This window comes from Anastrepha obliqua, chromosome 1 (genome assembly GCF_027943255.1).
Source record: "Anastrepha obliqua isolate idAnaObli1 chromosome 1, idAnaObli1_1.0, whole genome shotgun sequence".
NCBI lineage: Eukaryota > Metazoa > Arthropoda > Insecta > Diptera > Tephritidae > Anastrepha > Anastrepha obliqua.
In genome coordinates, this window is record NC_072892.1 from 118,060,240 (window position 1) to 118,182,135 (window position 121,896).

Consider the following 121,896-nt stretch of genomic DNA (forward strand, 5'->3'; position numbering starts at 1 on the left):
ACAAGCAAGCGCATTATACTTTTTTTTTAGGTTCAATGGAGCAGAATTTTTTTAAGGCGGATTTACTTGAAAATCAAGTTTATAACTTTTCATTCCCCTTTAGTACGAATATTATTTGTGTAAATTCGAAAAAAATAAGATTTTCCTTTAACTGAAAATTCAATAATTCATTTCTAAATTTATGCTTTTTTTATTACACTAAAAATATTTGTCTGCTCCTGATCTTACATTGCATTTAATTCTTGTATGTTTAGTTTATTTCTATTTTATGCTGGTAGATTTTATTGATTTGTACGCGCGAAACACACGTCTATCCTTGAAATCTGATGCACTGCGTCGGTTATCATATCAGATCTCAAAATCGGCACGTACGACATTGCATATAACAAATACATACATACATACGAGTACATACATGCAGAAACGTACATGTGTAGCTGTGTTACGTGCATACGTGCGTGAATATGAGTACGAGTGTGTGTGCGCGCGTAAGTTCACTTGAAATTCTCAAGCTTTAGGCAAAGAAACCTTGATGGAACACAACAAAAGTTATGTCAGGGGAACTCAATGTAAAAATAACAACCCACACCACCATTCAAGCACACTTTATGCCCTTGGGGGATTGCGAAGAAGAATCCATTACCCCCTATCCACTGAACGCTACAATGAATGCTAACTTATTTAAGTTTCAAATAATCTACAAAACGTATTATGCCGTTTGTTATTATTATTTTTTTTTTTTCAAAATTGTCACAAAATTGAAGCGTAGAGAAAAATACGACAAAGTAATTCCCAATGGGCGCAAAGTCAAGAAATCGCTTGTTGAGAGACTAACGGAAAAATGGAGGTGGAGAATAGGGAAGGATGTGGAAGGGACTCAAATAAATTGCGCTTCTAACTGATTAACGTGACACAAATCTTTAAATGTTGGCGAAAAATTAGTTTAAAATCAAAGTAAAATTTTTTGATTGTATAAATTCATCTACAATTTCCGTGCACTGACTGCTTTGCTCAGCCAGACTGCAACTGGTTTTGTATGAAAAGGAGGTGTTTAAAGTTATTGCGAGTTTAAGAGGAAAGAAATTTACTGTTTTCCTGACATTTATAAAATGTTGTATATTTGGCATTCAACATTGATTAACAACATTGATAAACCTGTAGTAATCAGAGACACTAAATACCTTAGGAACACTGCACTTTTCATTATATCTTATCTTGGGTGTAGATAAGTTCCTATGTTCATTTTTTTCCCTACCCCCGTAGACATAAGTACACCCCCTACTCTAAGGGTGCATGCGAACAATTTGGGTTTGGGCTTATTTCAAAGAGCAAAGTTCAACCTTCAATTACTGACAATAACGAAGATCGTAGCACGTCAGGGTTCTGCTCCACAATTTTTGAAAAATGGCTAAATACGCTATTTTTAGGGGTTTCAACCCCCTTTTTTTTGAAAACCTGACGTGATGGAAAATTTTTGAACTCGGATTCGTGCTCAGCGCGAAAATTCCCTTCGGGATCACTAGGTCCCATCTTATTCGCAAAACCGATGCAGGGCAGTGTTATTCAATGTTGGGAAAGCACGTGTAGATAAAGCCCGCTGTAGCGAGGCAGATGAGTTCATATGATTAATTAATAGTCGACAAAAGTAAACAAGAAAAAAAAATATTTTTTTGTCAAAAATGTTTCCAAACAATTTTTTACTAAAAAAATTGGTGCAAATTTAGTATTAAAATACAGATAATTTTGATTTAGTTCTGTTAATAAACTGATTATGTGGATCGTTCATTAATATAAGGTTGTCAAAAAAGTCTTGCGGTATTTTTATTGAATTTTCAATTGTTCATAAAATTGGTTATAATAATGCGATTTAAGTCAAATATGCGCCGTTTTGTTCGATGACGAGTTCCCAACGAGATTCCAACTTCATAATGCCCCTCTTATAGAAGGTCGCTTCCCTATTGTCAAAAAACTCGGAGAGCCAATTTTCACAGGACTCTCTTGAGGACAACTTCCGACTACCAAGCTCGTTCGCCATGGACAGAAATAGGTGGTAATCACTTGGTGCGAGATCCGGACTATACGGTGGATGCAAAAGAACCTCCCATCCGAGCTCCCGGAGCTTCTGGCGCGTCACCAAAGATGTGTGTGGCCTGGCGTTGTCCTGATGGAAGACAATTCGGCCTCTGTTGATCAAAGATGGCCTCTTCTGCATGAGTGCTGCATTCAAGCGGTCCAGTTGTTGGCAGTACAGGTCCGAATTGAACGTTTGGCCATAGGGGAGCAGCTCATAGTGGATGATTCCCTGCCAATCCCACCAAACACACAGAAGAACCTTACTGGCCGTCAATCCAGGGTTGGCCACCGTCTGGGCAGCTTCACCGCTTTTCGACCACGATCGTTTGCGCTTCACGTTGTCGTAAGTGACCCACTTTTCATCGCCAGTCACCATCCGCATCAAAAACGGGTCGATTTTGTTGCGATTCAGAAGCGATTCGCATGCTTCCATACGGGCCAAAATGTTGTTTTGCGTCAAGTCGTGTGGCACCCATACATCGAGCTTCTTTTTGAATCCAAGCTTCTTCAAATGGTTTATAACGGTTTGATGACTCATGCCCAGCTCTTGGCCGATGCTACGGCTGCTACTATGCCGGTCTCTTTCGATCAATTCAGCGATTTTATCGCAATTTTCGACGACAGGCCTTCCGGACCGTGGCGCATCTTCGATCACCTCTGCACCAGAACGAAAACGTTGAAACCATCGTTGTGCGGTGGAAATGGAAACTGTATCGGGTCCATAAACTGCACAAATTTTATTGGCAGCATGAGATGCATTTTTGCCTTTATCGTAGTAGTACTGTAAAACATGCCGTATTTTCTCTTTATTTTGCTCCATGTTTGCGACGCTATAACTCACGAACGACTAAAATCAAACAACATTTATCAAACACGTGTTAGCACGTGAAAAGAGCTTTCCAAAAAGCTCTAGCGTGAACCGATGCGACGAATACAACTAGAACTACGCGCTTGCAAAGACAAGCTTGCGGAAATACCGCAAGACTTTTTTGACAACCTTATATAACTGCGTTTTTATAATATAAAAAAATCATAGCTGCCAGTAATCGCTAAAAGCCGAAGAGCAGATGAATTTATTGCCTGTTTAAAGGACTACAGAGTAGTTTTTTATTCATATGTTATGTTGGCAATATAGATTCTTTTCCGGTGGAAATCTTCACATGAAATCAGTATCATATCTCTGCAGAATAAAATGAACCGATTTGCGCTTAAAAAACTTCGCGAAATGTTGCAAACTTATTCCGAAAGTCAAAGTTGAAAAGAAGTCAAAATCATGTTTTTCTGACGTAGCGGTGGCTATGTTAGCGAGCAAAACTGTCACCTCAGGCCTCAAAACACACCTCAGGTTAAACCCACACGTGATCGTCGCCAATACAGAGTCAGAGAGTGACAGTTGGGGGCGTATTTTGAAGCGGTGGCATCAATGGCTAATTTCTCTTTCAAAACACTGCAGGAAACTCCATTTCGGTCAACATTGAGTGCTACACAGGCACGCTACACAATTTTTATAGCCGAAAATTGAAGATATGGACTTAAATGATTTTTAGTTTCAGCAGAATATCATTCCATGCTACACAGTCCATGCCAAAATCGATATTTTGCGCTCCAATTTGATAATTGTTCGTTCGCTGCGGGCCGATTTTTCCACTTTCTTACCTGTTTTAAGCCTTTCCTTTTTTTCCTATTTATTATTATTTACCTTTTTTTGCTTTCAGATTTTATCGCATCCTTTAATTTGGTGATCGAATGGTGAATAATTGGCCTATATACCGCAAACTATTTTTTTTTAGTTTTTATTGAAAGCAACAACAACTCGTAATTTAGCTTGTTTCCGTCTCGGTATATAAACCTGTCTAAAAAATGCATCCATTGTGGTATCAAATGATCCGAAACAAATCGAACATCCATCGTATGGGAGTGTAATGAGCTGTGTGTGGTGTTAGTGAGATTATCATAATTGCAGAAAGAAATTTCATAGTTGCAAGTGTTGCCGGCTTTGAATGCTTAACAAATCCTTTTAACATTTTTCTGGTTTGGTTTCCATATGAAGTTGTGGTTGTAATGAACAAGCATCCCCTTTCGAAATTCTTTCGAATTTACTATATCCAATTGTGCACTCAGGCGTGCTGAATACCACCAACCCAACGAGCGAGCGAGTGTTGCCCGCCTCATGGCAGCTCATTAGCGTAGGCGTGCATAATTCCCCCTTAACCTTGAATTTTTTCTTTCGGTTTATTTGTTCACATGCTCGTGCACATACATATATATAGTGTACATATGTATTGTTGTTCACAAACCACTTAACAATATTCTTTGGTATGTTTCTTTCGAGTGCATCCCCTTAACGAGCACAGTTATTGCAGTCACATCCCTGTTACTTCAGCGTCCGCTCGTCGACTCTTTGCTTGTACAGGAGTATTTTTTCTTTTGCTTCACTTCGCTTTGCTTTGTAGTTGTTGCTATTTTTATTTGTTTTATATTGCTTTCTTTTTTCGCGCTTAATTTTTCAATGCCTTTCCGTAGCCTCTGCAAACACTTGACAATGTCGCGCCTATTCACTGCGGCACAAATTTCCGTTCATTCCGCATTGTGTGTGTGTGTGTGTTTTTGCTTTGTATTTTACAATTGGGAGCATAGGTTAAGCTTTATTTATAGCCGGAGTACTTCAACAAGTTGCGACCCAAGTGCAATTTTACGTACTGCGCTTAGTTATCCGCCTTCTATACATCCATTCACGTATTTATTTGGTATTCTGCAATACATACTATATGTACCATAAGTGTGTATGTAGGAGCTTAAATGTGTACATATGTATGTATGCAGTCTCATGGAAGAGAACTTAGTGAACTACCCCCAAACATGGATAAAGCTATTTTTGTCTTTGACTTAACGAGCATTTTTTATTATACAGCGTAATCTCAAAGTCCAATAGTACAGACATTTGTATACAGGCAGGTATGCATTTACGAGGTGTGGCAATTAAATCCCGGAAATTTGTCAATGAAACACAATCAAAATAAATTTGACAGGAACATATTTATGATAAATGATGCCTCTGATGTACACAGCTTTAAAAATTATAATACTAGGACTTATTGACAACTTTTTGCACCTTATTTAATTTTAATAATTTTTCTTCGAAGATATATATACACCTCCAAAAATCATATAAATCTAAACTTCTCCCTTTGGGCAACAAAAAAAACAAATCAACAAATTTTCACCAACATTTGTTTATATTCCAATATTAGGACTAGTCCTTTTAGCACTACTCTCCTATTAGTTTTTTGTTAATTTAAACTAAAGTCTTTAAATTAATGATATTTATGATTTTTTTCTCAACCGAAAAATTAAACACTGTACAATGCGAAACTATTGAAAAACGTTCGTGAATGTCATTCGGTTTGAAACCCTCTCTAGGCACGAAACTTCAAAGAAGAATTTTTCTAATATAGGTCACGTTAGGCTCATTTGGGTTCCCGGTCACAGCGACATGGAAGGAAACTTCTAGGCTGATGAGCTGGCTACACAAAGGACCCTAGAGACGGTTTCATTGCAAAATGAGAGGACCGGAGTTCCCTTGAGAACCTGTGGTCTGCTCCTAGAAAGATGGACCCCACGTCAACTCAGTGAGCGCTGAGCTAGTGTGCAAACGTGCAAAGTCGCGAGATCCTTCTGGAAATTGGTTGTGTGGGAGTGCTCAAGAGAACTTCTAAGGCTAGCAAAGCCGCAGCTCTCGAATTTCATGAATGTTTCAGGCCATTTCTGCAGAATCTGTCTGGAGGACGAGGTGGAATTATCTCGGCACCTTCTTCTCAGCTATCCTGCACTCGTTGAACAAAGATTTAGACATCTAGGCTCTCATTTTTTCGCTACCTCTGGTAATATTGCGGGTTTAAATATCACACACTTGGTGAACTTCATCAGTAGCTCGAAGCGGTTTATACTATCGTAAATAGCCACTGTTGGCCGTCATCCTCTAATCTAAAGCCTCTTCTTCCGTTTTTCACCTGTCTGGCACTTTTCCTGCTCCTTTCTCCACTCTGTATAGTATCGCAATGGACGGATTTTGAATATTTGTCCAAGTGGGGCCCTCGTAAGGGTAGCCATTTATACTAATAGCGGTCGCTCCTGGGCAGACAATGGCCAGTTTTCGAATGAATTTCTGGCATGAAAAAGCTTCTCATAGAAACCGTCTAAAAAACAAAAGTGTCTTTTTGTTATCACTGGATTAAACCGACAACAAAAACTAGAGTCGCTTTACTACGGAGTATACCTACAACCTTGATCAAAAAGTTCCCGGAACAAGCGCCAGGTCGTCAACTCTGAGTCAACCAATTTGAGTTCTGTTTGTTTTATTAGTTCGATTGCCACATCTGTGATGAACATTCCTACTAAAACTCAATCGCCTTCACTTAATATTTGTAAAAGTTACGCCGTCTTGAGTAAATCTATCCCTACTCGTCTTTTCAGTTCACAGTTCTAAATATGATTTTAAATTTCCAACAACGAGTTTGCATCAAATTTTGCGTTAAAAATGACTTCAATGACGCGAAAACTTTACAGTTGTCGGGAGAATGTTTCGGTAATAATACTCTAAAGAAAATAACCGTTGACGAGTGGCATGAACGTTTCAGGAGAAATTGTGAGTACATACATCGAGGATGACGAACGTAGTGGCAGGCCGTCGATTTCGAAAAATTATGAAAACATCAATAAAGCGAAAGAACAATTGATCAATAACCGGAAATTAACTATCAGAAAGCAGACAGAGGTCGTGAACTTTGTTTATGGATCCGTTCTGAATGGATTGAATTTTTATTAGTAGCTGTTATCAAAAAACGTGAATTTCATACAAAAAAGGCACCGCGCTGATATCGCCAGAGACATGATTTGCAAGGCTGAATCCGACCCAACAATCTCAAACGCATGGCTACGGGAAATATGACGTAGGACATCGCAATCCGGACATCAGGCGAGTAAGTGGAGAGCTTTGAATGAACAAAGGCCAAAAAAAAAAAAAACGCCGAAAAACCACTTTAGTAAAAATAAGCAATGTTTATATTGTAGTTTTCATGGATTACAGCGATATTGCACATGACGTCCTTTTTGTGGATTTTGTTGCACAGGGCCATCATTATCCGTAAATTTTTGACCAAGAACGAAATAAATACCATCGAATTCATCTGATACGAGGGGTGCCTTTTATATGTCGGGATTAGAGAACAAAAACAAATTTTAATCATCGAAAATCACTTCATTGTTTTTCAAAATATTCTCCATGAAGATCTATACACTTTTGCATGCGTTTTAACCAATTGCCGAAGCACTTTTGCCACTCTGAATGAGGTACCTCCAAAACATGCATTCTGAATGACGCAACCGCTTTTTCAGGTGTCGAAAAACGTTGACCTCTCAGTTTGTTTTTTACGTACGGTAATAAAAAGAAGTCATTCGGTGCCAAGTCAGGACTATACGGCGGATTACCCATTAATTCGATGTTTTGGGTGCTCAAAAATGCAGTTGTTTGAGCCGATGTGTGAGAGCTCGCATTGTCCTGGTGAACAGTGGTCCATCTTTGGCGATTGGTTTTCCTAATTTCTTGGAAGACAACTGGCAAACAAATGGTTGTGTACCACTCAGAATTTACTGTTCTGCGTTGTTCTAGTGGGACGGTTGCGACTTGTCCAGTTTGTCCGAGAAAACAGGCGACAATTTGCTTGCAAGTGCTTGGTGCGCGAACAAATTTTGTTGGATTTGGCTCATCTTGAAACACCCATACAGTCGACTGCTGTTTACTTTCGGGCTCATACGCGTAAATCCATGATTCATCACTTGTCACGATGTCATAGACGTGTTTCGAAGCCCCGCGTTCGTATTTTTTGAGCATTTCCTTCGACCAATCGACACGAGCCTTTTTTTGAGCGATTTACAAATTGTGTGGGATCCAACGCGAATAAATTTTTTTGACAGTCAAATGTTTATGCAATATTGAATGTATGCTGGTCCCACTAATGCCTAAGATTGTCTCAATCTCACGATAGGTCACATAATCTTGCAATATCAGTTCGGGCACAGCATCAATGGTTTTCGGAACAACAACTGATTTTGGACGACCTTCACGAAATTCGTCTTGGAGTGAACTACGACCACGATTGAATTCACCATACCATCGATAAACACTGGTCCTTAATAGAGCTTCATCGCCAAAAAATGAATTAAGTTCATCCATGCAATGCTGCTGAGTTAATCCACGTCGAAAGTTGTAAAAAATAATCGCACGAAAATGTTTACGATTTAATTCCAGTTTTGGACCGAGATGAATCTTTTAAGTTACTGTAAACAACACAAATAGCGCTGGTGTTTCAAAACGTTCTGAGTACGTAAAAGCCAAAAAATGTCAAACTTTGCGACACAGCTGTCAGTTGCCAGATTGCAACACCAGTGTTGCCAAATCGCGAAATATAAAAGGCACCCCTCGTATGGATATGGCTCCCTGCAATTTTTTTCTGTTGTTCGGAGAATGCGTTTCTGTTTCTACTACGGGGAACGCGTTTTAAAAACCAAAAGAAAGTAATGAAAAAATCGAAGACAATTCTGATAGCCATACCGAAAATAGAGTTCCAGAAATGTTTCGAGAGCTGGATCGAACGCTGGCATAAGTGAAAGTGGGAAGTACTTTGAAGGCGATAAAATCACTTTTAAGGAATGAACTTTAATTTTTAATTTTCTATATATATTCCGGGAACTTTCTGATCAGGGAGGCATACAAATATTTTTGCGCATTTAGTGTGCATGTGTGCATCACCTGGTTACTTCGTGATGGATTTTTTTTGCGGTTTGTCTTTGTTCTCGAATTTCAAGTGTGGCTCAATGCGGCTGATTACATGCGCCAACAGGTCGAAGGTGGGTTAGCTTAATTGTCAATTTAGTGCTTAGTGGGAGCTTAGTCAGGTGTGATGACTTTTAGCAAAGCATTTGCAGTACTTATTCTTCTTATTGCACTATTTTATCGATTTTCTTATTCAATTGTAAATACGAGTAGTAATGAAATGTTAGTGCAGTGTCTGTTGTAGGTCAGGAGCATGTGACTTAATGTCAAACTATGAATTACTTCGGTTCTTTGTGTTCGAGATGTAAGAAATATAGAAATGAAAAACAACATTGGGAAATTTAGTCTATTGAATATACAACCTGAAGCTAATAAATAGTGAGGTGGACGTTGTGAGATGTTTTAGTTGTTGTTGTAACAGCATAAACATACCCCATACTTACATACGGGGAATGCTGCTGGAGTGACAGTCCTTGGCCGGATATAAATTCGGATCGTTTCGGTAACATAGAACCGACTGTCGTGGAAAAACCAACGCTGTGCGATATTTTACTTTGATTTCATGAATTCACACTTATGCGGTGAGCATAAGAAGCCTACTTATAGAATAACGAGATTTTTCTATTAGGTAAGTCAGTTTATTCGCTTTTCCGTACCTAGAAAGACATGGCAACTTTCCAAGAGCCTGTCTGACCTGTTTCTTATGAAAACCAATTATCATGAAGAGACACTCCATTGTCTACGGCACATACAACAATAAGACGTGGCTCACAAACTCGAAGGAAAGCTTGCGCTAAAGCTTTCAAGGTTGTATGCTCCACATTTCATTACTATTATTCGCATTTTCTATACTGACGATGTGAATAAATTTTGAGGAATACCACTGAATAGTTATACAGTCAAGAGATGAGAATAAAGCAAGCAATTCCAGACAAATGGCAGGAGTTCATCAACCGAAAGGGCATCGAGTTTCATCGCGGAATGTTCAGACCACATCTTCACTTCGCTTCATGATACAGCAGAAACTATTCGAGCTTGACTGGTCCTAAATTCAGCTTTGCAATATTCTTTCGATTGAAAATTCTGGAAAAAATTTTAAGTAAATTCTAAACAACTTAAATTCCTATTTTCAAAACATACATAAATTTGTTTTATTATCTATTATTTAATTTTATTTATTTATTTATAACGATGCTTTTTTTAAATTGGTTTTACTGCAAAGAAAAAAAAAGTATGTTAATTATTTTCAATGAAAAAGTTTGTATTTATTAAAAGCTCTAAAAGAATTGAAAACAATTGGCAATTCATCAATAATAATAATATATATACCGGTATTGAAATGTGTACATATTTCCACCTTTAACTGCAGAAGGTAAAATATTGGCATTGTTACGACAAAATTGGTTGCATTTTCTCCATCATGACCAAAAAGTTACCGGAATATATGCGGAAAATATTAAACAAAAGTTTATTCCTTAAAAGTGATATTTTCGCTTTCAAAGTACTCCCCATCAACTGCAACGCTCTTATGCCAGCGTTTGGTCCAGGTCTGACAACATTTCTGGAATTCTACCTTAGGTGTAGACATCAGAGCTGTCTTCGATGTTTCCACTACTTGCTTTCTGCTCTTTACGTAGTTAAAACGCGTTCCCGACAGTGTCGTATATTTTTTTTTTTTTTTTTGACTCGATCAAACAAGAAAAAATCGCAGGGAGCCATATCAGTTGAATTTGATGGCTGCTGGATGATATTCCATACCTTATTAGCGAAAAATTTAAGGATATGATGGCACAGTGCGTTATCATGGTGCAAAATCTACATTAACGGGTTGCTTTCCTACAAATTCTTTCGTTTTTGGCGAATCGCATCACATAAACGTCTCCTAATGTCCAAAAATAGTCCCTATTAACTGTCTGACCCTCTGGCAAAAATTCGTAGTGTGCAATCGTTGTAGTCCATAAAACCGTAAGCATCGCTTTTTTTTTGTTTTGAAACGTGGTTTGTTTGGTCTTGGTTCATTCGGAGCTCTTCACTCACTCGCCTGATGTCTGGAGTGCGTGTTGTACTCAGAAATCCACGTCTCGTCGCCAGTAATGATGCGTTTGATGACTGTTGGGTCGAATTCAGCCTTGGAAATTATGTCTTTGGCGATATCAACGCGACCCCTTTTTTGCACGAAGTTCAGGTCCTTAGCACTAAAATCCAAACCATTAACTACAATGTCCTCAACGGATCCATAAGCAATGTTCAAGCCCTCTGCAAGCTCTCTGATGGTTAGCTCTCTTACACTTATTGATAAAGTTTTCTTTCACTTTATTAATGTTTTCATCAGTTTTCGATGTCAACGGCCTGCCACCATGTGTGTTATCTTTGATGGACTCACGATCTTTTCTGAAACGTTCATGCCACTGGTCAACGGCTGTTTTCTTTAGAGTATCATTACCGGAACAGTTTCCAAACATTTTTAAGGTATTCGCACCTTTGAATACAAAATACAAAATTTGATACAAATTCCTTGTTGCAAATTCAAATCCATTTTTAAAACTGTAAAAAATTAAAAACACGTGCAGGGGATTTTTATTCATGACGGGGAAACTTTTTCAAATATCAAGCAAAGGCGATTGAATTTTAGTAGGTTAGTAGTTTAATCAGAGATGTGGCAACCAGGCAAAAAACAGACAAAACAAAAAACAGAACTCAAATCGGTTGACCTAGAGCGTCACTTGGCGGTTATTGCCATCTCATGAGCCTGATAAACCACAAATAATAGTTTAGTGATTTTCAGCTACTCCGCACAAATTTGAACCCTTCGCACATCATCACTACTTATTTTGATAAAATAACCTTAATAAAACTTTCTGTATTGTTAGTACTTTGCGGTACAGAATTTTTAATTACATAATTTCGAAATACAGATATTTATCATGTAGCATTTTAAAACACAGAATTTTAGCACCTACAATTTTGAATACAGAATATTTTACGATACAAATTTCGTACCCAACCCGGAATCGACAACAATCGACTCTTTCATCATCACTCTTCATCGGTATTTGATTAGAAACATTGCTGCCAATGCGGATTCGCCTTGATAGCTGGCGTAGTCTCCTTTCCACTTCCATACTCACCGCAATAAAACAAATGTATTCCTATTATTAATTTTTGCTTTGACGTGAAATACCAAAGGAAAAGAAATGGTGATTCCGTTTCTAACGAAGACAAAACGAATAATATTTACATAATTTAGATTCCAAAAACAAAACCTGCGGAATAATTTAGTCTTTCAGACCGTTCTAGTTTATGCCTCTTATGTTGCGATACATAGAACATTGCAAGAATTTAAAGAAATTTCAAGTTCTTTGGCTTTTCACTTTCCATCTTCTAAACAAACTTTCAAATTGCCTGTGAATGAATTACATAGATAAGTATGAATTAAATGCCTAGCCGTGCCTGTAGCTTAAATAAAGTGGCCGCTATACGCTATTCAAGCTCAAACGCACCTATTGATCCCCCCTGTATTATAATATCATTATTTATAAACGAAATCATTGCATAATCACTCAAAATTACAACAAAGAAAGGCCCGAAAGCTATGACCTTTGAAAGGCCTACTCCAAATTGAATTTCGTAATAATGACCAGAAAAAACCAAAACTAGCGCGAATTAAGTGCTTGTTAAAGTGATTACGAAATCATAAACCGTTTTATGTTCAATCTGGAAAATAATGTTACGGTAAAGCAAATTCAATTGCGAAATTTCTTTCCTATATCAAATATACAAATATCGCAGCTGTAAATATTTTAAGTACCAAACACTTGACCAGCCCTCAGCACTTCACATCATTGAATGAAATTTTTGCAAAAAGATACTCAACAAAACAGAAAACGCTTGAATGCGAAAACATTGCGTACTCGAATTCGTATCGAATAGATAAAAGTTGAAAATAGAAGACACCTGAGCAAGTGAAGTTGATCCAAATTTCAAGTCAAACTTACGCAGCTGAGTTCAATGCTTCAGATACGAGAAATGCGTTCAAGTAAAACAAAATTAAAATCTCTCAATAGCTTTGTTGTTGTACACTACTCATACAAGTATATTTACGAAAGCCAAGCGAGGGGAAAAGTAAGGTTTTCGAATTCAGCACATAAAAATGAAGGACACGAATGTCAATGTTGACGTTTATACTAACGAACAAATAATAAATAAACAAAGATGCAAACAAGAGGAATAATAAAACAATTGCCAAAAGACAAGTGCAGCAGCTTGCCTATTACATACAAACATACATACATACATACATACATCAATATTTGCACAACATTTGAGTGGGGTAAGAGATTCAAGTGGCATTAAGGACGCGGCGGCTTATTCGTGTATTAATGGATGTATGTATATTTACATGTATGTGCGTGTATGATACCTGTTTTATAGGCACTATAAGTTTATCTATGTTAGTTATACTTGCACATTCCATTGCATAAGCATTTTTTGCTTTAACAGTACAGTAAACAAACAAGGCAAACTTTTTTTGATGGCACACTGAGATCCTTTGAAAATTGATTGTTTTTTGAAGTGACTAACGTAAAAAACTTCCAGAAGCATATATGTAAGTATGTGTGGGCATAAGTATATATAGGACTTAAAATTTTACCAACATTAGAGCCCAAAAGTAGTTTGGTGAATATTGTCCTGAAGTGCTACATCATCAGCTTTGAAAAACTACTGCACCAAATAACAATTTCCTTAAAAATTTAAGAAAAATCGTAATTATCAGCAACCTACATAATTATCTTTTCGGTAAATTTCCCTGCCTAATTTTTAACCTAATTTTAATAAATTTACTAAAATTAGTTTGGCTTGAAATTTTCATTTCTTAAAAAGGCCACTGCAGTGCATCACAAAAATTTAAATAACTCTTTGTTGTAGCCGCGGCAAACATATTTCGTATTTCATATTCAAAAATTAAATACCAGGAAGTTATCTGCCAGATTATAATACAAAAAAAATAATCCTTTCAACAATATTTCTGTTTTGGATTATTATATAATTTTCTCATGCTCTTAAACAAACACCGATGTATGAGCATATACATATATAGTATTTGGCGCTTACTCCAATGATTTTTTTTTAGAGGCTGAGCTCCTCCCCCTATTCGTGGTGTGCGTCTTGATGTTATTCTATCTTTTTCTGATGTGGGGCGTACAGTTTTATGGCACCTCCGAACGATAGATGTTTTTTGGATGGCGAATGTGGCGCAATATCCCGTAAAGAAAATTATTTATACAGTTTATGACATATTAGCAAGGGCTCGACACGCGCTGCTCTGCCGTTCAAGCAAAGAGTAGTAAGCAACACCTAACAAAGCAGTCTAATGTAATCGAAGGGCATACATTTTTCATATTTACTTTGCCTGCTTATTTGAGCTTAGTGGAGTTTGTCACACAGCTCACATTCAATCAAGGATAAATTCTTTGGAAAAGTGTTTCTTTTGTTTTCGATATTTTAGTGATAATAGCAAATGGTTGAGAAATTTGATAGAGTTAGAGTAAATATTTCAAAGTGGTATTGCAAAAACTAGTACTTCAATCGATTGAGTCATTTTTCATATGTTGCAGTTTGGCAATACTTTTTTTGATTTTTTAGCACATTTTGGTTTATATTGACTCTTTTTTAAAGCTTCTGCAATTTATGTCGAAAAAAGCCTTAGAGAAGAGATTAGATACAGAATACAAAACTTGCAAATCGAAACATTCTGTACATAAGTATTCGCGTACAAATGTAAGTATGTACATATTTTTGGACCTTATATGGTAAGATGTTGTAAAAAAAACCTTTTTCAGAATTTGAATTTATTTCATTGTCCCACTGATTATACACTTTATACCCATTATTCCTACAAGGAACCGTTACAAAAATATTCCAGTTTTCTCTATCTGAAGGTATCTCTCTCCAGTTCTTGTTTGGGGCTTCAATTTCGAGCTCGGTCGGCCTTCTCCAGATATGTTCTGGGCGTCTTCGCCTACGGTTGCCCTACTCATTCCATTCGATGGCCATTTTCGTTATGTCGCGCGTTGGTCTACGCAGGAGGTAGCCAATCCATCGCAATTTCCTTCTCCTAAGTTCAACGTTAGTAGCATCTTGTTGTGTTATCTCCCATAGTCTGTTATTCGTAACGACTTCTGGCCAGAAAATTCAAAATATACGTCGTAAACACTTGTTCATAAAAACTTGCACTTTTTATATCGACTCACAGCCGTACAGGAGTACTGACTTTACATTGGAGTTGAAAATTTTTATTTCGATGCATATTGACAAAAAAGAGGACCTCCAAACGGGTTGCAGTCGCCTAAAGGCTGAGTATAATGCTCCAAATATGCTTATTCGCCTTATTCAGTGCCTTTTCCGATGCTACAGTGCACTTGACTTATTAAATTAAAAACAAAAATAGTGGAATTTAAAGCGATTTTGAAATGGATAAAAATAGTAATAAAATTTTCTGTTAAGCTATTATAGAGTTGTCCTGCAAAAATGTGATTTCGAATTTACAAACAAAACTTGAATTAAATAAGAACTTAGTTTCCAATGCGTTTATTCTAGGCCTGATTACATTTTTTTTTTTTTTTACTTGTTGTCTGTGTAACATAACACTTCAATAATTTTTCACTATTGCATATATGTTCTTACATATATCAGCAGGCACACTGACGCGGGTGGTAATACAATATTTTCACAAACGTGAATACTCGTGCAGCCATAGATTTAATATATAATATTATGCTTACATGCTTACTACATGCCTATACATATACATATGTACACTTTATATACACTATGCACACACACATTCAACACAACTGCTCACCTTTCACAGCTAAAATTATAGTCGCTGGCTTCACTTGGCGAAGAAGGAGGTTGCACGGCAAATTTTGTTGTGAGAATTTTTGCAGCAGACATTTTCCCCGCCTTGGGCTGTGTGCTTTCTTCTCCACACGCAATCAACTGACACAGGATTTCTATGCCAGCCGACAGTTTTTGATTTTTTTTTTTTGTTCGTACTACTTTTTGTCGAAGGAAGGAAGCGAAAAATTTCGTTGAACGCCGCTCTCTTGCAGCAAATGGAAATAAAATGTTATTTTCGTTACGCAGCAAAGTTTATTTGATTGCAAAGTTCTACGGCTCTACTCGTATTTCCAACACTCAATTGTACTTGTATGTGTGTATCTTTACGAGTGTACAGATACCTATTTGTAGGTATATTTATTGTTCTCCTGCACGCAAAGAAAGTTTGTTTGTTTTGTTGTTTGCCGAGTATTTTTAATGTTGTTGGCTTCCTGTAGTTTTAGCGGCAAACCGGTGATGCGTTTGTTTAATTTTTGTTTTGTAAAAGTTGAAATTTATGGCGGACAAGTAATGGAAATGCACACATACGTATTTCATCAAGAAGGCAACTAGCCCATAATACGATGCGCTGCAAATAAGTTGGCGCTCGATATTAATGAAAAGCATCAAAGAAGATAGGAAAGGGTGACTGTTTCAGGATACTCCGGCATGAGATATTCGGTTTTCTAAATTTAATATTTTTAAATTTTGAGTTACCCAAAATCTGAAAAATCCAAGCGCTATCCATACCTTCCACAGTCGGTTGAGTTTCTAAAGCGGAAATGATCTATACATGAAAAAAATTTCAAAAAAAAAAAAATCTAATATCAAAAATATTTATTTTTATGGAATAAGAAAACTTCGTTTCTACATGCTTTAAACTGTTTTAGTCACCTCCAGGACTTTATTTTCCGTATTTTTATATTGTGAGCTCAAGGTTGGTTAAAAATTAAAACAATAAATTAAATTATTACTTAAATATAATATTATTATATTTTAACAATGGAAAGAATCTAATGCCTTTGTTTTTGAAATTCTACCAGCAACAGAAATTCATAAACAAGTAGGTGAAAGCAAGAATTGGATCAACGATTATGTAGGCAATCTATTATACATAAAGAGCGATGGTCCGGTCTAGAACGCTGCAGAACTGCAAAGTGCTTTGTGACAAGTCCGAACAGTAAACTGTCAAACTTTCTACTAAAACTTCGAAGGAAAGACATTCGGTTGATGGTCGGCATCATTACAGGACACAACCCATGGGGTCAGCATATGACCACCATTGGAGTCATCGAGGACCCGGTATGCCTGTCATGCTTGGAGGAGGCGGATAGCACTGAACACTTTCTCTGTGAGTGTCCTGCCTTTGCTAGAGCGCGACTACGAGTATTGGGTTCCGATATCATGAGAATAAGTAATATTCGTTCTCTAAAACTGGAGGATATTTACAGATTTGCCAAAGAATCTGGAAAATTCTCACAGGACTAACTATCTCTATCTCTGTCTCTATTCTTTCCTATCTCTTTCTCTGATACTTTTCTCCCTCCCTCCTTGACTATCTACCCCCTTTCCAGAGCTTTAAATACAATGGGCTTTTTAGCCTGAGTGTTTTAGGAGCCACCAAATCTCCTGGTGCTCCTTGGCTCAAATTCAGGTGAAAGCATTAAAGGAATCTGTCATTTATTTTCTACTGCGCATCGAATGGTTTTCAGTTTAAAGTGGTTGAACAAGTGTTTGTACATACCCAAATTCGACTAATCATGAAATTGCAGATACCATAAGTCCTCGTATATCAGATGAACGAGTACTGCATATTTTGCATGAAGAATTGCACGGAAAGTAAGTATCGTATTTTTTAGCAATTCAATAAAAAGCTGTGGAACTGTGTTTGGTGAACCTTCCCAGAAATCGTTGCATATAGGACATGGGCTGAAAAGTCCCGTGCCTAAAAAACACTTTTTTTGTTCAAAATCAACTTTATTCATCAACTTCCAACAAGAGCAACACAATCATTCCAGCACCGCTCTAACATTTCAATACCACTTTTGTAGAACGATTTATCTTTTCGCTCAAAATATGGGCCTGTTTCAGGAGAAAATTTTGTTTGGTTTGCGAACAGCCAATAGTCACTAGGATCCAAATCTGGTGAATACAATGGATGTGGGAGCAATTCGAAGTTCAATTCATGTAGTTTTGTCACTGTTTTGATTGACTTGCGACTCTTTTGTTTTTGGCCAACACTGAGCAAACGCGGCACCCACTTTGAAAGGGGTTTTATCATAGTCAACTTCTCATGCAACATAAAGTCAACACGTTCTTCTTTAGGATGATATCTTTACGATGTCAGCTAACTAAAGCTACTTCACTTTTCGATCATTCAAAACGAATTAGTGGATTATTTATGTTTTTTGGTATTACCGCCTTATTTGGGCGTCCACTGCATTGTGCGTCATCGGTATCTCTACGACCACCGAACATGTTTTAAGTCAGCAAACTATCGCTTTATTGTGATTTCTGATGGAGCGGAGATACTCATAACACTTTTCAAGCGATAGCTTCGCTTGAACGACATTTTTCCCCATCAAAAAGCAGTGTAAAATTAAACACGAAATTCTTTTTCATCCAATGTTTTGAAAATAACAAACGGAGAGTCACTCTTAACACAATAACTCACGAACTAATGAATAGAATTTCAAGAAATTTTAACAGCGGTCTTTTTAAGGTTCGTACAAACTGAAAAAGATGCATTCACCACCATAAAACTAGTGGCATCTATGTGTTAGGCCCGGGACTTTTCAGCCCATGTGTTACTTTTCTTTATGTTGCTAAGTTCTTTAAACACACTTATTGCGAAAAAGTAAGAAGAGGAAAATAAAGTCTCTCATTCTGAAAACTAGCAAAAATGCTATTCCCACTTGTTTTCTTCTCCCATTCAAGTTAATATAAATATAAGAAAATATTAAAACTGCGTTACGTAATGTACATACATATCTACATATTTTCAGATCAAATATTTCCCTCTTAACACATTTTTATTTCCATCCTAAGTGTACCACAAATCGATTTAATCACCTCCGGCCGCCGAACAGGAAGTTGCCAATGCTGTTACAACTTTGTGTGTGGTAGTACTGCTTTTGTTGTCTTCGAGGACATTTGCGCAATTATTTATTCCAGTTTCAATTATTTTGCCACACAAATATATAAACATACACACATAGAATATTTTCATACGAAAACCTTATTATAATTTCAAACAATTTACACAATTCTCGTGCACGTGATGTGAAGCGTACTTGAATGGCGTATGGCGTGTCACGAAAAGGTGGTAGCAAAGTTAAAGGCCAAGCAACCACCACAAAATACATACTTCTCGATACAAAAAGTGAAATACTCGCATCCGTGAATGTTTTGCATGTGTATGTGTATGTACGTACAACTATGAGTGGATGTGAATAAGCCGTAGCATATTCGTGAGCACTTCAAAAAGGTGATTTAAGCGTTGCAAGTGTAATTATTATTATTGCTTTTTCCTTCGAATCAACAAAACGCGTGCACACACTTACACACACAAGCACATTGCAATATTTAGAAACATACATACGTACACACAAATACACATACAACAACTTTTCCGCCTACATAGCGACCGTCTAATGATTCGAAATCCTTGGTGGAGCGGAAATGGAGAATGCCATAGAGTGCCCAGAGTGAAAAAATTGTACTTTACAAATGTTTGTATGTACGATAATAGGCACAAAAGTCCACTTCAGCCGCACGCAACACACACATTCGAGTAATTTCAAGCGTTGCATACAAGCGCTGACGAACCACCTCCTCAAACCGCATATCCTTTTCAGTGGGTGGCTAATGCCAATCTATGTACGAGTCCTAGACGTTCTATAGCTACGAATATAACGATGACGTTAGCAGTGACGCGAACGTTGTTACATCATTAAATTTTCATGACCACGTCGTGCGCTCGCTTTCATAATATTTTCGTTTTTGTTTTTGCTTTTTTGTATTTTAAGCTTTTTTTCATATTCACCTTTTTTAGCCAGTGCCTTTGACTGGGTCCATAGGGGTGTTTGGTTGTTGGGTGTTTGTTAATGAGCTTGTCGACCCCGACGCATGCCATGCACTTGAGTCAATTACAAGCGCTTGCAAGGGTAGAGGTTTGGGGATATATCTAGCAGCGATCGGGGGTGAAAGTGTTGTTGGTGAATTTAGACATGGCGCAAAACAAAAGCAAATCTTTGAATGAAGTGTTCAAACTTCAAATGAGCTGAGATGTAAAGATAGTTGGACACTTTCTGCTGATATTTTCGAGGAACTGAGATTTGAGCAAGACGTCTTGAGAAAAATTTATGGTACTCCCCATATTCCATTTTTATATAAGTGCATTCGTGTAATACATTACACTGTACAACAAAATAATAAGGCTCCACCGCCGGAATATTTATTTATTTATTAATCAGCAAACAGGAGGTTTAGATACGTACAAAGCCTTTATGACAAGAGTCTTAGAGGAACTTCTTAAAAGTAAACTTAGAGTAAAAAATAAATAAAAGTCTAAGGAAGAAGAATAAACATTAAACTGAGCTAGCGCCCTCCTAATAGGAGCATTCATTCCACAAACAGTTTTAGCAATACCCACAAAAAAAATTCATTACAACAGAAAATGAGTGAGGGAACATTAAAATTAATTTTTTTGAGCAGATACGGGCAATCTATTGAGCCCGCACAAATATCAAAGACAAAAAACATCGAAAACAGAGTACGACTAGATTCTAAAGACATTTTATTAATAGGACAGATTTATTAACAAGCGAATAGAGCGATAGAGCAGAATGGGATCAACGAATTTCATCAAGGGCAAAACAAAACCCACAAAAACTCTCTGAATAGACTTTAATCTATAACATAGACTGCGTGAAATGGTTTCCAAATAAATACGGCAAATTTGAGATGTAGCAGGCATTGGAACAATATTGATAACTTTCGCATACGAAGTATATTGATATTTACTAATGTTAAGGAGGCGGCCGCCGTAGCCGAATGGGTTGGTGCGTGACTACCATTCGGAATTCACAGAGAGAACGTCGGTTCGAATCTCGGTGAAAGTACCAAAATTAAGAAAAACGTTTTTCTAATAGCGGTCGCCCCTCGGCAGGCAATGGCAAACCTCCGAGTGCATTTCTGCCATGAAAAAGCTACTGTAGGTCCCTCCATTTGTGGAACAACATCAAGACGCACACCACAAATAGGAGGAGGAGCTCGGCAAACACCCAAAAAGAGTGTACGCGCCAATTATATATACAGGGTGGCTGATGAAAGCCGCTACCAAAAAAAAATTGAATAACTTTTTTTCTTTTTAAGCTACCTGTTCCATTTTTGTTTTAATTTGCAGATTGATCTTTAAAATTTATTAAAATGGATAACTGGGACACGCAAACAAGAATTTGGATAGTCCACCGCTATCACGCACTGGAGGCCGTAGTTTTGGTACAGAGAGAGTACAGGCGGATGTTTGGCGGCGATCCCCCGAGCAGATGGACCATAATGAGACTGGTGAATAATTTTGCTGAGCAAGGAACAGTCGCAAGAAGGCCTTATCATCGAAACCCACCAGTTCGGACGGAGGAAACGATCGCTGCTGTAGCTGCAGCTATACAAATCAATCCAAGGGTTTCAACAAGAAGCTTATCTGCTCAACTTGGTGTCAGCCGACAGTCTTTGCAAACAATAATGCACAAAGATTTAGACTTATTTCCCTACAGAATTCAAATGGTTAACAAACTGAATGCAGCAGACTTGCCGATGCGCTTGGAATTTCGCCAGAAGATCCTGCAAATGGTGGAAGAAGACCAAAACATGTTAAACTGCCTTTTCATGTCTGATGAGGCCCATTTCGATTTAAACGGCAATGTGAACAAACAAAATTGTCGAATATGGAGTACTTCTAACCCACAGATACTCCACGAGACGGAATTGCATCTTCTTCGCGTGACAGTGTGGTGTGCGGTTTCTTCACGCTGTATTGTCGGCCTTATTTTTTTGAAGAAAATGGTCACACCGTTACGGTTACTGGAGACCGTTATTTGAAAATGCTGAAAGAATTTTTCTATCCAGAACTACGCCGAAAGAGAATTCCTTTCAACTCTGTGTGGTTTCAACAAGATGGGGCAACGTCTCACATAGCCCAGACTGTTATGACATAGTTGCGACGAAAATGTCCCAATAAACTGATTTCAAGAAACTCCGAATTTCGTTGGCCCCCCAGGTCGCCTGACCGTACTGCACCTGACTTTTTCTTGTGGGGTTTATGTAAACAAGAAGTTTATAAAACAAATCCAACAAATTTGAATGAACTAAAACAATCCATTCGGGCAACAATTGCGGCTATTCCTGTCGCAATTCTCAAAGCAGCAATGAACAACTTTTTACTAAGATGCCGCACTTGTGTCAACGAGCATGGGGGGCATTTAAATTCAATTATTTTTAAAACTATTATAGTTAAGCTACATTTAATAAAATTTAATGACCTTCAACTTGAAAAAAAAAAAATGAATTCCATACACTAAAAAAAAAGTTATTTGAGTTTTTTAATGTAGCAAACTTCATCAGCCACCCTGTATATATATATATAAGGAGTAAACGATTACGCACACACCAACTATACTTTATAAGTTATTAACTGGCGCTGGAGAATGGAGGAATCTTCTGCACATTTAGGTTAGGGTAGGTAGACCTGGCTGGCTGAAAGCCATCACATAGACCTATTGGTCCTTAGTGGTACCAGATGGAGCTTGGCCCTTACGTTTCCTTGTAGTAGACTTCTTGTAATAAGTCTGCTTCTTTTGCGAATCTAAGTAAACTCTGAAGCTCTAACCCCGAGAGACATTCTAACCTCGCATATTGTAGAGGCAAGAACATAGACGGTGTTCTAGAGTTTCCCTCTTTGCTAGTTCATTGCAAAATCTGCAGCTATCATTGTTTGCAATTCACATCTTGTATGCGTGTGCCGCTAACAAATTGTGGTCTGTCAGTATACCTACGATAGTTCCGCTTTCCTTTCTAGAGACGGCTAGTACGAATCTGGCGTATTTATCTGCATTCTCTGTACACATGATTTTCGCGGTTTTACAAGTTGCTAGATTATTCTACTTTCTATCTATCCGTGTTTTTATGCCCGCAGCGATGTCTTTGTATACCGTATTTAAAGGTTTCAGTATGCCGTTTTCTTGTTCGAATTGTATGTAAACAGCGAATAACACTCATGAATCATGGTGGACAGTTAAATGATGTAATTTTTTCACATATAACTGTTAAGAGCCGTATTTTGAATTAAAATAGTGAAACCCGAAAGAATCTAAATTTGTACATATTTTATTTTAAAACAATTCTGCTTCTTCAATTTTTGAAAGACCCTTTATACATATAAGTAGACATGTGCTCCCAGAAATGTGTAAGTAACTTTTCACGCTATAAATATTAATTGACAGTGTGACGGAGATACGATACACGTCGGTTTACTGTTGGCTGTGTTCGTTCGAATTCGGATGTGGAGGGCAAAGAAAAAAGTATTTCACACTTAGTAACAAATTTTTGAAAGAAGCGCAGAATAGAAAATCTATCGCGGCCGCCATTGTTTTGCTGCGCAGAGAATGAAAACGGTAGTGCATTTCGTTTTTCTTTTTATTTTTCACGCTATAAATTCACGTCGATCGAAACGATATACTCGTCGTATCACAAACTTATTTGACTGCTACCGAATTTTTGCTCAACTAATTTTTGTGTTCCTTTTCCGTCGATTATATTCCTACGATTTGTACTAATTTGAGGGCCCCGCGCTTAACAGACAAAACACAACATTCTCACAAAAAATACGCAAATTGGAATTCAACTAACAAAGTGAATAGAAAAAAGAAAAACGTGAAATTTACTCGTAAACACACCTGCAAAGTTTCTCAGCTTGCTTTTCTTACTTCGCAATGGGCGGTGCGCCACATGCAACTCAACATCAAAGTTTATTATACATACACACAGACATACATAAGTAGAGCAAAATCCCCATATCTGCCTTCCTACCTAGTACATTTATACAGAGACACATAAAAGTATGGGAGTATATATACATATGTAAGTGTTTATGTATGTATGTACATATGTATTACCTACCTTGGCATGAACACGCATTTGTGCGTTTCCACTTTTCGTACCAACTTTTCGTTTCCCCACACTTTTACGAGTGGCAACCACATCAATGCCCCTGGGTATTTCAACTAGCTGCTTTCATGGCTGGGCAATTTCCGAGCCGTAGACATTCTCAAGTCCTTCCTCCTGCAACTTTCACTTCTCTGCTGTACTGGCGCACACTCATTGCTGTGAGCAGCTTGGCATTCAGCAGCGTGTAAGCGTATTCAAGTGCGTTTGGCCCCGCTTTGCTACTTTTCTACTCTACTTTTTCACGTTTCATGTTAGTCTATTCATTTTGCTTTTTGTATGTGTGTGTGTATTTGTCCTCTTCTGCTGTTGCTCTTATGCCATTCATTATCCTCGGGCATTTTTTCTACTTTTTTGAGCTAATACGAGTAAATATGTATTTGTGCTACTGTTTTTGAATTTTCTATGATTTGTTCAGTAGTTGAGCGTTGTTTGAAACGATAATGAATGTTGTTCACTAGTTTATTTTACCATTATTATTTCCATATTGTTGTAGTTGTGATTCTCGTTATACATCTAAATACTTAGTCGCTACAACTGCCAGCTCTGTTTTATTAAAATTTCACTGCCTGGACTTTTGTTTGTTTAACGAGCAGCAACCCGAGACTATAATGCAGCGTCATTAAAAATGCAAATTAAAGAGCCATTATATTGAGTTATGGAGAAAACATTTACTATTCAAGAAAAAATTACAATACAGTTGAAAAAATTTAATTAGTAAAAAATATCACATAATTATGCGATTCAACTGCATTTTTAAAACAGAAGAGTTTCTATAGAGTTTTTTTTTTGTTGCGGATGATGACACTTAAAATGGCTGACGCATCACCAAAGTTGCCGTCACAGCAATGGTATGTCCCTGGAGTCGTTTTCGCATTACTTCAGAGTGGCGTTCCATATTCCTGATTACAAGGTCTATGCTTATGTGTCTGCGTCCAGGTAACGCTTTTTCATCACCAGAATTTTTTCGGTGATACCACTGATGATTTCCCACGTTTCCTCGCTGCTTAGCATGTTGTCGATTGCATTTCCAGTGGCTGTGTGACCGACTGCATTCCCCAGCGTTCAACATTCTTGTTCCCAACGCATCCATTGGAAAAAGGTGTGTTCAGCGTCATATTCGGCTACATTTCCCCATATGCGTGTGGAGTGCTCGCATTTTCCTACTTTGAACAGGTATTTCTAGAAATAACCGTGACTCGAAATCATATGTGTTGTATAAAAATTGGCTTCACCGAAGTTTCTTCTGTACCATGTGGCGACGTCTTTTACTAGTCCAGCCGTCTATCTGCCGCGCGTTTCGTTTCTTCAGCGGTCTCGCATTTTGTTCTTTACTTTGCGCGCTGCACGTATCCATCCCCTTGATCTTTAATTCCTACAACTTTTTCCTCTTAAAGGCTATTGGTGGTAAAGGTATTGCATCGTTTATCACTTGAACAGCTGGCCCTCATACTGTGCAGTAGGCAGACATATGCCTCCTAGCTCCCGTTCGTTGTACCGATGCTAGGAGCTTACACCGATGATTTGCATTTAGCCCGGCACAGTTCAGCTCTGTATAAGAGCCCGCTTCCCGTTTTATTTAGGTTGGTCCATCTATGCTTGGCATCAGTCTACTGAGAAGGTTGCCATCTTGGCGGCTTCTTCTGTTGCGTATTTTATTTGTGCCCAGAAAGTTAGCCTTGGGTAGAGTCTTATGCCTAGGTCCTTTAGAACCTTTTCTGTGGTAAGCGTATTTGAGCAAGTTTGAATGCTAATTTCTAGCGGAATCTCCGGCCTATCCGTTAGAAGTATTAGCTCCGTTTTCTCTGTGGCTGATTTGAGGCTACGTTTGTGCCCGCATCATGACTTAATTAAGCATTCTATGAGCTTTTTCAAGGTTTCGTGCTGTGATTACTGCGGTGATATCGTCTGCGTCATAACTAATGTTCCCCAAGTCGGGATCAAGCATTGATCTTTGTGCCGCTCCGGATGAGACGTCTCTACAACAAGAACTCTCTGGGGTTTAATTCGTTTTTCAAAATATTTTTTCCTTCAATTTGACCTCGCAAGGACAAACGAACAATAAGTTCGGACTCATCCACCTCAAAAACGTATATAAGTATTTAGATAATTTTTTTTAATTTTTTCGGTAATAATTCTACGCTTGACCTTGAAAAACATTAGTTTTTAAGTTTTTAATTATTTATGAGATGATTTCAGTCTTCAAGGGAGGTTGGGAAATCGTATACTTGCCCTGATGTACTACCACTGATTAGAACTACGATAAACAAATTGCAGACCGAATTCGAATACCTATAATTTATTTATTTTTAAAGTTTTTCTGAATTCTTCATAAAAATACACTTATTCAAGGGGCCTAGACAATCTTTTGCTAAATCATTTACGATCTTTAGAAACGAAGAGATATTAAATCGGTTAAATTTTGCCTTCTCTAAGACTACTGAACAAAATTTGTCGAAAAATCCCCATTATGCGCCGAATTGTATCGAACTCGATCCGAAAAACCCCATACCAAAATGTTATTAAATTCTTGTAATCAAAGTAAAGCTTTAATCACAGGATGGGGCAGAATTAATTGACGTAATGTAATTACGGCGGCCGCCGTAGCCGAATGGGTTGATGCGTGATTACCATTCGGAATTCACAGAGAGAACGTAGGTTCGAATCTCGGTGAAACACTAAAATTAATAAAAACATTTTTGTAATAGCGATCGCCCCTCGGCAGGCAATTGCAAACCTCCGAGTGTATTTCTGCCATGAAAAAAGCTCCTCATAAAAATATCTGCCGTTCGGAGTCGGCTTGAAACTGTAGGTCTCTCCATTTGTGGAACAACATCAAGACGCACACCACAAATAGGAGGAGGAGCTCGGCCAAACACAAAAAAAGGGTGTACGCGCCAATTATATATATATATATAATTATACATTATATACATAATGTAATAATGTATATATGTATACACAATGTAATTAAAAAGAAATGTTTTTGAGTCGTGGAAATCTTTATACTGACTTTTACGCGCTCCCGTACTTGTCTGATTGTTACTGCAGCAGACTAATTCACAAGTGTGAAATGGTTGACCAACGACGCCATTTGCAAAAGTTATAAATTCGCCGATAGGGTGATTAATTTTGCACCGCCTTGCATATTAATCCGCAACTTTAATCATCATTCGCGGGCTTTGGGCCAGAATTTGAACGTGAAATGTTGCTAGTGTTTTCACGGCGTCAACTGTGCTATGAGATACATACGAAATTTCACGCATATTTCACGGCAATGCAATTTGTATGAATCTTGACAGCCGTTTCACGTGAAATGCGAACTTAGTACTATGCTTTAAACTAAATTTCAAAATGCAGCACTGGAAAACTTGCCTTCAGAGAGACAGGGGCACGCGTAAATGTGTCTCTCGCTTCGTTTCTCGGCTCTGTGGATGAAAAACTATAGGTTCCAGGCACGAATAGATGCAAGTGTTATAAAATATTACAAGTGGTTATGGGTTACTCCCTGCACATACACACACATATATATGTATATATTCATATGCACACATACACTTACACAAGTTAATTAATATTATACAAGTATTTAGATTTTCATACGTGTACTCAAACGTACCGAAAGCATTACGAGTAGTTGGTTATATTTATGTATTTTATGATTGAAATGTGTGTCACTAGTGGAAAGAGAACAGACCCCATTTTACAATATTACAAACAATTGTCGATAACTTTTGTAACAATGTTGTTGTTGTACCAATTATGTACCATCCAACATTGCGTATTTCAGCAGCACTGACGTGTAATTAAAATTTGCCATTTGTAGAGCGCCAAATTAATTAACTATGTAACTTTAACGAATGATATACAAAATTTTGACCAAAGAAAAAATCGATAAGCAAATATTTCTATTTCCTTGCAAATGGATAAAAGCAATTAAACAAAATGGACGTTCTTTCACTTCACAGAAACAACATTTCAATCCTAAAATTCTATGCTAGTCATTGTTTTCGAAACTCAAACATTTTGAACATTACGAAAACTTTTAAGTGAAAGTAATGAAATTGAATGAATTATCTTTTAACTAAGAAAACCACAACAAATAGAACGAATAAGCGAATGCAAAACCAAAACCAAAACTAAAAAACATCTGAATGCAAGCAATGAAAAGTACTTGACATTAAAAACTAATGGAAATCTTGTTTCTGTGTCGTTAAAGGTTGTCCAGACGGTTGCCACCAATACTACTAAAATGTAAATAGTCCCATACAAGAAGCAAGCATTTGGGCGCAGAAGAGCAAACAAAGTTTAGAGTGGGGTGAGAAAAGCAAATGTACGCCAGCCAGCCACAAGCAGAGATCACAAAAAGAAGTTTAACGGAGAAACAAATACAAACCCCCAAACTCACACACACACACATAAACACAGCGAAAATATAAAGGAAGCAAACACAATGTGCCTGTTAGTAACAACAACAAAATCAACAAAAACAACTAAAGCAACAAAATCCACTAATACCACAACGAGAAGAGAGAGAATAAGGAAGAGCATTAAAAACTGAAGTAAAAGTTTTAGCATTCCAAACAACTAAAGTTGGAAAGTAAAACCACGACAGTTACAAAACACAAAAAAAAAACAAAACAAAATAAATGGGAATAAAAGTTCCGACAGTAGCTAAAAGAGTTTGGACCAGTTATAGCGCAACAACAAAGGGCGCCGTTGTCTTTAAAAAAGGATAGTAGATGGCCAAATAAAGCAGGCATACATACACAAGCAGCTGAATATAGAGCATAAAGAGAACAGCTACAACAACACCGTTCGAGTACAAGAGAACAAAAGCAACAGCAACCGCAACCACAAAGATATACGAAGAAGAGAATTTGAACGCTCAAAAACTTGTATTATAAGACTTCCAAAATGGCTGGTTCCTTTCAAATACCGCTGCTCAATCTGGAGCTGCGTGAAGTCAAGGAGATCGTGTGGGAGAAAATTCAAGAGCCAGTAAATCAGCGTCGCCTCATATTGGTGATAGTTTCGATTGCGCTGCTGTTGGACAACATGTTGTACATGGTGATTGTGCCCATTATACCAGACTACTTGCGCGAAATCGGCAGTTTTGAGGATGACACACCAATGCCACCGCTACTGCGTGATAATCGCACCGGTGAAATAATACCAGTGCACCACGACCATCACGGTCAAGACTCCGCCACCGGCATACTCTTCGCATCGAAAGCCATTGTCCAGCTGATGGTAAATCCATTCTCTGGTGGTCTTATCGATCGCATCGGCTATGATTTACCGATGATGATCGGCCTAACCATTATGTTCTTCTCAACAGCGATGTTCGCTTGCGGACGCAGTTATAGCCTGCTATTCTTTGCGCGTTCACTGCAAGGTGCCGGTTCTGCATTCGCCGACACATCAGGCTTGGCTATGATAGCCGATCGCTTCACCGAGGAAAATGAACGCTCACAAGCATTGGGTATTGCATTGGCTTTCATCAGTTTCGGTTGTTTGGTGGCGCCACCTTTTGGCGGTGCGCTCTACCAGTTTGCTGGCAAAGAGGTGCCATTTCTCATCTTGGCGCTAATGTGTCTTTTGGATGGCCTTATGCTATTGCTGGTAATGAAGCCGGTTAAAGAACAAATACGACAAAGCAAAGAAGTGCAACAACAATCTATTCCTATTTGGCGCCTACTCATGGATCCGTACATTGCAGTCTGTGCCGGCGCATTGACTATGGCAAATGTGGCACTAGCCTTCTTGGAGCCCATCATATCGCTATGGATGGAAGATAATCTAACAACAGAGAATTGGAAAATCGGTATGGTGTGGCTGCCAGCCTTCTTTCCACATCTATTAGGTGTCATTATCACAGTTAAAATGGCGAAAAAATATCCACACCATCAGTGGCTAATGGCTGCCGTAGGTCTAGCGCTCGAAGGTTTCTCCTGCTTCATCATACCATTCTCTAGCTCCTATACAATGCTAATGATACCCATCTGTGTGATCTGCTTTGGCATTGCGCTCATCGATACTGCCCTTCTGCCTACACTTGGCTACTTGGTGGACGTGCGCCATGTATCCGTGTACGGCAGCATTTATGCCATTGCGGACATTTCATACTCGATCGCATACGCAGTCGGACCAATCATAGCGGGTGGTGTAGTAGAAGCGATCGGTTTTACAGCACTCAACTTCATCATTGCCTTCTCCAATCTACTGTATGTACCCGTGTTGCGTAAGCTACGCAACATCTACGACTTTAAACCATTCGAGAATGAAGCCAACATACTAATGCAAGATCCACCGAACAAAGAGTATCAAACCTATGTAATGCACGATCAGAAACCAATCGATGGTGATTTCAAAAATCATCTCGAATATGGGCAGCAGTATCAGCAAGAGCAGGAATCCAATGTGGATGACACCAACTACGAGTACCAACAACAAGGTGAATACCAGCAGACTAGTGGCGGTGGAGGTGGGGGCTTTCAACAGAATCAGGGCTATCAGCAACAATATCAGCCTGGATATCAGGAGCAGGGTGGCAATTATCAACAAGAATCGCGACATCTTCCACAACAACGCGTTGCTAATCCGTTCCAACATCAGCAACAACAACAGCAGCATCAGCAACAAATGAATGATGGTGTGGGCGCGAGCAGAGGTCCGGCCGGTCCAGCGAATCCATTTAGACAAGGGTTTTAAAATGTTGTCTTACACAAATTTAGCGGTAATCTATGTTTGTTTGTATTACTTATATATAACTCTGAGCGCATTTCGTTGATTTAACTATATAGTGTACTTTATTGTTGTGTCTAATAGGAATATAACTGCATATACTTATAAATATATAAATGATAATGAAATTTAGAGGCAATGCAAAAACGAAGAAAAAATAGGTTTTAGAAGAAAGGAAATTCATGTGGATTGCACAGTATAACCGGTTAGCAAAATAACACATGCTTACACACACATATACACATACAAGTGTATGCATGTATGATGAAAAGCAAGCATGGCTACATCTATACAGAAACATATATTATACAATACAAGTATGTTAGTATATAAAGAAACAAAAACAATTAGGTAACCGAATTTCAAAAGTAGTTAAACAATTTTCATTGCAAGCAACACAACTTTTGTATTATACACTGAGAAATTTACAAATATTTATATGCGTAAGTCACATTTAGCGACTAGGAATACTTAAATGTATGAATATGAAAGTATGTAAGATAACAGAATACTTATACATATACATATGTATATACACAATAGGGGCGTATAGGTAAAACACTTGTATAAAGCATAAAACAGAAACACTTCTGAATGGTTATTGTGTGTAAAGCTTTGCGATGGAGCTAAATTCTTAAGCACAAACTCATTTATTTACTTAGAATATTGGAAAAACTAAATGCTGCTGATTTATAAAAGCAAAAAAGTAATGAAAATTTGGTATTTATTTTTTGCTCTAATTTCTAAAAAGAGCTACATACATACATATGTGCTTGCACCTACTACATATATACAAAAAAGTATTATTTTAAAAGAATTATAAAAAGTTTCCCCACTTCCGTGTCATAGGATCTTAGAGAATATTTAAAAAAAAATTTTACGGCACATGAATTTTAACTAAATAATATTAAGAAATTTAATTTCACACATATATATACCTACATACATATATATATAACTCTTTCTTGAGTTCCGCTATATAATATGTGGCTGAAGTTTAACCATTAGGCATTTTAATAAAAGTCGGTCCGCACCATTTTATTGCCACATCCTCACTACCAACAAGTTATATGTTTATTCCTTCACGACTATATCCAATCTGAGCGATGGACACACCGTCTAAGGTCGTTTATGTTTACACCGGTCAGCTCTTCGAAGGTTCAAAAAACAGCTTCCCAAGCGTTAACATCTCACCTTTCATAGGGCACGGTATTCATAGAGGAAGTGGAAGATACTTTGCTTTTACTCCCGTTGATTACAACTATGGCAAGAGCAGAGATACCCATTTTGGCGGTCTGCTCTCCTAAGGACCAGAAGCCTGTTATCACTGCCGTGAGTATGAAGACATCGCTTCGTTTCATACTTGTCAATGTTGATGTTTGTTTGTGGTTGTAGGTAGGGCATAACAGTTGGCTAACTTTGTCTGCCGTCTGATCTCTCCACCTACAATCCGCGATTCGTAGGTATTTTAAAAAGATTGCATTTTTGATTACACCCAGAGGTGTGAATACCAATTCTGCAAAAATGTTATTCATGGCAGATCCAACTCTTGCCAGTTCGTTACTTTTTTGTTTCCTCCAAAGTTCCGATATTCCGGGAACTAGATTCAGGTAACTTTGTGGTTTTAAGAAAGAAATAGCGATATTGCCCTTAGAAGAGAAGTCTGCAATTAGTAGCCTACAAGCTTCCCCTATTGCCGGTGCTTCCACCTAGAATACACTGCTAGTATTAGGAAGACGCACAGATTTTTCAATTCTAAGTCTCTGCGAATATATACCTGCTCCAACCCCGTAATCCATGTTTGAACCATCTGTGTAGACAGTAGTGTCGAAGTTGTTTAGTAAAAGTACCTTACTCCATTCCTCCCGAGATGGAAAGAGAGTGGCAAAATTCCTATTGAATGTCACCATTCGAACGATGTAATCCGTCCTCCCGAGGTATACTGAGTTGGTCGCAATAATAGACTGGCATGGGCATACGTTTTTCCCTCCAGTGACCCGCTCCATTTAACCTAAATGCACTTAGAGTTGCCATCTTCTTGATATGAAGGAATAACATGTGTCAGTGCATTAAGAGCCTCTCTAAGAAATAATCTATATAAATTATACTTAAGTTGAAGACCCCATCTTCTTCCAAGCATACGTTTGCATGCATACCGAGCAATTTCTGCTTTCGTTGCCCGTAATGAAAAGTTACTTAAAAGATAACCTTAAAAGATTAAAGGTTTCTGGTACCAAAGTTTCGCTATCTACATCGATCAGTGAAATTTAAATGTCAAAGAATGACAAAGCGCTGTCAAGTAAATAAATAAACAGAACATTGCGCTATCCGGAACTTTAAAGTCCTACTTGGACGTCAAGCAAATCTACTGTATGACCTACTTTCATGCATTACAGCTCATTTCAATACTCTTTAGACAATTATCAACGTAAACCAAGCAAACCATTTAAAAAAAATATTAAAAAGTGTTATCGAAATTACAGCTCAGTTGCACATACGCAACATGAAACGTGGCATAAAAGAGGCCCGTTTTGGGTTCAACGGCTAACATATGTGAACATGCAAATCACCACTATTGAAGAAACCAAAATCCAAAAGTGCTCAACTCAGCACTTTTTGCTGCGCAAATAGCGTTACCATCAACTAATCTCAGTGTAAAGCTTCTTTAATCGATTTTTTGTGGTCAGATCACGGTAACAGCGTTTCATCTGGGCTGTGGTTCCAACACGGTGGTGCTAAATGCAATACAAACGACGCAATACTCGAAGTTGTAAAAAAGAAATTTGACGACTTAGTCAACTCACAGCGATCATTCACTGACCGAGGTGGCCTCTTGAATGATATGCCGCTTAGCAGTTAATGGCATGAATACAATGGTCATTCGAAAAGTCCGTGAAAAAATAAAAACTACTAAATTGCTTGGGGAACCTTATTTAAATTAATTTTGCAACCACAACTGCTGAGGCGTGAGCTGGTGAGTTGTAGTGGTGGAAAGGAAAATCACGCGACTTCCTCGATTCAAGCGAATGGCAAGCACAAAGAAATACACCGATCTCGCATCTCCAAGAGACGACACACGCCAGTAGTGCCGCCATCTCTCTGACTTTGCAAGGACTTGTCAATCATAAAGGATTCATTAATCCCTCACAAAGCCAAAATATTTCTTGTTTTGTATTTAAATTTCTTCTCCGGCCGTTTTTATCTGATTACCATAGATTGCAAACTTTTTCTTCTTTCAATCACGCCCGGCCAAAGTAAGAATTGCGCCATTTTCTACGAAACTTCAGCCACTTTTGCCTCATAAAAATTAATAAACACGTATTGATGTGAAATTATTTTTCTAATTAAAATACCCACTTGATCCAAGAGTATTTTTTATGTATTTTTAATTTTTGTAAATTAATGAATGCAAAAAGAAAGCTAGCAAAACCAAAGATTACTTGATAGTCATATATACATACAAACCTAGAAGTAGGAGTCAAAAAGATATCGGAGGTTACGAGTATATTACGAAAAAAAAAACATTTATTATGTAAGTAGGGCGAATGCTCAATTCGGCATCACACAGGCGACGCTCTGCACGCGACATCAATATCGCTTACATATCAAAAAGTTGCACAAAATCACTTCGGGTGTCGATGTGCAGTGGCGTTGGAGTACCGAATTGGCACTTAGCCCCTTTAGAGTTAGATCAAAAACAAATCCTCAGTTCAATTAAGTGTTTAGTTTAAGTTTGACGATGCGTGTCGACATTGCAAGAGACAACACGTTGCTCACGCCCACATATCAATTAAAAGTAGGCGTGTCGCCAGTTGAACTCACGCAGTCGCTGTATCAGAAAACAGTTCTTAAACATAAGACACAACCAAGGTAACGATACATATCAGAGTCGAATGGCTCGCCTGTTAAAATTACCACAGTGATATTAATTATTGCTATTTAGCATGTATTATACATATATATACACATATATATATACATACTTACCTACATATATATAAATATAAATATATAAATATATCTTTTCTCAAATATGGATACTTATGTACTTATAGATTACATATCCATACATGCATAGTGTCTCAGAATTAAGCGAACTTCAAATTATTGCAAACTTATACATACATATTTTTAATGAAATTACCCGCTGAATTCTGTAGCTAATGTTTATACTAAATGTTTACTCTAAGCGCGAATTATGTGGTGTGAGTAAGTACTGCATACTAACTTGCATAAATACAATATATACACCCATATATACATATACATACGAATATTGCTAAACATTTAATAGCAGATATTTCTAATTTAGGAAAAAAGTAAAGGCACTCTTCAATTTTTATATAAAAAGTAAATATATTATAGTTAAAAACAAATTACGCGTACACAATAGTGCAAAATTATGTAAAAAAATATATATAATTACACACATACGCATGAATATCGAAAAAGAGCGGCTGAGAAGAAAAACACTCAACACCAAGTAGCAGTTTTCTTGCATTATTTACCGTTTCCAATATTGTATAAAATCATTTAATAAAAATTTTATTTATTTTGCAATTGACATTTGAAAAGTCGAGCCAAGAAGCACCGAAAGATTTGGTATATTGTATTTAAAGCTCTGGAAAGTGAAAGGGCAGATAGTTAAGATGAAAGAAAATACCCTAAAGTTGACCGAATTTTACTCGTTCTCATGACATCGGAACCCAAAATTCGCAGCTTTGCTCTATCTAGCAAATGCAGGACACTCACATAGAAAATGCTAAGTGCTTTCCACCTACTCTAAGTAAGGCAGCCAAATCAGGTCCTCAATAATTCCAATGATGCTCGTATGTTGACCCCATGGTTTGTATTCTGTAATAATACCGACCATCAACCGAATGTCTTTTTATGTTCCGTACGCTTAATTAGAGCTATCGTTGCACATTTTCGGGCGTATGAGCAACGAGTACCGCACATCTGTGAGATGCTCATTACACGAAAATTCTCTAGCATTGAGTTTTTCGAGTTATTTGAGCGTTGTTTGTTTTGGTTATTTTAATTTTTGTGTCAGTACTTGTTTGTTTTTTTTTGTTTTTCATTTTACAAATGATTTACACACAGCTCTAACGTTGTTGAATAGCTAAAAGAAGGGCTGACAAATAAAATTCAGACATTGGTTTAGCTGCTCAAATTCTAGCGGTTGCCCTAGGAAGGCAGTGACAAGCCTCCGATTGTATTGAGTGCAATGAAAAAGCTCCTCACAAAAATATTTGCCTCTCGGAGTCGGCTTAGAACTGCTCTCCCTCCATTTGTGGAAAAGCATCAATACGCACGCCACAAATAGGAGGAGGAGCTCGGCCAAACACCTAACAGAAGTGTACGCGACATAATTTATTTATTTCTTAATTAAGGTCACAGATGAATCTTAATTTTTTGCCCTGTTTTTCTACTTTCCTTCCTTCTTAAGTAATGCAAAAATACTGCTTCATAGTATTGCCAGCCGAACGATATTGTGTAGCAAAAAACAAACAAAAACAAATTAAATGGTGAGATTAATTATTAAATATTTAAAAGAAAAAAAACATACTTGTGCGTACGTACACACATTAATATAGTTGTATATGTATATAAAGATGTGAAAGAAGAAAATTGAAATTTCATATAAACCTACCAATCAATTATTATTTGCTTGACTTTATGTGCTGCACTGAAAATGCTGTGAATATTTTGTAGCAGCAGTCATAAATGTCGTGAAAAGTAGCAGGGTGTACCTTAAAAATAAACTAATTAACATGAAATATAGGTATATATACATACATAAATCTATATATTATACGAGGCCTACACACACACCTACATACCGATTGCAGTGCACACCCTTACACCCTTGTATACGCATAAAAATACGGATGTAAGTATCAAAATAAAAACAATGTCCAAATACACCAAAAAACAAGCAAAATCCAGTGAAAGAGATGCGAGAGTAATTTCTCCGCATGTATTTATGTTTGTATGTAACTAATCAAAAATGGCGTTGTAAAAACTGCAAATGAGACCCGTTCAATTCATTTCAATTGCACTCTAACCAAAGTACACAAAGCATTCAAGCCCTGTATACAAACCTTAGCATACTTATACCACACATACACACAAACTGCTATACAAATTTATATACACACATATTTATACAAGTAGAAGGCTAAAAGATGTACTATAAGCTATTGACGAAAATTATGTGTAAAGGCGAATACATTTTTTTATAAATATTATTAATTCTAGGTGTAAATTTTTGGTGTTTACCGCTATTTTAGAAACTCTAAATATTTATTTATTGTATTAAACTTTTCACGCGTACCCAAATTTTTGCAAAAACAAAGAAAAATCAATCACATACAAATGTATTAGGCAAATTTTAAAACCGTGACATATCAGATCATACGGCCATTTGCAATACGTCTGCATACATATACAAATATACCTATCTAAAAAACCATGTATTACAAAGCAATTAACTGCATACGTACATTCATAGGTTTGCAAGCATACACACATACATATGTTTGTACATATGTATATACTATATATATATAATTGACGCGTACTCCCTTTTTGGGTGTTTGGCCGAGCTCCTCCTCCTATTTATGGCGTACGACTTGATATTGTTCCACAAATTGAGGGACCTAGGGAGCTTTTTCATGGCAGAGGTTTGCCATTGCCTGCCGAGGGGCGACCGCTATTAGAAAAACCTTTTTTCTTCATGTTGGTGTTTTCCCAAAATTCGAACCTACGTTCGTTCTCTGAAATCCGAATGCGGCCCCGTAGGGCTGTCATAGTGCGTCCGTTGCGTCAAATAAATTTTTATGAGGCATCAAAAGCATGCCCAATAATTAAATACAAGGGGAAGAAGAAACCGTCCTGGTGGTCTGAAGACCTGACAACCTTTAGAACTGAATGCAGAAGACAGTTTAATACAGCGAAAGCAACACGAGAATATAATGCCTGGGACTGCTATCACATTCAACTAAAAATATAAGTTAGGAAAGCGAAAAGGTCTGGTTGGAGAACGCTCTGCGAAGAATTTGGAGGAATCAGAAGCAGAAGCATTTAGACTGCGTAAACTCCTAACAAAAAATCATTATTTCTCCGGAAGCCTCCAAGAACCGGATAAGAGTGCGACTATCTCGAGTGAAGAAACTTTGAAGTTGCTAGTGGGCACACACTTACCTAAGATACTAGGATAGCCTGGGCAGTGAACACTTTTAAACCACTAAAATCACCGGATCCAGTCAGGTTCTTCCCGGCACAAGTAAAAAACTCTCTAGATTATGTTATGAAGTGGTTAACTGTTATATTCAAAGCTGCGTTGCTTTTGCTCAAATGGGTGCCATCTTTATGGAGAGTTATAGAAGTTGCCTTCATGCCTAAGGCAGGAAAAAACTAACACACAACACCCACCCAGCTTAGTGCGTACTGTAAAGGAACGTCCACAGAAACAGCACTTAACTCACTTGTTACAGAAATTGAAAAGTCAATCTATAATAAGCAGTACACACTGGTAGACTTACTTAATATCGAAGGCACGTTCAACAACATCCCACCGAACAGCATAATAAAGGTACGGACCAGTTTCAGAACCTCTGAGGCTCTGGTTGAATTCATCAATGCTCATGAACAGATTTGTGATCGCACCCCTAGGAGCCTCGAAGATCAGGAATAGAGTCAGTAGAGGAACAGCTCAAGGTGGAGTGCTATACCCTCTCCTCTGGCTGCTGACAATAAATTTCTTGCTAAAGAGCCTAGAGGAGAGAGGACAGCTCATCGTAGCCTATACGGATGATATTGCCTTGGTAGTAAGAGGGAAATTTCCCAATGCAATTTGTGAAATCATGATAGATTTACTAAACATGGTTGAAAGCTGGACAAAAGCAGGTTCGCTAAGGGTCGACCCTAATAGAAATAGCTCCTCCGACACTAGGTGTTACAGCCTATGGGAGTATGAAGGCTTCGCCAGAAGGAAGCTTCCCACTCTTGGTAATGCATTTTTCACTGATATAGCGAATATAGCGCATCTCCAAATAATGAAGCTTTGCTCGTTTATAAAAGCTACAGAATGGTTTAAAAAGGAACCATAGTTATAGGATAAGTTCCAATGGTATCACAATGGATCTACGACAGGTCTAAGTGCGTCATTGCGTCTGTCACTCTACCTACATACCTACCTATCAAACGCCTTTATCCCGTCAGTACCCGTACCGTACTACCGTTAAGTGAATCCTTCAGTTTTGTTTATTCCCGAAGGGAACCACCTCAGTTGGGTCTGTTCATCCTTTCCCACTACACTTGCACATAAGTATCGAAAAGATAATAGTACATTTGAATTGACTTAATTAATTGAAATTCTATCTATGTTCTCCATTTAATTCGATATAATAAAAAACGCCATCGATAAAAAGAATTGCGCAATACGAAATTGTGCTCCTTTAAACAATTGTAATTTTCGCCGCACTTGCCATACGCAAAGTATCCATTGTGACGGGCCTATTAGCTTCGAACTATACATGCGCAAATATGAACCTACGCTTTAGGTGCGATCACGCATCGCAAGAAAAGTGATTTCCTTTCCTATCAAACTAAACAATTTCGTAAGATTTTTTCAAAAGTGGTCACGTTATTTTTAAAAAGTAACAAGTAACTTTTTATATCGAAAAACTGACTTGTAGTTTCATTTCTTGAAACCAGCTTTTAATGTTTACACTGCGATAGCCAAGACATTCCAGTGGGACTGTGATGTGGATTATTATCGGATATCTGTTCCAGAACCTCTACTTTTTCATATTTGTTAGAATAAAGATTATGGCCTTACAATAAAGACATGGGCGCCATTCTACCGTCTTATTAATTTGTGCAATGAGCCAAAACGTTAACGTCAGAGAATTCGTCATTGAATTTGCCAAATGGTATAGTCCTTTTTTAACATTAAAATGTTTGGTCTGATTAGTCACAAAATGGAAGGCTTTAAACACATAAAAAGCAGGGTCCCACTAACTTTTTGAATAAAATTTCATTTAGTGAAAAAAATATAAAATTGAAATGATACGACAGCTATTTAATTAGAACAAATATTGACCGACTCTGATTGCTATCGTCATGAGCTTAGTCAGTCTTGAGCTTCTATAATTCATCCAGTTCTCACTAAGTGAAAAAAATAAGCGAATAGCCTGCTGTCAGCTGCACATACTTGCAGGCATATGTATGTATGTTTGTATACATGCAAACTTTATTGAAAGTTATCTTCATTATTACTTAATTTTTCCATTCATCTACACTTGCCATTGCAATTATTTGGCGCCACACAACTTACACACCTATGATCTTACACAAATTTAAGTAGCGCATATTTGTATGCACCTATTTGTATGAAAAATGAAGAAGAAGAAAAAACAAAAACAAGTCATGACAAAATCTCCCATCAAAATGTATCAATTAACAAACGAACAGAACAAAAGAGAACAAAGCCATAGATGTGGATAATGTAAACACATACATATAAATTTATGTAAATGAAAATTTATAACATAATATACATACATATATATATACATATATACATATAGCGATCATTATAAGAAACAATTGAAATTGAAATAAAACTAAAATTAAACAAATTTATTGTTATTGAGGAAAATTTTATTATAACGTGTAGAGAAGAATATGTTTGCAAAGAGACAAGAACAGAAAATTTTTAAAATTAAACGATTTTTTGTTTGCAACTCTTTAAGCATATAAAGCAGTTAGATGTAAATATGCTAGATTAAAAAATTAATTAAGCGAAAACAAATATGTAATTTTAAAGCAGAAATTAGGTATCTATAGCAATTTAAGGGAAAAAATCAAATCGCAAAGATGTAATTCCACTAAACAAACAAAAAACTTAAATTTAAAAATACACTTCAAAGCAATATTTTACACAAGGTAAAAGTAGAAAACAGATATATAAATAATCACAACGGTTTGTGTACATTGAAAATCAGCGAGAAAAACTATAAATATTGCATACTACTATCACTCATACCATACACGCACACATTCACGCATACCATACCAGTTATATATGTGCATGCATTCACACATTCATACATTCATATATTCGGGCATTCGCACATTTAAGCATTAAAAACTACACCAGGCGTAAGTTAAGTGTTGGTTAGGGTATTGTAATCTGGGTGGCTAAAGTGCATATTTCCAAGTGCAAGAGTACCAGTTAAAAACTGTTGACTAACAAAAACATTGACCATCAATGCGTAAAAACTTTTTCAATTGTGCCGTTGCAAATATTCTTGTGTGTTCTTTGAAACGGGATTAGTCCGAAATTTACGCAACTTCTCAATTTCAAATACTTGATTTTGGTTTTCGGTGAATCTTTTTAATTATAATTTAGGTAGTTTTTTAACATTCTTCAATTAATTTCTAGGAAGAACATTTTTTGTCTTTATGTGGCATATCACATTAAACAAATAATTTATTCAGTAAATAAAAGTAAGTGACAATTTAAATTATACCTTTGGGTCATGCCGAAGAAAGGCGAAATTCGTAGGTGGGATGTAAAAAACAAGAAAAAAGTCATTCAGACAGTTATGGGAGAAAAAATGCGTCAAAAGTAAACGTCTAAAACTTTCAGTGTTCCATTTGCAGCGGTTGTTGTGATGAAACAATTGATTTATATTAGCCACGCCATTGCGACGAAGACCGGCATTTAATTGAGGTGTGAAAATGAAACTGGTAAGGTATTTAGTACAAATTGACGCTAAGCTTTTGAGACTCACTCGTAGTGATACTCGCTCACTTGCATTTCAAATAGCAAAGCGAACTAATATTGAGAACCCTTTTTCCGTAATGGAAGAATGGGCTGAAAGAGATTGGTTGCGTGCCTCTCTTAAGAGGGCGATCTTTTCCATGTGGTTTGATCATTTTTGCGGTGCACAAATCCATCAACCGAGAACCCAATTCTACTAATTTTCGATGGTCACTACAGTCATATGAGAAATATTGATGTTCTGGATGAGGCACGCAAAAAGGGCGTAATTATTGTATCCCTGCCTCCGCATTGTACACACAAAATACACCCTTAGATAAAGCCTTTATTGGTCCTCTTAAAACCTACTACAATGAAGATATAAGGCAGTCCATGCAAGAACAAGGCCGAAAAGTGGCACAATTCGATGTCATAGAATTTTTTGCTCAGGCTTGCCTAATAGTTCAAATGGCTCAGCTAGCAATAAATGAGTTCAAATGCACTGGTGTTTATCCATTTAATAAAAACATTTTCCAAGATATTAATTTTATATCCCAAAATCACGAAGGAAAAAAATATTGCAGAAGCACGAGTTGCGAGCACAACTAGCGCCGCCATGACAAATTTCATGATGCCATAGGAGATCTCACCACCGCCTCAGCTGAAAAAGACTACCAGCTCCAGACGTAAACGATCAGAAGCAACAGTATTAATGAAATCACCATACAAAGCATCTTTAGAGGCAATCATCAAAAATGCTGAAAATCGTAAGAAGATACCACGCATATAAACTAAAAAAAGTATAACAAAGCTTAAACGCCAAGCAATATTTCTTTGCGCGTCTTGTAAATCAATATAAAATATGTATATGATTTTTTCTGGTTCACTCCTCTCGGGAGCATAGGGCCTAGACAAGACTCAGTCTTGCGTTGGTTTCGTTAATCTATTTTGATTTCTGACAGGGTAGGTGATTAGCCTGCCGCTACCAGTCCTAAGTAGTGGGAATATCCACCTGTCGTTGCTTAGGAACAACGCCTTCTTACTGCTTGGAGCGCCATCTGCGTTTCACATTTTTCTGCCCCAAGGATCGCACAGATGGTTGAGGACTTTGCTAAATTTGGAGTGTCTGCGCTATTAGCGCGATTGCCCGCCACTGATGCAACGTGGAACTGTGTGAATTTCTTTTTTTTTTGCTTGTTTTAGCAACCACAATGCAAATAATGCGCTTATTGTGCGGGAGTAAGAATGGTAATGATAAGTTTTTGGGGTTGAGGAATGAGATTTTTTTTTTTCGAAACAGCGAAAGTAGATAAATTTGGAAAAGTGGGAAGGCCGTGCTTTACATAGTATTCGAACCCACAACCTCTGGGATTGCAGGTTAGTGCACGACTACCGAGGCCGTATGTATATATAACCCATATAATTTATTGAATTTTCATATTCTTGCTTACATAAATACATAAATACATACTTGATCGTATTTTATTTATTCTTTGTGAATTCTGCAAAAAAAATTTTAAATATCTTTTCACTTTAACTCCCAAAAAAACGAGATTTTGACTATTTTTGGTTTTAATGGAATATCTTCAGAATTGTCAAGAAAAGTGTACCTATATAACAATACCCTAGCTTACGCCAACTGTGCTTTAGATTCTTCTAAAATAAATATAAAAAATATTACATATAAATTGATTTGCTGAATGTTTGTATGTATACGATTACATTTATGTTGTGTGCAAAAGGCAGTCAAAACCCTAAAATATGGGAATTATTATCAATAAATAAAAAAAAAATACTCTACGAAGATCTTAAAAAATATTGCTTTGAGCGAAAAATATAGGAATGAAAAAACGCAAATTCTTCCAAAGGAAAAAACTTTCATGAATCCTACAGGAGCATTGATAGGTGTATAATCACAGGTTTCGATAAGTTTTCAACGTCTAGCACCAACTACGCACATACATACTTACATACCTACTATATTTCCATTCATACATGCATACATCCATACACCCATACATACATCCATTCATACATCCATACACCCACACATACATCCATCCACCCATACATGCAGATTAGAAATACCACCAGCGTACACAATTCACATCAACATATCCATAAATACACAAAAAACTCTTAAAGAGAGGAATATATCAGAATATCGTCAACAAAAAAAGAAAACCCTCTACTGATAAGTTTAAGCCTATATATGCATATATTGTAAATGAATATATATACATATATACATTTAGTATATTATAATATAAAATTTATGTTAGCAAATGAGCCGGCAAAGTGTAATATTAAAGAAAATGATGCTAAAATTAAATTATTAAAAAAAAATTATTTAAAATAAAAGCAATGCATACGAAAAAAATAGCAGTTGAATAGGGCATTCTAGTTATCAAAGGCAAATTAAACGAAAAATACTCGTCTTTACTACAGATTAGTCACAAAGAAATTGCAAAAACAAAAATTTAACTAAATAAGTATAAAGCAAATAGAAAACATAGAAAATTTCTACAAACGGCTGTAGTAAATTTAGTAGGTTTACTGGCTTTGCGATTAGGAGAGTGCGCTATACATATAAAGTGTGAGGCGAATATCCAATGTTGAGAAGCTGGGAAAAAAATTGTTTTTCTGTTTTTGGTAAACGCATGTTGATGTTGAGTGTTCAATATAAGCAAATACACGTAAGCAAATATAATTAAACTAAAAAAAGTACACAAATAAAAATGCATTAAAATAATGTTGAGTTAGCGTTCATATTTTACTTCTAATTCTTGATAAACTTAACTTCTAACTCGCGTAAATGCCTAACAAAAATTTATATCTGAAGCATAAAAGACAAATATACTCGTACGTACATACGTAAATCGTTAACAAAAAACAAAAAAAAAAAACAAAAAAAACACATACCCAAAATAATTTGTTTACTTCTAAGACCAAAAGTTTGTACTCAATTCGAATTAATCTCCTTTCAAGCTCTCGCCTTCTTTTTGAGCGCTTCACTTCTACCAATGCAAGTACGGATAATCTGCATGAAAGAGAGTGCAGTCTATGTATAAGATCGCTCAGCTTTTACGCTGTAGCCTTCTTGAATACTATTTATTATTTATTTTTCATTAGTGCTAGTAGTTTTGAACCAGGAAAGCAAGTCATTTGGATTGTTATAGCGGCCAAAATCTTAGATATCAGCTGCAACATATTTCTGGTTAGTAGGAAATTTTTCTATGTACTTCTTTGTACACCTTCTCGCAAATCTTTTTTGCTACACCTTTGTTATGCAATATTTGCAGTTTACTGGCGTGTATCATCTATAACTGCGCTATCGAATTTCGACTATGACTGATCTCGAGATACCTTTTTTGGCAACAAAACAGCATTTAGCAGTTCAACTTTGCCGTCAACGCAAATGAATTTCAAATAATGTTCGATAGAATACCATAAAGAACACTTTACGCTATTGTGCCCTAAAGTAGTATAGATATGCGCTATGTTAAACCTAGGAACCACGGGAAAATATATACAAAAACATATTTATATTTATACGAACCTATATCTCCTTGATCGTCCGACCCATTTTTTCAAAATTTAAACTTTACGCGAGGCGCAATTAAATACGTGTTTTAGAGGTATGCAAAAAAGGTATTAAAATTTTTTTTTTCTAATTATAGTTATCTGACTAAGCTTAAAGGAGTTACAATCCACCTATCCAAAGAAATCAAAAATCTTGGAGTAATCCTCGATAGTAAACATCTATGGAAGTCACACGTTCAAACAAAGACCTCCAAAGCACCTTCAGCTTTCTGGCCATGCAAAAGTGTCTTTGGGAAACCGTGAGGTCTCTCTCCTAGCAAGATCCTATGGATCTACACGGCTATGATAAGACCTATTATCAAATATGCATCAGTGGTCTAGATGAGTGGGAGTCAGGAGGATCTTATCTCGTGGAAGTCATGAGGGCCTTATCAAGGCTACAGCGCACTGTGGCCATCTGTTGCACCGAAGCTTTTCTGATTACTTCAGGCCCGGCATTAGATGTTCGGGTTGGTCTACCACCACTTGATGCTTTCATTTAATTAGGGGCCATCTGCGGGCTGAAACACAATGAGAATTGGTACGTCCCCTGTCCGGCATTGGCCAACAGAGTAGTCATGGACTTCGATCCAACGATGCTCGCCATACCCCTTGGCTCCATGCCATCAGAATCATTCTTGACAAGAGATACAGTGTGGTACTGCCAGAGGCTCAATTGTGGTTAAACTCTGAAAATGAACCCAGCACACACTGTTTTCGTATATTCACGGATGGCTCCAGGACCGAGCATGGCTCCGGCTCTAGGGGTTACGTGGAATCCAGCGGGACAAAACTGCACTTTGATCTTGGAACAAATGCATCTGTGTTTCAAGCGGAGGTGTATGCTGTCCAAGAAGCGGTAAACTTTGTTGTGGAAAACAAATGGAAAGGCGGATATACTATATGTGCCTGCAGCGACAGCCAAACTGCGCTCATGGTCTTAGACAGCCCCCCAACTGCATTAGGGATGGTCGAGTCCTGTAAATCCAGGCTGAACTATGTCGGTAGACATAATAGCCTGATGCTAACATGGGTCCCGGCCCAAGTGGGTATCGGAGGTAACGAGACCTCTGACTCGTTAGCTAGGATGGGCTCTAAGGCCAACTTCTTTGTACTCTGCACAGCTTGTGAAGATGAGGATGAGACGGCGGACCATTTTCTGTGCGTCTGCCCCGCCTTAGCTCCAATCCCAGTCAGGCATGAGGTCTTTGGCCTTTGATGTGTTAAGAAGCGACCACCTTGGCACCACAAGATCTACTCAGATTTCTTCGGAGGTCGGGTAGATTTAAAGAAAATTAAAAGGGAATCCGAGGGCAGTACAATGAACTTAATTGTGTCTGAGTGCTGTACTTGCTAGTTGTCCCGACATAAAAAAACAAACAAAAAATATTTATTGAAAACATATAAACAAAAGTGACAATATAAGCATTTAATAATATAAAATTAAACACATTTATTTTATTTCCCCTAATAATTCTTTAAATTTTGAGCACTTCTGAGTAATTCTTTCAGATACTGGTTAGTTAGTACTAATCGGTTTTTGGATTTCACACATTATAAATTTAAAATCGAAATTTTTCAAATTTAAAATGACGGAAAAAGTGTTTAAAACATTCTTTGAACTAATTTTGGTTTTTAGGGTCGTAAATTTCGAATTCGAAGTCTTTCTCATTTTTTCAAGTTCAAAATGGCGAACGAATTTTTTCAAAAACTCTTACAATGCTTTTCAAACTCGTTACCCGCGGGTTTTTAGGGTCGCAAATTACGAATCCGAAGTCTTTCTCATTTTTCCAAATTCAAATCGGCGCCTTAATTAAAAAAAAAATTACATTCATTGGCTCTATGGTACAATGGGAGATAAAAGAAATGCTGGGAAAGAAACGTCGACGATGGAATTGATACATAAATATGGCTCTTCATGATATGCACTTCGGCACAAATTTATGTTGGTACTGAAAATTCTGAAAAATGAAAAGCGTCTTCAAATTATTTTCTTTTGATAAACTATTTTCTACGGGAAAAGGCAATAAATTAGTTTGAAACTCTCAGAAAAATGTCGTAATCCCTTTCTCTTTGTCACACATCACTCTATGTATGTATATGAACCTAAGAAATATCCATGTAGTATTCTTAAAATAGTTGTTGTTTTTTACAAAATTTAATTAAACCAATCTAAATCTTGTTCAAAATGATTTTATTCTGTTTTCCTATGCTTTGGATAAATCAAAGTAGTTAATTGAATAATAAATACTTAAATTAGAGTAACCAAAAAAAAAAAACAAAAACAAAACACAAAACAACAAAACCAGGATTTAACTTCTAAGGCGTATTTTAAAATTAAGTGTTAATGTGTTAGTAAATATTTCATTGCGCAAAAACTATTAAGAAAATCATTGATTACTCAATTGAATATTCGTTGTAAATTTATTAAAAAAGAAAAATTAATACCTAAATATGTGAACTGTTGTATTACAATTTTCGATTATGCAAAAATGAAAAGAAAGAAAAATTAAAGCAAAAACAAAGCATACCATAAAAATACAATTCAAGTGATGCAACTAAGGCATGCATACTTTCATAGCTGCATACATAAATACATAAGGAGTGCATAACCATAAATTAACACGTCAGCCATGCGATAGAAAAAAATGCAACATACCTACATACATTCATGCAATAAAGTCTGTATGCAAGAGATATAGCTATTGCTGCATTGAGTACTACATAAACAATTCAAATAATAACTAATCAGTAAAGTGCAGCGTAAATGAATTAAACTAATAATTTTTAACTCAATGAAATAAATGTCACCAACCGTCAAAAGAAATATATTTGCCTAAAAAGTTAACCCATAAAACGTAAAATTATGAAAAAAATAGATTTGTTAACCATTTTTTAACAGTTTTTTTTTAACTATATTTTGATATATTAAAACACACACACATACCCATGTATAACCACATACACCATACTATAGTAAAGATCGCAATCACCTGCATTCTGTCACACTGTCCCACACATCTTAACTAATCTAATATTATTATACATACATACATACATACATAAATATGTAATCAATACTATAATGCAAATGTTAAAGTGCAGCAACGTTCAATGAAATAATCTGAAGTGAAAAACAAAATATATATCAATAAATGCAAAAACGAAGCGGCGTGAAGGATTGATTATAAAATGCAAAATATGTAATTATATGATATCATAAAAAGCAACTGCGACAAATGGAGTAAACATACTATTAAAATATAATATAATTGTTAACCAGAAAAAATTGCTAAGTCTTTTATTTTCCCAAATAAATAACACAGTGTGATAAAAAAAAAAATTAAATATACTTTTATGGAGACCTAGCACAACTTGTGGCTATAGAAAAACTAAACAAAATGGTATAGGAGAAATTTCCAATACACCCCCAAAATCTCATTTTATGGCCATAAAACCGTTTTTCAGTAGGTTGATGTGAAGAATCACTCCTAACTTCGCCAATTTCCATCCGATTTCGAATTTGTTTTTTTAGTTCGAAAGAACAAAAACAAGCCTTTTTGACAGTGTGTTGACAATTTTTCTGAAATGACAACTGACGAGACTGCAGGCGGAAGTACATATTTGGAATTTTTTTATTTTTTCTCTATTTTTTCAACTTTGACATAATTTTTACGATATTATCCGATATTGAGGATTTTTTTTACTACACTACTGTTACAGTAAATTTAATTTTGCGTCGAATGATCTATATTTGACTGTAATTGAATTAAACTTAATAGAGTTGTGTGAGTTTAACGATGGAAATTCAAAGAATTTGTTTGAAATTTCGTTATTCCACCAAAATTTCGGCTTCAGACGCCTTAAAAATGTTGCAGAAAACCTATGGGGACTGTGTTCTATCGCGTGCACGTGTTTTCCAGTGGTACAAATCGTTCAAAGAGGGCCGTACATCGGTTGAAAACTAGCCTCATGAACGTCGTCCAGCAACATCAGTAAACGACGAAAACATCGAAACAAATTGTGCTTGAAAATCACATAAATCGCAAAATCGGTTAACGCTGAATATTATTTAGACGTTTTAAAGCGTTTGCACGAGAACATTCGTCTTAAAAGGAAGGAATTGTAGGACAACAAGTCATGGTTCTTGCATCACGATAATGCACCAGCTCACACATCACGTCTTGTTCGCGATTATTTGAACAAAAATAATGTTAATATCGTTCCGCAAGCACCGTATTCGCCTGATATGGCTCCATGTGACTTTTTCCTGTTTCCCAAGCTCAAGTTGCCGCTCCGTGGAAAACATTTTGAGACAATTGAAGTCATAAAAGAGAATTCGAAGAACACACTCGAGCTTGACTTGTTTACAGTAGCACAGAAAACAAACTATGGGACATATCACGCTGAAATTTGCCATGTAAGCTTATAAGCTTGCCATATGTCATCCGCGAACCGTTTTATTGATACCGTCTCGTTCATATTTGAGTAGAATGTATTGTATATTATACTGCTTTCGAAGCTTTGTAAAAATTACAGTTGTACTTTTCTTGCTGTTTTTAACGCGGATTCCTTGACAATATCATCGAAATCAGTTTTTTCAGTTTCATTGCTTTCTACACTTAATAACGCCAAATAGCACAATCTTTATTCACCCATTGTAGCTCTTAAATATACAGTGTACAGGCAGTATAAGTTTTAACTTGCTGAAGGATCTCTCGCAGCTAGCAATGGAAACTGCTATTGTCACTAGGATGAATTTGAATTGCGTCGCGAAGATTCGGAACACGCTTTCATCTCCGAACTGAACAATAAGTTCGAGGAGTGTTTCTGGACGTGAAATGGTGTTTTTTTCGGCTCGTGAGCAACGTCCTGCAGTCAAGAATTTCTTTGTAAAATTCATTTCGATCAATATCACTCACGTAGAATTGACCTACCTCGTTGGACTTTTTTTGAGATCGTATTCTTTTTCCTGATAAATAAGACGGAATTCAAATTTTTCATCGATTTCATTCCACCGTACGAATCTTCCGTTCATTTCTTGAAATAGTCGATCAACTGTTTCTTTCAAGACCCTTTTCATTTCTTTGATGGCACTCAAACCTGCATCAATCGAAATCTCACCATCCATATTTTTTAATCTTCTCCGGCGTCTTTCAGTTGCAACGTCCCATTTTTGACATAAAATTAGCCCTTCTTCGAGTGAACTATCAACGAAGGCCTCTCTTTCATTTTCGAAATAATTTTGAAGAGCCTTCAAATCTTCAGCAGCATCGTGAAAATTCATCGTGGGATCTTGTAGCCTCCTTTCAACGCGGTCAATGCGGATTAGTACTTTATTCCAATCTCAGCAAAATCCAGAAATTATACTTCAACATTCGGTTGTTTAGTTGCTGGGCATCGCTTCTTGTTTCACCTGTTTGATTCTTGTCTTCGGTTTTTCTCGCTGGCGAGTATACAGATTACAGAGTGGACTATCCTGACTTTTTGTATCTTTATTTAAAACTGAAGTTCAAATCAAAGTTGAGGTGTCACTTTGCGCCCCCTTCGCCCCCCTCCCCCCTAGAGTGGCGCCCATGGCATGTGCCCTGCTTGCCATACCCTAGTTACGCCACTGGATTTTTGAAAAAATTAACCAATTACACATCGTTCTGTTTGAACAATGACTGATTGGACGAATGTGTGAATATAAATTGGTAATATATCATCCTTGAATCAATAATTGACCAGATTCACAGAATTATAGAATACAAGAATGCGCCTTCCGAATTCCCTACGACGTCAGCGCTACGAATAGTCAAATAAAAAGAAACGAAACTACTTGATTGTGAAGAGGAAGTCAAGGATGATAAATACAAAGTTCCGCATTCCAAATTCGCTATGTCATCAGGCTCTCATGAAGCAAACAAATTCGAAGTCTTTCTTATTTATCAAACTCAAAATAGCGGACCAATTTTTTTTTAATTCTTTGAATTCATTTAACCCCCGAGGTTAACTGGGTTTTTAGAGGTGCAAATTACGAATTCGAAGTCTTTCTAATTTTTTCAAGTTCAAAGTAAGGGCAAATACTTACTTGTGAAGAGGAAGAGTAAGCAATGGAAACTGTTAAACAAATTAATTTATACACACACCCATTCTTGCCACGGCGTTATCCGCACTAAAACTGCATTTGGAGGCTTTGAATTCATTTGTGCCTTCACAATTTAACACATCCCACTTCATTTTTATTCATCATCATTCATAGCACTACAGCACGTTGTGAACCTTAGCTTGTTTCACAATTATTCTGCATACATCTAGGTCCATAGCCAGAATACGATAGTTGGTCGCTCCTATGCTTCTTAGATCGTCCTCAACGTCGTCTAACCGCCGCCTCCACGACCGTCCTCTTCGCTTTTCCCCAAGAAGGCGCATACTTCATGTCTATTAGTTTGTTCAATTTAAAAATCACAATGTTACCAAGTCATTCGCTGAATATTTACAAACAACTAATTTCTCATCCTTAAGCTTATTTTGTTTATTTGTTTTTTATTATTCCAAGTGATGATGTAAGACGGTTGTCAAAATCGCGAAATATAAAGTAGCGGTTTTCGAAAGGCGCCACCTTTAGATTCTGTAGAACAGCATAAAAAGTATCGACACACACCCTTTTTCGTCGATTTTAAAGCCGCAATCGACAGAGTGACTTGATGCACTGGTCTTGCCAGTGGGAGATGAAACGACGTCTTTCTTCTTCCGCAATAGTTTCACGACTTGCTCTACCGTCGTGTTCAGATAGCCTGATATACACTATCTGCATTTCTTTAGCCAAAATGTCTACGGGAACTAGCCCTGCTATAGCGAAGGAAGCATCGTCCGAAATTCCGGCAGCCGCAAATAGTTCGCAAAGCGCTTAGCCGAGTGACGGTTGTCAGTTTTTTTTTTTTTGTGAAGCTATTTATGTTCAGTGCATCAGCCCAGATCGGTGCGGCATACAAAATAACCGAGCTGGCTACCCCACTATATAGTATTCTTTTGCTGTGGCTAGGTCCGCCATTGCGTGCGTTTTGAAGTTTAAGCGGCTGTCAACCATCACTGCTAGCGGGTTTTGAACTAGTAGTTACAGACCCAACATTTACATTTATAGTTTCTACTATCTTCCTGATTAAAACATTTCTAACAACCAGAGTTACCACAGCGCAGTATTCTTTTTTCCCGCCGCGCCAACCCTATTATAGGTAAAAGATCTTATAAGCCTTTTGACTTGGCGGAGTTCTTGAGAGATTTCCAATGGGTAAGCCTTTAGTGTTCACCCAACTATTTACCCTGTATTTAGCTTCCACCCAGTTGATACCACAGACTGCTCTCCGCCGTGAAAATCTGCTGCCAACCCCGCCCTGGCGAGGTCATCTGCAATTTCATTACCTTTTATTCCAGAGTGGCGCGGAACCCTGCAAAGTATAATCTTATTTGTTGCTCTAAGTTGGATTAGGTTGTTAAGACATTCGAATACTAGTTTCGATTCCACAGAATGTGAAGTTAGTACTTTTAGTGCAGCTTAACTGTCCGAGTATGTGGCTATGTGTACACCCTTGTTGCACCTCAAAAGATTTATTCTCACACTAATTGAAATTGCTTGAATTTCATCCTGAAAGAAGTCAATGTGCCCATTGGATTTTCGGGTAAGCAGCATCTAAGATAAGAGATATATTTTTCTGGAGGCACGAGGAACTCCTTTTCCCTCTATTTCGCTTTCTTACTCTGCATAATGTTTACTTTTCTGAAAGCAAGAAAATAAAGGTGCAATTAGAAAAGAAAGAGAAGAAGAGAAATGCAGACAGAAAATATAGATTTGTGTGACAAAATAAGCTCATTTTTGATACAGAGTAAATTTCCAACCGTTCACTAGTTTATACCTGCAATCCAAATGTCCATAAGACCTCTAAATATTTGAAAGAAGCAGCTTAGTGCTGGTACAAAAACTAATGTTTTTTCAAAAACACACAAGAACTGGGGTCCGTTAGTCATTAGGAAAAGAAGACTTACCGACAAAGAAATTTGCTACAAATAAAATATATTTTCCTGTTGAAAATTATGCGAAAACATTAAAAGAAACCCCCGCAATTCCAATTCGTTTCCGTTGTAATGGATCAAAAATACAATAAGTGGCGGAAATTGGAAAAATCAACATTACAAATTAAAATACATACAGCGTACAACAAAAGGAGGCAACAACCAAAACAAACAAATATTTGAACAATAATGGGGGAATTTACTTATATGCAGAGGCAAACAAAAACAACCCTCCAAGCTTGTTGACGGTCGTATGAGGTTGACGCAATAATATTAATGCCCGATTCATGTTTATCTAATGATGTTCACTGGCAGAGGGGCGAAGGCGTGACTGCATTACAGTGGAACCGCAATAGCTCGCAAGCTGGATAACTTGAAAATCGCCAAATGCCATAACGAATTTCGGTCGCTTGGATAACTTGAAAAAAATGCGTGTGTGTATGATAATTTGGTACGATTTTTTCTGTCGAACGAGTTCGTTAATTTTTTTTAAGGCGGTCTTATTTGACAAAAATGCTTTATAAGTCCCGATTTACACACATCTGGAAGGAAGGCACTGGAAATTCTCTCTTGATGTTTCATTTGTGGTCGCACGGGCAAAATTAGTACCAGCAACATTCGTTGCTTTTGAGGTATACTTCTTTAAGTTTGACAATACGAATAATAACACAAAGCGTGTCGCAAGTACGGGAAACAAAAACCTCTCTCTCTTCCCCGTCCGTCCTTTTGCCACGTACAGAATGTTTCCCTCCCAAATATTTCCCTGTGTAAATCGGGAATACGCAGTAATTGACGAATTAGTAAAAAATCGCAAATCGATTTAACCTTTATAACTCGTAATCTCAGTTGATAGAGTCCTATTTCTCTTAATTTCGCTACTTAGAAAATTGTGATAACTCGTAATATTTTAGTGGACTATTGGTTACGAGTTATAGCGATTCCACTGTATGCACTTATACATATGTATGTATTCACATGTAACGAATGTATGTAAATGCGTTAGTGTATTTAGCAAATGCACGCACATGCCCTGCAGGAAAACCTACCAGTAGCAACCAACGCACTTTTTGGAGAATTCCAAAGGATTTGGTGATGGAGAAAATTAGTTCGCGTTTCTTCAAGCAACTGATGAATTTCGAACGGCGATTTACTGGGAAGTGTCTATTTTTCTCCGCTATATTTCTTTTCCGATAGTAGTAGTCTGCTGTCACTGTCGCAATAGGCGATAGAGTAAAACATTGAAGCCTTATTCGAGAGGTTCTGGTTTAGAAAAGCAGAAAGCACTTATATTTTTCATGGCCTAATTCTACTTAAATTTCTTAATTATAATTATAATGTTCACGAAAATGCCAAAACATCTTGCACTTTGTAAGAAAACTATGTCATCACGCGACGACACAATCATAACGTCCTAAAAAAACGTCTATTAGGGTTTTATTTTCGGCTTAAGCACTGCCACATGCAGAAGACAGATGACGCAAACAGTAACATGTGTGGCAAAGGGGCTTGAAAATTACCAATTCGTACCAACAGTACTTCAAAAAGTATTTAACTGGAAAGCCAAATTTTCAACGGTGAAAGGAGTGTAATATATCCAGAACCACTAAAACCGAGTAACACCTATGATGGAGAGCAAATCAAGAATAGTCAGAATGAGCGCCGAGACATGAGTCAGTGATTTCTCATCGTTCCACCGATCCTAGTCGGGAAATCGCTTCGCTTTAGTTGAAGGTATCAAAAATTCGGTCAATATATTCTTGGCTTCAAAGGATGAGCGGTCCTATTGGGAAAACATTCATGCGCTCCCTCAGAAGATGGGAAAATGTGCTAACTTCCACAGGAAACTACTCCAACTAATATAGCATATTTTACCTTTTTTTGTTATTAATAGCGTCTGAAATACCCCTCAAAATAGTCAATAGAAGTTTGTACTTCAGAGCGGCAAATACGCCTCAGTATATGGAATGATACTCTGCAATCTACTAGATATTGCCCTAAACTGGTGAAATGGGCCTCAAATACATCGTGTTTCAACTTAACTTTAGCAAAGATTGAAAAAAATGTATAATTGTAAAAGTTACCGTTGTTTGTGTGGAGCTCGTTTCTCTAAAAGTCCTTTGCGGACAAGAGAAATTTGTTTTATTAGTAGATAATAATAATAATTGAGCCCGATTGAAGCTTTTTTTTTAATTAACAATATGGCGGCCTCAGAAAATATTTTTCAGATTTTCGAGAAAAAAATAGCAGTATGCATTTTATTGAAATCTACCAAGTCGCTCCGAAGCGCCCGATTACCTTTTGCTAATTGTTGAATAACTCGAAAAGTATTTGTCTGATTTGCTTCAAATTTTCACACAATATTTTATTAAGAAAATGCAAAAAAAAATCCATTTTTTTTTTAATTCTGACTACTTCCGAAAATACCAAGACTATTTGCCAACTATCCCTTTTGTATTTCTTACGAAGCATATGAAATGTAGGCAGAGAAATATCTTCTTATAATAATCCCGATAATCCCGAAATTATTTATCAACAATCCCGATGTTTTCTTATTTTTTTATTTCTTCCGAAACGTAGGAAATATAGAGAGAAAACCCAATTTTTATAAAAACCCCGAAATTTTCGGGATTATTTACGACCAAATTCAGATGGTTTCGGATTTTTTTATTTCTTACGAATCATATGAAATGTAGACAGGAAAACACTTTTTTAGTTGAAGAAGCAAATGTAGATATGTTTGAACGATTTTGTTTCCTTTTTAATATTAACCCATTTACATCATTTTCCGAATAATCCGCGAACAACAAATCCCTCTTATCACCAATAAAGGAATAATTCGCAATAAATAATTTGTTTGTTAAAGTTTGAGGAAAATAACTAATTTTGGTAATATTGTAACATTCTTTTTCATTAGAACAAACAGTAAAAGTTTTGCCGACGCAAGGTATTTTGAGTATCTCGCGCATTTCGCGCAAAAGGGTTAACAGTTTTACTGACTTACTTGATTTTTTTATTTTCACATAAATGCTTATGTATTGAAGGCTACTACTTTCCGCTTATTCAGCTTGAATTATAGGACGTTAAAAATATATGAACTTCTTTGAATTCCAAAATATATTTGATTACGTTTTAAGTTTTCTTGCATCGAGCTTACTCTCTCCTAACGGACACCTCTCTTAAACGGACACCTCAAATAAGCGGACAGCTTAAAAACTCTGCTTTAGATTTATCAAAATCGATAAACTTGTTATATGTTGTTCATTTCCATAGACAGTGAAAAATTGTTAGGGGAAGCTGACTTTGAGAAAACAAACTTCCCTAATCGCGATTGGCGGTTATACCGCAGAGGATGGACCTTCCACTATCGGTTGCTCAGTTCACCAACATTATTAATCTAGCTCAGAAACAAATTCAAGTTGACGTCAAAACTGTATTAATTTATGTAATCAAGTCTTCACGAAGAAAGAAAAAGTATCAATACTAAAGAGGAAACTCTCGCTGATCACCTCCTCTGAAGATGAACCTGAAAATGAGATTGACGACTAGTTGACTGCTTATAAAGAGGCTTGTTTAACAACAAGAAAACTAAACGCTCTTTCTTTATATTACAGCGACCTTAAAGGCATTGAATTGCCTTCTTCTTCTTAATTGGCGCTATAACCGCTTACGCGATTTTGGCCGAGTTTAACAAATCGCGCCAGTCGTTTCTTTCTCGTGCTAACCGGCGCCAATTGGACACACCAAGTGAAGCCAAGTCCTTCTCCACCTGATCTTTCCAACGCAGAGGAGACCTTCCTCTTCCTCTACTACCACCAGCTGGTACCGCATCGAATACTTTCAGTGCCGGAGTGTTTGTATCCATTCGGACGGCATGACCCAGCCAACGTAGCCGCTGGATCTTTATTCGCTGCGCTATGTCTATGTCGTCGTAAAGCTCATACAGCTCATCGTTCCATCGTCTGCGATATTCGCCGTTGCTGACGTGCAAAGGTCCAAAAATCTTACGCAGAATCTTTCTCTCAAACACTCCAAACGTCGCTTCATCGGATGTTGTCATCGTCCACGCTTCTGCGCCATACGTCAGGACGGGCATGATGAGAGTCTTGTAGAGTGTTAGTTTTGTTCGTCGAGAGAGGACTTTACTGCTCAGTTGCCTACTTAGTCCGAAATAGCACTTGTTGGCAAGAGAGATTCTACGTTGGATTTCAAGGCTGACATTGTTATCGGTGTTAATGCTGGTTCCTAAATAAACGAAGTCTTTACAACCTCGAAATCATAACTGTCAACAGTGACGTGTCAACAGTGACTGTTTGTTTGATGACAGGATGTACTTTGTTCTGTCCTCGTTCACCACCAGACCCATTCGCTTTGCCTCTTTATCCAGCTTGGAGAAGGCAGAACTAACAGCGCGGTTGTTAAGGCCGATGATTTTTTATTTTCGTTGAATTGCCTACTGATCTTTATATACCACCAAGATATTGAAATTAAAGAATACACTGAATTATTGCAATATAATGAATATCTAAATCCCGTAAAATCGAAAGAAATGTGCATCCCTAGTGTGTGCATATCGCACCAATATTGCAGCATGTATACTCGTATAAATACAAATATGCTCATACATTTTTATGAGTAAGTGCACTCGTACAAGTACTCCATTAGGAAACTTTGCCAGCAAACTTTTGCATACCTGCATTTTTAGTACATCCCACGATGCAACGCACTTTTGAGAGGCAGTCGAGATTTGAATGGCTTCTGCATATTGCATAAATTTCTCTTGCAGGACGCATTCATATTTCCGTATGTATGGCGATTGCTGACTTAAATTAAGTATGAAAATTATATCTTAGTTTTAAAATATTTCTTCATACAACCAACCACAATTTAAATGTTGTGCCAAATGCCCGAGGAATAGTGGAAATCATTGACTTGAATCACGTCCGGTAGAATCTCACCAATTTCCAAAGTGCCTCTATTCAGCATTTGCTTTCAGAATGCTGCTGAATCCACAATACTTTAAGGTCAGTTCCCCCAACCTTCAGTGCTTGCAGGGTGATTGCATTCACCAAAGGTCCGCTGAAGTGTCTTGCATAGCTTACCTTTAAAGAATATTTGGATGTATATACACCCCAACGAGTATGAGTATAAATGTGTATTTTTAGATATTATCAACGTGTACGTGCTTCATCATCGTATACCAACCCTTAGTAACTTCATCAACGAAAATTTTCGCATCAACCCAATAATGTTGGCTGCTAAAGCCATAGTTGCTGTTCAAAAAAGACTGACGAACATGAAACCATTTGCAACGCCAACACACACTTTCTGATATGCAATTTTCATACCTTTAGCTATTTTCCTATTACCCTCACACAGGCACAATTTTATGCCCCATAGCCCATTTCCATTACTGAGTACACGTCTGACGTGTGTGTTTGCATGTTTTGAGGCTTGCCTTCGTCTGGTGATGCTAATGTTAAATTTGTGTGTATGTATGTATATACCTATACCTTTGATATCTGATGTGTTGTTGGCACATACGAAAATTAACATTAAATTTCTGGTTTGATTACCTTCAGCAAAACCACCACCAACTCAAACAAAAGCCAAAGTGCTGATGAATAAATTTGTTGGGGAATACTGGAGGCCAAAGCAGTTTTTCACGCTTTACTTATATATACACGCGTATTATACATATACATGCTCTTTTTTTATTTTTTTTTTGTACTACTTTATTTAGCGATGAGACAGCAACGATTTCACGAATGGCAACTTTATTCGTGCCTCGTTTTAAAGTCGCGACGGTTTATTTGCACTTAATCTGTTGTGAGAACATTTTGTTTACAAACATGTGTTTCTTATTAAGGACGAAAGCTATTTAGGTAAAAAATATATAGGGTGATTAAGTTTCAAGGCCCGGTGTTGATTTTGAATAAAATACAATTTTTTTAAGAAATTATTTTCATTTCTCTTTATTATGATAATATTTGTATGGCTCAATTACGTATGGAACAAAATATCGGCCAAATGGCCGCCGCGGCCTCGGCGGCACACCTCCATCCGATGGTCCAAATTTTCGATGACACTGAGACATAATTGAGGTTCTATGCTGTTAATGTGCCGAATTATCTCATCCTTTAGCTCTTGAATTGTTGCTGACTTATCGACGTACACCTTTTCTTTCAACTAACCCCAAATACAGAAGTCCAACGGTGTCGTTGACGTTCAGGTGTGGTTCACATTCAACTTAGGTCCTTGAAATTTAACCACCCTTTATAAGAACATTTAAATTCCACGCATTGATCGGAGGCCACTTATGCGTTTTGTGCTACATGGAGTATACTGAATTTGATCATTTCTACAGTTAGCAAGCAGTCTGTGGACAGAGAGCAATGCGTACAAGCATAAAAACAAAGAAAATCACCATAATTTGTGCTTTAATAGTAGGCGTAATGAAATTTGTCTACTATCGGGAATGCAGCCAAGTCCTTTTTTCGCGCAAACTGGAACCACTCTTCCCTTTGTTACCTCCAAGAGCTGTATGTAGCTTAACTAGAGCATTTGAAAACTTTGGTTATAGCCACCGTCCAACACAAAAACCGACTTTGTTTTCAGTACTATCATAGCTCCGCTGAGTTACAAATGTCTGTTGTTTGGTGTAAGAAGGGGCAAGTGGATAGGCAAGAGCCGAACATTTTTTAACAAAAGAAGATGATAATTCATCAACACCCACTTGCCATGAACTTTTGATGTGCTGAATACCATCCCAAATATCACATCAGCTAACTGGAGAGAACCAAATTTAACAGAAGAAGCAGTATTCGGTCTATCATAACTAATTGATTCTGACGCAGGTTCAAAATTGGAACTGAAAAAGTCCGCAAAAAGATCAACAGCTTCCTTGGTAGAGGAAGCGTAGTTTCCATTGAAGAACACGCCCAAGGGAATGCTAGAGCACGACTTCCTGGATTTTACATAACGCCAGATTACTTTAGAATTTTACCCTCCTGCTGAATTTCTCAGCCACACAACAGGATTTCCACAATTATTTACCCTATCTCCCAGTCCTCTTTTCTACTGCCCCATTCCCTCTTCAATGGTATCACAATGTATGAGTTTAGAACTCACATCCCAGTGAGCACTCTTATCATTGCGGCAACCTAACCTGTCGAAATTTCTATTTCTTTTAATCTAGTTGGTTTCCCTTTAGAATCATTTGCAACAAAACTATGCATACTTTCTAGTTATTATAGCTCAAATTAGATTTGCGAATGCATAAGTTCAAGGTGAATGGCACAAACCCACCTGAAATCGACAGGTGTCTTTTGCATGTCTCTATTTTACATCAATGTCAAAGTTTAAGAAGAGACTCCAAAAGCTGTAAATTCACAAAACAAAGAATGCAAAGATAATGTGAAATGCTTAAAACTCTAACATCAATGGGGTCAAAGTATTTTCCATGAATCCTACTGAGTGCTGACTCTCGCCCACCCCTTCTGATGCTGTAGCAAAAGTCTTTTGTGTGTCAATTTAGGATTTCGTTGACGGCTACTTGCAAGCAAAGCCGACCACATAAAGCAAAGCCAGTGTAGAAAATTTGAAACAACTACAACAAAAATAAAAGATATATCAACAATAAAACCAACAATAATGCGGAAGCATTGCAAGTGCAGGAACAGCCTCTTTCGGGAAGGCAAAGCTTGCGCTCAACATTATTGTACGCTAAATCCGGAATGGATTTACGGCTCAATTCGAACGCTCGTGCCATACTACGCTACACCCGACCATCTCCTCGCTATGCCAGTACTATGGAACAAAAGCAACTATAGGTAGGAAAAATACAATAAAATGAATGAATGAATAGCGAAGGAAATGCTCAGGGGCTACGAGGCAACACAAATGCAAAAAATAAGCAAACAAGATTGCGTATAACAAAGGAAAGTCGAATGTGTTGCCGGCTACGTACAATGCCATGACCCCAGCATCTGCACCTCGCACCAGCGCTCGGCGAGCAATTGGCATCTCGGCAACGGGGGTTGTTGATTGACTAAGAAGTGACGGCGTTAGCGTGAACTTGGCATGTGGCTACAGCCCACCCGTCGAGCTGCTTGGCAATTTTTTGGATTTCACATCCGTTATTGAGCTGGTGGCTGCGGCTGTCTCTCACCAACTGCCAGTTGCTGGTGCTGCTCTGTTGCTGATGTTGATGCCAAAGCTATTTTTTGGTTGGTACTGCTGGTCTTTTATTGGGCGCGTTTTTGTGCATTTCTCGGGTGGCAAGGATTTGTTTTGCCATTTAAATTCTTTTCCTTCATTTGTGCTGATGCGCCGTGGCTTGGCATGGTCTGTGGTTAGCTGCATGGAACGCGGTAGGGGGGCATGAACGTACGCGTATTTATGGCACTGACTGTTGCTAAATTAGAATCGTAGCAGTTAAAGCGAAGCAATATTTCTCATCAGGATTACATTTTTATTGTTTTGTGTGACAGACGGTAGCCGTCACTTGTCCTTTAAATGGTGCGTGGGGGAGTGGAGTGTGGGAGCAGTGGTGGCGACGGGACGAAACAGAACGCAGACACAGGCAAACAAGCGTGATTTTTGCCGCTTAATCATGTTCGTCGGTTTATTCAAGCATTTTATTACTTGAGGAATTGGCAACTGTGGGTGTGCAATGCCACAGACTTTTGGTATTTTCACGTATAATTAGCCTTTCGGGCTGATTATGGCACGTAAATGAATGTATACATATAATTTATTGGCATCTGATGACTTCACTATTTTTCTTTTCTTTTTTTTTTTTTTGGTTAGTTATAATTAGTCAGAATACCTGTTCTCCCTCGGCAAGCAATGGCAAACCTCCGAGTGTATTTCTGCCATGAAAAAGCTTCTCATAAAAAACCATCTGCCGTTCGAAGTCGGCTTAGAATTATAGATCCCTCCATTTGTGGAGCAACATCAAGACGCCCGCTACAAATAGGAGGAGGACCTCGAACTATGTGCCTAAGGGAAGTGTACGCGTCAATAATTATTTTTTTTATTTTACTTTTAGTTAGATACTTGATTTTGGTTTTAACTCTTACCAAAAGGTGGCGCAAAACTAATTATCCAATTTTGTTTTTGAATAACTTTTTTACTTTGAGTGATGGAAATCTTTATTTTGACCTTTACGTGCTCCATTGCTAGTCTGTTTGTATACTTCAGCTGTCTAGTTCACAAGTGTCAAAAATATCGTCATTTGCAAAAATTAAAAATCTTCCGATAGAGGGATTAATTTTGCGCCAGCTTGTATCTTCCTAAATTCAATAAAGACGTTAGACCAATCTGACACTTTCAAAAAATCGATTTTTGTAGTACACTTTAAACCTGTATCTCTTACCTAAACGGACCTTTTTGACCTTTTCTTGAAACAGGTATAATGGGACTGATTTAAAAAGTCAGTTAGAGGGTTAAATGGCTCCACAGAAATTTTAAGCAGGTTAAGGTGAGTGCGTTAGTTAGTGTAAAAGCTACAGAGTATTCTTTGCCAGCACAAAGCTTTTTGAAAACAGACGGGAACTGAGCCCTGGAATGACTTACTGGACATTCACTACAGTTGTTAAGCCCATAGCAACTTACGCTTCCCTAGTATGGTGGCCTAAAGTTAAGCAACGAGAGCCAGTAAATGAGCTCAACAAACTGTACCGCCTCGTCGGTGTCGGCACAACAGGAGCAATGAAGACATGACCAACTGAGGCATTAGGTGTGCTCTTACACGTGCTTCACACCGCATCACCGCTCTAAAAAGTGGAGATATGTAAGGGCATTTAATGATCCTAGAAGACTTCCCAAATACTCCTGTTCTTTATAGGGTTAACTCATTATGTCCCAAACCCATTCTCTTCAGGAACTTTCAAGTTCTTATTACTTATCGACCTTATACGACCTGGAAAAATAATTCTATCAACTTCAAACCTTTATCCCAGATAAGGTATACTAATGGGTGGAAATCAGACGATGGTAGAACAGGAACGGGAATCAATCGGCCTAAACTCAAGAAATCGATTCCAATGGGTTCTTATCCAACAATCGTCCAGGCAGAAATACATGTCATTGAGATATTTATTTATTTATTTATTGGTGTGAGGGAATTTCTCTGTAGAAATATAAGAGGATCCTACATTTACATACTTTCAGATTGTCAGGGAGCTTTAAAAGCAGTTCTATCAACTATAATCATCTCAAAAATGGTATATGTCTGTCTGAAAATTCTCAGCGTGTTCGGGAACTTCAACATGGTATCATTGGTTGGGTTTCTGGAAACGAGGGACATGAGGAAAATGAAATAACAGAACCATATGACTAAAACGGGACAAACTAGGTAAGAGGCAAAATCGGCCTCTCTGTGGACTTACAAAGGGGCACATTAATGAATTTGTCAGAACGTAGGAGGAGAAGAAATTCGTTGAACACTGGCGAATTTATATCGGTCAGCGACAAGAGAAGCAATTCCTAACGCCAGACAGGAGGGTTTCTGATGAGCTACTTTTACTCACCAGAGTAAACTTAAAACTTTTAACTTTGAAAATCTGCCGAAATTTATTAATTTTTTATCATCTCTTCGGTTAGGGCGCACTTAGGTGCCATATTTTCGGAATGAAATTTTCTTGAATTTCAACATTTTTAGTTCATTTTCTCTACAAAGTTGACTAGCATGCCCACATGTGACGTTATTCTTTTAAAATATGTATTATTACAAAAAAAAACACAAAAACACATTTATATTTTTTCATTTTACTTCATATAGGGTTTTTCAGTAAGAGCGCTTCAACTTTTGAACTTTTTTGAATAAAACACAAACGGTTTGACTTTTTTAACTAATTTTTTTTTTATTATCGAGTTTGAACATATACATTTAAGTATGAAATTGGATTTCTTTTGCATGACCACCGCGTGCACGTTTTACGAAGTCCAATCGTTGAACCCAATTTTCGACCACTCTTTTGCATAAATCGGCCGAAATTCCAGCAATTTCGCGTTCAATATTGGCTCTGAGCTCACAAATCGTCGCCGGCTTGTTACTGTAGACCAATGACTTCACATAACCCCAAAACGGGACGGCTTGTTAAATGGACAGTAAAATGGCCGTAATGCTCTTAAAGTAGCAGCAACAGAACGATTATTTTCATAAAAAATTTGCACGATTTGCAATCGTTGCTCAAGTGTGTAGTGTTCCATGATGAAATGTATGCTAATGAAGTTTACAAATGACAAGCGAAAAATAAAAAATATTGCGTCGTTCGCCCTCCCTATCGGAAAAAAGTTGAAGCGCACCTATTGAATAACCCTATATTTTTATTATTTTCACTGAAATTTCATTAAAATCGGTCCGTTTGTCCTGTAACCTAATAAAGAGTTATCTAATAGGAGGTGTTAATTTGATGTTCAAAGAAAAATGCCATTTTTTAATATAAATTATCGGATGTTCATTTCATTATAAAGAGGAAGGTATGCCATTAATAGTGGAAAATAACATCAGGCAAATTACCCCCACGATCACGCTTACAGGACAATATCCTTGTCATGAAATTTTCCATAACCGGATTGCAAAGGGACTGCCTTTTCGATGGCCTCACGAATTCCATCTTTGAGTTCTTAAATCGACCCTGGGCTGTTGGCGTAGACCTTCTCTTTCACGTGGCCCCAAAGAAAAAAGTCACAAGGTGTTAAATCACAAGATCTGGGTGGCCAATTGTGATCACCTTTTCGAGAGATAACACGGTCCGGAAACTTTTCCCGTATAAGATCAATGGTTTCGTTGCTGAAAATAAACGTTGTCCAGATCAATAACATCCGATTCCGGTCGATAGCGCAATCCATTCACCAATAACACCTGTTATTGTAAAACCCTTTACAAAAAATGCCACTTCAAATTATGTAATTAGTATAGATGAAATTAAAAAATTAAGCTTTACAAAAGAAAAATGTGCATTTAAAATGTAAAGCATTGAAAATCTAGAAACACAAAGTAAAATGTATAGAAAAGAGGAACTCAACTAATAGACATATAAAACAATTAAGTTTCCCTAATGGGCCCTAATGGGAAAGATTCACTAAAAAGTATGGAACACGATTTATAAGGATCTTAAAGTAAGATATGAAAAATGCTACATAACCGCAGACTTGAAATGAATGAAACTGTAAAAATAAACCCCATTAGAAATCACAGGTGGAATGAATATTTCACAAACTTATATTCTATGGAATCAGAAGCCGAACTCATTATCCTAAACATTGCAAAGGTGGAAGATGTTCAAATTGAAAAGAACATTGTCGAAGATCCGGCTGTTCAATTGAACACAAAGTAAAATGTATAGAAAAGAGGAACTCAACTAATAGACATATAAAACAATTAAGTTTCCCTAATGGGCCCTAATGGGAAAGATTCACTAAAAAGTATGGAACACGATTTATAAGGATCTTAAAGTAAGATATGAAAAATGCTACATAACCGCAGACTTGAAATGAATGAAACTGTAAAAATAAACCCCATTAGAAATCACAGGTGGAATGAATATTTCACAAACTTATATTCTATGGAATCAGAAGCCGAACTCATTATCCTAAACATTGCAAAGGTGGAAGATGTTCAAATTGAAAAGAACATTGTCGAAGATCCGGCTGTTCAATTAAGGAATAGAAAATCACCTGGTACAGACGCAGTAATAAAGGAAATGCTGAAATATGAAGAACTATTTGTTGAATGTTATCATTCAGTCATCCGCAATATCTCATGAATGGAAAACAATCATTGCTATCCCAATTTTCAAAAAAGGTAGCTAGTGTGATCCACAAATTTATAAAGGAATATCGTTGCTTCAATCCACTCACAAAATTCAATTCAAACCACTCAATCCACAATCTCTAAAATAAAACTTATAAACTCGCACCTCGAGAAAGATTTGCTCAAGAAAGCAGGGTATCAGGTTGCCTTAGAGACATAATATGAAGAAAGGTGAAACCCGAATATGAAAATCTGTAATACGCCCGATTTTGACGTATGACGCAGAGACACGAGTTGAAAATGGAATTACATGGCCATTCCATATCTGCGTTAATTGAAGACACAAACATTTTTTTAATTTTATTATATTGGAACTTTGATTTTAATTAATTTTATGTTTATTCGTGTAAGGAAATGTAATTTATATTGCCTGAAGAAAAGCAGGCACGAAGCCTATAATAAAAGACAAAGAAAAAGAAGTAAAAAAAATATCAAAGCAGAAAAGAGAGGAAGACGCTCTTATGAGCATGTTTGCATGTAGGCATTGCTTTTGTGGGTGTGAATTGTGTGCGTTGTATGAATTAAAAAAAAACACAGGCATAACAGAAAAGAAAGTGCCGTTTATTATTTGTGCTGCGTTTGATCAATTCTCTTAAATTAGTGTGTGCGTTAGATGTCCATGAGTGAGTCCTGTAACTCCTTTTCTAAAAAAATGAATACATGAATAATGGATTCTTTGGCACGAACTCTGCAGTGGTGAAAAGCTTTTTATGCTGACAATTTCATGAAAATCAGTTTATCCGCTTGTGCTGCAATCTATTACCAAATTAAATAAATAGTGAAAAAAAAATAGATTAGCTAAAAACATGCCATTTATATTTACTTGAATTTAAAGGTTTTTAATTTTTTTTTCCAAAATTTACCAACTAAAACGATTTGATAAAAAATAAAAATTTTCGAAAAAGCTTGAAAATATTCTTATTTTTTTAATTTAAGCAACAAGCAATGTCAAGCCTCCGAGTGTATTTCTGCCATAAAAAAACTTCTTATAAAAAACATTTACCGTTCAGAGTCGGCTTAAAACTGCAAGACCCTCCATTTGAGGACCAACATCAAGACGCACGCCGAAAATAAGAGGGAGAGCTCGACCAAACATCTAACAGAAGTGTACGCCAGTTATTATTATTTTTTTGTTTTTTGTTTCGCTCAGATTGCAATAACTGCAAAAAGACCTAAGACCTAAAAAAATAATTCAAACTCATTTTCGTATTCAGTGAACCCAAATTAGTCTGAAAATGCTTTTTCAATAAAGTATTATAATTTTCTCACCAAAGTATTTTTTTCATATACACTAGTGTAATTAATATTTACCAAATGTCTCCGCGTGAGTGTACGCTTACAAACTTCGATGTTTTGTTAAAGTTGTTGGTGATATCTAGGCACAATTGTGGCTCAATCTGGGCAATTTCCCGCCTATGATTACCTTTCAAGGCTTCATTTGTTTTTGGTTTCTTTACACAAACCCTATCTTTGCGATGGTTCCTCAGAAAATAATTTAAATTCAATCTCAACAGCCAAACTGCTCCAAAATATCGTAAAATTTATTCTTTCCGCTAATTTCGATTGAATGTTTCTTGCGCCATTTTATCTTTGAACCAAATATAATCAAAAATATATAAATACCTATGCTAAAGGGTTTTCCAATAAAAGGTGTTATCTATCGCTATCGAGAGATGATTAACGATTTTTATGGCCGGAATTGGATTGTAACGTTTATTTTCAACAAGACGGCGCTACGTGCCACACAAGCAACGAAACCATTGATCTTTTACGGGAAAAGTTTCCCGTCCCTGTTATCTCTCGAAGAGGTGATCACAATTGGCCACCGAGATCTTGTGATTTAACACCTTGCGACGTTTTTCTTTGGGGCTACATGAAAGAGAAGGTCTACGCCAACAGTGCAGGGTCGATTTAAGACCTCAAAGATGGAACTCGTGAGGGTATCGAGGACATAGGGCAGCCACTTTGCAATTCGTTTATGGAAAATTTACATGACAAGGATATTGTCCTGTAAGCGTGGTCGTGGGGGTAATTTGCCTGATGTTATTTTCCACTATTAACGGCATACCTTCCCCTTTATAATGAAATAAACATCCGATCATTTATATTAAAAAATAGCACTTTTCTTTGAATATCAAAATAACACCGCTTATTGGAAAACCCTTTATGAACAATATAGCAAAACCCGAGTCTCGAGCTTACCGTCTCTTGACTGTGAGCCTGATTCTAGCTGCATTTTGATCTTCTTCAATGCTTTCCCTTACACCAGCGATATTTTCAATTAAAACGTCAAAAGGAAGTTTCGAAGTTTACACCTATCCACATGCAGTGTGATGAATCTCATTCGAAGTCGTTCCGTAATTCAAGGTTTTAACTCTTATGCTATGCTATGCTACGTTTATACTTGCACGTGTACGTTATACTATTTTTCTGATGAAATCCCCGTACACAGAACTCTGATTTAAGTGATGCTATTCCTGGAATTCAATCGCTTTCCTTACCTATGCCGTATAATTCATGTAATAAAAAGTCGAATCTAATTAACTTTTATTCTCTTCAGTAGCCTCAATATGCCACTATAAGAACGAGTAGTGCATAAGGGAAGTTTTATATATATTAATTTTTTCTTGCAACATCTCCATCCACACAAATGGCTCTCAAAGTCACTACAAAACCATTGAGAAACCTGACAGGTTTAATACAAAGTGATAAAGATAGAAATTAAAGTGCACGTGTGTAGCGCAAACTTATTTAATGAAAAAATGGAATTATGTTGTAATGGTATAAGTTTATTGCCCGTACATAAAGAAAAAGTGAAATGGGTAGAGATGTCAAAAATTGATGGGCATAGAACAAATTGAATTTGACAGGTGTAGTTGATGAGAAATGGATGAAAAAAGTGGTTTATAAAGTGCGCACCAACAAATTGTTTACCGAGTGGTCCTAATACAAGTATGGTATCTTTTTTAAATCATACATTATTTTGCCAGCAAAAGCCTTTTAACACTCAAAACAGTTACTGTCATTCAGCGCTGCCATCAGTACGTATAACGAAACGAGTGATTTTTTTTGTTTTGAATATTACAAATTTATTTCCCAAGTGAGATCTGTCTTACCCAATTGAAACTATAATTCATGATACTCACTGTCCTCGCCGTCATATGGTGCATACCGACGAGAATGTGTGCTCAAACCGCTTATCGGCTCACAGCGAATTTCAAGGAATCAGCTAATTTACTGATGTAATAAGTGCTTTATTTACAACAGAGGTGGCCAAAAACTGAGATTGTGATATTAATGTGTTGATCATATAAGAAAAAATGGACGCAGCATTGCAGTCTAAACATGGACTGATTTGAAAACGTAAGAATACGTGAGAAAAAAGCGAGCACTTGAGCACAAGTCATATATGACATAGCAGCCAATCTTACTTCGGTTGGCCTTATCTTGTATTCTATCATTCTTGAAGGAAATCGACTCGCTATCAGCCTCAGCAACTCGTGATTTTATGTACTAACTTTATAATAATTTAAGCAATGGCAATCCACATCGTTATACGAGCTTCGCAGTTTTTGCCTTATTTTGTATGGGCACCAATTTGGCATCAAATTTAAAACAGAAATAATTTTTGCTGACAAGTAGCATTTCCATCTCGTAGTGATAGTTGGCATGTGCAAAGAATGATAGTTCTGATATAAATTTTGCATGAGTGGTGACATCATTTTCCACCTTGCGTCATATAAATCATTTCGTGTGAAAGAAATCATTTCCATGAATGTCTTAGAAAATTGAGTTGACAGATTGCGCCAATGCGAAGTCAGTGGAAGCAGCTGTTCACTAAATGTGAACTTTAGTATTTCTCAGAAAACGAAATTGCGTTTTATATATTTTACTTAATCTGTAGAAAATGATTTTATTTTTACTACGTGTACCTGGGTATTTGGCCGAGCTCCTCCTCCTATTTGTGGTGTGCGTCTTGATGTTGTTCCACTAATGGAGGGACCTACAGTTTCAAGCCGACTCCGACCGGCAGTTATTTTTATGAGGAGCTTTTTCAAGGCAGAAATACACTCGGAGAATTGCCATTGCCTGCCGAGGGGCGACCGCTATTAGAAAAAACTTTTTCTTCATTCACCGAGATTCGAACCTACGTTCTCTCTGAATTTCGAATGGTGGTCAAGCACCAACGTATTCGGCTACGGCGATCACTTTCATTTGCCTAACAAATTAACAGCGCAGCGAGGAAGTAAGTACGTGAGCTGGAGCCGAATGTCGAATAAAATCCTAGTCAAGGCAAATAAGTCTTTCGAACTTAAAACACCCACATAAAGAAAACTGGGAAAACACGCAATTCATACGATACTGGATGGAAAGCCCAGGGCAAATGCATTCAAAACAATTGATTCTTTCTTCTAGAGAAGTGTCAAGCACACTCTTAATCTGGATATATAGACCTAATGAACTCTCACTGGATACTATCCGAGGCATTGATACTATACGAAGACACTTCGTTATCATTTCAGGAAACTAAGATTAGTGATGTCCAGCGTCTGTCGTTTTTGCGAACTAGGTGATGAGACACCATAGCACATCCAGACTTATTCATCTGGATAGTTAAATCCTAAACCCATTGGTAATATGGAACAAAAGCGCGAGGAAGTGTTCAAATCCAGTAGAAACCTTCAATTATAGATTCAAGGTCAAGCACATTAGACCACATCAGAGATCCCATAATTGGTGCTTACACATTTTTTGGGTGTTTGGACGAGCTGCTCCTCCTATTTATGGCAGTGTAGGAAGCACCTGAGAAAATGTTTATGTTCCGTAGCGCCAGAGGCAATCTTTCTGCAGCTCATCGATGTGTTCAAAAACCAAAAAAAAAAACAACATAGTTTATGTCACTTTCAGGTTTAATAAATTGCATTTTCTCTGCTTCACTGAAGAAACGGCTACTTGACATTAGAAGAAAAATTATATAAAAACTTCAATTTTTCTTCTTTGAGGGCTAAGACATCAAAGTGACCTTCACTATTTCTATTCATTTCATACGTACAAATTATGCAAATAAATGTAGATTATATTAAATGAAGAGATAAATTTAATTTACGTCAGACATAATCCTAAGGTATCTAAGGTCTAAGATATCTAAGCCACTTGGAATTCAAATGGAATGCTTGGTTGCGCATTTCATATTAATTTGATTGCACTTCAGTATTTATTTGAAAATTTCCATTACTTCCAAATACAAACGAATAACTCAAATAATTTCCAAGTGTAACAGATTATCTACCTATTGTAATAATTTTATTACTAAAATGGGTTCGCTGCACACACACATACAAATGCTGAACCCTTACAAGTTTAAAAGAGTAGCGCACACACCCCACACAATGATGTCAAATTAAACGCAATTTATTATCCTTTTTTTCAACAATCTATCCAGGACAACGAGGGCATCACTATTACAATAGAGTCACGTGGCAGCAATTTGAGCACACGCCGCACTCCATATTTCCCCCCTTGCTTTCACTTTTTCGCTATTGTTGCCAATACACAGACAATTCCAACCGCCAAGCGACGAGCGACAGCCGCAACTTGCGCTTGTATCTAGCGGAAGAACATTGGCATCGTTAGACCCCTCGTTATCTGATCTGTTTTACTATGCCCGTACTCCGCAACGCACCGCTTCGTTCCGTATTGGCCTCCGTTTTAATAGTAAATTACTGTTTGGAGTTACCGGCGGTCGGCTCGTTGATGATGGGTGCGTGTAATGCGGCATAAGACAACATTGACAACATGCCACCAACACCAACAACCGCAACTACACCAACAACCACAATACCAACAATAACAATAGCTAACAAGAAAAACAACAGAGCCAACTTACCATATACTCATTGAGCAGGAGAATGCGGTGTGCGCGCAAGGGAAGTGGCAGCAACTGCCGCTATTCATAATAAATGGAATCTACGGATTGTGTGTGGTGTGGCAGCAAATTCAAATTAAGTAATTAATATTGTAACTGGTCAGCGCAGGGGGAAAAGTGTGCTTTAGAGGAAGAAAAAGAGAAATAAAAGAATTTGCGGCTGTTTTATTTTAGCCAGCAACCGACGAATTAAGGCAGACAGTTTAATTTATATTCATTTACTTGTGGTAAGAAGGCAGTACAAAATAAGAAACTGATAGAGTGGGGTGGGGCAATGAGCTGCCTAGCTTGCGGGGTCCATGCTAATGATTCAACAAAGTGTGTGAGATGCGAGGAATTGAGGAGACCTTAAAATTGGCATCAGTGCAAGATGGTCGACAATTTTGGTTTATAACGAAACATTTAAAAAAATGTATCAAAAAAAGGATCCGTTTATGTGAGTAGTAAATCATATTTAAGTAAATCAAAAGCGCGCTCGTGTTTCCTGAATAGCCTCATTAGACTGAATTTCAAAGTATTTTAAAGATTCTCCTACCCAGTTAAAGTTGTACGTAAGATAAATTTGGTTATTCCTTTTCTTTATTATTATTTTTATTTATTTAGTAATCCAAAGCAGTTTTTGTTACAAACTATGAAAAAATTATTAATGCTGAACAATTCGCTCAAAAAGAAATTAAACTTACAATTTATTTATTTCACATTAATGAAGAAAATGTAACATTTCTTATAGTTTACAGAGAAAGAATACTTTGAATATATTGTAGTTAAGCAATTCATGTAGTAACATTCTGAAGTAGTACTTTGTGGACGAAACATCTAAGCCAATATGATTTGAAAGCATATTAAATTCTCTCACAGTTCTAGAATTCGAAACATTGGAAACATACTTAGCTCTAACCATCCCGAACTTCGTACATATTTCTCTATCCGCAAACTAGAGTTTGAGTGTCATGACAGGGCAATGAGTGCCATGCCGATAATCAAACCCAGTAGGGGGGAGATAAAATCTCTTAGTTATGCAGGTAACATTTCTCTGATCTGGGTTCCAGTCTGATCTAGGGCGACTGAATTGGCCTCAGAGACCTCCTATACGTTCATCGGTCTCCCCTGACTGTTATTAAAGGGGAATCGCACAACTCACTTCTCAGGAAAAGGCAGATCAGATTTAACTCAATTTCTTCGTGTACTATTTCGAAGTCCCTTTGGCCCTAATACAATGAACGCAGGACGCAGAAAGGCCTGGGGACTTCACGCCATTCAATTTCCAAACTCGCAGCTGTCCGGTTATTGTACTATCGGCGCACACATAGAAAAACTAAGTTTACCATTTACCCCATTGCAAAAGCTGGGGAAACCTTTCAGAGAAGGAGACTGTTGAGCACTTTCTCTGTAAATGTCCGGGTTTGGTAGCCAAAAGATTAAGGTCACTTGGTGCTCCTTTCCACGACAGCGTATGGTAGTGCTCCAACCTAAATTCCATCAATCTTCTCCATTACATCAACAGCTCTGGTTGGCCGTATATATCTGCCTGTTGTAGGTCTCATAATGGTATTAAAACAAGGTTTTAGTGTTACTCAGGGAGTGCCATACAACGATAAAACGTTCGCGTGATTTCCTTTACTCAAAACCTTTTTTTCAAAAACGAAATTGGCTAGGCGGCCGTATACAGTCGATTTTTTACAACTTTCCTCAGTTTTTGTATTAAATCCAAGCTTTGAGTTTTACCCAGTTAATTTTTGGACATTTCGACTTAGGATACAATGCCCTGTGATCAAAGCAACTAACATAGAGACGTTTCTCCTCGAACGATTAAGTAGCGCCTTTTAGTGCTTGGCCTCCTATTTTGGCCAAATTCTTTTTGTACCATTACATGGCAGACTATCAACTCATCTCGTGTTGGCTGAAGAGAAAGTACTACTTGCACCACGCAGTTTGCATGATAAGAGGGCAATACATGACAGCCTGAGGAAATTTTAAAAACGACCAGAAGTCAGGGTATCGCCGGATTAAGCATTCGATGAAGCTCTACTGGAGCGATTCACTTTAGAAGTTGAAAAAATTTCGCACAAAATATCAATAAGGGGCCAAAAATGCACATTTTGTACAATCGACGACTTAATTCGCACGCCGGTAAATCTGCGAATAATGACTAAATGGACCTTAAACCAAATAGAATGATTTTCGAAGTCAATCACGGATCCTAATAAAAGTCATGTTCAAGTCTCTGCCTTTTAATAATGAAATATTTTAAAAATATTTTCCTACATTTTCATTGCAAGATATTGAAAGTGAAGCTAATGAGAATGAATCTCTGGAAAAAATATTTTGTGGTGTGCAACATAACTCGGAAGAAAATCATTAAAACAAAAACAAAAAAAAAAATTGTCAACGGAGATGTTACTCAAGGCATCCATCGGAGGTTTTTTTCCAGATTTTTTAATTTTTCATAATACTTGGAATCCAAAAACCAAATCTTCGCTCTTTGATCTAACTTACTCTTTTTGCTTCTAATAAGATTAATAATTACTGAAAAATAAAAAATTGTCCAGCTATGCCTGGCGAATTATATTAAGAAGTACTGTGCGAACGACTGCTCCAGTAGATTTTAAATTATAGTATAAACAGGCTGCAAAAATAAATCAAATTTCAGAAAAGCGCTTTAAAGTCGAGCAGGTAAATGTACGATACTGCCGTCTTGATTTAAAATGTAGGTATCTGCTGGTAGGCAGATATTAAAAAAAATTGCAAAAAAAGTGTAAATATATGCACGATTGAACCAACCCTCGTTGACTTGATATCCAGCTTTTTTAAAGAGCCGTCATAAGCAGTGTTGATTTAAGATTTTTAATAAGATGTCAAAATGACGTTTAAATCCTGAAGTCCTGCTGTTCATCATCCCTCATCCATCGCTACAAGCAACCTGCAGTTTTTTAATGCTGCTACTGACAACAACATATAATCAAAAGTGCAACAGGAAATAAACAACATTATACCCACAACAATGTATGGCATTTACTTAAAGCATAAAGTAACTTAAGGCAACATTTAAAGGAATATTTAAAGGAACAAATACGAATGAATTTAAAATGTTTGGATGCCAGTCACTTTTACATTGGAAAGATATAAAAGTCAAATATTGAAAAGGAAATGTAGAGCAAAAGTATTGCTTCATTATGTGTGTGTGGACGCACATTAAGGCGGGTCAATTATTTGTGTGACAGCTTTCTAACAGATTCCGTTTCTACATTAAATTAGAAAAATTACTATCAAAAGTAGTCCACTAAAGCATAGCTCGGAAGTCAGTTTCGAGCACCCCGAGGCAGTTGGTATAAAAAATGGTGTATTATTATTCGTTTACAGAAGAATTCTACTGGTGGCGGCAAACTGGTGTTCAATCCGCTTTTTTTGTGTTATTTATCGCAAACTAAATTTAGAAAATTTTTAAAGAACATTTTAATACATTTTTCAAAAAAATTTACGAATCTAAACATTTATTTTTCTTGCTCTATTTTCAGGATGGCGCGATTCCATTCTCTCAATACCAAAAAAATGGCTTTCCACTGCAGATTCCGTCGACGAATTTGGATTTGCCTGCGTAAGTAAAGTATTTGAGCTCGTTCAATTACCAGCCATGCGCAGCATAAGTCGCTAGGTTTGCAATTTTTCTCTTGTCAAAAGTTTATGCTTTGAAAGATTTCACAATATAAATGGAAAAGTTTTACATTTTTGGCAAAGAAGCGGACTAATCAAAGACTTATTGTATGAAACCGTTGTCTAATTACTAATAGGTCATCCTTTAAACCGATTTAGCAGAAGGAACCCAAATTAGTTCTTAGCTTGAAATGTGAGAATATTTAATTCACACACTTTTACCCTCGAAAGTCGGCGCGTCATTCGACTCGCCGATAGCTTTGCAAAGATAGCTGTCAAGATAGTCTTGTTGCCCTTTGGACAGTAGACCGTCTTGTTTGTCGGTATGTATCTCTACCGTCATTGCCTTTGCTGTCATTCTCGCGAATTATTCGCCAGACGTTAAGATTTCGATCAGAGCGTCACCTGCCACTCGATTATTTCAAAATAAATTTATTATTACATTCCTTACTTTATCCACGATAACTTTTTATTAATATTTTCTGGCACGACTTAAAATAACAGTTTTATTGCAGTTAATATTGTACAGTCACGACTATCCTACAGTTTTTATAGTGCTAGGCATTACCGGCATGCGTTGTTACAGTTAAATTTTTTTCTTTTTATTTTATTATTTCTTTTTTCATAGCACGAAGTGGTTTTTTGCATTGAAAAAGTTCGCCTTGCGTCTACTATAAATAGAAACAACGAAACTATTATCCAGCAGGAGAATGGATATTTTGTTTCTTGCAGGCGATTTTAATCTTGCGGCTTACCTACCGTGAATTACACGCATTTAAAGCTAAGTAAAAATTTATTCGAAATAAACGTGATCCAGCATTTAAAAGCTCGCTCGTCGAGGTCACTTCCGACTAAAAGTATCATATATCCAAATTTCTAGTGAACTTAGATTTCGTAAACAAAATAATCGAAAAGCCGTTTTCAAATTAGTTTCTTATGATGGAAAACAAGGTGAGAAATGTGCGACCAGCTAACTGGCGGCTGCAGTAGCCGTATGAGTAGGTGCGTAATTATCACTTAGTAGTGCCCCGGCTCGAAATTTCGAACAGGAAACACCAAATAATAGCAAACGTTTTTTTTTTTTCTAATAACGGTCGCGCCTCGAGAGACAATGGCACATCTCCGAGTGTATATCTGCAAGAAAAAACGCGTCATAAAAAACTATCTGCCGTTCGGAGTCGGTCCCTCCGTTTGTGAAAAAACATCTATACGCATACCACAAATAAGAAGAGGAGCTCTGCCAAACACCCGACAAAAGCTTATAAGCGCCAATGGAATACTCTTAATTTTTTTATAATTTTTATCCTTATCGGTCTAGCGCATTTTTTCCATATAAAAAATGTCGTGAATTCGTAAGAATGAAATTACAGCGAACGCTCAATAACGTGAACGCTCTAAAGCGTCAACACCCCAAAACTTGAACAGATATTTTTGTACATTCATTACTCTAAAACGTGAACAAACCCAAAAAGCTCTATAACATGAGCAATAAACGTTACAATTATTTGAATGTACTTTACATTAATCTCAAGTAATCCTGAAATTGGGGAGTCCCCTAATTATAAAATAGGTATTTTATTCGTAATTTTGGTTTTGCAAAGAGTGTTTCGTCTTATGTTTTCTGGTGCAAATGAGTTCTAAAAAATCCGTGTGCTTGACAAAAGGCTAAAATTCTCGGCATTTAAAAAAAAAAGGCCCAAAAGGCTCTGTGACGATTTTAGCAAAGAAATATAAAGTTGCTAAATCAACAATTTGTAACATTAAAGCGAAAAAGCAAGTGATTTTAAAATGCGTAAACAACACGTATTGTGGGCCTGGGAATAGAAAAACACTGCGTTCTTCACAGTTGCCCAAATTGGAGAGAGCTCTTTATCGTTGGTTTTTCCGAATGCGAGATAAAAACTGACCAGTAAGTGCTCTAATGTTCAAAGAAAGGCAAAAATACTGCATGCAAAATTTAAAGAAAATGAAGCAAACTTCGCTAGTGATGGATGGCTCCAAGGATTTAAGAAGAGGTAAGGTATTCGTCTTCTTAAAATATCAGGCAAAAAACTGTCTTCGCAACCTCAGCTAGCGAATCCGTTTAAAGAGCTAAAATGGCCGAATTGGAGTTGTGCAACGATCAGTTATAGGTATAATGCTGATAAGTCGGGGTTATTCTGGAGAGCCCCAGGGGTAAAGTCCGAGAAGCAGCGAATCACGTTTTTATGCTGCTCAAACGCAACTGGATACCACAAGCTTAAGCTTTTGGTAGTTGGAAAGGCGAAAAATCCACGCTGCTTTAAAAACTTTCAGTGTCCCACCGACTATAAGAGTTTTTGTCCGATTTTTGTCCGTGTCGTTGCTCGTGTCGTTGAAAAAAATTAACTTAAAAAAGCCATAAATCTTTTAGATGCGTCTTGGTTTCGTGTTCGTGAAGCAACATTAGCTAAGTGCTGGAACAGTATTTTAAATTTTGCGGTAAACTATGATGATCCCGAAGATAATGTTCCGTTGGCGGTTTTGAAAGAAAAATGGGAAGCTGAACTTCGCACCTTGATGAGCAACACCGTCGATCTCCTCAGTAGTTTAAGTCCTGAGATTCGTTCGTGTGCTCAGATATGCTCAAAGATATGTATGTGGGTTATAGAAAAAACTTTTTTTATTTAACATTTCAGATTGAATTCACGTTACCAGCCATTCATGAATGGAACGAAGATATCGAGGAGGGCAATGCAGATGGCAATCATCAACAAGAGGACGAGTCCGATGATGACGGCACATCAGAGCAACTGGAGAAAATTAAGCCGAAGTTGAAATTTTCAACAAGGCGTTAATATGGGCTGGTCGTGAAGACGGTTAAGGGAAAAAGCTGTGCTTCAAGTTTTAGGAAAAACAGAAGATACAAAAAAAGATGACTGATTTATTTAAATAAAACCATCGCATGACTTAATTTTCAATTAAACAAGAATAAAATGTGAATTTAGATGTGAAAAAATATATTTACTTAGTCTTCTTGGGCATTCCAAAACGTGAACACTTTTGTTAACGTGAACTGCCCTTGTTTGAATTAGTTCACGTTATCGAGCGTGCGCTGGATATGGAAAATCTTTCTGAAAATTCTAAATACAACGGTGAAAAGCTTAAGGAAATGTTCTTATTCTTGCATAAAATTTCAAAAATCGATTTATTATACCATGAGCTATTTCCTATACAAGATTAATAAAAAAAATTTGGCTTGAAATATATGGTCAATATTGAAAAAAAAAACTTAATTTTGTGAGCACAAGTGTAATTCTTAAAACTGAAAGAGCGGCTTTAAACTGGCACAATATTATGTAAAAATTGAATGAGCTATTAAGCAATTGCTAGAATTTTTCTAAAGGTTCTTATTGGCAACTTTGAAATTTTGATGAGAATTTTTTGAATATTCTAAAATTTTGTACAACGTTGGAGACTTTAAGTTACTTAAATTTGTTGTACTAAAATTTTATAAATAAAAATCAAATAAATAAGCAAACCTTTGTAAGATATTGTGAGCATAGCTGTACATATGTACTTATGTACATACACTTTGAAGTTTGTGCACAAATTCGCTTTAAGCCTTATAAATCCCCTTTGTTGACACTCTCTACTAAACAAACAGGCTACCTCAAATGGTCAGAAAAGCCGTATGCGAGTATCGTTCGTATTCAATATCTTCCTTCGTCCACGCTTCGTTCCCACAAACAATAGCTTACAAACTCAACATCTCCTCAATAAATACACAACTAATTCTGTTTGTTATAATTAGTAATGCAAATAATGAAAAACGTACCTTTGTTCCTGCTAACTTATCAATCCCCACACTTTCGGATTTCATCGCCAGCATCCACCAGTCGTCAGTGGTTGGTTTCCATTGATTTTTTTGTGTATTTGAGAACAAAGGTGACTCCAATCCGGCAACTTTACTTCTCACAAACGCTATCTCTTTGACAACCGTGGCAGTGGAAAGAACCATTGCTCGATCCACGAAGCATGTGTATGTACAATATGTATCGGGTGCTTTTTAAGAGCTTGAGAAATTAAAATGATGATAGAAAACAGAAATATTGCTGGAATAATTTTTATTTTATTATAATCTCGTTGAAAAGTTCATGACTTTTATTTTTTGAATATGATATCCGGAATATTTATGTCCGCCGCGACTACGAGTTACATGGTCCATTCGATCGGTCCAATTTTTGACTACTTTTTCTAATATATATGAATAATAAATCTAAATGAGCTCTATCTTAAAAAAAGCGACACAAGCGATTAACATTTGTCTTCAATTCTTGCACTAACTGTATTTTATGGGACCGTAATCCTGTGTGAGAATTACAAACAGCTACATTAACCACGTAGCGGTGGACGGCGAAAAAGTGGAGTTCGTTGATAGCTTCTGCTACCTGGGCTGCACTGTAGCAGCGGACGGCAGAGCAGAGGAAGTCATCAACAACAGATTAAGCAAGGCAAAGGCGACATTCGGGCGCTAATGGAAAATGTGGGCAAACTCGCAAATTTACAGAAACACCAAGCTCAGAATGTTAAACACATGTGTCAAGTCAACGTGGCTATATGGAAGTAAGAAGATTGTAGAAAGTTCAGTGCTTCACCAACAAATGCTTGAGGGTGTGGAATATGTAGATAGGTCACGCTCTTAGAAAGCCGTCCCATATCATCACAAGAATGGCTATAGATTAGAATTCTCAGGAAAGTTGAAGCCGCGACCAGTCAAGAAGCCCTATGCTCCTCAAAGACAGTAATCAGGAGAAAAAAAACCAAAATCCTTTCGTAAAATTTGCCAACAAGTTGAGAACGACGCGAACAGATTTATTTATTATTAATATTTTGTTTGTTCAAAGTAAATTTCCACGATTTCAAAGCGATTCATGGCATAGAGACTTTGCCAAAACCTTACCGAACAGAAATGTCACCACGACAACTGTGGAACCGCTTTCCGTCGGTATCTCGTGAAAAACTTTAGTAATGTTGGCTTCAAATGCGTCAATCGAAGCTAGTTTATCCACAAATATCTATTCTTGGTTCACTCGAGCTTTGTGAGACAGTACCAAGTCTTGTTGAAACGTCCATGGTCTGCTACTTTCCCGATAATATTTAGCAATTTCGCATTTACCTCGACGCCAGGCTCGATGAAAACGATTGGAGAGCGTCCATCTACGGTTACAGTGGCCCAAACCATTAACTGTGGCGAAGTAACTCCTTCGCTCGCTCAAGTTCCACTTGTTGCTGCTTTGGTGTGAGATCATGCGCCTTTTGGATCTTATAAGGCTTGACTTTGGAATCATTTTTCAGTATGCGGCGGATGCTACGGTCAGATATATTAAGTTATTTCGCCATCTGATTGGTACTTATTGTACCGAATATTGGTGCGATAAACAAAAATGTTATTTACTTTAAGTAGTTCGAGCTCACGAACAATCGCTGGTTGTGATTTTCCAGTCAAATATAATGCAATCGCACTATTAAGTTTGAATCCATTACTGATTTTCTTTTTTCGCGTTTACTCTCTGAAAAAAACTTCCGCGCGCTCGTAACAATACTCTGAACTGTCATTTAGCCAACTTAAACACAGCTGATGGCTGTGCGTCAGCTGCGCGGGCGGTCTGAAGTTGGTTACACTTCGAGTGCCGGACCCTGTATGTAAAATCATTTTATGTAGTGATTTAATGTTTTAGATCAATACAACTGTAAAGATACTGTAAGATTTTTTTTTCAGCTAGCACCACTTCTACTGCTATACTCCCACTTAATTTCCACAAACCTTAACAAGTTATTCAAAAAGTTTCAGCCACATGGAATAGTTGCTATGCAATGATTGCTCGAATTACTGAAATTAAAAATCAATCATAAAAGGCACAGAAGCCTCTTGGAAGTGACGAAATTGAAAAAAAGAACTCAAAATTATTTTGAAGCTTTTTGATTCCACTCGTATGTGCACTATATTTACAGCCTCAACAGTTTTCTAAGGAAATCAGTACAATATTTTAAAAGCAGTGGTAAAACGAAAAACTTTTTTTGTAAATACATATGTCTTCTTCTTCTCGTATATCTCAAAAGCATGCGAAAAATGAGTATAACGCATTAAAAGCCTTAATATGTGAATTTACATTTGGTATGCAGTATCGATATTTCGATGGGGGGTGCGTATACTATCGGCAAATACCGGTAGTCAATACTATCGATAGTTTTCGACCTCTTACACGTCCTGTTACACACGTCTACTCAGTATTATTTGTAGAAATGCTATTCTTGCCTTGCATATCTCTATCCACACCTTAAAGCACCTGCTCAAAAAATATTCCCTAAATGTGTTTTGCATTAAATTACTCGTATACTCTATATTCTGTACCAGCATCTACAAATATAAAATAGCATTGAAAGTTCACCTTTAAATGAGCAAAATAGACACATATGTATGTATGTATTGAAGTCAAGAATAAATTCAACAACCACCTTTGCTTTACTTTCTGCCTCTACATCATCCCTTAGATTTCTTTCAAATCCCTTTTGGGAATTCAGTCAAATCAAATGCACGTTTGTGTTTGCCGAAATACACAATTTCAACTTTTCGCAGAAGCTTTACAGCAGTTGAAAAACCTATGTTGCAATAATAAATTCGTGCTACCATTGAGTGTCTGATGGAGTTTGGTAATTCAAAGATTTCGTCGCCTTGGTGCTTCAACGGCACAATTTTGGCGCCAACAATTTGTAGAATATATAAACATATATATATATGTATATATAGAATCCCAAAGCCTTTTGTAATTCAGTAAAAACTCAAGAGGCGTAATGTTTTTAAAAAAACTAAAAGTCTTTTAACAAACAAAATAGGTTTTGAGTATTATTTATTTGGTTCAAAACAAAACAAGCAAATAGTCTTTGTCGACAAAGCTTGTGCGTAGTCTAAATCGTATTTACTAAAGTTAAAATTTAGATACACCGGTCAGCATTAGATGTGTACGCATATTAGGGTGGTTCTTTTTCTTAGCCTTTAAGGGGACAGATACCTGTAAACGGTCATTTTTCCCTGATTTTCATTAAAATGAAGAAGTCAATACATATTTTTTTCAAAATTGGCATATTGTTTATTTATACATTAAAATAATATTAATTTTTTTTTTTAATCATTTAAAATGGCGGATGTGCACTCAATTCTTCCAGGAAGGTCGCAGCGGGGCTTCTCAATCGGCAGGCGTTGTAGCATCGGCGTCAGTGACCTGAATACAAAAAACCAAGCAATTTTTTGTTTATTAACGTCATTATTTCTATCTGAATTAAAAACAAATGGGAAAGAAAAAAAATTCGCGGAATTAAATGCTTCAAAACAAAAAATAAATTTTGAAAATTTTTTTTTTTCAAAAAATTTTCGAAAAGTTGTAAATTCACATAGAAAGTAATAACATAAAAAAGATGTGTGCAAAATTTCAGGGGAATCGGTCAATAACTTTTTGAGTTATCGTGTACGCCAATTCGAATAATATAGTTTTGAGAAAAACGCGTCTAAAGCTTGAATACATGAAAATTCCTCTCGCGCCCGAACGCAAAGAATAGAGTCGTCACGGTTGACGATCTATAATATAAAAAATACTTAAATTTACGTTCTAAAGATTTTTTGACATATTCTTAATTTTTTTTTCAAAATTTTACAGGTATCTGTCGACACATATTCTTTCACCTAAATGGCGAACACTTCTTTTTTCCAATTTTATATTGAGTTTGAAGAATCGGTACTATGTGTCAAAGTTTGAGAAAGAAATGAAATGCTTTTCTACACATTATCATATGCGAAACATTTGAATTAGTGGTGAATAATGCTATGGGACAGCTTCTGATATAGCAGTAAGTTCCTGTGTCGGATTTCCAACTGTCGGATTTTTGTGGTACACTGTTCTGTGGCACATAATTTTGACATTTGACACTTATGATCTAGACAGCTGCGGTTATTACAAGCAGTGGACCGCGTAAAGGTGCAAATAAAGATTGCCATCACTTAAAATCATTTTTTTATTTATTTTTAATAAAAAAGTTATTCAAAAACAAAATTTAATGTTTAATTTTGAGCCACCCCATATTTAACTATCCGAAGATTCTGACGGTTATCTGCCAGTGGTCAAATGATGATAAGATTCCATCCAGTTTTATTTTGTATACAATCGAAGTAAAAATTAAATTTCATATACATTTTGGGATTAATTTCATTTTATTTTATTTCATAACGCTTTTTCAATTAAATGGCACATATTGATTTTAATTTGCTTATTTAATTTGTTAATTTTATTTGTCATATTTTTATTCTTGAAACTAATTTCTTAAAAAACTCTCTTTGAAGTAGAACAAAAAAAATACCAATAACATTTCGCCAATCGGCCTGTGTTTTTATTTTTTAATCATATGTTAATTTGACAGTTCTCTTTCCCACTGGAAGCCTTGACAAAAAGTCAGAAAGTATGGTGATCGGAAAACCCGCACGTGATCTTTGAGATGCAAATGCATACTCATATTTTCTGATTTTTAAAAAAGAAAAACTATATGGACCACCCTATATAAGAAGAGAAAAATAAACATGTCTGAGTCTGTACGAAGTCGGACAGAATTCGATTTGGTATGTGCCCAGACATTTCGGTTAGAAATCTGTACGAAATCTGTAAGACTGGTCTAATTACGAAAAACGCACTCAGTTATTTGTCCGACTTGTCTGGTATCAAAACATGTCCGACAATTTTGCTGGCTGGGTAGATTAGATTAGATTTATGTGGAGTGTCAGGCAGACCATTGTACTTGACCCGGATAGATTACAGTGGAAAGAATAGAGAGACAGGATAGATACAGTACGGATGGTAAGACGGAGAAATTGGTTGGAGGTCGCTCTTCCGCAAATCTTATGGGTTCAATAAAGAATCTTTAGAGCTCTGGAAGAGTATGAATTTTATTCATACCCAGTACATCGCAACCCAATAGCCTAAGCATTGAAGTCGCTAATCCAGTATGCTTACTGAGCCTTCACTAGCCAGTTTATCAGCCAACTCGTTCCCTGTAATACCACAATGTCCACCCAAATAAGACTAACTTTGCTGTGTTTTGCAACACTATTCAGTTTTGTCTTATATTCACCAACTAATTTCAAAGTGCAGCGGGAAATCAGTTGGTGCGCAACTATGTTCCCGCTTTGTCAATACCTGTAGATGCCGCCAGCAGTGCGTGCTAGTCGATTCTAACATAACCTAAACGTCATAAACCAATCTTAGACATATGGTAAACAAACTGCTTCGAAACATTAGTGATTTTGTTTTGGTATCATATACTTTTGGTTCTTTTGAAAATGTTTGATGTTGTGCCGAATAATCGTAGTTTGCGGGAAGTGTTGATTTTCTTCTTTCATTCGAAAAAAAACGGCGGCTGAAGCGCATCGAGAGCTACAAAAAGTTGGAGCTTCTGCTTTAAGTGAAACAAGGTGCCGAGATTGGTACCGTCGCTCCAAAGACGGTGATATTACTCTTGACGACTGTCCGCGTGAAGGAAGCCCAAAAACCTTCAAAGACGCAGAATTGGAGGCATTGCTCAATGAGGATCCGTGTCAAACGCAAGAAGAGCTTCCTTCAGTATTAGGAGTTACCCGCCAATCCATTTCCAAGCGATGGCATGCTTTGGGAATGATTCAGAAACAGGGGACTTGGGTTCCTTATGAGTTAAAACCAAGGGATGTTGGACGTCGTTTTTTCGTTTTTTCGCCTGTGAACAACTGCTAAAGCGGCAAAAAAGGAAGGGTTTTCTTCATCGCATCGTGACGGGTGATGAAAAATGGATTCATTACAGCAATGCAAACAAAAGAAAGCCATGGGAACTAGCCGGTCATACTTCTACGTCGTCGCCTCGCCCGAGTATCCACGCTGCGAAGGTTATGCTATGTATTTGGTGGGAAGAAGTTAGGGTTATTTGTTATGAACTGTTAAAACCAATCGAAACCATCACTGGGGATCGGTATCGACTTCAATTGATGCGAGAAGCGGCCGCAATACGCGGAGAGACATGAAAAAGTGATTCTACAGCATGGCAACGCTCGGTCTCACGTTGCCAAACCCGTTAAAACCTACCTGGAAAAACTGAAATGGGAAATCTTACCCCACCCGCCATATTCTCCAGATAGTGCGCCGTCCGATTATCACCTGTTCTGATCGGTGGCACATGGTCTAGCTGACCAGCAGTTCCATTCATATGAAGACTTGTAAAAATGGCTTGATTCGTGCATAGCCCAAAAAGATGAACAGTTTTACCGCGGCGGTATACGAGACGTACCATAAAGATAAGAAAAAGTAGTAGCCAGTGATGGGCAATACTTTCAATGATTCACTTGTAACCATTTTTTCAGAATAAAGTTGTATTTTCTTAAAAAAAAAACAGCCAGAACTTAGTTGCGCACCTAATATTTCAGATTTTTTTTAGTTTAGCCTCAAACGCATATTATTATATTTAGCCAGTTTTTACTATTCACAAAAATAGTATATGTAGACACTGGCATTAAAAATCGTTTATTAGTTTTTATGGTAAATATTCATGTGATATATAATATAAGGATTGACCTAATGTACATTTCCCCACAAAAACACTTCCAAAACAAAATATGTACTAGCAATGCCATGGACCGACAAGAACCATCGTTTACATGCCATTTCTATTTCCAGGTACGTTATTTTGTATGTATAAGTACATATCTGTGTGCATATGTATGTGACTCTAATTCCCAAGTGCACTTTTCTCAAAAGGGTAAACTCGATTTATTGTGAAATGAAATTGTGTATTGCATATAAATGAAGAATCTTTTCCTTTCGAAATATAGGGCTTTCCAATAAGGACACGTCGAAATGGAATAGAATATGTATATAGTTTTTTGTTAACGGAAATAAATCCATATCAAGTCAAGTCACTGCTTAACGCTTCGATAAGAACCGTGTTGAGAACGCTGCGCTCTTCGCCAACCGCAAATTTATGTTTTGAATAAAAAATATTGAACTTGAAATATTGAAATCAAGACTTAATTACCGTTAAACAATTTTAAGATCTCATACCAAAGCAAGACAGCCCGCTTTATAGTATCGTCAAGAACCTAAAAAAGAAGTAAAGCACCCCAAAATACAGCCTCTGCTCATAGCAGACTTTGTTTATCAGTAGATAGCTTCTTTAACCCAAAAGCAATTAAGGGGTTAGGAGTAATCAGAGGCCCGAAAAAATGATGATTTTCAATAAGTTTTTTTATTGCTTATTTTACAAAAGTAAAAACATAGCATTAATACATCATGTTTCGACTAGACTTTAGCAAAAAAAAAAAAAAAAATTAATAATTGTAAAAGTTATCACTGGGTGGAGCCCGTTTCTCCAGAAGTCCCTTGCGGTGATCAACACAAGCCCTTGAAAATTCATCTAAAATCAATCGGACAAGAGAAATTAGTTTTATTAATAAATTATCTTGCGCCTGATCGAAGTTTTTTTCAAAATAAACAATATGCCGGCTTAGAGGAAATATTTTCCAGATTTTCGAGAAAAAAACCGACAATTAATTGTTAAAAAAATCGAAATTGAAAAAAAATCCTTTGATCAGGCACTAGTTTTTTATGTTTTTTAAAAGCAGTATAAATTTTATTCGGTCGCCGTAGCCGAATGGGTTGGTGCGTGATTACCATTCGGAATTAACAGAGAGAACGTAGGTTCGAATCTCGGTGAAACACCAAAATTAAGAAAAACATTTTTCTAATAGCGGTCGCCCTTCGGCAGGCAATGGCAAACCTCCGAGTGTATTTCTGCCATGAAAAAGCTCCTCATAAAAATATCTGCCGTTCGGAGTCGGCTTGAAACTGTAGGTCCTTCCATCTGTGGAACAACATCAAGACGCACACCACAAATAGGAGGAGCTCGGTCAAACACCCAAAAGGGTCTAGCGCGCTTATCTGTCACTTTCATACGTGCAGCATCCATTTTTTCAGCATACGAACGCTTCGGGCGATCCGAGCACCCTTTGTTAATTGTTGAATAGCTCGAAAAGTATTTGTCGGACTCCTTTCAAACTTTCACACAATATTTTTAAGATATTATACTTTAAGAAAATGTAAAAAATATGCTTATGGATCTAAGATAAATCAAAGCGCGTCATGTAAATCAGTTTTGTACGACGATGAGTGTTCCCATATCGACTGCGTTTCTAATAAGAACTCTTCATTTACTTCCTTCAGTAATTAATGAGACTGAAAACTTTATTCGTTAAATTACGTAGTATGATCTTCCGTTTGAATCCAGAATTTTGCCTTGACCAGAAAGCCTCTGTGAGAATTGTCCTGACATCTTCAGTTAGAGCAGATCTTTTGGCTGAGTTTTGAACTGCTAATGTTATTGGATGCTAGTTGAGAATTCTTTCTATTGCCGCTATTGGAGTTGGCATAAGTCACTTTATCGCACGCCGTCTACCATACTAGTGAACCATAGATCATTATAACCGTCATGTACGATTACTATATGTATATCCAATGTGTGAGTCGAGGAGATGAGCACCAAGCCTTGCTGAGCATTTTTCTGCATGCGTATAAGGCATTAGAGGCTTTCTTTGCTCTTTCTTCCGCATTTAATCTGCATGTCAGTTTACTAAGCACAACAATGTCTAGGTATCTAGTCGATGTTTTTGGACTCAACTCCACTCCTCCCAGCCTCGGTGATGACCAGTTAAGAATCTTGTACTTCCTTTCAAAGAGTACTAAGTCTGTCTTATCTGGATTTACTTCCTGTCCGACCTGTTCCGTCCACTTGTAGATATCCCTAAGCGTCCACTATGAATATTTATATGTACTTATTTTTCAATTACAGTTAGTTTTAGGCAAGTGATAAGTAAACAAAATCGGCTCGTTTTTTCGTGTCCATTCTTTACTTGCAATACAGATATCGCAATCACAGTTCTACATCTTCTCCCGAGTTTCCCGCTATATGCCACCTGGAGATATCCCTGCATCAATATCCCTAATAACTAAATTCCTTAAAAGAAAATATCTTTATCATAGCATCTAAAATAAAATTTATCTACATTTAAGTATGGAAAAATGTTTGGAATTATCAAGCTGAAGACCTAGCTATCTATAGTAGCTTCAAACACAAATAGCTTATCCATTTATGTTGTAAGCTAATTTTGTATGTATATTGGGTATGGGAATAAGTTTCCGTCCTCTCTTAGTCAAAGTTACGAATTTGTTAGCCAATTAAAGAATTCATTATTTTATGTGAAGTATGTGCAATGTCTGGGGAATACGGTGGCTGGGGAAAATTTCCAATTCAGTCCCTCTAAACATTTCTGGACCGATTTAGCAACATGTGGCCAGGCCGCTTTTCTTTGAAAACTTGATTCAACCGCATTAGCTGCAGTCGGTAACGATCGCCAGTGATGGTTGCAGATGGTTTAAAGAGTTCAAAATAGATGACACCCTTCTGATCCTACCAGATGCTCAATATAACCTTTGAAGCATGTATATTTTTTTTCGCTGTCTATAGACCTGGTTCACCTGGCAGGCTCCAACATTTTCGTCGCTTAGGGTTATCATAATAGATCCATTTTTCATCGCCAGTGACGATGCGATGCAGAAAACCTTTTCTTTTATGTTACCTGCTTTCTGGCCCATTCCCATCGCGTGCAAACATTTACCGACGGTTGATCCGTCAACATCCAAATCCTAAGACATATCATCAAGGGTTCGACATGCGTCTTCATCCAATAATTCTTGTAGTTGAGCATCGTCGAATTTTTATCACTCATTTATCACTCACGTCGAAATTGCCACTTTGGAAGCGCCGAAACCGTTCTTTGCAAGTTGTATTTGATGGAGCGTGATTACCGTAAATATTGATCAATATACGACACATTTCAGCTGCACTTTTATTTAAAAGGTAACAATGAAGCATGGCTTCCCGCAAATGCTGTTTTTTTCGGGACGAACGTAGACATTTGTGACGTCAAATAAAAAAGGATATTTACGCTTCAAACGAATGCCAACTACTGCAAGCGAGACCTCGCATATACACCTTCAAATCCCCAGTATATTACTAGAGCAAACACAAAAATACCTCCTTTACGAAAGTAGAAACTTATTCCCATACCCAATAAATAAATAAGTATGTCTTAGAAATAGAATATTAGTAACTAGGGTTCGCTTCGCTTTCTACAAACTCCAATTTTTTTTTAACAAATCATACATATCTAATGCTACATTTTTATTTTTATTTCTTTATTTACACGCAGGCACTACCAAAAGTTCCAATCCCACCGTTGGAGGAGACCATGGCTAATTACTTGCTTGCCATTGAGGCCTTCACATTGCCGGCGAAATTGGAGTCTACTAAAGTTTTAATTAAGAAATTCATGGCTCCAGATGGTGTTGGTCCGAAATGCCATCAATATTTATTGGAAAAACGTGAGGCTGAAGATAATTGGGTAAGTTGAAAGGTTTTTTTTATCAGGGGGTGCAGTATAACTTTTATACAGCCCAATCGGAGAAAGTTAAGTGCTTCAAATGATCAAAACGCTTCACTTCATCTTTATATAAGAGGCACAAAATTAATCACCGTACGTCAATCATATACTTGTGAACTAGACAGCTGCAGTAAACAAACAGACGAACAATAGAGCACGTAAAGGCTATTAAAATAAATATTTATATTAATGATATTTAATATAAAAATAAAAAAATATTTAAAAAAAGGATATTCAAAAACAAAATTGGATGACTAATTTTGCGTCATCTTGTAGTTATGGAAAAAGAACTCAAATTAAATATTATTTAATTTTTTTTTAATAAATAGAAAACCAATGACTTCTTTAAGCTTCAAAATAGTCGATATTGAATAATAAATTGCTATTTAAAATGGAAAAATTCACAAAAATTTTAATTTTTTCTTATGTTTTACCTTCTTGCTCTGACATTTCTTGTCTTGAACCGCAGACCCAAATTTTTCATTAAATAAAAAAATACAAATAAATACAAGGTTATGCTTCATGCATTCAAGATTATGCTTCATGAATTTTTTCTACCAAACTATACCTACAATTTGATTTATATCTCGAAGAAAGTATACTTAAATATTGTGGTTGAAGCGGTTGAGAATTTCTTTTAAAATAATCCTAATTAGCCACTTGCGCCGTTTTACCCATATTTTTGTTTCATGTTAATTTTTTTCTTTTTTGTTTAAGTCAGTTACATTTCGTGAGATCCAAGGATTACCGAAAGAGCGAAGTCTTGCTTTAGCTAGACCAGGGTATTCGCATAAGTAGTGGAAAAGGCTTTCTTTCACCCCCCTCCGCCGGTGGGATTGAAAGGAAGGTTGAGTTTGGATCCATGATCTCCTACCTTCCAGTGATCTGTAAGGGTTGCAGTGATACGTGAGATGCTTGGGCGAGAGCATCCGAACAGGTAATTCGTTCATGTGGTACGACAGCCATGTTCTTGTTGTTGTGGTGCATGTAGTTTATTGCTTCCACCTTCTTTCGGCTAAAGCATAGTAGTCTAAAGACATGGACGTTTTATTGTGTTGAATGTGTAACTGCCACCACCTCTGTTATGTCTATTGCCGAAACATTTCGTACTAGCTCATCCGCTATCTCATACCCTCTACATATATTCCTTTGACCAGGAGCCCATATCAAAGTAATTTGATGCCAATAACCAAGCAATTCTAGGTCCTCTTTACACTGTATAACTAATTTGGTTAAAATGGAATTGGAATCTGAGGCCTTGATAGCTACTTGACTTGCATGCTTCTCTGCTTCTCCCACAGCACAGCTCATCTTAGAACCGTCAGCCTAGATTTCGATGTGGAATCTACCAATTAGCATAACTCACCTGTCGAGGGTGACCGCTATTAGAAAAAACTTGCTCTATCATTTTGGCCATCCGACGCAAAATTGTGAGAGTAACTTCGGGTGCCACATTACCGGAGATTCGGCAGAAGAATTCATTCACTCGTCCAATCAGACGTTGTTCACGGTGTTCAAACAGCAGCAAAGTAACATAAATGATGGTTGTGTTGATATTTTCGTACATCACCAACACACACAATCTCAGTTTTTTCGTAAACAAGCCGTTGTCATAACCCCGGCACCGCGATAGATGAGAGGTTTTTCCATCTGAAGTCGTTCTCATGTACAAAGATTAGCACGCGAACAACTCCAGCTCTGGAGCTGAAGCTTTTTCAGATATCAAACTTCCCATGAGTGTCCACCACTTTCTCAGCAAACCCGTGCTCTGGGAGTCAAACGTCCATTAGACGGTGTTGAGTCATACATAAAAACACTAAAATTGGTCATAAGACTGTTTGCGTGCCGAATGCGTTTGACAGATTCAATATAGTAGATATTCATTGATATTGAGAGCAGCGCAAAGTTTGACGCACTAACAAGACTAGACTCGGTGGTAAAATTCACTGGGCCTTAGTTGGTTGCGGAGTGTATATGGCGATCATAAACCGTTTATTGTCTCAAGAGCATTACACAAGCAAGACACTTGTAACAGTATCGTACGTATCGCCACGTACTATATGCGTTTATGCTTTGGAATGTCCAAACTTAAGTCGTTTCGCTTAAGCAAAATCTACCTCAGTGGTTATAATTCACAGCGTTCACCTTAGCGAATTTCATATACTTTACTAAAGTGGCTCCCCGTTAAGGCCCCAGCCCTTGGGGAAACTTAATGGGATTGGACTTCCATTACCGCATTTAGGTTGGTTTGTTTTTTTTTTTTTGTCGGGACAACTAGCAAGTACTGCACTCAGACAACATCAAATCCATTGTACTGCACTCGGGTTTCCTTTTTAATTTTCTTTAAACCTACCCGACCACCGTGGAAATCTGAGTAGATATTGTGGGGACAAGAAACCAAGGTGGTCGCTTCTTAACATGTCAGTACCGAAGACCTCAAGCTTGAGGTCTCATCCTCCTCTCCACATGCTAGACAGAGTTCACAGTCTAAGATGCCTCAGATGTCTGATGGCCCGTCATTAGTCCAACCCGCTGTCTGCAATCCCTTTTGCTTAATGACAGGAGGATCTGCGACAGTCGGAGGCACATGACAGGTAACAGTTTTGTCCATCTGCAGCATCTTACAGCCTGCCAAGCTCGCTTTTGGATTGAAGTAGCCCGTTTGCTAACCGTGGTTTCCATGGTTGCAGATAGGAGTGACAGAACGGGCTCCGTGTTGGTTTCTTGGAAAGCCAGATGGAGGATTTTCTAATCGAAAAGCCAATTTTCTTAGTAAGGTTAAAAGAAAAAAACAAACCCGATTTAATTTTTGTATTTCTCATACCACAACCTTTCCAATTTTATTGTTAAAACTTTTAATTTATATCTGCGATTTCTAAACGTCATAGGTTTCCACGCTCACTGCAAATGCGCTGAAAATGTGATGTTTATTAGGCAGCCATCGGTGGCTCTTCCACAATGGTTGGTGGTGTTGGAGCTGGTGTTGGTGGAACCGGCACACCTGCGGCGGTAGTAGCTGGAGAGGGAGGTCCTGGGAAGGCAGTGGTAGTTGTCGAAGAAGTAGTAGAAGTAGAAGAGGATGAAGATGAAGAAGCTGTAGAAGCTGTAGCTGTGGGTGGTGTTACAACGGTAGTGCTAACGGTAGTGCTAACGGTAGTGCTAGCGGTAGTAGTTGTTGAAGCGTTTGTGGTAGTGTTCTCTGTCGATGGATAAATTGGCGTGGGAGAACTGGTTGTAGTTGATGTTGTAGAATTGTCAATAGCCACACAATTGGGTGTATTTTGTGTTTTAAGATCTTTACATTGTACCGCTGGAATATAATTGGCACATGGACTGCATTGTTGCATTACATAAGTAAAATAATCGCCACTGGGGCAGGGTATCAGCTCTGCATAACCCACGGCAAGACATACATAGTAAGTACTCTGATTCGCATAGTTGGGCCACTTAATATACAGATCGTTGGGATCACAAGCCGGTATCAATTTCGTGGTATAGGTCTTCAACGCACCGCAGTCTGCCGTAGCATAATGTGCGGCAGATAAAATACAAACAAGCGTGAATACTGAAAAGTGTAAATTGCATATATTTGAAAATAATAGATTCAATAAAAATAATAAACTCAAAAGCTATAAGGATATTGCCTGCAAAGCTGTCACAAAAAATCGTCTTTTTGAAATTCATTTTGTTACAAAGAGTACTCCTTTTCAATTCTTTGTATACAGAATTTGTGCACTCTTTTACATTAACACTTCGCTAAATTTTTCAGCAGAAATTTGTACTTTCAGAAATATTCTCTTTATTCTTTATTTACCTGACTTCATATTGCCGCCTCTTTACTGTACGCTTTGTTCAAAACACTGATTCGGATTGCTCGCTCAATCCCTTTATATGCGACTTCATTCTGTGCATCAGTCATATGTATGTACGACCAGCAACAATTTTTTAATCAACTTGTTAAGACTTGTTAAGACGAAAGCTTGTAATTGCGAAGCAGTTGGCATTTTGCAAAAACAAAATTCAACATTTCTTTATTAAACTAATCTTGTCAACATTCACGGTTAGTGTGTAGGAATGTACGCGTATGTATGTATGTTTTTGTTATCAGTTAGCAATTGTACGAATTTCGTAATTACACTTATTATCAAAGTATGAAGTGATATACGATTTTAGGAAATAACTCTTAATGATGACGTATTCTCATATGAGCGTTTTCAGCCAAAGTAAGAACAGTGGAAATTTGTATATTGAAAAAATTAAAAAAAAAACAGGCATTATCAACCAACCCGCGATTTAGGATATATATTGTATGTATATATATGAAGTGAAAATAAATCATACAGAGACCTACAAAAGCTGTGTTCAGGTACAAAGAATTTATAACCTAAGTACGGATTATGTGTAAAGATAAATAACGGTAGAGTAAGTTGAAATATGAAAAAGGCGAGCCAAGAAGCGCCGAGAAAATGGTAACTCCAGTAACTTCTAACACAACACTCAGGCTAAAAACTCTTTTGTATTTGAAGCTCTGGAAAGTAAAAGGTGAAAAAGAGGTAGATCAAAATAGGGACAGAAACAGCTTCTTTGGCAAATCTGAAAATATCTGAACTTATCAAAAGAAGCTTCTAAAATTGTGGCATCTAGCTTAAAAGAAAAAAATTCTTTTAGTCCGGAAACCAGTCCTCACTCGAGAAAAGTATCTGTCAGGGTATTTTTCTAAAGAAAAGAGACGAAAGAGTGCAACAGTTGAATTAAAAAAACACCAAGCCAGTCGTTGGCATATTTTTATAGAGAGCAGCAAAAAAAGCTTAAAATGTGTTTAACTTCATAACGGTAACAAGCATGGATCTATACCTAAGGCACATTCGACGACTTTGACAGAAGAGTAGAAAAATATTTCGAAAGTGATGGAAAGAATTAAGTGTAAAGACCAAGATTGGACCATTTGTGTGCAACTATGTTCTCGCTGTTTTGCTGATGAAAATACAACTTTATTCTGAAAAAATGGTTACAAGTGAATCATGGCTGGCTACTACTTTTTCTCATCTTTCTAGATCTTTCTAGATCTCATATACCGTCGCGGTAAAACTGTTCATCTTTTGAGGCTATCCCCGGATCAAGCCATTTTTTGATGTCTTCATATGAATGGAACTGCTGCTCAGCTAGACCATGTGCCATCGATCGGAACAGATGATAATCGGATGGCGCTATATTTAGAGAATATGGCGGGAGGGGTAGGATTTCCCATTTCAGTGTTTCGAGGTAGGTTTGAATGGGTTTAGCAACATGAGACCGAGCGTTGTCATGCTGTAGAATCACTTTTTCATGTCTCTCCGCGTATTGCGGCCGCTTCTCGCGCAGTGCTAGGCTCAATCGCATCAATTGAAGTCGATACCGATCCCCAGTGATGGTTTCGCTTGGTTTTAACAGTTCAAAACAAATAACCCCAACTTGTTCCGATATGCGGCCGAGGCGACGACGTAGAAGTATGACCGGGCAGTCCCCATGACTTTCTTTTCTTTGGATTGCTACAATGAATCCATTTTTCATCACCCGTCACGATGCGATAAAGAAAACCCTTCCTTTTTTGCCGCTGGAGCTCTGGTTCACAGGCGAAAAAACGACGTTCAACATCCCTTGTTTTTAACTCACAAGGAGCCCAAGTCCCCTGTTTCTTAATCATTCCTAAAGCATTCAATCGCTTGGAAATGGATTGGCGGGTAACCCCTAATACTGAAACAAGCTCTTCTTACTTGACACGGATCCTCATTGAGCAATGCCTCCAATTCAGCGTCTTTGAAGGTTTCTGGCCTACTTGCGGACGTCCTTGAAGCGATGGAACCAATCTCGGCACGTTGTTTCACTTAAAGCACAATCTCTATAAACTTTTTGTAACTCTCAATGCACTTCAGTCGCCGTTTTTTGCGAATGAGAGAGGAAAATCAACACTTCCCACAAATGACGATTATTCGGCACAAAATCAGAAATTTTCACAAAACCAAAAGTATATGATACCAAAACAAAATCACTAAATTGTCGAAGCAGTTTGTTTACCATGTGTCTAAGCTTGGTTTATGACCTTTAGGCTATGTTAGAATCGACTAGCACACACTGCTGGCGGCATCTATTGACGTCCCTAATAACTTCCTTCTCAGTTAGCAGAGTGGATAGACAAAGTTTCCTTGTTTTATGTGCCTCTGAGACAATCGAGGCAAGCAACGCTATTGGTGGCAAAAAAATTGACCGGTGCGAGAGGAACTTAAGTTGGTGCAAAAAATGTTGCAAATGCGCCCTCAGTTAGACGAGATCGTTTGTTACTTGCACCACTTCATACGAGGGGTGCCTTTTATATGTCGGGATTTGGCAACCCTGGTGTTGCAATCTGGCAACTGACAGCTGTATCGCAAAGTTGACATTTTTTGGCTTTTACGTACTCAGAACGTTTTGAAATACCAGCGCTATTTGTGTTGTTTACAGTAACTTAAAAGATTCATCTCGGTCCAAAAATGGAATTAAATCGTGAACATTTTCGTGCGATTATTTTTTACAACTTTCGACGTGGATTAACTCAGCAACATTGCATGGATAAACTTAATTCATTTTTTGCCGATGAAGCTCCATCAAAAACCAGCGTTTATCGATTGTATGGTGAATTCAATCGTGGTCGTAGTTCACTCCAAGCGAATTTCGTGAAGGTCGTCCAAAATCAGTTGTTGTTCCGAAAACCATTGATGCTGTGCGCGAACTGATATTGCAAGATCGTCATGTGACCTATCGTGAGATTGAGACAAACTTAGGCATTAGTGGGACCAGCATACATTCAATATTGCATAAACATTTGACTGTCGAAAAAATTTGTTCGCGTTGGATCCCACACAATTTGTCAATCGCTCAAAAAAAAGGCTCGTGTCGATTGGTCGAAGGAAATGCTCAAAAAATACGATCGCGGGGCTTCGAAACACAACGATGACATCGTGACAGGTGATGAATCATGGATTTACGCGTATGAGCCCGAAAGTAAACAGCAGTCGACTGTATGGGTGTTTCAAGATGAGCAAGATCTAAAAAAAGTTGTTCGTGCACGAAGCACTTCCAAGCAAATGGTCGCCTGTTTTTTCTGAAAAACTGGACATGATGCAACCGTACCACTAGAACAACGCAGAACAGTAAATTCTGAGCCATTTGTTTGCCAGTTGTCTTCCAAGAAATTAGGAAAACCAATCGCCAAAGACGGATCACTCTTCACCAGAACAATGCGAGCTCTCACACATCGGCTCAAACAACTGCATTTTTGAGCACCCAAAACATCGAATTAATGGGTCATCCGCCGTATAGTCCTGACTTGGCACCGAATGACTTCTTTTTATTCCCGTACGTAAAAAACAAACTGAGAGGTCAACGTTTTTCAACACCTGAAGAAGCGGCTGCGGCATTCAGAATGCATGTTTTGGAGGTACCACATTCAGATCTTCATGGAGAATATTTTGAAAAACAATAAAGTGATTTTCGATGATTAAAATTTGTTTTTTTTCTCTAATCCCGACATATAAAAGGCACCCCTCGTATTTAACTCGGCATAACTAAACAGTTTGTGAAAGCCCCAGACAAGTTTGCAAGTGTTTTAATGTTCTTTCCTACAACTTTCCAGGTTTAGGTACCGAGGAACTAATCGCAAGTATATTTGGCGGACCAAAAATTAGGCAACTCGTGAAAAATCAAAATTTTGTTGTATCAAGAAATGAAGTTGAATCGAAAATTTGAACTTCATTTATTTTGGTTATAACCAGAATGATAGATTACATTAAATAATTGGTGCTTTGGATGTTTGGCCAAGCTCCTTCCCTTATTTGTCATGTGCGTCTTGATGAAGTTCAACAAATAGAGCCCTACAGTTTTAAGCTGATTCCAAAGGGCAACTGTTTTCACGAGGATATTTTTCATGGCAGAAATACACTCGAAGGTTTGGCATTACCTGCCGAGGGGTGACCGAAGAATCGAACTTAGGTTTGAGAGAACGAATTCTACTCACTACTTTGTATTCTGTAATAATACAGACCATCATCCGAACGTCTTTTTATGTTCCGTACGTCTTTTCTAACAAGTTTTAGAAGAAAGTTCGACAGTTTTCTATTCGAGCTTGTCACAAAATACTTTGCAGTTCGGCAGCGTTCTAGACCGGACCATCGCTCTTTATGTAAATCGCATACATAATCGCTGATTCACTTCTTCATTCCTGCAAAACTGATTCCGATTATTGGCTCTGGTCCCTTTGGGGTAACCGCTGATACCCAGTTGGCCACTTATCGACAATTTCATTTCATTGAACAGCGCGTTGTCCCGGAATACATATAAGTATAAACTTATCCCTTATCTTGCAACAGAATTAAATTAAACTTCCTCTTACATTCTTGAACAATCTTTGAGGTTTGCTTTTGCGTTCTCCAGAGCTTTCAGTGCAGCCTGACTGTCACTAAAGACTCCAATCTGTTTCCCGCTCATTCTCATCTCAATTATGCATTCTGCTACTATCAGAAGGGCAAAATTTTCCGTTAGGAAAACAGTTGCCGTTCCTCCCATTGCGTAATGATACTTATAACTATCGTTTAAGTGCCATCCGGCTACAGAACCTTATTCATTCTACCCATCGGTAAAGAAAATATCCATCAAACACTTTGAATGCACTCTCGATTACTCCATTGTCCCGCAATGCAAATTCATATCAAATTTCCTTCCAAATAAAGCTATGGGCATAATATCGTCCTTAGGTGCCAATAACAGTGGATACTGCTCAGATAGCATCTTAATGATTTCTCTATGTTCCGAAGCTCCGTCTGCGTGACAGAAACCATATTTATCGAGTCTACACATTGCTTTTATTACTTCCTGTTGGATCTAAGGGCAGCAAATCAAGCATAGCAATTAGAGCCTCGCCGGAGGTTGTACTCATGGCACCCGTATTGCATAAAAATACACTTCTTTGCTGTCTGTAGAGTTCCTGACGCGTGGATTTAACCATGGTCCGTCGCCACCAAACCACAGAAGCATAAGTGATGATTGGTCTGATAAGACCAGAACCCAGATTTTGCCAAAGGCTCTACGCCATTGTTGAAAAATCGTCAATGCGCGATCCACCCTCAGCGAATCATGTCTCTTCCCAGTTAATTTCAAGTCCAAGATGACTCGTAGATATTTAATTGACTGTCACACCTTTCAGTCCCGGAAGACTAAGGCCATCAAATTTCTGTTTTCTCGCGGACAAGACTACGGTAAGTGACGGTAATTGATGGAAAGACCTTGTCTTCTGCACCAATAATCGATTTTATCGAGAGTTTTCTGCGCTTTCAGACATTGTGCGCATATGCTTGGACATGAAATCCAAGTTGCTGCAGTTCCGTCAGCAAAGAATCTTCGACGAAGCACCCCAACATCGGAAAAAGAACACTCCCTTGGGGGCATCTTTGCTTGCACCTAATGGTAATTACATAGTTCGTCATTGTTCTCCCCAGCGGTTAGTCGGCAATTGGGTTTTTGAAGTAGTCGCTAAGCCAAAAATGGGCCTCATTCGACAAACCATGATGGCGATCGAGCGCAAGACGAAATTCACTTTTTGTATTTTTTTAAGAATTTTTTTTAAGAACTTTCACACGTTCAGCAAGTATGAAAAGTTGCACGATAGAATGTCGAACCTGGCAGAATATTTTGAGAATTTGATTCAACTTTAACAGCTGCTGAAACATAACAATTGGAATAGGTATCATTGCTATCTAGTCACTCTAAAGTATACGCCTATAGCGCAGAGGCGTTCGAGGCTCTACATGATTCTGTCAATCTGCTCCAACCTAACTTGCTATGTGGAAAGGAGTTTGCTAATCAGTAAATATTCTTTTGGATAAAAAGAACAACCAGACAACACTACACTTTGTTGGGTCGCCAGTCACTCTGCAGTTGCGTGAAATCAAAGAGCGAATGAGTGTGTGAGGAAAGGCAATGAGCTTCGCCTTCAACGAATGGTAGAGGACATATGCATTCCTCTAAACGAACTGCGCACTGCGATTGACTTGAGCGTAATCGTGGAAACAAATGGAAGGTGGTCTCTGACTACTAACTGCAGGAGACCCAGCAAAAATTGCTCTGACTAAAACTGAATCTGAAAAGGACAAAACATCTATTTAGACTCAACAGATGGGTGTACCTCACAATGACTTCTGCAGGAATTGTTGAGATCAAAAAGAAATGGAGTTGGTACAACATCTCTTCTGTGAATGTCCCGCACTTCAAACAAGCCGTGCCAAATATCTTGGCGATTATGTTATTGAAGGCCAGGGAAAGTTGCAAAATGTCTCACTAGCTGGACTACTGACGTTCTTAAACAGATCTATGCGGTTTAAGCAACTTAGTTAAAGGATGGAAATTAAGTGCAAGAATCACAACGGGCCTAGCGCCACCGAGAGTTTTGTCTTATACAAGCAACCTGGCCAACCTTATCTAAATATTCTTTTTAAATTTAGCTACCGAACCAACTAAAATACTAAAAAAAATTCAGCCAAAATGCAGTTAATCGATTTATTAAATTTTTTTATTGAAATTCCGCTTGATTAACTGATTGTACTCATAAAATTATTTTGAATAAGGAGGTTTAAAATGTAAATCGAGTTTTTGCACTCCGTTCACTCTTCTCTACGACTGAGTTGGTGGCATTGGCTTATTTTTCTTTGGCGGCGTTAGTGACTTCTTTGTTGGTTCAATTGATTTGCTATTATTATTTGGTTCAAGTTTATTTTTCTTTGGCGGTGTTGGTGGCTTCTTCGCGGTTTCAACTGATTTGTTATTATTATTTGCTTGCGGTGGTTTCTTGCCGGGTTGCTTCTTTACGACTGGAGGTGTAGGTTCTGGAGTGGGTGGCACTGGTACAGTGATGTCGGTTGATAGTACCTTCGATGGTTTAGGTTTGCCGGGCAGCGATGGCAACACTGATTCTTCTAGTTCTTTAGAATTGCTGGATTTCTCATCGTCGGTTTGGTCCGCATGTGGAAGTTCGCTATCGGGCTTCTCTAAGCTTGGTGGCTTTAGATGTTCCAAAATCGAAACTGGTGAGCTTTGTGAATTTTGTGAATTTTGTGAATTTTCAATTACTGGTGGTTGATCACCGATGGGATACAAGGGTTTTGGTATCTTCACATCATTAACTGATTCCTTTTCCGCGTGAGATGTTTGTTTAAATGAAGAGCTTAGTGGCAAAATTCCCACAGCTGGTGGTGGAATGAACCTTCCGGGTGTGGTGCACGCTTGTAGTACGAAAGTGAAAAGTTCACCAGGACCACAGCTCATTTTGAGCTGCCTACCTCCAACATGTGTGCACATGTAATATTCTGAATTACTGTGGTAACTCGGCCAACGTATGCCGATCTCATCACGATCGCATGACAATCGATAGTCGAAGGAGCCTTGTGCCACAACTGCCAGGCAGAGTGTCGTTACGGTCAGTGCAAATGCTAGTTGGTTGGGAAACAATGAAAAAGTTGAGTCATTCCTCGATTACGATTTCTGACCTTTCAATTTTATTACCTCTCATGTCTGGCTATATTTTATTCCTTGCGCTGTTGTTAGTCCTGCTGTCCGAACTATTCCAAGTGAAACTGATGGACTGTTCAATTTTTATATAGATCTCATTATTTATAGCAATTTTCTTTTTTCGGTGATTTTTTTTGTGCCTATTATTTAATAACAAAAATTGATGCTAAATAGATAGCGATCTGATTGATTTTGATTGTCTCGAAAAATTTTAAATTTTATCGCTATGATAACAATTGTTTGTGGGAAATTCCGTTCCAAGTTACAACTTTCGTAAAATTATACCATTGTGACTCATTACATATTCCTTCAACTTGTAAAACAGATGATGTTACTGAAAAGGTCGTGGCCGTACCCAAACTGAAACAAGAATTTCAACTGTCGAGAACAAGAATTTTACAATCGAAATTAATATATGCACGTGTAATTTGATACACAACATTTAACTTATCTGATAACGCTGATTGCGGCGATACGCAATTACGAGCAGTTGAGGCAGTACACACACAGGAACGTACGAAAACGATTTTGACCTTCTGTAAGCAAAACCACGTACAATATCTTCCAGCATTGCGGCACGTGGAAAACTTTAGCTACTTTGATAATACCACTTGATGACCCCTGACACAATTAAAAAATTTCCTAACTATAGGGAATATACCCACGCCTTTGTTTTAGACATCGAGAGTGCTTTCAATAAGAAATATCCGGAAGCAACTACAACTTCACTCACAGAGGTCAAAGTAATTAGTGCACTAGTCTCGTTTGCTAATCGGGCGGAGAATAAGCGCAGAATTAGGCGATTCATCTTAAGTATTAAGAAGTTTCCGATCCCCTACACCGTAGGGTGGGGTAATCACCCCACTTCTGTGTGACCTGGCAATTAATTGTCTCTTCCAGAGGCGCTGTACACAGCGGTCCTTGGCCGCAAAACTAATACGGCTATGCCAGATGACATTGCTGAACACCAGCAGCGCTGTCAGAATTGGGAAGGACCTCTCCGAGCCGTTTGATACCAAACGATGTTTCAGACGTCACCCCGTCTGCCGCTGTTGTGTGACTTCTTTAACCTGATGTTGGAGAGGATCGTACAAGCCGCAGAACTTAATCGCTCAGGCACAATTTTTTATAAGAGCGTACAATTGCTGGCGTATGCCGATGATATCGACATCATCAGCCTTAACAGCCACGCTGTTAGGTCTGCCTTCTCCAAATTGGATAAAGAAGCAAAACGAATGCGTCTGGTGGTGAACGAGTACAAAACGAAATCCAACGTAGAATCTCTCTTGCCATCAAGTGCTACTTTGGATTAAGTAGGCAAATGAGCACTAAAGTCCCCTCTCAACGAACAAAACTAACACCCTATAAGACTCTCAAAGATCCAGCGACTACGCTGGCTGGGTCATGGTGGTAGCGGAGGAAGAGGAAGGCCTCCTCTACATTGGAAAGATCAGGGCTTGGTTTCAATTGGTGTATCCAATTGGCGCCGGTTAGCACGATTAATTTAAGAAGAAGAAGAAGTACATAGCGGTCACATTCTACGAATGAGCAACGATGAGCTATAAAAAAGATCTAGGAAAGAAATCCACAAGGCAGCAGAAGAAGAGGCCGGCCGAGAAAACGAAGGAGAGATGACATTGAAGGCGACTTTGGAGCTATGGGCATATCTGATATCAAACGAAAAACTGATGACCGAGTGACGTGGAGACAATGCAATGGTTCGGAGCAATGGTTCACCCCGAACTGTGATGCTATGATGATGATGTACACAGCGGGAGTTAGACCTATTCTCTTCTATGATATTGTAATATGGCGAAAAGCCCTTAAGAAAACTGTGGAAATTGAAGGGCTGATAAGGTATAAAGATTCGCATCTGTTTTCATAACTGGTGCAATGTCAACCTCACCATCAATAGCATTGTATGCGACGGTCAGCCTCCCTCCCTAGCGTCCACCGTAGCCGAAAGGAATGGTACATGACTACCATTCGAAATGCGTAGATTCGTATCTCCGTGCATGAATACGGAAGATTTTTAGACAAAGTTGTTTCTAATATTGTTTGCAACGCAGAAGGCAATAGCACACATCCGAGTGTATTTCTGCTATGAAAAAGTAGCTCATGAACTGTAGGTCCCTCCATTTGTGGTGTACATTCACCACAAATAGGAGGACGAGCTCGGCCAAACACCCTGCCTTCCAGTAGAACTGCAGTCAAAATATATCACCAGCAGTGCAGCAATAAGAATTAACACCGTAGTAAGACTCTAAGAAGCATTTCGGAGTTTCTCGGACCGATGAACTATGCACACCCGCCTACAATTGCGATCACAACGTTCACGACCATTCTACCTTCAAAATAACAGTGGGAATAGGGCTATGTAAGACAGGGCGAGTCAATCCATGTATAGACATATGTATAGCTTGAAACTCGTGCCATCTAGAGTAGGCTGAGCGGACGTGTATATTCCGAATATCAGAAGATCTCCCTTTGGGCTCACTGACTACTGCAGTGTTTTCCAAGCTGAATTGGTAGTAATAAAAAAACCGTGACCTAAAGATGATATCTAAATTTTCAACCCTAGCTAGGGGGCGATAAAATATCTCACAAAGCAGTCGACAGTTTCTAATGTAGCCATGAAATGCCGCACATCTCTTAACGAATTGGCTGGGTCATTCCACCTAAAATTCACATGAGTTCCTGGCCATTGTGACATTGAGAGAAACTACAAGGCCGATGAACCAGCGAGAAATGACGCCCAACTGAATGATAAGTACACAGACAATGACATAAGTATACCCTCACAGACACTTAAGCTACTTATTTTGGAGAAAATTGTTAGAACAGCGAATGAAAGATGACATAACAAGCCCACCAGCGAAATCGCCCGACAACTGTTAGGCATTGTCTGGCAAGCTGTTTCTCACCAAGGAGCATTCATTAAAGGTGATAGCACTAGACCAACAACCATGTTTTGTGCGTCAGAGAAAAGTATTGGCAAAGTGGAAAACAAAGAATGAATTCGTCTTGTTTCATTTTGTGCTGACAGCCACATGGACACGGCGAAAGAAAAAAAAAACAAATCAGCTGATTTACCAATACCACCTTTAATAGATTCGCCTTGGATTCTAACCTAATACAGCCTCTAGGTATTACAAAATATGTCCTATTCGCAGAATCTGGGGCAAAGGACTTATATCTATTTGCTTAGCTGCAATCTCGACTAAAACAAAAAAATAAAATTTAAGTTTGTAGAAGCTTTGAAAGAGAAAGCGGAACGCAGCCAGCACTGATAGAAGAAGGCTTTCAGCACTATTTCGAATAATGGAAAATTGGAATGAAGCATCCAAATTCTTTGCACACAATTAGATTTCAAGCATAGTCTTAGTTCTTTGTCATTATGTTTCGCTTGTAAGCTCTTATCGAAGTGTAATCAGTTATGTGCCTGTACAAACTCATTTCTCTCTTATCTAGTTCCGGTTGAAAGCAGAACTCAACTGTGTATCTTTGTATGTAGTCGTACTTACAAATGTTTGGTTATCAGAGTAGATATGGCACATATATAAATTTTAATGAATGAAACCCATTGAACTGATTCAAAAACAATTTTTCCTTTTAAAATTTTCAAGTACATGGCTAGTGCTAGACATTTCTTAAGCACATCATCGATTCTAAAGAATTTCAGGTTAGTTCACATATTTTTAATGAACTAGAAAATAGATTTTTTATGTTTCGAAAAAGTTTCTACTTACATACTCCGTTGGAAAATTATAGCACCACCACATACAATATGTATGTGCATATTTACAAGTTTTAACTATTGTATTTGTTTATTTTTCAATATTAATTTATTTTATTTTTTAGTATTATTTTGTTTTATTGTACTTTTTATTTATTTTCAAATATTTATTTATTTAATTTTTTATATATATTTTTAATATTAATTTATTTTATTTTATAATATTGTATAATATTCAATTACTTTATTTTTCATTTATTTTTAGCATTTTAGCATTAAATTATTATATTTTTTGCTTGTTTTTTTTTTAATTAATTTATTTTACTTTAAATCTATTTTTCAATTTTAATTAATTTAATTTTTCATTTATTTCTCAATATTAATTCATCTTATTTTTTATTAACTTTTTAATGTTAATTAATTTTTTTAATATTAATTTATTTAATTTCTCATTCATTTTTTAATATTAGCTGATTTTATTTTTTATATATTTTCTCAATATTAATTAGTTGTTTTTATTTAGTTCTTAATATTAAATTACGTTGTTGTTGTTGAAGTGGTTGAGTATTTCCACTGAAATAATCCTACTTAATGACCAACACCGTTTTACTACCACTGTCCTCTATGTTTTTTTTGTTTTTGTTCCAAGTCAGATCCATTTAGTGAGGTCCAAGTATAGCAGCAAATTCTTTACCTCGATGTTGAGATCTCATTAATTTGCTGTAAAAAAGGCTTACCGAAGGAGCGGAATCGTGCTCTAGCTAGCCCGGGACATTCACATAAGTAGTGGAAAAGATTTTCCTTCACCCTTTCCGCTTGACGGCTTCTGCAGATGGTATTGAAGGGAGGTTGCGTCTGGCTGCATGATCCCCTACTTTCCAATGACCGGTAAGGGTTGCAGTGATACGTGGAATGTTTGGTCGGGAACATCCTAACAGGTGATTCGTCCTTTGGATTTTGTGACGGTCATGTGTTTTTTATTGCAATACATGTAATTACTTGCTTCCATCTTCTTTCGGCTAAAACATGATAGTGTGAAGCAATGGATGCTTTTATTGTGTTCATTGGGGTGGAGACTGCCACCGCCTTTGTTAGGTCTAGTGACGAACCTTTTCTTACTAGCTCATCCACTATCTCATTACCCCGTATGTGCCTATGACCGGAAACCCCAATCAGATTAATTTCAAGCCAATGACTAAGTAATTCTAGTTCCTCTCTACACTGTAAGACTAGTTTGGATGAAATGGAGTTGGATTCTAAGGCCTTGATAGCTGTTTGATTGTCTGAAAAGATAGCTACTCTTGTAGCAACTTCCTTGTAGAGTTTTAGGGATTTGTATGCTTCTCTGATCGCTAAAAGTTGTGCCTGGGTATAGGTTGAGTGGCTCCGAATGGAATCCAGCTTCTACACCACAGTTCATCTTAGAAACGTATCTTCCAATCACCTCCTCCCTTTGCTCCATTCGGCTCTCGGTGGAAAACGTACCGTAAATACTTTCTTGAAGTTAAGGTCGGGGACTTTATAGTCTGATCTGTTTTTGAGCATTGAGGGTCCCTCTAGGAGGATCTTACTGAGACCGTACGACCTTGTTGTTCAGCTTCCTATGTCCCTGAGTCTCACCGCCCTCCAAGTACTGATTGTTTTTAAATGTCAGTCTAATGGTAATAGATGAGTTAGTACATTGAGCGCTTCAGTAGGACTGGTTCTAAGCGCTCCTATAGTTAAGATACACGCTGTTCTTTGTATCTTTCTCAGCTTGGTTTGGTTGTATTTCTTTTCTGTTGCGGGCCACCAGTCTTGTTTGGAGATCCCATTTTTTACCCGACATTCTCTTATTTGTGTAAAATGCTATATTCGCTTTCTTTATCCTGTACTCTACGTTAGACTTCCAGGTAAGTTTGGAGTCTAAGATATCATAACACCAAAGTATTTTGCCTGTTGGGTTAGCGTAAGACTAACGCCGTTTAGTTTTGGGCGATTAAAGTTTGGTATCATGTTTTTCTTAGTGAATAGCATCAGTTCGCTCGGGTTTACATTTAAACCATAGTCTGTGGCCCAATTGCTGAGTAATACCAGAGCTCCTTCCATAATCTCACTGATCGTCTACGTTCGCCACTACTTTAATTCCCTTTCGGTTGAATTTGGTAAGGATATTGTTGAAACCTCATGAAGAGCTGGTTCAGTGTTTGGTCCCACCAAATACATAGCATAACCTTCGCAGCGTGAATATTCGACCGAGGCGACGACGTAGAAGTATGACCGGGCAGTCCCCATGACATTCTTTTCTGTGGATTGCTGCAATGAATCCATTTTTCATCACCCGTCACGATGCGATGAAGAAAACTCTTCCTTTTTTGCCGCTGGAGCTCTGGTTCACAGGCGAAAAAACGACGTTCAACATCCCTTGTTTTTAACTCATAAGGAACCCAAGTCTCCTGTTTCTTAATCATTCCTAAAGCTTTCAATCACTTTGAAATAGATTTGCGGGTAACTCCTAATACTGAAGCAAGCTCTTCTTGCGTTTGACACGGATCCGCATTAAGCAATGCCTCAAATTCAGCGTCTTCGAAGGTTTTTGGCCTACCTTCTCGCGGACAGTCGTCAACATTAAAATCACCGTCATTGAAGCGACGGAACCAATCTCGGCTCATTGTTTCACTTAAAGCAGCATCTCTATAAATTTTTGTAGCTCTTGGTGCGCTTCAGCCGCCGTTTTTTTCGAATGAAAGAGGAAAATCAACACTTCCCGCAAATTACGATTATTCGACACAAAATCTGAAATTTTCACAAAACCAAAATTATATGATACCAAAACAAAATCAGTAATGTGTCGCAGCAATTTGTTTACCATATGTCTAAGCTTGGCTTACGACATTTAGGTTATGTTAGAATCGGCTAGCACACACGGCTGACGGCATCTATTGACAAACAGCGGGAACTTAGTTGCGCACCTAATATGAATAAATTTTTAAACGAATGAATTTTTAAAAACAATAAAGCCTTTTCATTATTATTTTACTGTGTTTTCATTATTCATTATTAGGGGTACCGTTACATTGTTCTTGGCGAATTCGACAGAATTAGTAATTTGGGTGATGTCAGCGCAGCAAATAAACAAACCTTTGAATTTTAAATTAACCAAATAACAAAAATGAAATGCTGCGTGATGAATTGTGAAAGCTCGAATGATAATGCCTGCAAATATAGTTTTTTCATTGTTTTCTACTTTTTTCGTTTATTCTGCCACTGCTTTTAATTTATTTTGTTTCAGTGCTGACGTCATGACCACGCCGCAATTTTATTATTCTGTTATTCTTGGATTATTTCCAATAGTTTTTTTTTTTCTTTTTTAATTATGTTTATGGGCGAGTACTAATTTTCGCACCTTCTTCCGCAGGCCTACAACTATTGGCTGAATGATATGTACATGGATGTGCGTTTACCGTTGCCAATCAACTCAAATCCCGGCATGGTCATGCCACCCATGCGTTTCACAACGGTGCATGATGTGGCTCGCTTTGCAGCATTCCTATTGAGCGGCATCATGAATCATAAGGAACTAGTCGACAGGTATGGACACACACACCAGTCTATATATGGTTTGGGGAAAAGAAATCTATTATTATGGTTTACTGTTTTATGGTCGATCTTCAGCTCCTGGGCGATGCCGGTTATTTCTATGATTTAATCGACATATTCGAGAGTATCGAGATTTTATTTAACATCAAATATGCCTGAATGGAATCGAGAACCAAATTGCACGTAATTAGCTGTTACAGTATCGGCACTATTCACAATTTCAGCGGCCTGGCTTGCATTTTCGCCTTATCAAAGAAGAACTGTAAAATGTACCGAATTTTATTTTTGTTGACTTCCATTGTTAACACCCTGTAACTCACAACTGAATTGAACAAAAACACTTGAACATTTTTTTTTTGTGTGAAATCTCACCTTACCAACGAGCATCAACCTTAAATTGTTTGATCGATACTTTACGAGATATCGATCACTACAACCATCTATCGAGAAAATGATGGATTTCTTTTTCCCCAAACTATGTAATATACGCACTTAAATACAGCCACAACAAATATTATTTATTTTCCATTACAGTGGCAATCTACCCATCGATCGCGCAGGTTCACGTGAGAAGAATCAACCACTCTGCATGGCACAGTACTATCGCCCATTGGGTTCATGCCGAATACCCGGAATAGAGCGTGACGCACAATATATAGCAGAGCGTGGGGAGAAAAGTGACGAGCATGTCGTTGTCATATGTCGCAACCAAATGTATTGCATCCAACTGAAGACCAAGGATCGTGGCAGAATATCGGAGAATGAGCTCGCTTCAAATATTTTATATGTACTGAGCGATGCGCCATGCTTGCCAACCAAACCGCCACTAGTGGGTCTACTTACCACCCAGGAACGTCAACGTTGGGGCGTAAATCGCAAGCTACTACTCGAGAACGAAGTCAACCAGCACAGCATTCGATTGATTGAGCAGGCGGTGTGCTTGCTATGTCTCGATGAGCCGCTACCAAATACCTTCAACGCCTACACTTTTACTGGTGCGACGCCGACGGGCTATATGGTGGGTGATCGCGATGATACGAATATGCTGCACGAAATGATACATGGAGGTGGTAGTGGTTACAATACGGCCAATCGTTGGTTCGATAAAGCTCTTCAGATAATCATTTGCACCGATGGTACTTGGGGCATTAACTATGAGCATTCCTTCTCGGAGGGTGACGCAGTTATAAATGTCATAGAGAAAGTCTACAAAAATTTAGAGGAGAAGCAATTGGCATGCAATAGTGCGCTGTCACAACCGCCACCTGAGCGAATACCTTGGGTTTTATCACCGCAGTTGGAACAAAGTATTAAAGAAACTGCACTGGCTTTCGATAAGTAAGTGAACTAATCTAGGGCGCATACTAGGATGTTCAATAAGTTTTGCGGTTCATTAGGAGAGGGCAGGCCCTAGATTTTCTTTTGTTTTGTTATGTTGGTATACTCTTTATCTGAAGTGAAGAAGTTTCATTTCGATCAGTTAATTTATTCTTTGTTCGCAAACCATTTAGTATCGACATGTCACAGTAATTTCTACAATGGAAAAAATTAAATATCGTGCAGTGATTGAATTTTTAGAAAAATAGATTGCTGAAAGCTCTAAAGATAACCCACGTCAAGGACGTCCAAAAACAGCAACAGTTCAGAAATCGTAGCAAAAATACAGGATCTCATTCTCTAGGCATCTCATTTTGCAGTGTAAGCAATATTTTGGCTAAAGTATTGGGTTTCAGAAAGCTGTGCGCACAATGGATGCAGCATTCGCTAAAAATGGAACAAAAACACATTCGAGTGCGACTTTCTCCGCAACATTTAGACCGTTTTTGACAGGATTTTGTCCTTACTGTTGACAGTTATGATTTCGAGGTTGTAACAGACTTTGTATATTTAGAATCTCTCTTGCCACTTTGTACTAAGTAAATAACTGAGTAGTAAAGTACTCTCTCAACGAACAAAACTAACATACTACAAGGGTCTCACCATGCCCGTCCTAACGTATGGCGAAAAGCGTGCACGGTGACAATATCTGTTGTGGTGTCCTTGGAATGCTTAAGAACAAGATTCTGCGGAGGATTTTCGGACCTTTGCACGTTAGCGACGGCGAATATTGCAGGCGATGGAACGATGAGCTGTATGAGCTTTACGAGGATATAAACATAGCGCACCGAGTAAAGATCCGGCGGCTTCGTTGGCTGGGTCATATTCGATGTGGTATCAGCTGGAGGTAGCAGATGAAGAGGAAGGCCTCCTATGCGTTGGAAAGATCAAGTGGAGATGGACTTGGCTTCACTTGGTGTGTTCAACTGGCCTCACTTTCGACTGCGTCCGAATTCTTTGACATAAGCCTCATCTAGGTTCCTGGTCACAGTGATATTGCGGGAAACTGTGAGGCGGATGAGCTGGCCCGACAAGGGATATGTGAGGTGATTTCCCCGCGAAGGGAGAGAATTGAGATCGTCCTCACTACCTGCGGACTGCTCCTGGAAAAATGGGCTTGGTGCCAACTCAGCGAGCGTTGAGCAAGTAAACAAACTTGTAAGGTCGCAAAATCCTTCTGGCCACGTGTGGATCGGGAGCACTCGGTTGAGCTTCTGAGGCTGACAAAATATCAGCTCTAGAATCTCACAGGACATTATGCCCGAGGATTGCTGTAAGACTTGGAGTTACCTCGAGTCCTGTTTACGTATGGAGGATGAGGTGGAATCATCTCAGCACCTCTCCTTAGCTGCCCTGCTTTGACGGGGTTAAGATCCAAGCAGCTTGGCTCTTACTTCTTTGCTACGTCTGCTGATATAGCTGGCGTTAACATTGAAAATCTGATGAATTTCATAAGCATCACAAAACAGTTGACGCAAACTCAGCAAAGTCCTCGTTCAAAATCCACACACTCTAAACCCATTCTCCTAACCATCCCACCAGCACCTCTCCCTGCCCTCGCCTTTCATCCCATCGGTTTTCTCTATCACCTCACCTCCTTCATAATGATATCACAAAGGACTAAACCGTTTTTCTTCGTCCAAGTGTGCTCATTCCTTGGGCAACCATTCAAACCTAACCTAACCAACTTGCGCCGATTAGCACGAGGAAGAAACGACTGGCGCGAAGAAGAAGAAAATCCATCAATTAAAGTTCGAATTGTTGGAGCATCCATCATATTCAAAAGATTCGGCCCCTAACGACTTCCATCTGTTTCCACACCTAAAAAAATAAATACTTGGAAAGCGTTTTTCATCAAATGATAAGGTCATAACAGCTGTGGAATCATATTTTGCAGCCCTTCCAGATTCTCACTTCAGGGATGGAATTCACAAATTGGAATCTCGTTGGAACATAGCTATTGATATTCACGGAGACTATATCAGGGAGATTATACTTCAAACCATAAAATTGTGTTTTTCTTATTGAACCGCAAAACTTGTTGAACAACCTAGTACATGCATGCATAAATGTGTAGAAAAAAAAAGTGAATAAAGATGTATTTAACCACCTTCGATATTTGAATTTTCAGAGCGATTGGGGACTTAGATTTGTATGTGTATCGCTACAAAGGTTATGGAAAAAATTTTATTAAAAAATGCAAATGCAGTCCTGATGCCTTCTTACAACTCATCCTGCAGTTAGCCTACTTTAAGTAAGTGTGAAATGTTCAGCAGTTATGTTTCTCTGACATGTTTATTTTTTATTATAAATTTTGCAATGTTGCTTAAACCAGATTGTACGGTCATTTGGTAGCCACATACGAGAGTGCTTCCACGAGGCGCTTCTTGCTGGTAAGCTCAAACCAACAATATTAATACAGCGTGGCGCAAAATTAAACACCCTGTTGGAATATTTACAAATTTTACAAATGGCGTCGTACGTCAAACATATTTGACACTTGTGAATTAGACACCTGTAATCTAGGAACAAAAAAACAATGAAGCGCGCAAAGGCCGAAATAAAGATTTCCAACTAAAAACTAAATTTAATTTTTCTTATTTAGCGAAAAATTTATTCAAGAACAAAATTGGTTGATTTGTTTTGCGCCACCTTACATAATATGACTCAATGCTTCCACTTAGCCACTTTTTTATTTAAAAATTCATATCTCGTTTTTTATCTCAGGGTCGTGTCGATTGCATTCGAGCTTCGCACAAAGAGGCTCTCGATTGGGTTACAGCCATGTGCCAAGGTGAGGGCGCAAATGTGCCCTTGGAAAGTGAAGGCGAGGACGATGATGAACGCAAAGTAAAATTCAGCATTTATGATGTAAGTCTGCGTGAACAAACCCCCCAAAGATATGCGCCTAATATTTTTTTGTTTATTTTGTTTTGAGTAGAAAAATAAGCTCAGAGAACTTTTCCGTATCGCCTGCAATCGCCAAACTGAAATTATGATTCAAAATATACTGGGTCATGGCATCGATATACCGTTGTTGGGCTTGCGCGAATCCAGTAAAGTATTCAACAACGGTCAGGTGCACGAGCTCTTCAACCATGAAACATTCAAAACTGCCAATATTTTTCTGCTGAGTACAAGTCAGGTATGTGGGCATAAAGCCTTCCTCCAGGTCAGAGTTAATCCTTGCCAATTTTTGAATTATTCATTTTTTTATTCACACAAAAGAACGCACACAAAGAGAGAAGTTGAGTAGGGAAAATGTGACAAAGAATTAATTTAACCAGTTTTCGTCTATGTAAATTTGGTTAAAATTGCATAAGAAAACAAAAAAATTTCACTTATGTATCTTATAGATAAAATAGAATAGCACAGAGCACTACATGCACACAAGGGTTGCCTTTTATATTTTGCGCCCTATATTGAAAACACATCAAAATAATAATAAAAATGGCTTCATTATTTTTCGCAATATTCTCCTTGAGAGTCTCAGAAATGGATACCCCCAAAACGAGCTGTTTAAAGGCATCAACGGCTTCTGTATGCGTTTAAAAGCGTTGATTTATGTGCCAAATCAGCGCTGCAAGGTGGATGATCCACTAATTCGATCTTTTGAGTACTCGCGATGGTCTAGATAAAGGATGATTCGCCTTCGGGGGTTGGTTTTTCTTAATAATCCGAAAACTTCTGGCAAACAAATGGTTGACTGTTTCAAAATTCTCTAGTCGTACAGTTGAGACATATCCAGATTTTCCAAAGGAACAGACGTCCATTTGCTTTGACCTGCAAAAACTTTTGCTGGGTTAAGCTCTTCTTGGAACTCCAATACTGTCGATTCACAAAGGTCACGTTGAAATTCATTGTACCAGCATTTCACAGTGGCTAAGTGTGGTGCTTCAACGCCCAAACTCAAAGTAAGTCGATTAATGCACTCTTGAATCGATAATCCACGTCGAAAATCGTAATAATTCCTCGCTCGAAAATTTTCACGAGTTAATTCCGTCTTTTGTGAGAAATGAATTTGTCAAGTCCCTGAAAAACGAACAAATAAAACTCATAAGTGAAAATTGTATATATAAGCTGATATTAAAAAAGACCACACTTTTCGATAAAAATAATGATTTACAGGGTGCAAAATATAAAAGGCAAAACTGATATATAACAAAAATCTTCAATAGAGTTGAGGGGAAGATTAATTCCATTTCAATGGTTTTCACAGAGATTTCTTATTATTTTTCAGGAAGGTTCAAGGTTCAATATTTTCCACCTTGCCAATTGGAATCGAGCATGCCACTCGCAAATTAGTAGTTTCTCAGAACTAAGATGGTGTGGGGGTTATTTTTGGCACCTTGGGGTAGCTTGATCTCAGTATCTGAAGCATCCTCTTCTCAGTTGTCTTTCTGTCGTGAGACTAAAGTTCATACGCTGTGATTCTTATTGGGCCATCGTAGCGCTGTGATCCTCCCTTAGTTTTTTTTTTTTTGCTGCTGGAAAGTCCATTTCAGCCAACGTTGAGCGCTACAGAGGTGCTCTACACGATTTCTTGTAACCGAAAATTGAAGACATGGACTTGAAAGATCGTAGGGCAGGATGGCGCACCATGGCACACAGCCCATGCCACCATCGGTATTTTGGCGTTCAACAATCGTCTTACCAGCCGTTTCAGCGATGTCAATTAGCCACCTCGAGCTGTGATTTGATGCCGTTAGTCTTTTTTGTTTTTTGGGGGTGCCGTAATGGATCGATGTTATGCGAGCAAACCATTAACGATTCAGATCCTTAAGATGAATATCGAGCAAGCCATTCGTGAGATAGAGCCAGAAAACGTCATCAAGGCTTTGGAAAACTGGCTTAAAGAATGCGCTATTGCGAAACCAACCGAGGCAGCCACATGAATGAAGTCGTTTGCCGTAGCGAGTAGTACATTTGAACTACATGCGTATTCGTACAAGTAAATTCGAATTCTATGCAACTCGCATTTTCGATTATTATTGGGCCCATTGACGTTTAGAATTAAACGTGCGTAAAACATAGAGCGAAACTTGTAATAAAATAAATAGATTAATAGAATAGATGGACTTACATTCTAATTTGAACAGTCTGGATTTTTACGTAGCGGGTCCCAAACCCAGCGCACAACCAGATTTCCTGGGTTGATTCACCTTCTCGTTTTAGCTCGCTCTCAAACTGTTGTTCGAGAGCTACCCAGAGGATATTTGGACGAAGCGCGGAAGTTGTGAACTACTTGGACCGTATTCAGAAGAACCGTCCTGACCACTCATTTCCCACTTGCGTGGACTTCTGCACACGGAACCATTCTTCATGATATTATCTAGGAAGCAGCTTTTAACCGATGTTAATCATCGATAAAAGTGTCAGCCTTGACATCCAACAAAGTATCTTTCTTGCCAACAAGTGCTACTTTGAACTAAGTAGGCAATTGAGTAGTAAAGTCCTCTCTTAACGAACAAAACTAACACTTTATAAAACTCTCATTGTGCCTGTCCTATCGTATGGCGCAGAAGCTTGGACGATGGCAACATGCAAGAGGCGTCTCTTAGAGTGTTTGAGAGAAAAGTTCTGCGCAAGATTTTTGAATCTCCGCACGTTGGCGACGAGGAGTGTCGTAGGCTATGAGCATAGCACAGCCAATGAGCTGGCATAGCACAGCCAATAAAGATCCAGCGGCTTCGTTGGCTGGGTCATGTCGTCCGAATGGATAGGAACGCTTCGATACTGAAAGTATTCGATGCGATACCAGATAGTGGTAGCAAAGGAGAAGGAAGGCCTCCTCTTCTTTGGAAAATCAAGTGGAGAAAGACTTGGCTTTGAAAAAGAAACGACTAGCGCAATTTCTTAAGCTCGGCTAAAATCGCTCAAGAAAGGGGAAGGAAAGACATACATTCTGCATGCTTTCTTGGCTGAAATCCAAAACTCTCTCTCATGCTTTTAGATTGTGAAAATCGCTGTATCAAGTCAAAGAGACAATAAATTGATAAAAAAACGCTTTGCTCGAAAAAGCCTTGTCGCTTTTATAACTTTGAAACGTACCTTGTACTTCTGTTTTTGGTAAATTTAGAATAGGTTTTAAAAATATTTGCAATTTTACATAAATATATCGGGTGTTTTTTTTTTAGCTGCATGACAATGGCGGCATCATCGGTCCTTACTTCTTTCGAAATAAGTAAGGAGCTGCTGTTACGGTGAATAGCGAGCGCTATCGAGTCATACTGACTGAATTTTTGTTTCCAAAAATTATTCAACTAAACATCGTCGACATTTGGTTCCAACAAGACGGCGTAATTGTCATAAAGCGCGCTCAACAAGCGATTTAATGCAATATTTAAGCCACCATTCAGGCCATACGGCCAGATTTATTGGAAAAGTAGTCAAAAATTGGACTGATCGAATGGATATCACATTTAAAAAATAAATGCCATGAAATTATCTACGAGGTTATAAATAATATAATAAAAAAAGATTTTGCCCTATCATTTTAATTTCTCAAGTTTAAAAAAAGAACACCCGATGTATGCTAATAATATTGCTGGGAAGACTCTTTGGGAGCGTTCTTATTCTAAAATCTTTCTGTTTGTTTAACAGGCTCGTTTGAATTTTGTAGTTATTCTAATGTATCCATTTAAATTATTTTCACAATTTTTGTTTTTTGTTTAAACGCATGCAAGTGAAATCACTAAAAATAGCTCAAATACTTGCTACAACAATATTCACATGCACTTCTTGTTTTTGTTATAATTACAAGTGCACAGTTTTTTGTGCGTTCCTACACTTTGGTATTTCAGTATTACACCCAAGGACACTTAAATCTAGCACACCTACGCACATACATATTGCACATATGTGTATGTATATGTATATCTCTTGCACCGCACCGAACAGCACTTCATTGCACCGTAGGCTCACTCTGCACCGTCAAATAATGCTAATGCACCACGCGCACTCGAGCTTAGCGAAGCACTCACTCACTGTACGAATTGGCGTACACGCATACCTACGCACCTATGATGTGTGCGGCAAATGTGGGAGTAGTTGTATGTAAGTTTTTGTATGCAACTGTTTTACCACTATAGAAAGTCAAATGTGCCATATATCCACAAATGTACTTATTTGCCTACATACAGACATACACATAAATTCACCAGTGTGTTTTTCGCAATAATTCTTAGGTGGCCACTAAGTCGGATGCTTTCATGGGCTATGGCCCAGTAACGCCACGCGGCTATGGATGCTCCTATAATCCGCACGTAGATGAAATTATCTTTTGCATATCCGCTTTCTACAGCTGCGAGGATACGAACACAACGCGCTTTGCCAAATCGCTGAAAGAGTCGCTGGACATGATGAAGGATCTAATGAAAGATGAATCAGTGCAGAATGACTGAAGAAGTGAAGAAATGTAGAAAACGCGAAGCACTGTGCTAACAACACAATGCGGCAACATACATACATATGTATTAGTGAGTGTTAATAGTGACAAAAGTGCAGCAACCGCAAATAAGATGCGGTCAGCAAACAATACAACAAACATATCAGCATACGTACCTTAACGTTGTAGTAAACGTCGTTGAATTTAGTTAAATGTATTATACGTATATACAATGTATTATATACATACATACCCACATATATTCAAAAACATACTTATAGATATCCATATTTAGTATGCATACATACTTATATACATCTGTATGTACTAGAGAAATTTATAAAACTGTTGAAAGTCTTCTTGTTGATTAAAACCAAATATTGTAGGCAAGAGAAAAAACGAAAATAGTCCAATACACAAACAAAAGCTATTAACTTAAGAGAACGAAAAGCAAACGATTGCCTTCGAAAAAATTGTAATGCAATAAAGTCATGAAGAAAAAAATCAAGCGTGCGATAAGTAACAAGAAAATATGTATAAACCTGTATGTATAAAAATATGGTATTCAACCTAGAGAATTATTAAACTGGCGACACTTGCTATTGGGTAAGAAATGCCACAGTGTTCCTACTTTTTGGACGTATTTTTCCCCCTAAGCCTCCTAAGCAATTTACACTCAACACTTCGAGGAAGAAAGTAGCAGAACTCAAACTATCCTTACAGCAACATAGCGCCGAGAAGTTGATAGTTCCTTATTTGGGTTTCAAGAAGACAGTAAAGTAGTTTAATTTATGCTAAAGAAGAGCTAAGAGGTGCTTCAGCTGGAAACCGTAAACACTGAAAGGAGATGTGAAGAAAATACTTCAGTATGCCAGAGGTGATAATGTACAACAATAGAACGAAATGGGGTGTGTTATATTGAAGATGAGATCCGTGCACGGTAAAAAACCAAATTGTGAGGGGAACTTTGGCTGCCACGTAATGGGAATGATTCGCCAGCTGAATTCTGCACCTTCATTTTACACATATTCATCTCACTCATCCAATCAGTCGTTGTTCAATGAAGCAACATGAGCCAAGGCTGTGTTTTTCGTATATCACTAATACATTCTTAGTTTTTTGGTAAACAAACCGATTCTTAACACCTACTACGTCAGCACATCAGCTGATTCTGTCAAATTCGCTGAAAGCCAACTAACGGTATGACGCCAGAATTTGACAGAATCACAGGGAATCTGTTTCCAAAAAATATTAAATTGTGTTGGTGATATTCGAAAAAATCAACCAATGAGAGTTCGTTACCGTCAGAATAGCGACTGATTGGACGAGTATGTGAATGCATGCAGAATACGGCTGCCGAATCTCCTAAATGACGTGACAGCTAAAGTTCCCCTCACAATTTTTTTTTTACCATAGTTAAAGAGTAATCCTTGTAAATCGATTATCCTTGGTGTGAAATGAGTGAACAGAAACCAACGGCCCTGTGACGTGGCAGCCAAAGTTCTCCTTATAATTTTGTTTCTCACAATAGCTAATGGCCAAGCTTGATAAATCTGTCATACTTGGATCTGTACCATCTATTCAAGGGCTCGGGCAACAAGAAGATGTTTTTTATAGTAAGCCTTAAAAGAACTTTATGTATGTATCGTGATGCTGCAGATAATTCTTGAATAACCTGTGAATTGAACTGTTTGACACTTTTTAATCGGTAGCGAGCATTCATGTTTGCAAGTACCTAGCGAGTAACGCCAGATTATGAGGTTATCTATAACTCAAAATGTTAGTAAATAATTATGAAACTGCACGGTGGCAACACCGACTCTGTATCAAGATGCAAAATATATTGAATCATTCTGAGCCCAAAAGTGTAATAAGTTCGTCTACCAACTAACAGAAAACACATAATATTAGACCCATTGTAGGCGCCAGAAACTTGGTTGGTGACAACATCAGTTGAAGCAGCCCTTAGACTATTTTATGAAAACTTGCGTATTATCGCGCACCGAAGAGGATCATATCGTCCGCTGACAAATGTCAAATGTCGAGTTTCCCCTTTTTTTTTAATTTTGCTCAAATTAAAGCTTGGAATTTTTCCTTCAAAATGATATCTAACTATTTAAGGCGAAAAAAATGCATGACCGAATTTTGATCCTGCGCGCACTCTTCCGCTACAGCGCGGTGCAATCGATCAATCAACACTATGCAACAGCCGTTTTGGGGGCGTGATAATTCCAACGCTGGATGCAAAACTTAGAGGCATATAGTACAACCTCAAAATCGTTTGCATTCTTTGGGCAAATTTCTTTGCTATGCTCATTTTAAACTTACAATTTACATAAGTGTTTTTAGAATAAATGAGAAAAGGATTAAAATGCATTTCGCAGAGAAATATATTGTAAAGGTATATAGTAAAATTTTACAAGGAATAATTTTGTAGAACATTTTAACCCATTGGCTCTCTCACGAAAGGGTAATTTTTATCCCTTTTTTAGACAGTCGAATAAAATGGCGTATTGAATTTCGCTAGAGGGTGTAAATGTACTAGAAAATTATTTGCCATAAAATTTTACCAGGGGTCACCTCAGACAAAATCTTTGTAGAAAGATATCTGTAAAAGTTATCTGTAAAAGTTATCTCCTGAAAAAGCTCCTTATAAAAAAACATTTGTAGTTCATAAGTCCCTCCATCTGTGGAACTTCAACAAGACGCACGCCACAAATAGGAGGAGGAGCTCGATCAAGCACCTAACAGAAGTTATTTATTTATTTATCTGCAAGTCCACAGTTGGAATCCTTCCGCCACCAGAAAAATACACTCAAATTGTTGCACAGTGAAATAAATAAATTTACAAGACTTTTCTTCTAGTCACTGTACGTTGAATATAATTGAGTATAAAAATATAGTTAAAATTAAAAATAACACAGGCCTGCGAAATTTAACTTTTTTCAGTTTCTAGAATGGCTGTACTTGTTTCTTGTAGTTTTTTATGCGCTGAAAACGAATCTGACCTTCAAAATGCTCCATCATGTCAGGATTTTTGGTAAATGAAGCCTAAAAGGTCAAAAAATGGCCATTTTAGCCATTTTTGATCATTTTTTTGGGATAGAAAATTTTTTTTTTCAATTTTCGACGAAAAGGTCGCATAGTACAACTCTTTAGCTTTAAAACCCATTTTTTTAAATTATTGTACGATTTTTTAAAAAAAAGTTATGACATTTTGAAATTAACAGTTTCAGTTACGCCAATAGACGTTATACCCAACGTTTCTATCCCAAAAAAAATTATCAAAAATGGCTAAAATGGCCATTTTTTGACCTTTTAGGCTTCATTTACCAAAAATCCTGACATGATGGAGCATTTTGAAGGTCAGATTCGTTTTCAGCGCATAAAAAACTACAAGAAACAAGTACAGCCATTCTAGAAACTCACCCTCGCAGGACTGTGTAATTCCTTGCAATAATTTACCTACAATACATACAGACATAAGTTTTCTGCTGCTCTTCGACGGCCACAAATGAGAGAGTTGAACATAAAATTGCCGTTTTCAAAACAGTCTATTCCTTCGCTTACGAGCTGCAAAAAAAAAGGAAAACTAAAAAAATCTAAGTTCTAGTTAAGTAATCTAGTTCGTCCACAGGTATTAAAAAACGATTTTTCCTCCTTTTCCCCGAGAGCTCAATGCCACACTTTAATGGATAAAACCTAACCTAACCGAACTTACATAAATATTTTGTAACTGCAATTACTATAAAACACTTGTTTGTTGTGTATGTAAAATAATTCAACTTTGCTCTCTGCTTCTTCTTCTTCTTAATTGGCGCTATAACCGCTTACGCGATTTTGGCCGAGCTTAACAAAGCGCACCAGTCGTTTCTTTCTCGTGCTAACCGGCGCCAATTGGACACACCAAGTGAAGCCAAGTCCTTCTCCACCTGATCTTTCCAACGCAGAGGAGGCCGCCCTCTTCCTCTGCTACCACCAGCTGGTACCGCATCGAATACTTTCAAAGCCGGAGCGTTTGTATCCATTCGGACGACATGACCCAGCCAACGTAGCCGCTGGATCTTTATTCGCTGCGCTATGTCTATGTCGTCGTAAAGCTCATACAGCTCATCGTTCCATCGTCTGCTATATTCGCCGTTGCCAACGTGCAAAGGTCCAAAAAT

At 37.6% G+C, this 121,896-nt stretch overlaps 4 protein-coding genes across 4 annotated transcripts; 2 read left to right on the forward strand and 2 right to left on the reverse strand.

The window, feature by feature from the left end:
* Positions 1-28,898: 28,898 nt before the first annotated feature.
* On the forward strand, positions 28,899-30,755 carry LOC129235850 (vesicular acetylcholine transporter). The gene has a single exon (XM_054869901.1). It carries the CDS (start codon positions 28,925-28,927, stop codon positions 30,719-30,721), a length of 1,797 nt encoding a protein of 598 aa, XP_054725876.1. The 5' UTR covers positions 28,899-28,924; the 3' UTR covers positions 30,722-30,755.
* Positions 30,756-76,257: 45,502 nt separating this feature from the next.
* Positions 76,258-118,900, forward strand: LOC129235849 (choline O-acetyltransferase). Its single transcript, XM_054869900.1, has 9 exons — positions 76,258-76,510; positions 89,850-90,041; positions 108,785-108,957; positions 109,501-110,304; positions 112,475-112,597; positions 112,679-112,736; positions 113,071-113,214; positions 113,285-113,488; positions 117,531-118,900. The coding sequence occupies exons 1-9, from the start codon at positions 76,496-76,498 to the stop codon at positions 117,744-117,746; spliced, it is 1,929 nt and encodes a 642-aa protein (XP_054725875.1). The 5' UTR covers positions 76,258-76,495; the 3' UTR covers positions 117,747-118,900.
* On the reverse strand, positions 92,916-93,928 carry LOC129235852 (peritrophin-55). The gene is made up of 2 exons (XM_054869903.1): positions 93,895-93,928; positions 92,916-93,645 (listed from the first exon to the last, which is right to left on the reverse strand). The coding sequence occupies exons 1-2, from the start codon at positions 93,902-93,904 to the stop codon at positions 93,011-93,013; spliced, it is 645 nt and encodes a 214-aa protein (XP_054725878.1). The 5' UTR covers positions 93,905-93,928; the 3' UTR covers positions 92,916-93,010.
* On the reverse strand, positions 100,639-101,740 carry LOC129235851 (uncharacterized). The gene is made up of 2 exons (XM_054869902.1): positions 101,646-101,740; positions 100,639-101,572 (listed from the first exon to the last, which is right to left on the reverse strand). The coding sequence occupies exons 1-2, from the start codon at positions 101,650-101,652 to the stop codon at positions 100,758-100,760; spliced, it is 822 nt and encodes a 273-aa protein (XP_054725877.1). The 5' UTR covers positions 101,653-101,740; the 3' UTR covers positions 100,639-100,757.
* Positions 118,901-121,896: the final 2,996 nt, after the last annotated feature.

What these genes read in the sequence shown, in the direction of transcription:
- LOC129235850 (XM_054869901.1), top strand. Translation starts at nt 28,925, where the DNA reads ATGGCTGGTTCCTTTCAAATACCGCTGCTCAATCTGGAGCTGCGTGAA.
- LOC129235849 (XM_054869900.1), top strand. An exon ending in GTGAGGCTGAAGATAATTGG is followed by an intron (nt 90,042 to 108,784) that starts GTAAGTTGAAAG and finishes CTTCTTCCGCAG; the next exon opens with GCCTACAACTATTGGCTGAA. An exon ending in ACTGCACTGGCTTTCGATAA is followed by an intron (nt 110,305 to 112,474) that starts GTAAGTGAACTA and finishes TTGAATTTTCAG; the next exon opens with AGCGATTGGGGACTTAGATT.